Here is a 144,179-nt window from a genome sequence, read left to right on the forward strand (position 1 = left end):
TTGTTATTATTGCTATCATTATTATTCTTATTATTCTTACTATTATTATTGTTATTATCATTCTTCTTCTTCTTCTTCTTCTTCTTCTTCTTATTATTATTATTATTATTATTATTATTATTATCATTATCATTAAATTATCATTATTAAATTTTTGTATTTTTTTGCTGTTGATAAAGTGCGCTTGATGAGTTATCTACAACCGGGCTGGAAACCAAATATACATGATCGCCCTTGACTGAGATGATAGTGATTGTTCAGTATGTGTTTTTGTGCCTGTGAACAAATAACAAAACTTGGTTTATGTATCTGCCACATGTTATCTTCATCAGTTCAGATAGTTTCACTCAGCTTTACCACAGGGACGCTTCCCATATGTGTAGTCTTGTTAGATGCGTAGACAGAGGCCCTAAGTTGCAAACTTTTGTGTGTGTAGTCTCCAGCTGAGCCTGATAAAATATGCTGTGTCATGGTGATAAAATCTTTGTTAACATCATGAGACACACGTTGATATTGATATCATGAGTCTCACAGAACACCTACACTTTGTACCCTCAGATTGTTGAAATAGAATTGTGTGAGAAAAGACAATTCTCTATGTGCATCACTACTTTAACTCTTTATGTGCCATGGTGTAAAGCCCCTGTGGGCCACATTATTCTGAGACAGCAATGTAGGCGTGCTTTGGGAAAATATTCTGTTTTTCAAATCTATGTAACTTTAATAAATTTTTGTTACCCTGGACATTTAATGAGCAAAGTTGTAGAGAAAATGCCAAGCTTTGCTTTAATGTAAATTGTATAACAAAGCTATGATTGTTTTTCTTTCAAATGACCGGTAGCTACAAAAGACTTTTGTAAATTATTGTAGAGGCATGACTTTTGCACACAAAATGGTGACAGATACTGACAGAATTTGCTCTAAAATCCCGTAGGGAACACTGCTTGATAGCCAATCACTGCATAAAATGCAAGCTACATGTGACAGGAATGGGAATGCAAGAAATGCTTTCATTGTACTGTGGCATTTGGTGATTTATCATTCGGTTTGGGAGGGTTTGTGTGTTTGAGCAGAATATGCAAACTTGGCACGCCGACGACTGAGTCGGGCGTGCGAACGTGGTGCCCACATAAAGAGTTAAGTAGCATTTTGAACAGGTATATGGTGCATTCCATTTCCAGGTACATTCTGACCTCTTTGATTCTTCCTTCCCAAAGTTTGTATCAAACTTTGCAGAATGATTTGTGTAAGAGCTGATAGTTTGATAGTTTTGTCAAACATTCTTTATGATTGTTACTATTTTATTCATTATGAGGATGATTATTTTGATGATAATTTCTATTACTGCTATCGATCTTGCTGCTTCTACTGCTACTGCTACTACTACCACCATAATTACTATGATAATTATGATAATAATGCACATTTAGTGTGGTTCAGTCATCTTACCTATGCATGTGCTGAAAACTATATCGTCATTATCTTCATTAATATTTATAATTATTATTGTTTTGTTTTTTGTATTTCTACAATCATTGTTTTGTAATCACTGCCTTTTTCTCCTGCTAGTCAATATCTTTATATTGCCAATGTCATGGAGTATAGGATTATACACCCACCATGCAGAAATATACATCCCTTCAATGGCAGTTGTAGCATTTTGATGTTAATGAGCTGAAAGTATGTTTAACATTATGCCATCGACACTGTGTGTCTTTCTTGTTCCATTCTATCTTGTTCCAAGGGATGACATCCCAGAGACCGTTGTCCAGCAGCATCACGGTCACCTGCTGCGGTGGCTGGAGGAGCGATTCCAGCGGAACGAGGAGACGGTTTCCCTCACCCAGTTCTGCGATGTCCTCATGAACAGGGGCGTCAGCAGGGAGGAGTGCACAATAGTCAGTATCTAAAGCTCAAAGTTGGTTTCCTTTTACTACTTGCTTTAAATAGCATTGCTGGAATTATACGAATATTGCACAGGTTTAATTTTGTGAAGATAGTGGAGATGTCATGCACTCGAGGGTATTTACGATGGTACATATTACTGTATAAGCTGTTATTTTCACGAGGGTTTAATTTTCGCGATTTTCGCAAATCACAGTTGGATAGCAAATTTAACATTGCGAAATGTTTCCAGATGCTAGAGTAGTAGTACATTTAAATTAGCGGCGGTGTCAATGTGTGAATTCAACATCTTGCGAAAATGTTTGTGACCTCCTCATTTGCAAAAATATCTGTACGCAAAAATAACAGCATATACAGTACATGACAGTGTGAATACCGGACAGGATGTTGCATCTCCGTGAACATCACAAACTTAAACTGTGCATTATTTGTTTTATAAAATGGGTTTCTAAACTATGATATCAGCTGCTCAAACTTATTCTTGCTAGATACAATTAGGCAGCTCTTTGATCAGCCTTGCAGACGACCATGTGAATCAAGATAATAGTTTGGGTTCGTGCTGTGCACAGCTGCACAGAGTAATTGGTAATCTGCTACAGGATAACATGCAGTACAATGTTTTTTGCTGCGTGCTTTTTGCACTCCTATATATTAGTTTAAAAAAAAAAAGATGATAAAGAGAGCACATGTGGCTCATTTCATTGCTTCTGATTGGCTGCATTTTAAAACCCATTTTTAAAAGTTTTTTAGATATTTCAGGCATGTGTATCTTTGCGAATTGCGTAGATAACCCCATTTGATAATGTCTCCATCAGCCTTGTGTGCATGCTCTATGTTACATTTGATACATGGCCCAAGTCGTTGTGCACGTGTGCAAGGCTGTGACTCACTGTCTGAATTCTACTGACCACTCAGGCGTTTGACCAGTTTGATGTAGACGGAGAGGGTCAGGCGTATGTGGAGTCCATGCTGGATGCTCTGCGATCATCCAATGGTGCAAACCTGCGGGGAGAGCTCTCCCACGCCATACGGATCCTGACGGCGTGCACCCTAACACCGGGCCTCATCGATGTCTTCTCGGCAGAGAGGGAGAGCGTTGGGCAGCATGGACAGAGACTGCTCAAGGTATCCTCCAGATCTTTGATTGTGAAGTCAAGTGGATAGCTGTGAGCAAAATGTGGCACCATTTTAATCGTGGCTCATCAGATGCAGCTGTCACAATTTGACCAGGTTTTTAATGCTGTCAGCCTTAAGCGAAATAATGCTATTCCATGAATTGGCAGCTTTTCACTTATGTGTTTTCTTAAAGGGGGAATTTAGCTCAAATTGACATTTTCTGTATGTGAATTCAGTGAATGCATAATTATTAGTAGTACACTTTTGTGAAATCCGAGGAAAATCGGACAATCTGTTTTGGTTAAATTCATGTTCTGTCATCGCTAGATGAGAAGACTGCAACAATATGTGATGTCACAGTATTCAAAGGCAGTGATATAAAAAAAAAGTATGAAGCAAATTCAACAAAATTCCGTACAATCCGTAGATTTGCTATTGGCATATGTTAAGGGTAATGTTATTCCCCCTTGCTTCTGAGAGAGGTAAGTGGAGTGCTTTTACTTTATGCTAGAAATATGAAAATATCATAAATTTGTTGTAACTATCTGAATCTTGGTTAATCATCAATTAAGGCATTACATGGACATGTCATGCATGTGACCCAAGTAAATGTCAGTGGGGAATTATGGCTTGTAATTTCTGAGTGTTGGTTAATCATCAATTAAGGCATTATGTGGGCATGTAATGAATGTGACAAAACGTGAATATCAATGGGCAAATATGGCATCAAGATTGGCTCAATGCAAGAGATAAGGAGCTTGTTGTTAACGTCACTGTGATGATATATCTGACCTCTGACCTCTGAAACTCTTCTTTGCCAGTACCTGCTGCGGAACAGAGCCCCGAGCAGCGCCCTGCCATACCCATCCCTAGACGGCTTCACTCACACCACCACCATGAGGCTCTCTGTGCTGGACCAGCACCTCCAGGAAAGACAGAGGCAGTCAGGTGAGTGGTGGGATGCGGTCAGTATCACAGTTGCCATGGATACTAGAAACTCTCTCGCAGCATCCGATGGGGTTAAAGGAAATTGTACCAATATTTGACAGTATGTCGTTTGCAATGAAAGTCAGAATCTCTCCTAAACACAGAAGTGTTTAGCTTATGTGTATTTCAGACTGACATAAGATACATACTGTATATGGCATGTATTTAGCGAGTCTAAATTTTTGGGAATTGGGACTTCCTGACAATTTCGCGAGTGATTAAATTCACGATCTCGGAGTACTGCGCTGAAAGGAGAAATGTATATATGTGCGTCACATTGATATCGGGATCAGCATCATTATTTTCGTGTGTCTTTTATTTCGCAAATAGCACCTAACTTGCGAAAATAAAAACCTTGCGAAATATTCAGCATGTACAGTAAATGTTAAGCTTGTGTGTGTTTCAGATTAACATAAATACATGTACGTTTTTCTCTTTATCCACTTTGAAATGTCTGCTTTAGCCTTGAGAGAGAGCTTTGAAGTGGGAGGAGGGGAGGTAAAGCTGACCACCAAGTGTTTCAAGAGTCTGCAGGTGTCTACCAACCCCAAAGATGCATCCAGGTAAGCCCTAGATGGGTGGTGACCAGACAATTTGCTGCACATGTTGGCAAAGGCAGGCATTCATGGCATGTGATATGTAAAGCTAAGGATGAATATTCTGCTAATGATGTAATGGTGGGGATGATGATACTTGAAAATATTGTTCCAGATTTTTTCTAGAAACCTCCTCTAAATTAATGTTATTGTTGTTTTGGAAAAGGCTCACCATATAGCAGTGAAGGTTATAGTATGACAAACATGCACATATTTTAATACCAAACTCAAAGTAATGATCAGTGGAATATGCGTACTGGTACAAAGTCCACAACCATCAATATCCAGTTAAAGTCAACATTGAGACGAGAGGAGAGGGGTTTTCCCCTTTAAAGGCTATATCGAAGATGACGGTGTCTCGCTGCAGAGTTTTTATTAGTGTATATTTTTTTTAATGTTATGTCAACAGGTTAACGGATGGAGACCCCAGCACTCACTGGCAGTCAGATGGCCCCGCCCACACCCACTGGATCCGCTTCAAGCTGCGGCCGGGGGTGTGCCTGAAGCACCTCTCCATCCAGGTTGCCCGTAGCGACCAGAGCTACATGCCCCAGCATGTGGCCGTCCTCACGGGTCACTCACCCGTTTCCCTCCAGGAGGTGACCGAAGTCAGGATAGCAAGGTATTGTCTCCCCCCCCCCCCTTTTTTTTTTTCTCTCTGGGACAGTTGCATGTCTCTAGGGTGGTGCATATGAGCAAAGGATCATAAAAGTTCCTTCTCTGGCAAAGACTAGATGTGTGGAACTTGTCATGGTGTCTAAACTAGCTAAATATATAAAAACATTTATGCACAATATGTTTTATAGCAAGCTTTCACCACTGATGCACTAGAGTAGAGATGCAGCATAGCGGTAAAGCTTTGTCCTTCATTTCATTTCAAAAAATATTTATCTTGTCGTTATTTTTGCTGAGATTCATACTTATAATGTGTTATAATGGGAGTGCATATTTATGTAAGTACTGTAATTTTGAGTCACTTTACCAGCTTTTGGCCTTTTACTGACTGTAGTATGAGTTCATGTTGACAAAAGTCACAAATGTGTGCATGTTTTTATTTTTGGTATCACATTACTTTGCAGAATGGATGAAAATTTTCGCAATGCGAATTATGCCACACGTAGGGTAGACCATGAATATGTTGTGCAGATGAAATGGACAACATTTGCATAAATAGGAAAAAATATTTTTGCTGAACCTTGTAGATGTCCACAAGTATCTTAAGAACATTTATTAAAAGTGTACAGGAAAGAAAAACGAAATCCCACGAAATGAATATCCCATGCTATGCTTTGTCCCATTGGTTTACCGCCCTCTAGCCACATCACTGGAGATGTGACCCTTCTGGAGAACGCCAGGGTGATCCGGCCGTACGTCCAGATTAGCATCAAGAGATGCCAATTTGAGGGGTGTGATGTCAGGATACACGGCATCAGGGCTTTGGGCTACAGGTAGGAAGAGTAGACAAATAGGTTTGTCTTTCATCCAGTTGAAATCACATCCTGAATGTTTGGTTAATGGATGAAATGTTTATATTTACTGTGTGCAGAAAGAAGAATGCTGGAGTTGCTTTGCTTATGTTTGTAGCATTTATGGCAGAATTATACCCAGAATAGATCGTATACTTGACTGTTTTGAATGTCACAGTGTCACTTGAATGTCTGTGATTATGTCAGATGATGTATCTAAATAGATTATAAGCTCATGATGGCTGTTACATACATGTTTAACTCTTGAGGATGTGACTCATGAGCTGCAGAAAGATAAAAGTGATGAAGTGGTTTTGAAGTATGATGAGAATGGTTATGATCCTGTGATGAAGAAGGAGATGGGATCTCTATGGAGTGAAGTCTAGAAAGGAACACACCCAAGGCACTCGTACCATTTTGAGATTTGGTTGTTGAGATAATTGCTATCCAATAGTTAAAGGGACTGTACAGTACTGGTGAGGTGAGGATTCAGCTTGTAACGTTTTGCGAGATATGGAGAAACCACTCATGAAATGTGAAAGAGCATTCAATTCTGAGGGAAACCAAAAGTTTATTTGAAGAAAATAGATTTTTGAAATGATTTAGATATCTAAAAACAAGGTAAAACAAAAGAGATCCTGATAAAAGTCATGACCTGTCAATTTTATTAGGATCGCTTTTTTGGATATCTCAGCCATTTCAAGGCCAATTTTCATCAAATAAACATTGAATCCTTCTTGAAATTACATGCTCTTTCATATTTCATAAGAGGTTTCTGATTATTTCACCAAAAAATGTTATAAACCTGAATTCTCACCTCAACCAGTACTGCACAGTCCCTTTAACTTTGATGAAAGATGTGGCCCGTCAATTGTACAGACAATGTCAGTCCTTTGCTTGGAAAACAAGCCCTTTGAAGTGTTTGTATTACTCTTTGCAACATTTGTTTCTGTCAGAATGAGCAACAAATTATCCTTCAAAACACTTCTTGCTTTATGTATTTTTTAAAGAACTTTTGTTTTTTGTTGACTTGTACTACCCATAGAATGGTGCAGAAGTCGGAGGTCAGCGTCAAGGATGCGTCAGCCATGTGGTACTTCTCTGTCTTGGCGTCCACGGCAACGGCTGCCATACCAACGGCGCCCCATCTGCGCAGTGCCATTTTGAACCACACAAAGTATGTGCTATGTTTATTTATCTTTGAATGCGTAGATGATTGTTATGTACATGCATGCATGCTCTGAAGGCGATTGTTAATTCAAAGTTAAATTCATGAAATTGTTTAAACCAATGTGTAAACAACATTCGTCAAATATTTTATTTTGTTCACTTTATTTGGTTTTGTCAGTGTGTTATATTTTGTGAGGGCTGTCAAATATTGTGCCAGATGTAATACTTTGCCATTTGTTTGTGAAACAAAGAGACACAAACCCATAGCTGCATTCATATCACCCTTACAACTCTATGAAGAAATAAAGTTCCCAAGTGACACTCCTATGGCATGAACTTCTGAATAATTGAACAGATTTAGCTGAGCTTTGAACAAAAGAATGATAACATGGCAAGTCATCGATGAGAGCTTGGCCTTGACATGGCAAAAGTGAGAGGTCAGAATCAAAGCCTGTTTTTTAAGAGTGGCTATTTATATAGTACACAGTCAACCTTTCAGCGCTCATGGCACTTAAAAAAAAAACATAAAAATATAAAAATATATACACGATATATACATACACGTGACAACAGGGAAGAGATTAACAAGCAACAAGCAAACATATACCTGATAAAAAACACAATTTTTCTGAACATTGTGGATTGTAGTTATATAATCCTCAGTGTGAGAGGTACATGTACAGATACATTTCAAGTTTGTATTTCCCCGTGCCCTGTCCCTTTTCCCCTCCAGGATGGCACTGTCCCACATGCCTCCTCTATCCTTGATGCCGCAGCAGCTCTCCAAGGCCAGCTTCCTCAGCCCCCATGTCTTGGACCAGGTGGCAGAGTTCCTCCACAACATTGCCAGGTACTGTGAAACCATAAATTTTCACATGCTTTTTAATTTCGTGAGAGCAAAGATGGCTAGATATGCAAAATTAAAAATGCACATGAAAGTTCTTGTCTATACACTGTATGCATTGAATGTCAGTGGCAGTTTGTGAAAGGTTCACGCTGCGAAAAAAAGGCTGTCGGCTCCAATTCACAAAAGTTTCATTCTGTGAAGATATCTTGCTCTGCAGTAGGTATGCATTTGGAGTTTGCTCTTAACTTTAGAGTTGTACATTTTAGTGTGCTGTTATAAAAGGCCGCTTCATATTGTGTGATGCTTTGCATAACTTGTTTTGAGTTTCAAATCAGCCTGCAGATGACTTTAGGAAATCAAGTGAAACATTGCAGGGCCATGAAAGCCCATTTTTGTTTTTTCCCCCTATTTTGGCCAGATTTCTTTTTGGTATGTGCAAACATAGATATCCTCCCCTGTCTGTCATCCAGACTTTCCCCTTGTACAATTTACAACAAGGAGCAGAACAATGTAGGGATTTGTCATACCCTCCCAACAACAAGGGATGTCTTTCTTTATTTGGGTTCATCATCGTATGGCAATTAGATTGAATTGAATTGAATAACAAACTGTGAAGTTATGATGGCAAGATCTCAGCATTATGATGTGCAGGGGGAAGTAGCGGACAATTTGAAACAAGAATACATGCTCATGAAAACAAAAAATAGCAGTCTGATATGCTCTGTTAGTGGGTTGACATTTCTCAGCATATATTTGTTTTGTTTTGTTTTTTCTCAGAAATGATGATGGAGAGATGGAAATAGAGGGACTGAAAATCCTGCTGGAATTTGCCCTGGCACGAGGGAACATGGCAAGCATCTTGAAGGCTCTGAAAGACCTGTTAGGTAAGAGCAACACTGCCCTCACAATCCTGCTGTTTGGATCCAAGAGTGTGATTAAGTATCCAGAATGTATAGATGGTCTAAGTAGTAGACAGGTTCTGTGAATGTTAAATTTCTTGGAAGGGAATTAGATGTAGCAGTTCTGTTGGCTAGCAATCTTTGTACATTGATTGTCACTATAGAAGGTTTGATTGTAGGAGAGTTTTCCAAATTCAGAAAAATTGTCTGACAGAGTCTGCGTGTTATTCATCAAATGAAAAAGTTTCCTTTCACCATTTGTCCTAAGCAGGGAAGTTATCACTCTAAGTGAGCTCAAAATGTCAATGTAACAAAGTAATTGTAGGCCAAGCTGTTAAATACTTAACAACTTGAATATATGTATCGTGTGCTTCAACTATTTGTTTTATCCTCCTTGACATACAGGGGAAAAGAACAGAATAAAACACATGACCTGTCATCTCAGTTAAATCTGTTTTCAGGACTCGAGCACAAAGAATGATACATACAGTTCTGTGTGATCCTTCTTGTGGTCCTCAGGCAAGAATAAAATTAGATATGCAAGCTGTCATACTATGCTACCTGTGAGTTATTTGCTTTGTTGTGTTATCTATGTGATACTCATGGATGTGTGTGTATGGTGTCTTCAAACAGATCACAAAGACAGAGAGATAAGTGGAGCGGTGAAGATGCTGAGGAATCTGAACACAGTGCGAGATTCCATCCTCAAGAAGCATGGTAAGTGGTCATCCTGGGCAACGTTTAGGTCTGTGTTTTGTATATATCACCTAGAAGCGAGAGTGAATCAGAATGAAATGAGAAACAGACACACTTCGAAAAATAATGCAATCAGAAGTACACAGGGTGTCGTGTTGTTTTCCCTATTGACCTTTTGAAGACTAGTCCCGAGTATTGACCGATTCGGGTTCGTTGAGGGCAGCAGACATTTTATGGCACTGGGCGCAGCCATGAGCTCAAATTGCGGTGTCTCAGCCGACCCCCCCTGCTCTCCCCCACCCCCCGGGCAACATGTTTATCGCGCACTTGTAACAATGGTTCGCGCACTAAGCAAGCATTCGCGCACTCAGTACGAGACGCCCATTGGCTAAAGCAACCATGCATCAGTTTTTCATTCTGTGCGCGTGCTAATGTAGGGAGAGGGGTGGGGAGTGGGAAGGGGGGGTCGGCTGAGACACCGCGTAATGGCGCTGCCCATGCCAAAAATACACATAGCGCGTCACAGAATTGGTCAATACTTGGGTAGATGGCTATGGGAAATGCATGTAACAGCAAAATCAGCTCACCTCAGCGGGCTAAAATTTAGTGGTGAAGATGGTTGTAACATTCTTCTGTGTTCACCGGCAGTTTCATGTAAGTGAAACTTATGACCTTTGCTGCATGAAGAGACAAATTTTCCCTTCATTGGCTTTATTTGATTGTCAATGGCAGTGTGTCATAACATGCAATGTATGGAGAGTCTCTGTTAATTGAGGCATTTTGTTGTAGCAGACACCAACATATCAAAATATTACCATTACTCTTTATTATTGGTTGTACTATTGGTTTCTTTCTACATGATTAACACAATTGAATATGTGTACACTTTCAGTCTTGATGGAAAAAAGACTCTAAACTAACAAGATTGAATGATTGAAAAGAAGAGCACTTGAAAAATGAGATCTTCTCTTAAAAAATGTAGGAGGGTTTTCCAAAGATTTAGATTTCTGACAATCAGTGAGGAGTGTGGAAAATCTGGACTATTCATGTCTCATCTTTTCAAAGAAAAGCTTACTATTTTTACAAAGTCAGACTGGTCTGCATTTTGTGTTTCACACTTTGAAGGCCCTATGCTTAGCATACTGTACCATTGCATCTCTGACTGTCTCAGTACCCCCCCCCCCCCACACTCCATCCTTCCTTAATAACTTACCCCTTTTGTCATCATGATGTATAGGGACTCAAATCAGCATGACGCTGGAGGGTTGCGATGGGGGTCAGAAGGACTCCACCACGGGACCCAGCAATGTCCTCGGGGGAAACTGGTCATCAACGGGTAAGAATGACTGCTGAAAGAATGTCAAGTAGTGATCTGAAGTACTTACGATTTGTAAGAGGGGCATTTGAAGCAGTTCGAAACCCAAACACATATGTGAATTGAGGGAATGCAGCAATATTAGTAGAATGCATAGCTGAAAAGCAGACAATCCGTTAGGGTAAAAGTGTAATCATAAGCCCAACTCCATCTTTACAGGGTTCGTACTGGTCATGGAAAACCTGGAAAGTTATGGAAATGGGCTTAGGCTTTTTCCAGGTCTTGAAATTCATGGAAAAGTGATATTTTGATGAAAAGCTCATGGAAAGTAACGGAATTGCAAAAATTACAGATTCAAGTTTATCTGTTGTTTTTGTGAGATTTGTAAAGAATGCCCTTTGCTTTGCTTTGATTTGAGATCAAATTTTCAGAAAAAAAAATTGTATGAAAGTCATGGAAAGGTCATGGAATTCTGGCTAGAAAGTCATAGAATTTAATTTATGAGAAAAGAGTATGAACCCTGATTGATTCTAGCAAACACCACAGAAAGGTTCAGAAATCATGTTATTGATGATGTCATTAAAACCAATGTCCAAATGGGAGACACCTCCCCTAATTCTGTGTTGTTCTGTGTCCACAGGCTACGTGTCCTCAGTTACATCAAGGGTCAACATGTTCTTCACAAAGGACACGCCCTTCCAGATCACAAAGGTTCAAATAAAGGTAAATAAAAGGAAAAAAAAAAAGGATCAGAAACAAAGCCCAAGAGAGCACAATGACTGATCAGTGAAAATGTATCCTGTTCAAGTCCTAATATCGGTGAAATGTGACAGAATTTTAGTGCTTACAATGTATATCAAATCTACACCTACAGTACACTCACTTCCCTCCCTTGGGAGCGTTCTAGTTTGCAGTGTGCCACTTTACTGACCCTAGACTAACTCAAACATACAGAGCCTTTTACTGGGCCGACATAATTACATGTACCCCCCTGGAAAGGAGTGTGTAATACTGTGCAGAGGTCAGACTGTACAAATAGAGATTAAATCTAATCCATGAATAGTACAAATTCTATTGCGTAGATGTGCACGACACAGCGTGCGAATACATACATGTACAGATAGACCTCCATTATTGAATGCAAGGCCTTGAATTGATTTAAACTGCCTTTGCGATTTTGAGCCAAAGTGTCACGCTCATGTGCTGTGGCAAGGCTTTGAACCCTGGACCCGCTCATTGATGGTACACTGTGCCATCTATGAGGCCATGACACTTCCTGATGTAAGCTCCCAATGTGTTTGTCTCGCTTTCCACATCCAGGTTGCCAAGGGAGCCACTGGAGCCAAATGTGGTCTAATCTTCGTCTACAATGATCCGTAAGTTGGTGTATCTTTTTCTTTAATTCCAGCACATCTCCCATGCTTCAACCAGAGAAAAATTAGAAATATCTTGGAGGAGATAAAAGCAACAACACTCCACTTTACCAGTAGAGTCTACATGTATTTCTAAGAATTGGATTAGCACACGGAGCAGCAAATGATGCATGCAGAGTGGATTTTGACATCTGAAATATTAGGAAGAAGAGGAGTGGTTGAAGGTGTTTGGTCCTCAGGGAAAATTTGCATAAATTACAATACAGTGGTAAACTGGCCAATTTGCAGACTATGACACTACAGTGATTTTATTGCCCTGTTTAGTGTAATGATGCCACATGTCATAATGTTTTGGTTTTATTGCTGTATTGTCTCCATATTAAGTTATGGAAGAACAGAATATCTCTTATTAGTATCCTCCAGGTGTTTTATGAATTAAATCATTAATTAATTCATATTGTACATTTGTAGCTCGCTGTTGTTTTACATATTTATCATAAGGATTCTTTAAAGTATTTATCGAAGTTTTGCCCATCAATCATAATTTCTTATTAAGTGATTATTTTATATTATGCATATTTGTGTATTCATTGATTTTATAATTGCAGGAAAGGATTTGACCTAGACCGCCATATATCCATCTTTGAGAAGTACGACACTTGGTCCTCGTCAGACTACAGGTTGTTCCAGGGTCTCAGGTTAGTTTCCTTTTGTCGACTTCAGTAGATCCTTGTTTTGTGACAGGTCAAGACTTACAGTACAACAATATTCCCCCTTGTTTTAATTCCCTCTTGGTCAAAAGGAAAAGATTTTATCCCCACTCCCCTCCACCTTGACCATCTGCCCCAGACAGTTGAAGAAGTTTAGGCTTACGGTAATGAAAGAAAAATTCCAGTGTGATTTTTATACAGGTGTCAAATGATGGGTTTAGAATGTTTCTCTTCGGTCTCATTATAGGGAACTCCGGTTGTGATATTTTGATGACATGATGTATATTGCGCTGCACCATTTGTGATCATTATTATTTTTCTTTTAGTACATGTAATAGCCTTTTGCTTCTTTCCTCTTCCCAGGGCTGCATCAATAGGTGGGAAGCCAGATAATCCAGTCGCCTACTTCAGTCTAGACAATGACTGGTAAGAATTTGTGTTACTGTTTCATCATGATTATTATTACAAATTAAGATACACATTCACAATTACATGCATTTTGGGTACCTACATATGCATGTGGTAATCAGATGATTGTAAATTCTTTTGGTAAGTTGTGTGCACAAAGGGATAAAAGGTAGGCTGTTTTCTTTTATATCGTATGTTCACATGCAGTGATCGGTATTATGAAGGACGTTTTCTTGTGAGATAATGTGTCATGGAGTATGTGCCATTTGTACATCAGAGAAATGGTCATTGATTGTAACTCGTAACTATATGACCTCCTTGTCCCCCATCATCTTTACAGCACCTAGTACTTCGCACCCCTAGAACACACAAATCTGCTGGTGATCATGTTTTTTCCTTACGTGCCCCCAAATTATGGAATAATAAACCACACCATCTCCAGCATTGTTGATCATTTAATACATTCAAGAAATCATCAAAAACTCATTAGTTTTAGTCAAGTCACATTTGCTCTGGCCAGGAAAATATTTTTCCCATTGCTTTACTGTATAATTTTAATGTCAGTGTATTATACACTGTAAGTCAAAATACATGTACTTGTGATATGTTTTTTTATTGTTTGTAATGCACTTTGTAACAATTAGAAAATATGCTAATAAAATGAATTGTGTTACGTTATGTTTTGTTATATTTCAAATGTAAAGGTACTCTCTCTCTCTCTCTCTCTCCTGTAATCCCAGGGATGAGGTTGAGGTCTTGTTGGACCAGTGCTTTGTGGGCCAGTATGCCCTCATCAAGTTCCTGGGCCCGCGAGGGGAATCGGCCGAGAGGATAGGGATAGTAGGAGTCCAGTTCTATGGATTCACCCGCAGCTCATCAGTACTAGACAACGTTGACATCGTAAGTCACATCAAAATTCATTGCCTTAGAAACACCTATTCTCTTTTTTTTTTCTTTTAGTCCATTCTGCTAGTAAGATATTCAATTTCGCAAAAGAATTATTATTGTTTGCAGGATTAGTTATACATGTTATGAGGAATATCATTAAGAATTAGTCTCTGAAGATTTTGTCAAAAACAGAAGTAAGTTCTTCAGTTGCAAAGCCTGGTCAGTTGGTATTGGAAGATATACTCACTGATCATTTTCTGCAGGTAGTATTTTGGTGATGTCTCCTTTGCAGGGTGTGGGACAGTGGGAGAATGATTGTGTGAAAACAAATCCACGTCAACTTCTATACGATTCTCTTCAAGATTTGTGTAATTTCCTTTCATTCCTTGCATCAAGACAGCTTATGCTTCTCTAGTCATTATGAATGTTCATTTGGGGTTGTTATCTGTAAACCGCTGAGAAACATTTTGTAATAGGCACTTAATAAATTTGTTATATCATCATCATCATTAATATGTAAATTTGAAAAACTTGTCTGTACAGCTTTTTGAATAATTTGCGTGATGGAATAAAGGAAGAAAAACAAATATAGGGAATGAATTGTCTCACTGTGGATCCACATGATAATATAATTATGAAATATTATGAGGGCATTGTGAAGATAACATGTCTTCTCTGTTCAATAATGCCATCTTGAATCACAGTCCAGCGTGGCCCCTCTACCGTATGACATCAACGCCCCCATCCGGACAGTGGTTCTGTTCACTCAGGTCATCAGCTTCATTGTACGCATCTGTCAGGATCTGGTGAGTTCTGAAAATACTGTTAACTAAACTTCCTTGCTGTATCATCTTCTGACATTACCTACTACAGTGGACTCCTGTTATAACAAAGTCTTCGGGACCGGCAGTTTCCCTTCTTTATATCAAAATTTTGTCATAACCGAACAATTAAACAATAAAGATACAAAGAGCGGATGATGTTGTGGCCTGAATTTTTACTTCGTTGTATCCGGAATTTCATTATAACCGTGTTCGTTATAACAGGAGTGCACTGTATAATAATATGTGGACAAATCATCACAACGTGTGTGTGTGATTGTTTTTTTTTTGGTTTTTTTGTTGGCAATCTAAAAAGAAAGAGGGGTGATTGACGAGTGTTATAGTGTGTAAACTAGCTGTTAATGGCTGATATTATATATTTCCTCACCAGAGTTATTCTTATAGACTGATCCGAGGATCGATTTGTGTATGACATACATGTAACTGCAATTTCCAGTTATCTATTTATCCATCATGCATTTACCATACACGTACAGTGTAAGTGCGTGGGACACGGCTGTAGAGGCGGATCATTCTGCCAACTTGCATTGGTGTATGGGCACATTATATTTTTGATAAAAAAGAGTAATGCACATTGAAGTTAATATCATTCGGTTGATGTAAACAATGAAGAGATGGTTTAATTTCTCTCTCTCAAAAAATCATCTGAATGTAGGAAGTGATGAAGAAACGGAAGGAGGGCAGTGTCAGTCGCATCCCGGTGCCAGACATGCAACATCTGAGCCTCAACATCATCAGCCAGCTCTACAACACCATCCCACAGAAGTGAGTGCTTGTATTGGTGCTGCTCACCACTGGCTTACAATTTCCACTCTTGTAAGAGAGGGGTGTCTTTTCTTTCACAGAAGTTGATCAGAAACTTAGGGCTCAGTGGATTTGTGGATAAGATAGCCCCCTGACTTTGGGCAATGAATGTGGGGGTAGCAAAAAATGGTTTAGCGCGTTCTTTCGTCTAGCATTTGAATCAATGTACTTGATTTCAACAGTAATGGCACCCACAAACTGAGATGCTTTGAGATAAGTTGTTGCTTTCTGGGTGTTGCAAAGCCCACTTTGTTTAGCAGACATTCGGTATCCAACAGTGACCACTGCATCTTGAAAGAGAGAAGGGGGGGGGGGGGGTGGACAGAAAGATAGGAAAAGATGATTAGAGCAAGCAGCATTGGAGAACATTCTACTTAATTATAAATTATTTATGATTATAATAATGCTGAGAATTATCATGATAACAATGATAATGATGATGAAAACAGTATCAGCAGCAACAAAATCAACATCAGTATCACAGCATCATTTTATCAGCATTGACATCGACATCGACATCAACACCAACACCAACACCAACAGCAATATCAACATCAACATCAGCAGCTTTAGCATTAGCATCAAGATTTATTTGTCAATATTGCTGGGCACGGCCACTGGAAGAAGGAGTTAATCATCAACATCACCTTAAGTTTCTTTCTCTCTCTTTCTCGTCTCAGTGCTCCTGAATGGATCCATGCCAGGATCCTGTGTCTGGCCCTCCTTCACATCAGCCTCCCCAACCTGGCCAAACACAGGGAAAGAGAAGCCCCCCATTCTGGGGACCAATCCCAGGAGGTGAGTCGAGTCTTGATCCCAGAGGCTGCAGAGTCTCACTGGTGTAGTGTTAGGCTCCCTGAAACTGAATTATCTCCTAATTTCCTTAGAAGTGAATACATGAAAACCTTTCCGCTACATGAATTATCTTTGCCTGTTAAGACACTGATGACATGCAAGCATCTCCGTGATTACTGTTTGGAATGACCGTGATTATGATTTGTGAAATTGGCAGCCCCTTGAACAGACATGATTGTATCCTGGCGCAGAATTGTTGGGTTCATCATGGGATGACACCAGTCGCTGTTAAGACCAGAGGATATACATGTATCTTTGCCATTGAGGCCATTAATTGTATGGTTTATGGTGCAAGGGGACCTTTCAGCATCTTTTCGTGAAGCCTTCTACAATGATGTGACTGTTAAAATTGTCAGAAACAGTTAAACAGTTTACACGGTCTGGTTGAAATTGCATTGGATCCATGCTTTGTCTTAATGCAGTCCAGTGAATGTCAAAGCTGCCAAATCACCCACATTTTGCAGCAGGCTCCCTCAAAATGTTCAATATCTCTTTGTGTTTGTACAGGAGAGTATAAAACTCTCCCGGATTTTGGAATTATCAAATGCATGTAACACATGAAAATCTCTCTTGATTGTTTTTTGGAATTTCCATGATTTTGATGTGAGAATTTGGGCAGCCCTGGAATGTGTTTTCTAATGTCCCTTCCACTAAGCAGCAGCAGGATATCCTGATGTAGATTACTTGCATTCATTTCTCACTGAATACCTTTCATCTGGACAGATTTCAATTTGCTGGAGATAACTGATGAGAATTCTTTCTTGTCATTTCAGGATCATGCCAAGCTTGAAAAGGTAAAGAAGCAAACACAGCTTCAGGTGACAGTAACCCAAGCAGACGATCTCCCTAATCTCCAGGCTGAAGCAACGATTGGCCAGCAGCCATCCGAGAGCTTTAGTGAGCAGAGTAACAAAGTGATGGAGGCGGCGGGGTCTGCAACCCCAGCGAATGATGCTGCGTCAACATCATCGGCTTCGCAAGGAAGCGCTCCGCCGGCGGATGAGGCGGACTCTCCGGCAGTCAGGGAGCACCGACAAGCGAGGGAGCTGTTCAACCACCTGTGCAAACTGGCCAGTGACGACGTGGGGGAGAGTCAAGACGATCCCAAGGTGCTGCTCAAAATAGCCGCACAGACGTGCATCCTGGATGGTAGGTTTGATATTCAAATTATAGTCAAAATTTCTTAATTCACCATGTTTGAAGTCAGATATTTATTCCCTTGTTAGACCTTATATCCTACTGCCTTAAACAGATGTGATACACGAAAACGTGTATATTTATGTATTACTGTTAATAATTGATATTGTTGTTTATGTTTAACCCTAACTAGGCCGGGCTATTCAGGTAGATGATAGAGCCGGGGGGGGCCCCTCCGGATCTCGGCCGTCGACCGCGCGATCGTGACGAAAATTGGCACACGCATTGCCTATGATGTAATCTAAAGTACCATGAAGTTAATTTGTTCAAAAATTATCATTTACACTAAATTATGCTATTAAATTTATGCATAATGATGCATGAAATCAGACAATTTGGTATAAATCACTAAATAAAGCTCAAAACAGGCACATTTTTTGTGTAAATATTCTTTTTAGTGTCCTTAGCAAATGTAAGAGAAAAAAATTGCGCAATCAGAAAAGATTTCTTAAGTATTTTATTGTTTTTTGAATTTCTTATGTATTTCTTTGTTTTTTCGACTTTATGTTTTTCATTGTTTTTTCGATGAAATTTGTCCGCGACATTGTTCTGAACAAGAAAATGTGTTATTTATTGATTTTAATCCATAAAACCCCAAAATAATCAGGCTTTTATGAAATTTGCCTGTAAACACAGTTTGCATTGAAATTGTACACAAATTCACGTTTTTGAGCAATTTTTGGTCTGACATGCACATGCATATTTATGCGCAACTTCGGAACCGCACACCCGGGCACCGCAAATTTGGTGTCAAAAGATGCGGGAGACTCGAAAGAAAAAAGTCATGAAACGTCGCGGCGATAGCGATACATCGCGCGAAACGTCGAGGGGGGGGGGCCTCGGAGGCCCCCCCCCCCCCCCCCCCCCCCCCCGGCCTAGTTAGGGTTAATCCACATTATGGCAATGTTCTGCAAACAATTGCTATTTTTCGTTGAAGGGTTGTAAAATTGTGTTGGTCATGCAGGGGCAAAGCTACAGTACTGCCCAGTGTGGAAAAATTGTTTTTTTTTGAGAATCTCAACAAATTTTTTTCACTGTAGGTAGAAACACAACTTAGTTGTGTCGGAGGTGTTATGTCACAATTTGACTCTCAATGAAAAAAAAAAAAGGTAGGAATTTTTGTCAATATATTTCTATGTTTTTATTTTGGACAGTCATGTTTATAATTTAATCGGCAGCTGTAACAAAAGCTTGAAAGCTACAATAAAACACTAGTTTTCCATTGTCTGTAGAATTATGTGCCTGTGAATCAAATTATGCTAAAACTTTATATGCCATTATCATCTTTGCATCCTTTTGTAAATTTGATAGAGTGCTTTAATTCTCATTACACTGCTAGTTATGTTAACTAGAGTTTTCTTTTATTCGTGTCACTTCAAGGTGCTGCTGTGTTCTTCCCTGGAAAAGAAACAAGAAGAGAAGAACTCTTCAACATGATGAACTCAATGGTTGTAAGTGGAATAAGCTCAAATGTGATAAAATTATCAAATTTCAGTTTGTCATGAATAGTATATTTTGAGCTATTTTCTGTGCTATTTCATACTTGTTAAGACCGTGTTTACCTGGTCTTATTATCTGTTTACCATTCAGTGATTCAACAAGAAGCATTCTGCATATCATCAGGAATTCATGTTGAAGAATATTAAAAGTTGAAGTCGCCATGTGCCTTTGAGACCATAAAATCAAATGGATATCTTTCAAGGATGACAAACAGAATAACATTATTGGCATATCTCTTTTTTAACTTTACCCCTGGTACTTGCAAATGCTTCATTATTTCTGTGGAAGTACAGTTCAGATGAGAGTCTTAACCCGTTGAGGATGGACTAATTTTGCATTTCCCATAGACACCTGCCCAAGGATACTTGGGACTCATCTTCAACGGGTTAATGAGTGTAGGATGAAGGAAGTAGATTATACATGTTAATATTCATTAAAGTTTTTACCAGAACTTCTTTTGGAACTCATCAGAGATTTCAGATTGCATATGTAGTTTGTTCACTTTTGGACCTTTCTTTTCATTGTTCACCATGCAGACGGGTGAGGACACAGCGGTTGGTCTCGTGTTCCAGTCTCTTTGTCGTTTCTTCAGTACTGTCGACCCAAGCGGCCTGCTGGAACTGCCTTCAAACTCTCAGGAGGTGAGCCTAAGTGGTCTTATAAGGAGGAATTTGGTTAATATGATGTTCTCATTTATTTGAGATGATTGTCACAAGATTTTGCCCAGCAAAATTTGTTGTTTACCACTTATGGTAAGATCCATTTTCATTGTGTGGCATATACACTGTTTGATGCATAGAATTTGGCATTTTCTAAGGTACACTGAATGAAATAAAATTGTCAAATAATAATGAACAGCATTCTAGCCTACTGTAATTGATGATATAGCTTTTCATTATCATGTGTCATCATCATTTTCATAGACATATTTGTAATTTTCATGGACATCATTATCAACTTGTCATTACCTACAGTTTTATTATCATTGATCAACTCTAATGGCATTACCATGGTTATCACCATTATCCATAATTATTGTCTTCTTCCACATGATCACTCTCCCCACCATTTAAAGTGTTGTTTAGTTGTGGCTGTCAAGTACTATACTTGGTATCTCTGCGATGTCTCATTCTGATGTTCTTTTGCTGTATTTGTTAGGAGTTCAACGCCGGCTCCGTGCTGATGGTCTTCGATACCCTGCTGTCAGTCTCCTACAAGGAGTTTGCCGAGCTGGTGGATGAGGATGGTCCAGAGAGTGCCACGCCCTCTGGCCCCTCTCACGTCTGCAGCCTGCTGGGGGCCCTGCAGACCAGCCTCCTGGGCTGGGCCAAGCACTGTCTCACGGACTGCAAGGGAGACGCCAAGCTCAAGGCCATGGCCGGAGACGTCATAAGGGACTGTGAGTTTGGAGGACTCTTCCGGTAGTGGGGATGGGGCTGGGAGTCATATGACTGGTCTGTTTAGGTTATAGACTAAGAAGAAGGGAAGGGCAGAAATAGAAAAAGAAGATTGAAGAAAAAGAGAGATCATTGCTTTACCAGTACTGTGCTTTGTTTGTTATTTGGTGTATATGCTCAAATGATTTCATTACCATCTAGCACAATTGTCCCCAAGCCAAATATTGACAGAAGGGGATTTTCTAATCTTTGTCATACCCAGTGATTCATAATAGCTTTGTTTATCTAACATTAAAGCATTTTTTTTTTAGGGGGGGGGGGCAATCAAAGGGTGGTTAATTTTGAATGTCTGTACCTATCTGCTTCACTTGAAAAAAAACCCCAAAAAACAAGAATCTCTATCTGGTTATTGGGAGCAATGTTATTAAAACTTTCTGTGACTATGTGCTCTATGAAATTGTTGATGTACCTTGCAGTTATGTGCTTATGTCCACATTCTATTGATTTTTGTTCAGATTGCGGCATGCAGTGTTCCTGGGCTCGCAATGCCCTGTGCCTTCTTCAGAACCAGAGAGGGGCCAGCGGTAGTATCAAGGACCTCACACACACCTTCATCGCCACCTCCTTCAGGCAGCTGGTAAGTATGACTCACTCTGCCAAAACTCTTTTTAGCGGCAAACCTTCCAACAAGATGGAGAGTATTTCCTTTCCTTGCCTCTGCTTACTGAATAATTTGTGAGGTGAGAGAGAGTGAATGGAGAATTGTTAGAGGAAGATGTCATATCTTCAGTTATTTCATTGAGAAATATAAGCTTGAAAGTTTGGCATTGTTTAATGCTTTTTCTAATAAATGTATGACACTGAAGATTCTTAATCCAGAGTACCAGTGAGTGTACCAATATCTCATTTGTTCTTAAGTTACATTGATTTTCCTTCGTGTAAGATTGTGACTTTGGACTCTTGCTGTAGTGCTGTTTGTTTATTAAGTTGACTAAAGGTGCAGACATTTTAGAATTTATCTACTCCTTTGGAAGTAGCATGTCATGCACTCTGTATTTCTTGCAGTGCCCCTATGGTAGACTAGTAAGATTGAAATCATTCATCCTCTAGGATTTTAACCAGTCAGTCATTGGCTAGAGAAGTGGTGATTATTTAATTTCATAATAGGCAATTTGACTTATACCTGATTTCTGTATGGCTCTCTGTCCAAAGTTGTTCATGACAACCAGAAAAAATTTCCCCAGGTTTGCTCAGCAACTGAAGAAATGCTTACTGGATAACAATTGTCTTGTCAAAATGCATTAAATAACAATGTCTTTAGTAGGTTGCTACTAGGTCATTTGGGGGAAAAAAAAAAGAAAAGAAAAAAAAAAGCTAAGATATGAATGCTTCAAGTACAGTAAGTGGCCTGTTCAAGTGACACAAACATCTCCCTTCAAAGAAAATGTGACCCAAGGAAATGTTTTGATGGCTACTTTCACAGGTTCTATGCATCACCCTCCTGGCCGACATGGACCTTCCCTACTTGCATCTGGCCCAGAGACTGCTGAGCGTTGCCGTGGCGATTAGGGAACTCCAGATCAAGCTCAACATCCGCTTTTCAAAGGTTGGCTTTCGTACATTATTTTTAAAATATAGCTTTGTGAATTACTGTTAAAGTCTGTCTATCTGTCTGTCTGTCTGTATGTATGTATGTATGTCTGTCTCTCCCTGTATAAAGCATGAGGATTGTGTACGACGAGGAACTTTAGAACAATGTGCCAGTCTTATGATATTTCTTGTAATCACCTTTCAGGAGCATTGGGATTTACAATGGTGTATTGTCATATTTTTCCAACACCTATCCAGGAGGGAACCCCAGTCCAAGGGAGTGCTAAGGAGGAGGTGGTGGTCCTCCGTAGGTGGCACGTTGAGTCAGCTCACAACTATGACAACAACCAACATGTGACCCAGATATTCACCTGCCCTGGAGCTGACCTCTTTGAAGTGACCTTTGACCCAAAGTGTGAAACAGAAAGAAGGTATGGGTATTCAAGTTTTTTTCTTTCTTTATATTATCGATTTGAAGTATGGAGAAAAACTGATAGAAGTTTTCCTGGCTTTGACTCTCAGATGAAAAAATGTATTAAGAGCAATATTAAATGAATCAAAATACTTGACTGTTCTCCAACTACCTTTTTTTCTTTGCTTACTACAATGTATGTCTGCCCACATCATGACCATACACAACAAAAGAGTTTAACTATTTCAAATGTCACTGAAATTTGGGTGTAGGGTACCGTAACAGCGGCTAATGCATAATTGATTTTGACATGTACTGTTCTTTTATGAGACACAAAATACTGGGAAAACCCCTCAAAACATTGCTTAAGATACAGTATAGTTCATTGTAAGCTAACTATGAGTCCTACCATCAATGATAAGCACCGTGTAAACATAACTGGTAGTTAGGAACTACTATGCCTTTCATAGATAAAGCGTGGCCATGTGAACATGCCTGTTTTTAACCGTCTCATGCAGGTACGACTACCTAGAGTTCACTGACTCCAAGGGAGTCAAGACGCGGTACGATCAGAAAGTGGGCAGCGAGAAGTGGCCAACCAACGTCACCTTCAACAGCGGACATCGTCTTCAGTTCCTCTTCCACTCTGACAGCAGCAACAATTTCTGGGGCTACAGCTTCTCAGTGAGTTGTGATCATTTTGCTGTGCTATGTTTTTATTTTCTTGGAACGCATTTGGAATGTGTGTAATGTTTAATCAATATTGTCTCTTTTTCAATGAATACCAAACATAATGATAAGCACATTGAAAGCCATCAATCTATGCACCAAAGCCTATAATCATTAACATTTGTTTCATCTTTTTAATGATGAGTGAGTCCCCTGTGCCATTCCTGCTACTGGTCATTGATGGTTGCACCTGTTTCTTGCTCTTCAGGTGGTGGCCAAAGGAAAACCGGATGTATCCCTGCCCTGGCTCTTTGATCTCCAGCTGGGTCTAGCCAAGCTGATTGGGACTCTGGGTTCCCAGGTCCTGTCCCTGAAATCTGGTAAGGTCTTGCCTGCCTGTTGCATTGTAGTCCAGCTGAGGCTTTTAGTGACCTTGTAATCCATGGCCTTTAACCCCTTCAGCTGTTTAAACCTTTAAAATCAGAGTTCAAGTTGAATTTCAAGTGGGGAGAGTGTGTAAATACATACAGTCGAGTTTTGGGTGGACATATTTGTGGATTGCAGTGTCACATTATGGACTCAGCTTAGACCCTGACACAGTTTAGATTTGGAATAAGTTAGTTTGTACTGACTGTCCATGTTATAGAATGCCATTCCAGATAGATTGTTGACTAAGTCATAAATCTAAGTTTTGATGGGTTATAGGTTAGATATCATGTTGACTTTGTGTTTAACACATTATGCTGCCTTTCAATTTGACGATGAACTGAATTTCAAATCGATGATGTAATTGATTCTCAACTTGATCATAGACATGAGCTGAATTTTGAATTGATAATCAATCAAGCTCTAAAATGGCTTGCCTTTTATTTCAAATCAGTTGTGGATGTTGAGGTTATCATGATCCCAGTTTTTACAAGTTGTTATTCAATAATGAATTTAATGTAGGATAGGTCTTCAACGATAATTTGAAATGGATCTCATGATTTTTGTTGGTGTTATTATTATCATTATTATTGTCGTCGTTGGTCATATTGGTATTATTCTTTCTTTTCTGTTTTGATTTGACAGAGAGACAGATGTGTGAGGAATTTTGGGAGAGTGAAGAAGAGAAGCACCAGGCACTGGAGGCCCTCTCCTCCCAAAACTTCTTCCAGACCCTCTTCCGTGGTGGCCACTGTGTGGGGAAGCCCCTTCGGTCACTGTCGGGGACTAAGGTGAGTCTGTCTTTGTGACCCTGGGACCCTTTTACACTTCGCTTGAATGCGAAGTCTATTCTAAAATTGTGGTGCTTTTTATGCCTCCGCCACGAAGTGGTGCCGGAGGCATTATGTGTTTGTTTTGTTTTGACTTTGCTTTGACACTCACCTAGCACAATTAGTACCTTGTACAATTTAGGGACACGGGGGAGTCTTGTTGCTAAATTCGCACTCATCAAAAGCAAAGTCAAGGAAGATGGAATATAAACAAAAAGTGATTAATGCTAGTATATTTCAATTCATATGGAGTTTTATCAAAGTGAATGACTTGATTGTGTATTTATAAATTATTTGCTCAATGTGATACAATGTATCATTGTCCTGTTGGATGCTAAAATGTGCAGGTTATGCATACATTTTGAGAATGGAGTATCGTATGATACAGGGCAAAGGGCACCTATTGTGTGTATATGTTTGTGTGAGAGAACAGGAGAGATACAGTGTAGATAGATTAATGGAGAGATGAAAACCTGAAGACATGTATTTGCATGTGTGAGAAGAGAGCAAGAGATTGACTGATTGGTAGACAAAAAATGAGAAAAAGGAATGAAACGTGACAAAATTATCACTACCATGTACACTTGTATTTCTCCCTCATGATCTTTGACAGAGTCTGGTTCCTGTTGGAAGCAAGGTGCACGCATTCTTGCAGTGCGTCGCCGAGGGGTCACAGGTGGAGGAGAACGGTGGAGCAAAGGATACCACCGGGAACAACCAAGACCAGGAGAAGGAGGAGGAAGACGAGGAGGATGTGGCCGTGAGGGAGACAGCTCTCCGGTTCGTGGAGGAGTGCCGTAGCAAGGGTCAAACCCCCAGCATGGGTGGACCGGTCATCACCCGGGCAGTCCAGGCTGTCTTTGGTGCCCTGCTCTGGCATTCTCATTCCCTCAGGGAGTTCATTGACACTCATGGTGAGCATTATACCACCGTCAAAGCTTTACATTGTTTGCTATTTTCATTCCAATCATTTTCCATCCAAGGCAGGAAAGGGATACACACAAACGTATTTGCAAACAGATATATATTTGCAAACAAACATACAAATCACTTAACTATAAACAGTAGTGACATTTTGATAGCTCCAATCAGATGTGCCATATCTATTCTTTATTTTTTTTGTGTGTATTTGTGAGAGAGAGAGGGGTGCAAGTATGACTATGATTGGACAATAAACCCCTCTGTTGATGCTTCCTTGTCTTAAATTCATGTAGTAAACTTTAGAGAAGCAATAATCATCTAACAGATGTGTTGAATAAAGAGCAAAAAATTGACAAGAAAATGTTTGCCAAATGCAGCTACTTGTACCAGCACAGGCTTTTCTTATAGTCATACTGTTCATGGTATCATTTATTTATCATTATCATTTATTGTATACATTGAGATTGAAGGGGGCCAGTATTCTGTTTTATATGTATTCTATCTGTATTTTTATTTATTTATCTTTTTTACAGTTGGTGGTGAGGACAACATCAAAACCATCCCAGTAACCGATGAGATACTGTATGCGTTCCGCACGGCTGAGGGACTGCGACCTTTTCTGGTAAGACTCTCGTTCTCTAATCCCATGTGTCTGTCCATATGTTTGTCTTGAAGGTATTTCTACTTTATTTTTCACATGGTCCTCTTTGATTGGGTCATGTGGAGCAGCTGATGACAGTGACAATTTCAGCAATATTGAACTGAGAAAATGCATTTCTGCTCAGGAAGTTTTATAGGTTCCCTAGAACATATTAAGCATTTATATGCTTTATCTCAAAACCTTTCTCTTTTGCTCTGCCTTTCGAAGATCTGATTTTATTTTTCTTCTGACATTTCCCCTCTCTACCTGTGTGATAGAGACTACCAAGAGAAGTGAAGTTTTGTTCAGTATGTGAAAGTGGAAGTCCCAAAGTGTAACCATTATGCTTACTAATAGTACTGTATCGTATTTGTTCTCTAATTTGATTATTCAGTTATTTTACAATAATTATTTTACTAGATTGATGTACTTCATATATATGTCATTGTCACTTTTAATGTGCAATATGTCATCATTTGTGTACTGTAATAATATCTACAATGCAGAAAAAATTAACAAACAAACAAGCAAACAAATGTAGAGGTCATTGATTACAAAGTTCTAGCGATATAAATGTCACTTTTCTGTCTTTCTTTTTTCCTCCCCAAGGCCAATTTACGACAGTTGTATGTCTGTGAGGAAGAGAAGAAGAAAGCTTCCTCCCCCACCCCCAGCGGCAATTTTGATCCGGATCATCCAGGTAAGAGAGAGAGACTCAAATGATATAACCCTCCAGAACAGGGATTAGATATGCTTCAAGAAATATACCTCGATAACAGGGATAGCAAGAGATGCCCTGAGACAAATACCACCAAAATATTGATAGTGAGAGATGCCTTAAGATAAATACCTTCAGAACACAAATACGGAGAGATACCCCTAGTTAGAAATCTCGAAATTACGGATAGTGAGAGATGCCCCAAGATATATATTTGGAGAGCAGAAACAGAGAAAGGTGTGTCAAGAAATAAATCTTCAAGACAGGGATAGATAGAGATACCCAAAGTAATTTACAACTGTACCTTAAAGGGTGCGTACAGTTCTGGTCGAGGTGAAGATTTAGCTTTTAACGTTTTGTGAGATATTCAGAAACCACTCTATGAGATGTCAAAGGGCATGCAGTTCTAAGGGGTATCAAAAGTTTATTCGATGAAAATCGGTTTTGAAATGGCTGAGATATCCAAAAACAAAGTGAAACAAAGAGATACTAATAAAGTTGGGGCATGTCGCCTTTTATTAATAACACTTTTTTGGATATCTCAGCCATTTGAAAACCAATTCTCATCAAATAAACGTTGAATCCTTCTTAGAATTACATGCTCTTTCATATTTCATAAGAGGCTTTTCATTATCTCACTTAGGAATGTTCAAGACATGAATCCCTACCTCAACCAGTACTGTACAGTCCCTTTAAAAACCGGAATGGAGAGAACTGTCTCGAGGTATATACTTTCAGAGTAGGAATAGAGAAAGGTGCTTCGAGAAATATGCCTTCAATACAGGGATAGATCTTATATGTTCCTGCTGATATATTATGCTTGAATTATTATTTCTTCTGTTGCACTCTATTTCATTGTTATATCTTGATGAATAAAAAGCAGTAGAAATGGACTTTTTTGTAATTGCATGTGTAAAGATAGAATGTAATACAAACATGAAAACAGGTCTTCAATATCTGTGAAGAGCAAAACTGAGAATTTGAAGTAAGGCTCAAAAGTTCATTATGTTGGTTATACTTATTAAATTATAGTTAGGTATTTGTGTTTGCATAATAATGTCAGAGAAAACAAATTTCAGATGTATGACACATGTACATATTGTATGTGAGTGAGTGAATATAAAGATTGTAGATTATCAACAGTTGATCAGTGTAAAACACAATATTTTCGCGGCATGAAATTTTCGCAAATTGGAGCTGTCGGCCTTCTTCGCGGCATGAAATTTTTGTGAGTTGCCTCTAACATTCAATGCGTTTAGTGTAGACAAGAACTTTCACATGCATTTTAATCTATTTAATGATGAAGAAGATTTGCATATGGTAGACTGGCTGGAGAACTTGATACACACAAAATCACAGACATTCTAGGAGCATCTACCATTGTGTCATATGAGGTTTTGCAACCAAGTTGAGAGGCAGTGACCCTTGTGAATGTTTATTTGAATCTGCTGTTTTATTCCTTTTCTTTCTTTTCTTGTGACAGTCAATGTGTGCAGAGATAAGGCTCTCTTTCTCCTCCAGTTTCCACCTCTGGCCAGACGCGAGCAGAAATCCAAGGTACGAACCTCTCTCATTAATGAGCTGTTGTGGCCCAGTGGATAAGGGAATGAATTGTCAATCTGAGGTCTGTGATTCAAGCCCCCTCCCTGGCTGTGGCAATTTGAGCTCCTTGTCCCTTTTGCCCAGTCTTTAAGAGATATCTTAAAGCCACTGGTTCTGTTGTTACATGCTTACAAGCAATCACTGCTTCCCTAGCAGCCACAAAAATACATTGTCTATGTGTGCAGGCAGTGATCATATGCACTTATACAGTGTCCAGTCACATTCAGTAAGTTTCTAGCACTCAATACTCAAAGTTATTGCATAAAAACAGCAGTGAAAGTAGTTTCAATGGAAAGTGATGTGTCCTTTCTTTTGCGCAATTTGATCAGATTTTATGGTTGGTGACTTTGCAAAGATGAGCTTTTGAGGTGATTTCAGTATGTTTACTGTTTTGTGGATGTAAGCAGATACATTTTTCTCTATCAAGCGACTTTGCAATTCACCAGCTCCTTGTAGTAAGATGCTCATCAAGTGTAATGAGGAATTATCAAGGCTTCAATGTTAGAGTATGATATGAAGAAGGAAAACAATTTGATAGAGAAATGGTTTATGCTGATCTGAATATCCCTATTCAATATTTCCTTTGAATAGCCAAACAAAGGCCTCGTGCTGAGGAGCCTGTCCACAGCTAGCGTCACTACTGACCACGAGGGCTTTCCGGTGAGAATTTGTCTTTTGTCCTGTGTCCAGTCCGTTTGCCGTCATTCATTGATGTTTTTTCAGGCACGACCAGAATGGTCTGCCGTGTGGAGAAGTCACAACAGTGACTGTGCTAAATAGTGTCTCTACACATCAAATTAACTCAAAAGTCTGTACAGCTGGTTTAGATAACTATTGACCAGCTATTCAATAAGACAAGTTAATCAGGTTAGTAATAATCAGGCTAAAATTACATATTGGTCTTTTTTAGGGATGGTGTTGTGTACTGTCTTGCATAATTATGGCCGATATGGCCGACAGTGAAAGATTATATGTTTTCATCCCAACCTGCTACTTGATTTGGGATGCATCTCGTTTGATATGGAAAACACAAAAGTAGAAAAGCTGTGGAAATACTGTTTTATTTTACATTTTGGTTAGCAAGGAAGAGTGGAATGAAATGAAGGGAGGTAGCTGTTGGTTAGAGGTGACTTTGAGCACTTTTAGAGAGTATGATTCTTATACCAGATGTCCATATCTTGTTGAAAGCAGGGCCCTGTTGAAGAGGAGACCGTTCTTAGCAACTACCCAGAGTTCAAGCTGGTGCTAGATTTCATCAAGAACCCCCATCTTGACCACAAAAGGTAAGCTCATGCATTTCGTCAACTTACAATGTATTGTCAGTGGAATGAATAGGATGATAGGACCATGTGTCTCAACCAGCATATAGTCAAAAAACCTAACTCCATTTTGAATATCAAAAATGCTTATTTGAGATTTAAAACATTACACTTATTTAATGTATTTCAAAACAATATTTCTAACTCCATTTTGAATATCAAAAATGCGTATTTGAGATTTAAAACATTACACTTATTTAATGTATTTCAAAACAATATTTCTACTTTATTTGATGTTGACATTGATGTTATTTTGCAAAAGTGATGCTATAATTAAAAAGTTCTTTGCCTTTCCTGAAAATGTATGATTTTTTTTTTTTTTTTTTTTTTTTAGATACGAGGTCTTGTCACCCTAGAGACAGTAAGTGTATATGTTTGTTTGTTTTTTCTATCAAGAAGCAATATCTTTCAAGATATGTTTATGCACAACATTGAGGACACTTTCTAGGTGGTTGTCCTTAGATGATTAAAGCCTCTGCTGTGTCATTTCATAATCTTTCTTTCTTGGTTTATCTTTTTACCTCAAGGGTGCAAGCTATCCTCCAGACCAGGGTTCAGAGTGCCCGCAGGGTGTCCGAAGTCTACCAGCTCGCCAGTGATTTCCTGACGGCCCACAACCACCCAAACATCTTCCATGTCCTCTGCGTTCTCTTCCTCAAGGACATGCTGCTCCAGCGCCAAGTAGGCGGGGCGCCCCCAACGTGAGTTTGGTGTCCAAGCCGGGCATGCAGTTATGCCTAACACACAGATAGTCTTGAAGGGCATCTTGTCAAAAAGTGTGATATTTTGACAAGCACTTACATCCGTACGAGCCATATCGTGTGGTGCTAGTTTTGATCCTTATGTAGGTACACCGATGTCATGATCACACATACCATAATGAAGAGGGGGATATTGCTGTGTGTTCTGTCTTGATATTTTGAGCATCACTTGAAACCTGGCAATAATTTGATGATAAACTAATGGAAAGGTATTAGTACAATCGTATTTTAATCATTGATGAGTAACTAACAGGTTTAATGAATGGAAAATCAAAGGAATGACTAAATGAACCAGTAGATGACTGTCTGAATCGGCTTGAGGATAGATGTACAAAAGTAGTATGACTTGACCACAATATGTCATAACATTAAAGGGATAGTATAGTTTTGGTTGAGACCTAATTTCAGGTTTCTAACATTTTATGATGAGATAATGAGAAACCTCTTATGAAATATGAAAGAGCATGTAATTCTATGAGGAATTCGATGTTTATTTGATGAAAATTGGTTTTGAAATGGCTGAGATATCAAAAAAAGGGCAATTCTAATAAAGTGTGGGACCCACACTTTATTGCGATCGCTTTGTTTTACTTTGCTTTTGGATGTTTCAGTAATTCCAAACCCTAATTTCATCAAATAAGCTTTGAATTCCTCTTAAAATGGTATGCTCTGTACTATATTATAAGTGTTTTCTTGGTATCTCGCAAAAAGTTAGAAGCCCAATTCTCATCTCCACCAATACTGTACCATCCCTTTAACCTTGTATAGCCTGGGCTATTTTGAAACTGCATAGCTGCAAACAGATTTCTTATTTTCGTAAATGAGGTCTTTGAATATGCACAAGATGCGAAAGATAAAGTCATATAAAATTTCAGCATAATGTCTTGTAGCATTCCAAAACTCTCGCAAAAAAAGAAAAAAAAAGGGGGTTTAAGATAAGGTTTGGATGACTTGACGAGAAGATTGTTTTGACTTATATTGAAATAAGGTTGGTAATAATGTTTTTATCAAGTAAATGAGGGAAATACAAATTTTTAGATAGGTGAATGAGGATGGACTAGTCAAAAAAGAGGGTCAAAGATGGAGAGCATTTTTGTAAGAGTGTGTATGTGGTGTCTGTGCATGTGGTGTCCGTTCTATTTAGCATATAACTTTTGATGGGCTCGATGTTGAATAGGATACATTTTGTAAGTTCATCTTTTTTACTCTTCTAGGCACTATGCCTCCAGGCTTGAGGGTTGTGGCTTGGAGCTGGAGAACAAGGTCCGCTCAGCTTACTACCAATTTGTCAGGCAGCTCGTCACAGAAGTCAGGGCGGAAAATGCCGACCTTTCAACAGAGTGAGTAATTTTGTGATCCAAATGAGTGTTTATATCAGAGGAGCATCAATTCATTTTTCGCCCACTCATAGTCTTCATTTTTTTCCCCCCTCATTTTGTTGTTAGCAGTGACAGTCATGAGTAGAGAGCCAAAGCTGAGTGAATCAGGGCAGGAACCATTTGAAATCTGCATTTGTAATTATTCATGAATGGGAGAAAACCTAGCCTGTGCACGACTATTACTGAATACTTCAGTTCATGAGTAATCTAGTTAGTCACTTCAGCATATGAATCTGTTTGATTTACCCATAAGCTGTCAGTGCGATACATGTACACATGAGCTTCCTCGGAAGGCGCTTTGCTACTGTAGGTGGCTGTGATTTTTGCTACCAAATGCTGGTAGCTATATTTGATCATTCTTGTTCTGGGCAGAAAGTTTACGAGTACAAGAGAATGGAATTAAGAATTTGTTCATGTTCAATATATATTTTATTGTAGATAGTAGCAATGGCAATGGACATACATGTCACAGTGGCCTAAGGTTATATTTCAAAAGAGAGATCCAGTTACTGTGGCAGTATTTTATTTGTTACCCAGCTGCTACAATTTGTACCATTGAAACTGAAATATATCTTTTTTTTTTTGCTCTATGTAAACTGCTCCTTTGAAATAGAATCCAGAACAGAGCAGTCTTTGTAGAGGGTTAGACCTTAAAGGCATAATTTACCATTTGCAGATGAAACAAACACCCAGCTTTATTGATTTAAAATAGTTCTAAAATGTGAGTTATGGTTGGAAACAACCACTGTAAAAATTTGAATCTGTATAATCGATTGTAAGTATTGTTAAATACGCAAGATGTGAACAATAGTTATAATAAGAATGTTTCCAGACTAAACCATCTCCAGTTATGGCTTAGTAAAAAAAACTACTGATATCTCCTTATATTTTAGGCTTTATTGAAAATTGTATATGTTAATAAGGATGTGTTATGATACAACAGAACTTCACATATGCATCAAATGTGATATCTTTAAAATTTTTTTAATCACTGTTCCCGATGGTAAACAGGACCTTTAAGGAGAGTGTTCTTCCGTGCCCCCTTCTCCTTCCCTATTCCTACCTGGTGGTTATTCGTACTCTCCCTGTCCCTATCTCCTGTAAGTTTGGAGTCCCACACCTGTCAGTCACTTGAAGACTCTTCTTCTTGTTTTTTGCCATCATGGCAACTCACACAGGGAGAGCAAAGCCGCCTTCAGCTGCATCCTGAACCTCTTGCTGCAGCTCCTGGACGTGTTGTGGGACCCCAGCGACTGGCAGTTTGTGGCGAGCATCAGCGCTCCCAGTCTGCTCATGGACACGGCGAGGAGTAAGCAAGCCGACATTCAAAACTTACATTTTATCTCATCTGAGGTGTGAGCTAAGATTTAGATGCAATGACATCACATTGTGACATATTTGATTCCTCACTGCATAAACATCTTATTTCTTGTTACCCTGAACTTTTTGCTGCCTAAAAAAAACCCCAAACAAAACAAAACGATATGGCTGGTGACATTCACACCTATATGTAGATTTATAGATTGCAAATTAATGACATGATATTGTGATATTTTTTTAATTTCATGCCCCTCCCTGGATTCCCCTTCCCTACTTATCTCTCTGCCCCCCCCCCCCATACCTCCCCATAGCCTGTGGCAACGTGACCCTGCGAGACAGCACGGCCCATGACAGGCTGAACTACACCCAGCAGATGGTGGCCTACAGGCAGTGTGAGAAGTGGATGAAGGAGCTTGAGGGGGACAGCGTCTTCACCGCGTGGTTCGCCGACATCAGCCGCAATCCCGACAAAGAGGAGAGGAGGGTAGGGTGGCTTGTTTTCGGTCACGTTTTAGGTGTATCCAAAACCTTGGGGACATTTCGCATAGCATGATGCTAAAGAAGGCCAGTTGACATGATGCATTGTGGGGAAAAACGCCGTCAATGCATGTTCTATCGTATGACTGATTCATTGGTTAATCATGTGTCACATGATTAACAGCACCCATCAAGTTGCCAAAAAGTATTTTGTTGTACTGCATTCTCCTTCTTGCTTATGATAATTGTTATCTTTGTTTGTTTGTGTGTGTGTGTGTTTGTTGCAATGTCTGTGATCACACAAGTATGTCAAGTAAGAAAACAGTGAGCATACACAGGTAAATACAGGTGGGACTGTGATAGATAATGTTTGGAAGATACTGTCTTTTGTAGTCCAGTGCATCATTTCTTGACGATCCTTGCATTAAAATCAGAGGGACTGTCCGCTCTAAAGGGCCTATTGGAGGAGAGGGTAAATATAACTTACTGCTTCCCAGAGGCAAGACTATTGTGTGCACTAGCAATGTAAGTTTGACACATTGGTTTTTGGTAGGGTTAAGAATTACTTGCTAAAGATCTGAATCTTTTCTCTCATCTCTCATTCTCCCACTCTTCAGGCGATGCACATGTTTGTGGCGCGCTTCTGCGACCGGCTGGACATCGACGTGAAATGTGACGGGTGCGAGGTGCAGCTCCTCGGCCAGAGATACAGATGTTTGGTCTGTGAGGACATTGACTTCTGCTACAACTGTTGCCAAGGTAACCGTCTTCACGACATAACATCACTTCTGTGGGTGTAAGATTGGTATACCTGAGGTCTGCAGTGTTGTATCATTATTATGTTGTAAAAAAAAAGTAGAAATAAAAAGTCCCCCAGACCCAGTGAATGTGTGGTCATAATACGCTTTCTCCGTTTTAGTGCGTTAAATGTTTGATAATGGATATAAGGGAAACAAAGTCTTAGTGGAAGTGCTCTGTCACTTCTGTTCAGTAGGTTGCAGAAGTTTTTTGGATCCCCCCCCCCCATGTTTGCTGATACTGCAGTGTATTGTGCTGACTAGTGTGTTAGTGTTCTGCCAGGTGACCCACCTGATGTTAATTAAAGCCAAATGTCTTGAGCTGATACAATATGAATACTTGCTCTACAGCTGGTACACAGTATTAATGAACCTTTAGATTATATAATAATGTCTGGATTATCATTCCATTTGTTTGTTTGTTTGTTTGTTTTATGTAGGAGGAGCAAAGCCAGAGGGACACACGGATGACCATCCCCTTGTCCATCTCATGTAAGTTTCCAGACCATTGACTTGACCACCAAGTTACCAAGACCTCATGCCATCCAGTTAGGTCAAGACATTAGCTGCTGTTATGAATATCGCTTCTCATGAAATGTAAATTATTTTAATGCTATGGTGCGCCCAAAAGTCAATTCATCCAAGATAGAAGATTTCAGTGCGTTCACTAAAACCAAAAAATTCCAAGCATTCTAATTATTAAGCAAGCTTGGTCATGTCTATATGTATATCTACATTATTTATATTGGTATGTTTATCAATCAATCTATCAATCTCCATATATCCATCCATCACGGTTCTCTTGATGTTTCTGCTGTGTTATTTCCTCTCTCTTTTCATGGGCTTGCTTTAAAGGTACAAGTGTGATGGCTGCCATGGACTGATTGTCGGGACTCGCTACCACTGCAACGTCTGCGAGGACTTTGACCTCTGCTATGGTTGCCTGGAGACAGGCCAGTATCCATCGAGGTGAGGTCACATCTAGGAACTTACTGTATGTCTTAATTTGTGGGTGCATAACATAATACCTGTTAACCAGTTCAGATTTCACCATGGATTGCTCTGTATTCAGGCTTTTGCAATTTTCAGTCACACAAGATGTGAATACTCTGCAGTCTTAACGCAAGGGACAAACTAGTGCACAGATACACACATACAGACTTAATACATAAGTGTTTATTGCAATTTGTCTTGTTTCACTTGGACAGTCTTTGATGAACAATCATGCTGATAGCAGAGAACTCATTCAGATCAATTTTTTACTCTTTGTCAAAATTTTTACAGGCTGTAGATCCCCATTTCAATGACTGTGTACTTTTCTAAACTGTCAACTTCACTACTTTTTCATGCACAAGAATGACGTATGGCTGAATAGTCATGTGAAGAAATTTGTGAATAGTACAGTTAAACTCGCATAAGTCGATCTTCTCGGGACTGAGCAAAACACATCGACTTAGGCGAGTTTCGACTTGTACGTAAGTCGAAAAAAATCGACTTAAAGTTACACCACACGTACATATGTATAATGTACATTGTATGTTGTCTACTCTGGAGCCGAGAGCTGGAGCGGTGTGCCCGTTATTTGCCCTTCAGCAAGACACTTTATCCACATTGATGCAGGCCAGGGCTCCACACTATAACTTTTATTTTGGTGGCCCCAAAATGATTGATTTTTATTTTTTGGTGGCCCGAACAAAAAAAAAAAAAAAAAAAACCAAGCAAAACTAAATCGGTCCTACGTTCGGTCCGAAAGTTACCGTTATTTATTTCTGATTGTAAAAGCAATCATCCACCATTTACAAGTATTTTAACACCTTCCGGAGCCGAATGTTGCCGTTAATCATTTTCAAATGTAAAAACAAGCAACCGACATTCATTCTAGGATCTTACGGAGCTGAATATCATCCTTATTCATTTCCGAACGTGAAAGCAAACATCCGCTTTTTATTTCATCATCTAAATGAGCCGATTGATACCGTTAATCATTTCCAAATGTAAAAGAAACAATCTGTTACTTATTTTAGCATCGTACGGAGCAGAATATTACCGTTATTCGATCTCCAAATTCAAAAGCAAACACCCGACATTTATTTTATCATCGTAAGGAGCCGAATGTTACTGCTGTCCACTTCCGAAAGTGAAATGAATCATCTGACATTTATTTTGGCATCTTCAGGAGTCGAATGTTACATGCTATTTACTTTCGAACGTAAAAGCGAACTCATTGTACTGAGTTGAATACTATAGTTATTCATTTCCGAACGCCAGAGCAAACATTCAACATTTATTTTTGCATCTTCCGGAGCTGAATGTTATTGCTATTTACTTTCGAACATAAAAGCAAACATAAGACATTCATTTTATCATCGGACGGAGTTGAATACTATTGTTATTCATTTCCGAACGTTAAAGCAAATATAAAACATTAATTTTGCCATCAAACGCAGCTAAACGTTACTGTTATTCATTTCGAAATTTAAAAGCAAACATCCGACAGTTATTTAGCATCGTATGGAGAAGAATATTACTGCTATTCACTTCCGAACGTAAAAACAATCATCTGACATTTATTTTAGCATCTTCTGGAGCCGAATGTTATTGCTATTTACTTTCGAAAGTAAAAGCAAACACCCGACATTTATCTCATCGTCGTACGAAGTTGATTATTATTGTTTCATTTCCGAACGTCAAAGGGATAATTCGACATTTACTTTAGCATCTTCCGGAGCTGAATGTTAATGTTATTTACTTTCGAACGTAAAAGTAAACATCCGACATTTATTTCATCATCGTACGAAGTTGATTATTATTGTTATTCATTTCCGAACGTCAAAGGAATAATTCGACATTTACTTTAGCATCTTCAGGAGCTGAATGTAATTGTTATTTACTTTCGAACGTAAAAGTAAACATCCGGCATTTATTTTATCATCGTATGGAGTTGAATATCATTATTTTTCATATCCGAACGTCAAAGCAAACATTCGACTTTTATTTCAGCATCTTCCGGATACTTTTTTTTATCCTTATTCATTTCCGAACGCAAAATCAAATCTCTGACATTCCAAAAGTATAAGCAAACATCCGACATTTATTTTAGTATTATACGGAAATCGAATATTACCGTTATTCATTTCCAAAATTTAAAGAGCAAACATCTGACATTTATTCAGCATCTTATGGAACCGATTGTTACCGCTTCATTTCCAAAACTGAAGGCAAACATTCGGCTTTTTTGGTGGCCCGGCGTGCGTTTTTGGTGACCCCGGTCGCAAATCAACCATTCGCGAAATCGTGATTCGATTTCGCGAAAAGACTCCGCTAAATATAAGGCATAGATCGCTACACTCGGCAGGGGCTACGTCGTCCTGTCGCCAGGTCTCGTTACAAAACCAAAATCTCGCGTGAGTTCTTGCGTTACCTAACGAAACATCGTTAATTTGCGCTAGGGATCGTTACTCATCGTTGCTACAAACGTTAATTTTCCCGATCGTTAGTTTGCGTTACTAACGATTCAGGTGAAACCGCTTGCGTTAATGAAACGTTAATGTTTATTTACGCAGTTTTTTTTGGTATATACTGTATGTAAACAAAAACTGGCGTCTCGTGATTTTGACAGTGATTTATTACACAATAAAATCTTATTCGACTTAGGCACAGTGATTTCAATGGTTTTTTCCGTGAAAGTGTTCTTGGAATTTCATCGACTTAAACGAGTATTCGACTTAAAAAATTCGACTTATGAGTGAATTAATACACGTAAGTCAATGGGGAAAAATCGGGACTTTTTAAAATTATCGACTTGCGCGATTATTCGACATATGCGATGTCGACTTAGGCGAGTTTAACTGTATTACTTTTGTTTCATCTCCTTACAGCATGCCCTCTCTATATAGATGAGCATTTAGATACTGTTGACACAAACATTGGCAATTGATATGTTTTCCTGACTTATCTAAAGTGCTATTAATCTATTTCTTGATTCTTTTTTCTTTTCTTTTTGGCAGCCACAATGAATTTCACGACACAACTGAAATAATGATGAGAGTGTGTAAGTATTTTCTCTCTCAATTGTACCGTATTTGTGTGTATCTCACCGTATATCTCTCATTAATGAAATCCTGTTCTCCACCCCACAGAAAATAGTGCTATTCCTCCCACTCTGAAGTCCATAATTTCAACCAGAGCTCCCAGCACTTAGTATACAGTAGTTGTTTAACATTCCTGGAACGCCCTGAATACCTATAAATAGACCGAACTGACCTGGCAGAAAATCAGCCATTACTGTGGTGTCCCAAGCATCGGTGCATGTGCTCTGTGCACAATATACTTTGCCAGTCACAAGATATATCATACATTTCCATATGCATGTGCGCATGGGACACTGCAGTAATGGCAGATTTTGCTGTGAGGTCGGATCGGTCTATATGCTGATGTGTCCCTAAATGTGCAAGTCTCCTCTCCTTGCTTTTGTCATGATGAGTTTATGAAAGACGTCCTCACCAGGCTTACCAAGATAGCTTTCATGTGAGTCTTTCTCTCAGCATTCGTACATGCAATGATAATGAGAATATATTACCTATTGGTAACCATGTTGAAGAGATGTGTCATGAAATGGTAAAAGTATTTGTCAGTCTGTCATTCAAAGTTGTCATAGTAGGCTTTCATTGATTAGTATTTATATTGATCCTTCATGCTTACCAAGGTTTTTTTCCCCTGCTCGATTTTTTATAATTCTTTTTATGTTTTGGTGGTTTTTGCAACTTTGTTACATAGCAGAGCTTCAAAAACAATATTCCTGCAATGGGTGGAATCTTTGTGATGTGAATATTGTAGGTATCCATGTTGAAGTATTGGTTTGATGGCTGCGGTGATGGTGATGAAGATGGCGGCAGCGAAGATGGTGATGGTGTCCTTTGCTGCTGCTTCTGATGTTGATGATGATGATGAAAATGATGATGATTGTGATGATGATGATGATGATGACGACGATGATGATGATGATGATGGGGATGATGAGAGTTGTTATGATGTTGATGGTGGTGGTGATGATGATGATGATGATGATGATGTTTATGATAATGATGATGGGGGTAGTGACACTTTTAGCAGCAGCAATAATAAAGACTGCACTCACAATTTGCTGGTAGATATTTTCATCCACTGAAGAGATGTATTTTCTCCAGATGTTTATACTGTGCCTACATCTGTAACCAAGCATACAAGTATTCAACCTTAGATCTCCATCTATCTATATACATTTCCCCCCTCTCTATTCATGGTGTATTCCAGTGTACACAGGAAGTCAGTACTCAGCTCAACTCAACAACTACACTCACCTCCACTCCTGGCTGCAGTTTGCCTTTCTCACTCTCTCCTTGGCCCAAGCTATCTACGACCAGCAGGACAGAGGTAAATAATCCCAAATTCACCCAGCTCCAGATATAACCTTTTTTTTATACCCCCGCCAAACGAAGTTTGAAGGGGGTATATAGGAATCAGCGGACGGTTGGGCGGTTGGGTGGTCGGGCGGTCGGTTGGGCGGTCGGGCGGTCGGTCCGTTGCAAATCTTGCGTCGCGAACTACTTCCTCAGTTTTCAACCGATTCCCATAAAACTTGGCACAGATGTGTGCCTTGGGTTGTAGATGTGCAAGACGTATTTTTTGACAGTACCCAAAAGTACGTTGCCATGGTAACGGCATATTATGGGCAAAAATGGGTACAAATCTTGCGTCGCGAACTCCTCCCACAGTTTTTGATCAATTTTTATGAAATTAGGTACAGATGTTCATCTGAATATGTTAATGTGCAAGACACATATTTCCGCAGTGGCAAAAAGTGCGTTGCCATTGTAACGGCATGTTATTGGTAAAATATAGGGCAAAATGCTTCATGGCAAAACTGCTTCATCAGTGTTCTTCCAATTCTCATGGAATTCATATTGAATGTTTGTCTTAGGATATAGGTCAGCATGACACATTTCTTGACAGTGACAAAAAATATGTTGCCATGGTAACAGCTCACATATTATGAGCCAAAATGATGGAAAATTTTGTGTTGCAAACTACTTCCTCAGTTTTTGCCCAATTTCCATGAAACTTGGTACAGATGTGTACCTTTGGTTGTAGATGTGCAAGACGCATTTTTCGACAGTACCCGAAAGTACGTTGCCATGGTAATGGCATATTAATGGCAGAAGATCAAGGAAAGATCTTGCGGATTTAACTACTTCCTCAGTTTTTTGACCAAAGCTTATGAAATGTTGTTTTGACCAAAGCTTATGAAATGTTGTTTGGCGGGGGTATAACCAGTCGCTGTAGCGACATTTCTAGTTTTCAGATATGCCAGGAGATTTTGTGAAGCCCCACTAATCATCTGACATCATGGCAAGAAATTCATTTTGTACTGAAAATTATCATTTTTATCATTGTCTTTAATGTGATGATTGAAGATATGTATTTAGCGAGAGGTAAGCATCACTAAACTTAGTAAAGTTGATTGTGCTGATACTGATTTCACATTACAATGTAGATATGGACTGAACCAAGGGGGAAAAAAAAAATCACTCGTGATGTGCATACAAGCACCATGATCCTAATAGACGACCCTTTAAACATCTAAAGTTCAGGAATATGATGAGGCTTCACTAAGGATGCAAAGGTAGGCTCTATTAAAGTTCAAGACCACCTCTTTCCCTCATGCACTCTCACTCTGCATAAAGGATCTCCCTGACTGTATTGTGAAGGGGAATAGAATATAGTGGTTGACACATGAAATAAATAGGTCCTTTTCAGCACAAGCAAGAATGAAATTTGTGTGTTGCATTAAAAATTGATGGAAATGGAACCTCTCACCATGCACACCTTCAGAGAGTGTGCGTTACAAAACTGTTGAAAGGTCTGTTGCATGGCTTCCTTTATCACCCCACCAGGAGGCCTAACCCAATCCCAGTATGAAGTGGGCAAGACACTGCTGAGGAGCTGTGTAGAGATGGCCATGGAGAGTCTAGAACTGACATGCTGTGAGTAGTGTTGGTGCGAGGGCGCCATTCACATCAGAAATCTTGTTGCACAATGACATGCATTCTGCTACCAGTGTTTGTAGTCAATACTCTCTTGTGAACACTACAGGCTGTACCATATATGTGTGTAGAGTGCTGCATTGCTTGTGTTTGGAGATTTGAAGTGTATTCATGCTCTTTGTCTTTGTGTGATGTTGGTCGAAATTACTCTGTACCTACAACTTTACATTAGTGCCCACTTATGAAATACAGGAGTGGTATCAGTAGATGCCTATGAGGAGTTAGAATGATTTCTTATTCTGCTGCATTGAGTGGAGTATGATGGAAAAATGTCATTCTCACCATCTGCATGTTTGACCGATGAACACCACTGGTACTGTCATTATACAGCAGTGATATCATGGTTTATTGATGGCTTTTGAATAGGTGATGACCAAGATTTTTTTTTTTCAGTGTATTTCTTTGAAGTGACAAACTTGTTGAAGTGTGATTTTGGGTGTTGTTGATCCCCCCCCCCCCCCTCCCTAATGCCACAGCGGTACATGTCACTTTTAGCACTTGCATTGAAGTAGCAATATTGAAAATGTGAGCTACTGTGTAAATGCATTGTGTTACATATGTAATGTATGACAAGAAGAAGTAGGTTTTGTACATTGGTGTGTATATGTATGAGTCTGTTTGTTTGTTTTTGTCTTAGAAAAAGAAACAAACTATATGATTTGAAGTGATATGTATGAAGTAGTGGCAACAAGAATTTTTTTTTAGGCAGGGGTGCTTAGTAGGAATATGAGCATGCCTCTATGTTGGATGAGTTTGAGAGATTGGATGAGGTTTGTGCCAATAACATAGGAGATACCATTGATCATGCAGACCAAGGTGAAAGTGATAATGCATCCCTTGTCCTTGTGTTGTTTCCATGACAACAGCAGCTGAAGATGGGGAGGAGGGTTCCATGAGCATTCATGAGAGAGTCTTTGCCGAGCAGTCACAGGAGAGAATGCTGGGATTGCTGGCGGCCATGTTGCCGGCTGGAAAGGTAAACCCGACTTTACACTGCATGCACTCTCTCCTCATGGGATAGTGTGAAAGTAGATATTTTGTTGTATCTCTGGGGATGATGCCATACTTTAGTGTTGGAAGACATAATGATGCTTGCCTTTATCGCAAATTTCTCTTGATATAGATTTTCATGTGCAGGTACTGCCATGGAATGATAGATTTGTGTGTGAAGAATTTTTTCAACTAGCCATTATTGTTATTGTAATTTTCAATTCCTTTTTAAAAGTTTAATTTCATCTGTATATTTGCAAAGTTGTTTCTCAGTGTCCTGACAGATCAGTGTTTGTAGGGATAACTTTGTCTGCAAAAATGACAGAATTGGAACCCCTTACCATGCACACCCTCAGAGAATGTGCGGTACAAAACCTAATCCTAACCCACTTGCCCAAAGACACTCTGTATATTTAACATCGATGGTTGTTGTTGTTGTTCAATGAGTTGTGCAAATGAATCCCGCTGCTGTCTTAATCCAACATCTTGAAGTAAGTTCATGCTGTGCCCTTGGAAGAGTCGTGCCCTGTGCCACATTTGTATCTTGGACTAAGTTATTTTCATGTAAAACTGATGACTTACTGTGCTCCACCAAGGGGGAAAAAAAAAGTCTTGTATGTTTTGATTTAGAGTATTTGTACAAAATGGGTTTGGGCTGAGGATTGGAGTGTAAAACATGGGTATGATGCAACATACAAATGATACTTCAAGAGTACCTATCTAAAGATATCATAACATTGCTAAAGCGCTTATTAAACAGTGCTGACACGAAGGAATGACATTCAAGTGATGTACCCAAAATAGGATAGATGGGTATTAGTCTTGGTAATTGATTGCAAAGAGAGATGGAGCGAGAGTAAAAAGTAATTCACCGCCACAAATGTCTCATTGTTCGTTTTGTTCTGACAGAGTCGAGGTGACCCCTCCTTCCAGACTGCCATGGAGCTGCTCAACATTCACAAGTTCCTGCCGCTACTCTTCACCATCGCACAGTGAGTTATCTCTCCAGGGCCCCGTTGCAAGAAAGTTGCAATCAATTGCAAATAATTGCTAATTTTGAAACAACCATTCTGATTGGCTCAGGGTCTGCCCTATTAAGAAGACATGCATGCAACAATGATTTTGATTGGCCAGTGACAATCAGTTGCAAGTTGCGTTTAAACGCAAAGTTTCTAGCAACAGGGTCCAGGACCAGTTCTCATGCTTCCTTGTCCTCCCGCCAGATTTAAAGGACAAGTTCACCTTCATTAACATAAGGATTAAGAGAATGCAGCAATATCAGTAGAACACATCAGTGAAAGTTTGAGGAAAATTGGACAATCGATGCAAAAGTTATGAATTTTAAAAACTTTTGTGTTGGAACCACTGGATGAGGAGACTACTAAGGCTCGTGATGTCATATGAGTACAACAGTATAAAGAAAATGTAAAGACAATTCAACATATTTTCACATTTTTCGCATAATAAAAGAGCACTGGACTTGCCTCTTTCTAAAGGCAATGGGAATAATATTACCCATAACATATGTCAGTAACGAGTCAAGGGAATGTGTACTTTTTTCAAAAGATTACATTTTGTGAAATTCTCTATATATTTTCCTTATATTGTTGTACGCATGTGACATCATACACTGCAGTAGTCTTCTCATCCAATGGTGACTGCACAAAAACTTCAAAAATTCATAACTTTTGAACGGATTGTCCGATTTTCCTCAAACTTTCAATGATGTGTTCTACTAATATTGCTACATTCTCTCAATCCTTATGTTAATGAAGGTGAACTTGTCCTTTAATGTCACCCAACTCACCCCTGCCTGCCCCTTCTTTTCCCCAAGGTCTTCTTCCTCCTACCCCCTTCTTCTTCTTCTTCCCATTCTCTCCCTCATGTCCATTGCTTGGTTTAAATGATTTCTAGCTCTGTTTCCCTCATCCTCTTTCCTCTTTCCCCTCCTTCACACAAGTGAGGACTATGGGACCAGCTCTCACACTCGCTCATCCTTGCAAAAGATAGTCTTTGTCCCTCACTGTCCCGACCCCCTTCCCCCTCCTCCCCCTTTCCCCCTTCCCCCACCCATCTCTTCATCTCCCCCCAAAAGATCTTCTCTCCCTTAATCTCCTTCCCATCCCCCCCCCCCCCCTTGTCTTCCATGTCTGTGTGGGTTAGATCAGTTCCTTGTTCCCCATTGCCTTCCTTCGTACTTCTATTTCTACGATGAGTCCAGCCTCAAGTCTGGAAAGACATTCCCTGCCAATGATCACTGAGAGAACAAAATTTGAAAGAGCTTTTGCTTTCATAGCAATAGCTATAAAAATAACAATATTGAAATAGCAATTGAATTGAATTGAATTGAATTTTGTGCTGTATTCTGCTGCCCTTGTAAAGCTGTGTTTACCTCAACCAGTGAGAAGCACCCATGTTTGTTTTGTATGAAAGAATGACTTGTAAATGTGTGGAGACACAAGTAGGTACAACCTATATCGTAATTGTCATTTGACTATTAAAGCTAAATGAAAGATACCAAGTAGATAGATATGACAAACTCAAAAGAGTGTACTTTATTTATTTAGAGACTTGAATGTTTGTCTCCTTTAAGCCTTTGCTGTTGTCTTCTGATAAATTCCAGCGTTGCTTTGAGTCTGCTACATAGGGGATATTACTCATCATTTCATTGCTACATTGTCTCTATTTTGCTCTGTGTTTGAATTCAGGAAAGGGAGCGGTCACTACGTCCCCACCCAACATCTCTCCATGGGCCTGCTTGGCCAGCTACTACCCAGCATAGAACCAGAGGTACAATGTACACTGTAATCCAAATATATACATGGCAGCATTTCTTGGGTGTTTCATTGAGTACTGGGACAAATGAAAGGACATAACTGATAGAAGATTGTGGTGCTTTATGTCGTATGCAGATGGTATGGAAAGTGGTGATATGAAATGTTCAGGGTTAGATGAATTTATCTTTGATTCACAGCCTTTGATACAGCTGCATGATTTTAGCTACATTTTGTGGGGTTTCTTTGGGCAGGAAAGCAGTTTTGTTGTGTGACACACTGTTTTTTTTTGTGTGTGTTCAGGATTGAATCTACCTATGCTGATATGATTTCAATCTCTCATCCTGTGTTTGTTTGCCTTTGTGACAGTGTGTGTATGTGGTGTGTGTGTTCTTTCAAAGATGTTGTAATTTTAGTAGATGTGCCTGTAGAATTGTTGGTGGTTTTATGAGGAGATATTAGCATGGAACTAAATGTTGTTTCTTGACTGATGTTTGTGATATGATCACAATATCATGCAGTTGTCAGACATTCAATGTGTGGCTCATTTAACCCAGTTTACATTGGTGGTATGTGACAAATGTTCTGGACCAGAAGTGTGGGAAAGGCTCAGATGATTAGCATATAAACAAATAAACAATAATGTTCAGTGTATTATCATATCATTATACTTGTAATTGTTCCCGGTGTTTTGGGATATCTGATTTGAGCATTACTCATATTCTTGTAAATGATATTCTTGATATTCCAGGTATCTGACCTGGCTCTGAAGTCAGTAACTCCACGCTCCACGCCGGAGCCACCAGATTCGTGGGAAGATAGGGCAGAAGGCCCCACCAAGGAAACCTCGGCCGAAAGCAAAGAGGAACAGTCAGAAAGTAACAGTACTATGAACAAAGAGAATAATGGTAACCAGGGAGATGCCAATTCTGGAAACGTAGGAGAGACCGAGAGGACGGATGGAGAGGCAAAAGAGAAGGAAGGAGCTACAGGGAAGGGTGCCGAGGAAGGGAGCGGGGGAGCGTCGGATTCCCAGGATTGTGGGTCAGCAGAAGATGAGGAGGTGACAGGGGCGACTGCGTCGGTGGGAGGAACCACAGTGACGGAGGCACCACTGGATGGGACTGGGACGATCCAGTTCCTTTTCTCGTTCGGTGCTTCCTGTCTGGAGAAGTGAGTTTGGCACCCAACTTTGAGGAGATGTAGAAAACACAGATCTCTGCCTTTATTCACACACACATGTACACATACACACATACATACATACATACATACATACATACATACATACATACATACATACAGAATATCTGCCCGCATAACAAGATGAAATGAAAGGGAGGTGCATACCAGTAATACAGAATCCAAATCAATCATGTAGTCTTGTGTGTATTTGCACTGTATTCGTGACAGTCTCCTGGTTTCAGTCCTCATACCAGCTACTTTACTGTATCTTTTTGAGACATAACAAGCTCATGTCTAGCTTGCCAGATTTAGATTGAATCGAACTGAAATGATTTGAATTCATTTTTCATATTTCACAACAAAAACAATCTTATTTGTACTCAGCAAAAACACGAAAATCATTAAAATCTCATCCAAATGTAGAAAATAGTTTTCAAAAGAATAAAATAAATGCAGTAATACATGGATAGGTTAATACCAAAAGGCATATTTTTAAATGAGTAACAGAACCAAAGCATTCAGTCCATTTACAAGTGGAAGCGTGGAATATGACAGAACCATATAAAAGCAACTCCTGAAAATACAATTAGATTCTGTAAAGGAATTTTACCCAGACCCACGTGTGTACAAAAGGAAAATAGAACGATGTGGTAAGTTGAAAGGTCGGCAGTTATCAAAATGATTGGAATCTTAAATAGGCAGTTTTATGTAGTGTTGTTTTGCTGTTGTTCTTGCAGGAGTCGACTGGAGTGGGCAGCGCTGCTACCCACAATGCTTCAGAAGCTATGCCGCCATCCAGACTGGAAGTCCAGCATTGCTCAGCAGATCAGCCACAGCATCGAGAGGCTGCCTGAAGACTCCTCACTTCGGTCCGTTTTTGCCCTCTTTGTTGTGGCAGGATTCCCTGAAGTAAGTAACCAGTTTTTACTACCCATTAGTGAAGTGTGAACTTCATTCAAAGAGGATGTGAGTTCAGACATCAAAAACAACAAACAAACAAACAGAGTACATTTTGTTGTTGTAGATGTTGTTGTTGTTGTTGTTGTTGTTGTATCATCAGTGTTTAATAAAGCATTTCCAGTACATTAAAAAAATAAAAATAAAACAGAGTACATAATGAGATGAAGAACTTTCAGTGTCATGCAGATCTTCATCTGAATTTGCAAAACCAATCATTTGAAAGATGAATGTTGGTGTTAGGGTTTTCCTGAATTTAGGCATATTGCTTAGAATTTTCCTGGATGTTGTCAAAGGGTTTCTCGGAAGACGACCGCAATAATAAACTGAACACAGCAAATTATCGTTTCAAATCAATTGTGTCATCCGACTCTTTTATTTAAACAAAGTCGGTGCAATGTGGGATGTTGTCTCCCGAATGTCAATACAAAGTCACCGAAAGAAAAATGTTTTCGGGAAGAAAAATGCAAGACAAAACTATAGGTATATAAATAAATGGTTTTATGGTATCCTCATTTCGAATAAGCCCCTATATGAGCACGTGCATTTCTACGTATGAAAAAAAAACCCTATGAATAAAGTCCCTACATATCTAAGGCACTTTCACGTTGTCGATAACCGTGCGATGACTGTACAGTGTTGCTCAGGCGAAGCCGGATCCTGGCGTCGGATACGCGGTTCACGCGAGGTGGCTGACGCCTGTTCCTGCAGTCCGTCGCGGCGTGAAGTGCATACGGGCGTGGCAGCACGGCGTGGCCGGATACACACGGTCGATTGGCGTGGGTATTGTCCGGTTCGCGTGTGTCTGCCTGGTTGTGTCCACAGCTGGACGTGGGATTACTCGACGACTCAAAGACTGGGCGGTATCCGCCTCCGGATACGTCCTCGGACAAGTCCGGATACTCAGTGCCTGGATACGGATGGCTAGAAATATAACAAATCCCTTGTCAAAATAAATTTCTACCCAACTATTAATCCTCAGCTCCTATAATATAACATTTGTGCTCACCATTGCAGAGCTGTGTTAAGGTACAAGTGTATCCGAACATTCTCAGCTTATTAACACATCACTTTCTTCTTTCATGTTCATTTTGACCTTTCTTACAAAAGAATACAACAGCTTATGGCACATTTCGGTTCTGTTGCAATAAATTGCCATACTACAAAATGCATAAGCATAGCAATATTCATCTTATTGAACCTCTGCGAGTAGTTAAAATTCACACTATTAATGGGACAGTTATCACTATCCAGCGATAGAATTACTCTACCAAACAATACCAATCTCTCCCGTAAAAGCTCACTCTTTTCTAGCTGCTTCTACTAACTTTGCATATATGCTCTTTACACTGTATCTCTCGTCGTTCTAACATTCATATCCGAATTTCAGAGAAGACATACTTTCTCTTACCATTAATTTCTATGTCTGAATCGATTCACAGCTACGCTTTATCGATCCTCATACATATCGTCCTTGGCGTAGATATGTGTATCAACACAAATCAATAATATTCCTAATATCATAATTATTACAATTATCAAAAAAAATGTCGTAGCAATTACACCAACAACAAAACTCATCGTTCAGGATTAAAATCTAATTGCTATTTCTTTTACTCAAACAATCTCACTTTTGAGGTAATGCAAACAACCTAACCCTCTCACTACCAGACCAGTTCTCTCTCTGGCTTAAATATTTTGGCTCATTACGTACACAAAAACAAACATCATTTCAAGCTATATTTCGAGAACCTCACGTGGTGTATTTGTTTTATACTCTTTAACATTACCATTTCTTGGCTACTCTTCTAATCGATTAAAAAAAAAAAAAAAAACTTCTTTCCTACCGGGTGCTAAATGAAGTAACAGTATGAAATTCTGCAAAACTTACAGCTTCTCGGTCCCTTTTCCTTTTTTGAGTGACGGCCAGCGGTGTCTACGGGGAATGCACCAAGCGACGCAGCCGAATTAAATGCAATGATGCTCAGGCCCTGTTCTTGGCTTGTCAACCCGTCTGCGCACCTTCTCGCCAGCAAGCCTCAAATGCAACTGTTCACTCTCACTGCTCACTCACTTCACACTCACACCCTAACCATACATTCCTGTCACATACTATTCAAATCATATTTAAATTATTATTCCAAAATATTTGTCTACATCTCACCAGCTCCCTCTATTGACACCAAAACAAAATATACTATATCACAAATGTCAGATTCATTTTGACAGATGTAAACAGTCCATATGCAGCTCCATTGTGCTGGCACAATGATAGATGATTCTTATGCTGAGTCACTCTTGCATACCCACATCATAAACTTCAATCTGTTGTTGTTGTTGTTATTTTAAAGATCGAAAGAAGAGAGAGAGAGAGAAATGGGGCCCTATACAAATAATTTGCCCCAGACAGCACTTATAACATAAAACAAACATTATAGATCTTAAAGAGATATAAACAAGAATCTGCTGTTTGATTCTTCCATTGTGTATGATTGTTTGTGATGAATGCGCCTTATGATGGCACATGTTAGTTGACGATGCCAAGGTTTGGAAGTCCAAGAATGATGGAACGTCATGAGGTGGATGGTGACACACTGACCCAAGATTTCAGAGCACTCTTCATGTAACTTGTGTTCTCTCACACTTTGTGTCACTTATAGAGTGAATGCTGTTGCTTGTCATTTCTGGCACTAATGACTTTTGTTTGTTGCATTGGCAGGTCCTGGGCCACGGAAGCACAGCATGGTACCAGGATGCCAATCGGGAGCTGAACCCAGTCCTGGTCCTGAAGCACTTCTTTGAAAAGGGGCGAGTCTGCGTGGTGGACATCAAGACACGCAAGATGAAGCATGTGAGTGTCGTATTCCATCTTGGGGGAAAAACAAAAACTGAAGCAAAGTTTCCCTGCTGACATGTATGAGAGAGTAACCAAGCTGACCAGAAGCTTACATCATACCAAATTAGATGAGGAGTATGTTCAGTGTGAAGAGTTTCTCTGCTTGGATCTGGGGGAGGGGGTTGATGGTGATGAGTATAGTGGCGAATGGTGGGGTTGGGGAGTGGTTTGTTAGGAATCCCTGCAGCTGTGCTTGATAAGATCCATTTTCATATCCTGCGCAAGACTGAGTGTCATGCTGATGAAATTGTTAGCAATATTGACAATGATTAAACTCCTCTAAATGAGATTATTTGATTTTCACTCATATCGACCAGGTACACCCTACATTATGACAGAAAAAATATCTGGCACAGCACATAAGGATAAAGGAGTGATGCTTGTCTTTTGTATTTTGTGGACATGCAAACACTACAGCTTTCTGTCCTTAATGTGGATATAGTGCACTTTGGCTGCAAGAGAGCTGGCATTGTCGTTTTCATGTCAATGAATTCATTAGAAGATATTAACATGTTTGTATTACTTTCATCCATTTCACGTTTGCTTTACTGTGCTACAAGGGCTTGATATATCATGTACTGGTAGGTGAAATCTAGACGAGATATTTTTCCCTATACTGTGAAAGATAACTCATGCCAGAGTGTGATGATCTACAAGTGATGTTAATGGCAGCATGACTAACAAACGCCCAATTACGGGATCTAATCAGATCTTCTATGCTTTCAAATGTCACTCCAGGTGCCCGAGTATCAGTTGCAGCTGCGGGGTTCAGGAGGCCAGGTCCTGGACGGGGAGCGATTCACAGCCTTCACGTCCATCGCCAGACTCATCATGTTACAACTCAAGGACGGTAGGCTGTCTTCCAGACCCTTACATGTCTGCAAGAGACTTGCAGCTGTCTTCTCAAGTGCTGTCGCACATCACCTAGAAGTGTAGAAGATGCAGCATTTGCAACAAAATAGCAATTTGCAGACAAACCGCAGCCGAACTGCAGGAAAATTATTTGCTCTCTACTCATTGCTGCACTCTTGCATGCCTTTAGCATGTGTCTTACCTATTTCTGCAGAAAATGCATCCGTGGTTAGCGTAACTAAGTTAATGGTCCATTGCCACCTATATGACACTTGGCTGCTATGGTCGTAAAATGTGAAATGGTTTGCATATCAAATCACTGCCTTATTAAAGAAAATTTCTTGAGAGATGCATTCTTGCAGGAACCATCTTGAATCTTCTTTTGCAGGTTAAAAATTCATTGTTTTTGTACAGTACTTCAAAAAGTGACCCTTTGCTGTGCATGAAGTACCAGATAAACGCACTTCACTGTTTTCTACTGTCATTTAAGTATTGCAAGAAGGGAGAAATCTTGTGATAATGACTTTGAATTGAGAAAGTCAGCATCACCTCAAATGCTTTCCTCTTTCTCTCTCTGAAACAGGTGCCTCACTAACAGTGGAGAATCTCTGGGTCCTTTATCTTGTCCTCAAGGCGATGTTGGCCAGTCTCAAGGTATGCCCACCTATCATTAGATAAACCTTTCCAAACATTCACTTCCGTCAAGGCAGATGCATGCATTTAGATGCCATATGCTGAGCTCTCTCTCTGTGCTTATGTTCATGCATGCATTGCAGCAATTAATGCGGAGATGATACAGTATACAGATAATGCACCCTAGCGAGTGCATTCAGGGTCAAATAATACACAAAGAGCCAAGAAGAGCCCCTGGATATACCGCACAAGGTCTGCAGGACCCAGTGCAGTATATCGAGCACAGAGTGCATTATTTCGACCTGTGAATGCAAAAGCGAATGTGCACTGCTCTTTTTTCCTCTCTCTTTTTTTTTTTTTTTTACACAACTTCCCCCTCCAAACTGAGCTATACTCCTCAAAACACAAACAAAAACAAAACAAAACTAGACCCGGAATTTGTCAAGACTGACAAATTAGGTGATCCGATCTTTTGAAAATCAATGATTTGAGTTTTGATCCCAATATAGGCATGACTATACAGGTTTCATGTGTGTTTAGGGATATTGGCTGTGTGATGTTTGGATACTGATTTTGAAAAGGGAGTCAGGTCTGCCATCAATATTCATGACCATACAGGTTTCATCTGTGTTGACGGGACATTGGCCGTGTGATGTTTGGATTCTCATTTAGAAAAGGGAGTGAGACCTGCCATCTTTGGTACCGAATTCCGTATACACTAACGGAAATACAGAATGAAGTATATTTGACTTTTGACCTCACTTTGCACACCCAAGATGGCGTCTAAGCAAAAAGTAATTATTTTATGAAATGATTCTTGTAACATGGTCTTTGCGTGTGCAAAATATGGGAAAGATAGGACATGTATTCACCAAGATACAGGATGAAACATTTATGACCTTTGACCCTAATTTACATACCCAAGATGGTGTCTGATCAAGTAGTTGTTATATTATGAAATAATGTACGTGACATGTACTAAACATGTGCAAAATATGGGATTGATAGCCATTGTTGTTGTTCATCTATTGCACAGAAAGTAGTAGAAAGAAAGAAAAATAAAGCAAAAATTATGTTATTTTATAGAAATTTGAAGGAGAAGCAGCAAAAAATCAGAAAAAGATAAAGTAAGGAAAGGGAGATTAAGATTAACTAAAGAAAAAGAAGAAAAAAGTGTTAAAAAAGATTTAAAAAAAATATTGGCAGGGGTGAGCCTCGAACCAGGGACCTTAGGATTACGAGTCGAATGCGCTACGCAATGACCTATTTCATTCTCCATAGGCCCTGTGTATTAAGCAAAATGACGCTGCATCGAAGCCTCGTGCCATTTTCAACCAAGTTTTTCGACGTGATGCCGACATTGTATGAAGAAATGGAGGGCATACTTACGATAGCCCAAAGTCTCAGCTACAACATACTAAAATCTGGGAGAAATTCACCGAAGCATAAGTGAGCTAGTGCTCGAAAAAGAGAGTCATGTCAATTTTCACTGCCAGAAAAACTGCTCTCCCATAGAGATAACACGTAAACTGGTCAAATCTTACAAGAAACTTTCAATCCATTTTTACGAGGCGATAACGTCATCCAATCAAAATGTTGTTTTTACATTAATGAAAGAACATTTAATAAGCTACAACATATCGAAATCTGGGTGAAAATGGGCAAAGGATAAGTGAGATACGCTCTAGTGAACTTGTAATTTGATGACGTCATTTTGAAAATTTACTCTTTTTATTTTATTAAGAAATTTGATATCTTTTAATCATTTTTCCAGCATCGCCAACCCATGAAATAACATATACAACTCATCAGCTTTCAGAATATGTAAAGAAAATTGGGGGTCACCGTCCATCCTGACGAGTAAAATCGGATTTAAAATTAGCGGTTTTTTGGCATTGTTGCACTGTATATCGCCATTGACGCGCGCGCGGAATTTCAACTTTGACGGGCCCGTATGACGTCATATTGAGTCGGATTGACTTGAAACTTGGTAGACATATTCCTTGACATTTCAGGCAGCCGATAAGTGTGAAAAAACGGGAAATTTCTATTGCATATGAGCTGTGCGTTCGTATATGCGCGCGCGCGTACGCGTCCGCAATTTTTTTTCAATTTTTCAAAAAATGCTCTAAATGGTCTGAAACGTGTGCAAAAAAAATTTGAGCTCGATTTGAGCATACAAATATTTCAACGCGCGCGTACGCGCACGTTTTAAGTTATAGATGAATTTTGAGAATATGAGTAGAATGCCCTTGACTTGAAATATATGGGACGTAAATTTCATTGAAAAATTCCATTCCATTAAAGAGATATGATTGAGAATGTGTTTTCATATAATGACGTCATAGTGACGTCACGGTCGACTGATCACTTTGATTTTAGTTCGATTGCCGTCTTTGGGAGACGATACATATATGGTATAAGTTTGAAATTGATAGGAAGAGGACTTTCTGAGCTAATCGATGCACAATTTTGGGGGAGAAATAAGAAAAAGAAGAAGAAGAAAGAATCCGTACAGAAACAGAAGGTGATCCGAGAGGATACTCGGATCACCTAACAAAGAAATAACATGTTGAGAATTGAATTGTATTGTAAATGTACTATACTGCACTCGCAGCAGTACAGGGCCCTTGGTATAGTGCATTTCCTGCACTCTGTCCAATACAACTGCATGCTCTAGTGCAGTGCATTGAATGTCATGTGACCCGATCTGAACCAATCAGATTACAGATTACATTCGTGAAGTTTTATAAGATCGTATAACATCCTAGCAGCCATGATTATTCGCGTGGACTTCTCAGAGGGAATGTTGCCGTCGGGTGTGCAGATTTTTCTTGATGAGTGAAGACATTTGACATGGATCCTTGCCTCTCGTGCAGGTCAACTATGCTCAGCTGCTAAACAGCGACCTACCTCCCCTGTTGGTCCACCTCGCAGGCCAGCCGACCAGGCTCAGCAAGAGGTGGCTTCTCAAGGACTTGGAGGTGGGTGACCCCTGTAGAAATTACAACAATCACATCTATTTGAAAGGAATATTTTTCCCTTTTTTCAGGCATAAAGAAGATGTAGTCATCCTTGTGTGCCTGTTTTTAGTGAACACCTGCTAGTACGGATGTATGGGAAATTGGTGATAATCCTATAGTTGCAACATTTTCTCCTACTTTTTCAGTATTTCTGTGAATTAAGCTTAAAGGTTTGCAAGTTTGGAATGTGTGAATAAGATGAATGTATACTCCCTCAAAAATGAAAATATTTCCTCTATACCACTCCGAATAATCGCCATAATATTCTTCACATCCATTATCTTCCCACCTTCCACCTCCTCTCCCGCCTCCTGCCCAGATCCTGTCCATCAAGTTGTACACGAGGGGGAGAGCCAAATCGGGCAGCTCCACCCAGCTCCCCTCCGTACCCCTGGGGGTGAGCACGCTGGTGGGACCGGAGTATAAGGAGCCCATCCCTTCCAAGATGTCGCTGAGATACAGCTCGGACAACGGCGACTCCAGGTTTGTCAAGCTACAGGGTTGTACTAGCATCGAGATAATACTATTTTGACAGTTTCATGGTTCGACACATACACAAATTTGCCTCCTTCCTGCAAAGCTTCTGCTGATATTCTACAGAGATAGACATGGTAGTATGTGATGAAGATCAGAATACTTTGAGTGTGCATAACCAGGCATTTGCAATGATGTAAATGTAAATGATTTGGATTACCAGGGATGTGTGTTTTTTTTTTACAGATTATTGCCTTGTTTGTGATAGCTCTCATGTATAAAGTTTGCCTGTTAAACTTGAAGAGAGCTAGAGTCAGCATGCGTGAAGTCACAGACCCTTTGATATAGAGCAGCATTTGTTCAGTGTGAAGAGTCTTCCTCCATAAAAGGGGGGGGGGGGGGAGGGTAGGGGAGGGGAGGAAAATTGATGACACTTCATACTGCAGAATTCAATGTGAGGCTTGGCAAAATAATAATGCTGCTAATAATGATTAGACAAATTTATATAGCGCAGCTACTATGTAAATATACTCTACTGCGCTGTGATGTAACAGAGCTCCTAACATTGTTACTGATTAAACACACAAAAAATAAGTATCAAATTAATCAAAGTACTATGCTTTATTTGTGGCACGCCCCGACAGCGAGGAGAGTGAGGATATTTTCCTGAACGACGCCCTCATGGACAGCGAAGACTTCAGCAGCGATTCGGGCGACAGCGAGAGCGGCCACTCCTACCTGACGGCCGACTCCCTGCCCCAGTACATGTTCATGGACGATATGGGGAGCGGGGGCGGAGGAGTCGGGAGTAGCGCCGAGGCCATGGGGGCATCTGGCCCCATGGACCCCATGGGAGGACTAGATGACAAGGCCAAGGCGTGTCTCCAGGTTAGTTTGTACCCTTCCCCTTTCAATAACCCCCTTTTTGTTCCCTGCCAACCATGACACACCCACATTTTAGTCTATGCTTCTTCTTCTTCTTCTTCTTCTTCTTCTTCTTCTTCTTCTTCTTCTTCTTCTTCTTCTCCTTCTTCTTCTTCTTCTTCTTCTTCTCCTTCTTCTTCTCCTTCTTCTTCTTCTTCTTCTTCTTCTTCTCCTTCTTCTTCTCCTTCTTCTTCTTCTTCTTCTTCTTCTTCTTCTTCTTCTTCTTCTTCTTCTTCTCCTTCTTCTTCTTCTTCTTCTTCTTCTTCTTCTTCTTTGTGCATATCATTAAACTTTCTCGTGTTTCTCAAAAGCTGTTGTAGGAGTTGCAACTGATTGACAAATTGCCCTTCATCAACGTAAATACGTTGGCGTAGGGCAATTTGTCATTTAGTTGCAATGAAAACCGTCTCGATGGAAGAATTTCGTGAATTTGAATATTGTAGGCGTTGCTTTATTCTCAGAAGAGAAATTGTTTCACAAAGTTATGATTTCAGCAGAAGTTTTATGTGGTGGTACTTTCATGACATGCTATCAGCGAGATGGCTCATGGCTACAAATTTTGACATCTGCCAAACCCCTATGTGTATCTCCAATTATCGCCATCTATTAGTTATAGGACCTATCACTTTATTACTGCCTGTGGGCTGCAATGGATGTTATCCAATGAATACCTTTCAATAAATGAATAACTCTTGATATATAGTATATATATATGTGCCAAGGTTAGTATATATGTAGAGTATACACACACATGCACTAACGAATACACATATATATTATTGTTTTGATTATTATTTTTTTCTTGGTACGTGTATGCAGGTAACCCATGAGGCCATTTTGGCTCCAATGTCCATTCTAAGGGCCATGTATGAAAAATGTGGACAGAACATCAAGGACCTTGTAGAGGAGGTGCAGAAATGGTAAGGACTTGACCGATAGCAACCAACTTTATACATGTAGTGAGCTAGAGACTTTGTAGAAAAATGTTGAGAGTCATCGTCTTTGACTTAACGCTAATTGTAGACATTTTTTGCTGTTGTTTAGGAGATGCTGTTGTCCTGAATTATGATGACAACAAAAAATATTTGACATGATCACTTTGTGTAGGTTGCTTTTCCGTAACCTTATGTGATAATGCTACAACTTGATTACTTGTATCAAGACCGGTTACAGCTCGTTGTTCTGAAGGTTCGTTATTCCGAAGGCTCTTTAGTCCGAAGATTCGTTATTCCGAAGGTTCGTTATTCCGAAGGCTCTTTAGTCCGAAGATTCGTTATTCCGAAGGTTCATTATTCCGAATTTCATTTTTGGATTAACGAACCTTCGGAATAACGCCACAAATGTTCGAATTAACAAATCCTTTTTTCATTTTCGGATTACCGAACCTTTAGGTATAGGGAATTTGCGTGTTACGGATTAACGAACCTTCGGAATAACGAACCTCGGAATTGCGAACCTTCGGAATAACGAACAGCACCCTCAAGACCAATGTGATATTTGCATATCAATATCCTGTGTTTCTGCTTGTCAATTTGCGTGTTTACTCTTGCAATTAACTCCATACCAGGATGAAAAAAGCGTCATTGAAAAATAAATTATAAAGATGAGACGGATATGATGAACAATGCACATAGCATGAATAGTGGTCAGAATGAACGTCATGAGAGGGCGATTTTGGAAAAGCATGGAAAAGCTGCAATGAAAGTTTGTCTTCAATTTGGATATTGAGGCCAGTCATTGAAATGCAATTACAATGTAAATCTGCAATAAAGTGTGTGATGTACACCGGTGTACATTAGATTACATTAGATTACATTACACCGGTGTACATTACATTACCGGCTGTATATTAGACCTTTTTGCCAGACTAAGAGAGACATTGGTGCTTATGCAGGTATTGCAGGCAAAGAGCCCAAAACAGTCATGCACGAGTGAAATATTGATTGACGTTTCGAACAGTTGTATAACCAAGCAAGCATTTCTTTCCCACTTATAATTATCCCATAATTAGTAAACACTGTAAAATGAGGAATGTTCGTGTGATTTTCGCGAGCTCCAAGATTCGCAAAACTAAAGTGCACACGAAAATTCTTGTCTACACTATATGCATGAGAATGCTAGTGGCAATTTTGCAAAAATTTCATGCCGCGAATATATCATGTTTTACAGTATACCTGTCCATGTAAAGAGGCTGTTTTGTATGTGTATTGATTTAGCCTAATTTCTTAGATACAGGCTTATCCTTTTCAGTTGCCACTAATTCTGTATTAAATTCATCACACAAATGCAAGTAACGCGCTTTTCCCCATCTAAGCAACATAAACTCCTGGGTCCCGTTGCATAAAACTTTTTTAGCAACCTTAAAAAATTCAGGTTGGGATTTGCCCAACCTGAATTTTTTAAGGTTCTAATCTAAGAATGTAACATCCGTTGCATAAAAACTCTGGTTGGGAGCTTTCAACCGGAATTTTGTGATTTCAACCGGAAAAAAATCCGGTTGGAGTTTTATGCAACGGGCCCCTATGTGTATTTTTGTCTAAACAAATAATGACCAAAAAAAAATTCTTCCCCAAAACAGTTTCCAAGGGGAGGAGCTAATCGTCGGGGACGAGATCAAGCAGCTGGCCAAACGTTGGGAGCCCAAGCCGTCGGGGGAGGGGCGAGAGGCGGCGGAATACAAGTCCATGGATGCTGGTGCCGTCACCTACACACCTGTGGCTTCCCCGCCCAGGTAATGCGATGCACTGTGTGGTTGGGCTGGGTGCTTTGTTGTTCATCTGTATAGCTGTAGGTGTATGTGTAAACTGTTTGTGTATACACAAACTTATTTCTACTTGTACGGTGTTTCTCATCAAAGCCTGTTCAGCAACTGGATGAGGGTTTGTGGTGTGATGTTTCTGACAGTGGATGTCATTTGTGCTTTGTGCTCTTTCAAATGTACACTGTACAGGTGCTCACTGTGCAAGTAAAAACATATCTCTGCCGTGCTTAGTTGGCTTCTATGGCTCTCTTGAACTGCTCAATAGAGGGCAGTTCAATGATGTGTTGAGGAAGCCTATCCCAGTCTCTGATTGTCCTTGGGAAAAAACTGTATTTGTAGGCATCCAAGGTAGAGCCGGTTCTCATAAAACGTTGATGTTGGCTGCTTCGTGTTGTTCTTTGTCTCTGTTTTAGGTAATGTGGTATGGGTGCTGCAATTTGGTTGTTTATTGCCTTGTAGAAGGTGGTAAGTCAAGCTTGTTTTCTTCTGTCTTCTAGGGTAGGGAGACAGATACTTTCCCTCATAGCCGTGACACTGGCCTCTCTCTGGTAGTTCCCACATACAAAGCGAACGGCTCTTCTTTGAATTTTCTCCAGCAGGTCTCTTTGGTTTTGCTTGTAGGGATCCCATACTGTTGATGTGTACTCTAACTGTGATCATATTAGGGTTATGTAGGCTAATTTCTTGATGACGGTAGAACATTTCCCAAGGTTTCTTCGCAAGAATCCAAGGGTTTTCCCAGCTTTAGATGCTACAGCTTCAATGTGAGGTTTCCAGCTTAGCTTGTCATGGAGTTCAATCCCAAGATAAGTTAGGGTTGAAACAGAGGCAATATCCTCTTCCCCCATGATATAAGTGTCAGTGATGGGCCGTTTCCCTCTGTGGATTCTCATTGAGTAGCATTTCTTGGCATTGAGTTTCATCTGCCAGACATTGGACCACTCAAGGAGGGTATTTTCTTATGTTTCACTATTGTGCTTACATGCACAGGCAATCCACTTAAAGCAGCCACCTCTCTAATGTAACCACACTCACATTTTCCCTCAAAAAACAAACATACAGTACAGTAAAACAAAAGCTCAAAACAAAACTGTATTAAAGGACAAGTTCACCTTCATAAACATAAGGATTGAGAGAATGCAGCAATATTAGTAGAACACATCAGTGAAAGTTTGAGGAAAATTGGACAATCGATGCAAAAGTTATGAATTTTTAAAATTTTTGTGTTGGAACCCTGGATGAGGAAACTACTAAGGCTCGTGATGTCATATGAGCACAACAGTATAAAGAATATGTAAAGAAAATTCAACATATTTTCACTTTTTCTCGCATAATAAAAGAGCACTTGACTTGCCTCTTTCTAAAGGCAATGGGAATAATATTACCCATAACATATGTCAGTAACAAGTCAAGGGAATGTGTACTTTTTTCAAAAGATGAAATTTTGTGAAGTTCTCTTTATATTTTCCTTATATTGTTGTACGCGTGTGACATCATACACTGCAGTAGTCTTCTCATCCAGCGGTGACTGCACAAAAACTTCAAAAATTCATAACTTTTGAACGGATTGTATGATTTTCGTCAAACTTTCAATGATACATGTATGTTCTACTAATATTGCTACATTCTCTCAGTCCTTATGTTAATGAAGGTGAACTTGTCCTTTAATGTGTTGAAGACTCTTCGCATAGTGATCACATGTATAATGTAGCCAAAGGCCACCTTGGCCTTGTTGCATAAAAGCTGAGATGAAACATAAAGTCAGAAAATCAATCATAAGTCTGTGAATACTCGATTCTGATTGGCTGATGCCTGACTTACGTTTGATTCTCAGACTTATGTTTGATTTCATCTTTTTTATGAAACATAGCCCTGCAGGTTTGTTGTATGGAGTCAGTATTTCAGTGCAGATAGTGACCACAAATTGAGCCCTATCCTCTGTCGCACTCAGTCCAATTTTGTGTCTGCCAGGGCGGGAGTGACAACGTTCACTCCATTCACAGAGCTGCCAAGTTTTCCAGAGTCTGTGGGGACCTCCCAAACGAATCAAAAGATCTAGTTATGTCCTGAGAAGGGATTGTAAAAGCCTCTGATCTTGGAAAACATATTCATCAAATTATGTATATTTAAAACATGCCCCAAGTATCCCCCTGTGATAGCTCTCTTGTCTCCCAGTGATTTCTGATGTGTGGATGCTGGAAGCTGTTCATTCACAGATTGAAATATGTTGGGAAAGAGAAAATGTAACAAGATGTTTCATTTTCTGTTTTCTTTTTTTTTGTATGTGAATCCAGGGAGCAGGATGACAACTATGCTGTACCTGAATTGAGCCAACACGCCCCGATACTAGTAGCCAACAGTGAGGCTGAACTTAGGGAGGTAAGAACATTCAGTACCCCTTGCATACGGACATTAACATGGACACATTAATGCACTTGTATGTAACAAGAAGACAGGCACACACACAGACGAATGCACACACAAGCATGTGGAAACACATTTCTTTTTTTTTTTTTTTTTTTTTGGAGGGGAGGGCAGAGATATAATGTTTTCAGAAACTACTGAACACATGAGGCAGAAGTCTCCCTTTGATTTACCTTTTATTTTCTACAGCTTTGCGGTTTCAAAAGCCTTCGTTGTTGTTGTATACATATAGTAATAAAGAAACTTAGTTCAACTGAATATCAAATTATGTCAGAGCTCTAGAGAGTTTATCGTTTTGTTTTAGACAGTCTTTCCTTCTATTTGACTGTGTAATATTTACTGACAAGTAGCAACTTGCAAATATGCTAGCCCTTATATGTGCTTAGGCATTTACCTGTAGCTTAACCTGCCTAGCTTTTTCATCGGCATTCAGTAATCTTGCCAAAGTTGACCTCATTGTATTTAAAGTTAGCAAGCACGCTGGGGTGGAGCACTGTACCTCAGACCATCAGGAATGCCATGGTAACACGTTTGGGTGATGGGGGGATGTGGTAATATCTCTTCATTGACAATTCAGATGAGTTTTCAGACATCCATGCCAATCAGCGGGGAAAGCACCCCAGTGTGCGTACCAAACAGTGAACAAAAGCACAGTTAGGGTTAGTGGCTTCTGTTTGATTTTAAATGCTGTTTCTCCCGTCACAGAGCTACAGGAAGCATCAGAGAGCCAAGAGTGGAGAGCTGCTGAAGAAGGAGCTGGAGAAACACGGGAAGAGTGCCTCCAGGAACTACCTCCACACGGTGAGTTACCTCCGTCAGTAGCATGTCTGCCTCACGATCCAAAGAACCCCGGTTCGATTTCCTGATCCCACTGAGCAATAATGTTGTGTGTAATCATACCGTCCCCTCTAGTAAGAGGCGAAACACTCTGTCCCTCGGATAGGACTTAAATTGGATGTCCCCGTGTATGAGAGAGTCACAACTCATGCTTAATTTATTCATCGCCAAGAGCAGGGTGTTTAGCGAGGTGAAGTGGTCCCGCCTTACATCCAACTGGACCCCATGGAAGACCAGCTATTGCAGCTGAATATGGGCTATCTAGCCATCTTCTCAGATTTAAATGAAATAAACAAACAAACAAACAAACAAACAAACGTCTGTTCAGTCACCGTATTATTTCTTTGGATGCATGTGTACGTTTACTGGTCATGTCAGTTGTATAAGAAACAAAGCCTTTCACCTGGTATTGTTTGGCATTTTGAATCTCTCACAATGCCATCAGTTCATTTCACGTGACAAAAATATTGATTTAGTGGAGAGGAGGCAAGTGCAGGATGTATGAAAAATTACAAAGACTATTGCTGCATGCTGTTTTTATTCATGTATTAAAGGTATATATCACATTTATATTTTTCTCTCTCCCTTCTTTCCTGCCCCTTCTCTGACCAGATCAACAATGCCCTGACCGTGATGTGCGCAAGACAGGTTCTGGCCGCTCTCTTGGCCGACTGGCCAGCCGACGGGGAGCACGTGATCAGTACGGCCACCTGTGGGTGTAAAGAACACTCACAGCTGGTCAGTATCCTGGACCTCCTACAGAGGGTGGAGGAGAAGGAGGTCTTCCTCAAGGTACAGTAACAACCACAGCAAGCAGTCAATTCATTCATCCATCAATCCATCCATCCATCTATCTATCTATCTATCTATCTAGTCAGCCATCCGTCTATCCACCCATTGATTATCCATCTATCTATCCATCCATCTATCCAATCATCCATTCATTCATTCATCCATCTATCTATCCAATAGTCCATTCATCCGATCATTCCCAGTCATCCATCCATTCATCCATCCATCTATCCATCCATCTATCCACACATCTATCCATTCATTTTTCCATCTATCCATCCACCCATCTGTCCATCCATCCATTCATTCATGCATCCACCCATCTATCCAGTCATCCATCCATTCATCTATCCGTCTATCCACACATCTATCCATTCATCTATCCATCCCCTCATCCATCCATTCATTGATAATCCATCCATCTATCCATCTGTCCATCCACCCACCCATCCATCCATCCATCCATCATTCATCTATCCATCCATCCATTGATTATTCATCCATCTATTAATCTGTCCATCCATCTTTCCAAATAAAAAGCAAAGCGCCACACAGCAGGGACCCACATACCGCTTGATAACTCTCACATTCACCATGAATTGTAGAGTCACGTCCTGGCATTCATGACTAGTTTATCCCGTTATCTCCCATCCTTCTCCCGTCTGGCCAGGTTGTGGACAACGTTGTAAATCACTGTGAGGATGGGCTGTTGGCCCCCCTGTGTCTAGCGGCCTGTTCCTTCATGCAGGAGACCATCATCATGCCCAAGACGATAGAATCCAAGCACAACTATGACAACAACACCTCCATACAGGTCAGTTGAATGAGGCTTTTCATCTCTCTCTTGGTGTCGATTAAAAGAGGTTTGATGAGTTCAATGACGATACTTGCATAGCAGAGTGAAATGGTGTCATATGCTTTCTTCCACTCACTTTCAGTGCTAAGTACCATTGCATCATGCAACTGGAAAGATATTTCAAAGCAATACCCTCCTTTGGAAGTGATGATATGGAGTGTGGTTAATGATGTTGTCCGATACTTGAAGCTTTTCTTGCAGTATTTTTCGTACTCAGGCTGTCAAAGTGATTTGAATAAAATTAATGTTATGAAAAGGAAGACTTTGGAAAAGCATATCTTTATGTTCCTTGTTGTCAAGATTTTGTAAAGTTGTTTTTCTTTTCACTGTCTTTCCTGTACTGCCATTGACTGCAAACAGGGGAATGTGACGCTGCCCGGAGCGACGCACCTCAGCATCAAGTTTGACGACCGCTGCTGCACGGAGAGTGGCTGCGATGTCTTGACGCTAGCGTCTGATGCAGCCTTCAAGCACGATGTCCACTCCTTCAGTGGACTCCACCCCAACTGGGCCGACTTTGATATACCCGGTATTCAGTGCAAGCCCATATCTCTTTATGCCATACTTCTACTAGCACGATTAAGTTTGTCTTTATTCATTTTTCCCCTCCATATTATCTCTTTACATGTCCTACAATACCTGAAGTTTCTATGCTTGTTGCAAACATGCAAAATCAATGGATAAGTCGTCGGCTGAGAATGATAAGGGCGTTAAGTTGCCACTAAACCCATAGTGTTCACGACCACTTAACGCCCTTCTCATTCTCAACAGACGAAGTGTAAATCTGAAAGCAGTGCATTAGTGGCTGTGTAATGGTATGAATAAGATGATGTGATGTTAAGTTATTATTTTTTTTTTTTTGCTTGTTTGTGTCTTTGTTTCATGTCAGGTGACACACTGCACTACAAGTTCCAGTCGGACAGCAACAATACTGACTGGGGCTACAAGCTGACCATCACGGGCAACAAGCTGGGCAGGTAAGTCGCTTGCCGAATCAGTTTGCCCTCCTAAATATCAATCTAAGACATTGGAGTAGGCAAGACAACTCACAGTGCCATTGACAACTCACAGCCGTAAATTTTGTCGTGGGGGAATCGGTGAGTGTACAAATATCATTATGAAATCATGTGGATGAGCATGAGAGCATGTAGGGTTAGGAATGTTATTCAGTGTCCAACAGTTGAACAGAGACATGGTTACAGTGCCTCACATGAAAGTACAACCAGAGATTTCATTGTCTTTATAAAATTAGTACACATGTGCAGTGGGTGCTCACAATAAACCTACACTGATTATATGTTCCAATGTAAATTGAATTTTTTATTATTATTATTTTTTTTTAAATCATGTATCATTATAAAACATTGACTTACCATCACCCTCACTTGCTATCATCATCATCAACCACCAACAGGTTTGAAACTGGGTACGTGATCCTAAACACGGTGCTGTCCAGCCCCCAGCTGGCCCGCCAGGTACCCCTCCAGCAGCTCTGGGAGTGGGTGGTCCAGGTGGCCAGGAAGCAGATCGGCCAGAGTCGGCTGAAGGCCGTACAGCTCCTCCTGCGCATCCTCACCAGCATGCCCAGGTGAGGCGGTGATGAGAAATAGCCAGAGATCTCCCAGGCATAGCTTTAGAGACCATCCTGATGTCAAGTCGTACAAAAGCTGCTGTTTATGATCATTGAGCGTCAGTATGACATAAAATGATATGTCCTGATGCATCACTTTATTAAATTTCGTATTGACCAATGATTAGACCCTTCCCAATCCTCCATTGACTAATCAGAGTTTGACACAAGATTTGACCAGCTGAACCCTACTAGCAACTGACAACAATGTTTTTTTTTTAAAGATGAAATCAGGCTCTGTAGTAGAAAAGATTGACTGGAATGGTATTTACCAAAGGAAGGTGATACAACATTTGCTCCTGTGACACAATTGCTCCGGTCTTATTTTCTCCAAGGACTTATGGTTAGGGTTAGGGTTGTGGTAAAGTTTTAGGTTTAGTTTGATGTGAGGATTACGATTAGGGTTTGGGTTATGTTTGTGGATGGATATAATTTATGTTTGGCTCAGTGTGCAGATATTTCATGGGAGAAAAAGTCCATCTTGGGCTCAGTGCCACGAGGGATGTGCATTCATAAGATTACATCTGTGCTCAGTTTCATGAAGGTTGTGCATTTATAAGAGTACAATGTACTTCTGGTTAATAGTACGCCTTGCGGTCCACTACATATAACTTGCCGAAAACAGCCAAGTACATTGGAGCCTCCTACCCAGAAGACTGCTGGAAGAAAGAGGAAGAATCTGAGATCCAAGAAAGGGAGGTGTGATTAATCTATGTGTGTGTTCTTCCACCTCTCCTGCACAGACCACCTGGGAGAGAGACCACTGCCCAACCAGCAGGCGATATGAGTGACGATGTGGCTGCCACCAAAACATCCCCACAGGATGACAACAGCAGCAGTGGACCAGAGACGAAGAGTGGCTCCTCAGAGACCCCTGTTGCCCAGTCGCAGACCAAGCCCCGCCCACCGGTGGACCTCACCCGCCTCAAACCCCTCTGGCTGCTCCTGGACTCCATGAACAACCGGCTGAGCGCCGATTCCGCCCCCCAGAGCCTGGCCGCCGCCCACCGCGCCCTCATGGAGCTCTTCCTGATGGTGGAGAACCTGGTTCGGGAGTGGGGCATTGAGGAGGAGTACGTCATCGCCATGAGCAACGACCACGCCATCAAGAAGATCTTTATGCAGGTGGGTTGGTCACTGTGAGAGTAGCAGTTGAGTAGCTTCCCTGCACAGCTGTGGGCAGTAATTATAATGATGATGATGGTGATGGTGCTGGTGATGGTGATGGTGATGGTGATGGCGATGGCGATGGTGGAGATGATGTTAATGATAGTGATGGTGGTGGTGGTGGTGGTGGTGGTGGTGGTGGTGATGGTGATGGTGATTGTGATGGTGATGGTGGTGTGGTGGTGGTGATGGTGATGGTGATGGTGATGGTGATGGTTGAGGTGACGGCAGTGATGGTGGCGATGGTGATGGCGATGGCGCCTGGTGGTGACGGTGACTGCGATGGCGTTGGTGATGATGTGATGGTGATGATGGTGATGATGATGATGGTGATGATGATGATGATGATGATAAATATGGTCTTCTTTATCCAGGGTAGCCTCTTCAGTGTTGTACCTGCTCTACCAGCAGACCCTGCCATTATTATTACCCTACTGCTTACAGGTACCCATTTACACACCTTGGTTGAGAGCGACATGGTGGATAAGAAACTTTAGACCTTTGATTGAAAGTTGAGAGTATTATCCACCATGCCACAGCATCCCAACAGCATCTTACACACAGCTGCTGATAAAACTAGTGACTACATGCATGCATCTCTCTCTCTCTCTCTCTCCCTCTCTTTCTCATCAGGGAGTCGCCAACGTCAAGTGCATCCAGCTTGCCCTGGACAAGACGAAAGAGGACGAAGCGCCGATGGAAGAGGCTGCCCCCGCGCAGCCCGCAGAGGGCGCCATAGGCGGAGATCCTCACGAGAACAGCAACAACAGCAACAACAACGCCGAGAGGGTAGAGAGAATTAGCCAAGTACTTTACTCGCAGTCGCTCAGATAACAGTGGTTCTTGCTTTCCCCCAACAGAGAGGTAGATAATTAGGTTAATATATACGTATATATATAATTATATATGAAATACTTCTTACGCAGCTTGTGACAAGCTTAACTGTACCTGTCTCATCACCTAGCACCTCACAGAATCTAAACGTACTATCCGTCATATGCTAAGTATAGCAAGAAAGTGTGAAACACTTTCAGAACCACTTTATTATTTTAAAATCGTAAGTTACTAACTGATGAATACGCAACTTTTGAACCATGAGCACAATACAATATAGCCACATGTATTGTAATGAACACAGGGGCCACATGTAGATGACGTGGATGCTTAAGATACAGAAATTAAAGACAGTTAAATATCCTCCAGAAATGTTTTTTTTTTTTTTTTTTTTTTTTGCTCTCAGCATGGAGAGACAGTACTCTGTTGATGTCATCGATGTCTGCTGTGTATCGGTTGCCAGTATCAAGTAAAATTCTTTATGTGAATATTGGACAGTCTTGCCAAACATGGCCACTAGCCTTAGGGGAGATCCAGGAGTGGGATCCATGATGCATTCGACCAGTTAACCGTGTTACCCTGATAAATCTCAGACAATGAACCAGAGAAAACAGTGAAATGAGGTGATTATGAATAGCAAAAACATCAACAACTCATGGAATCTGATCTTCTTTAAAAAAAAAAAAAAGTAAATATGTTCAGTATCGTTCCCAATTTCTGTCTAAATACTGATTTATATCAGGATGTTCGAAAGTCTAGGCTCTTAATTTCATTAAGTAGGCATTTTGAAATGGACCCATTCTGCATAAAAGGCCTAATTTCCTTCACTCTTGACTGTATCTGAGCTTCAATGCTGATTTTTTTCTTCCACTCTGTTTCATGTGGTTGTCAGCTTTCTCACCATTTCTAGGGTAGGTTTTTATTAAATTGTATGTCACTGGAAAGCTTAGAGTCTTCGGAAATAAAGACGAAGAATGTAAACGAAATTACCAAATCAACATCACATAACCAATATTTAGTAACTTTTGATTTTATCGGGCTGTAACAGTGACTGTGTCCATTATATGCCTACACAATGAGGTGTCATCAGTTTTGTATACTCCTGTTAACTCTTTCACAACTAAATTTCAGGTAAAGAATATCATGATTGAAGTATTTTGTTTCTCCATTTAGTCTCTCCACAGTAGAAGTAGACCAGGAATGCCAGTGTCTCTCCTGCAGGCAGATTTGTAGAGCCAAATAGTTGTTCCCTCTCTACACATTAAGATGTGGAACTTGTGCCCTTTTGTCTCTCATCTGAAAATAGAGATATTGTTATTGGTCCATAGAATGATATAGAATATATTAAGAGATGACCTATTGCCACTTCATGTTGCCTCCACTTCTCTTAGTGCTTTGTATACTCCAAGCAAGGTGCTCTGTGTGGGTGTGACATTATTTTGTGTCTTCTATTTTGCTATATGATGTCACAATATATATTCATATCACAGAATATAATGATTGATCGTTTTTGTAAGTTGTTATGCCCATAATGCGGTAATGTGTTGATCTTAAATGGTTTGCTATATGTATATCCAATTATCCGTATTCTTTATCATTATTATTATTATTATTATTTTTAACAATTGCCTTCTGCTGGAAGAGTTAGCTGATGAAATGAGAAGGAATAATCTGGTGCAATTGTGTGACAAGCATACTGGAAGTAAACAGGCCTTCAAATGTTGGTTCACCTAGGTTTTGCCCCCTTTTCTGTGAAATGTGGTTCCTGTCAGACAAATTTCTAATACCCATGTGGTATGTAGGCCAAAACTACACAAAACGGTGGAATGATAATGTTGTATATAATTATATTCTCCATTATCAGCACACATGCCTTCATCAGACAAATGAGATATGCTGCTTTAAGATGCATTGGTATTTTTTTTTTTCAATCCCAATTAAATGTTATCACATCCCCAACTCCGTGAAAGAAAGATAATGGAACAAAATGTATTTAACTGTGAGCCATTTTGCAAGCTAAGCTTTACTGTTACTATAGATTGATACATTATTATTTCTCTTACAATAAGATATCATTAGATCTAAATGCATATAAATAATACAGTATAATGTACAATGTCTGAAAAAAATCTTCCAAGTCTGAAGGAGGCAGAAATAATCTGAAGAAAAATGAGACACAAAAACGCTCTGTTTTAGGAAGAGGAAAGAAAAAAAGACCAAGAATTGATCCATAGAATAGACACGGGAGGCGTATGAGAAAAATTTTCCCCATTTTAGTGTATGCCAACATGCCATTGTTGAAAATATAGTCATATGTTCCCACTTTTATGTTTTATGCTGTTGCCACATCGTGAACACAAGTAATGTTTTGTTTTTTTTTCAAATCTTAGGATAAAGAAATAGATATTTACAGGTACTGTGTAAAAGCATTGTGAAGGTGAGATAGTTATCATGAATGTGAGATTTATATTTTTAGTCCTTTATGTCATTTGTCCTTTATGGGAATTAAATATCCTGTACATGTTTTTTTGAACATCCAGAGATATCTCGTATTTGTAATGTGAGCTTAGATGAGCCTGTATATGGGCCAAATGAAGTTTGTTCCTTTGTCCCCTGTTAATTGCAGCATGGCAAAGATATCCCTTGCCAAAAGTATAGATGTTGAATTTGTAAAACCTCCCCCGATTACTTTTTGTGGATTATTCCAGTCTGATGCTTCCTTTAAGTGGCCTTTAAGAGATTACTTGTAAGTACTTGTATGGGCAAAGATGAGGATTATACAATTGTGTTAATTACATCACGACAGGATTATATTTTTGATGTGATAAGGAGAATGCATAGTACTTAGTATAAATCATAACATTAAGGTGAAGAAGAAAAACAGAATACTCCAGTGTATACCAACAGATGAAAGAAGTACACATCTTCGTGACATTGTTTTAATATTTTATATAAAGATAATTGCGAGTTAGATCAAGAAGACAATGACGTTATGGGCTAGTATGACGTGTTATTTTTTTTTTTCCTTCTTTCATATCAATGCTTGAAGCCTAATCCAGTGCAAACTTACGTTTACGTTATCTTTATTATGAATTTACAACATCCATTGTATTATTTTACAGTATTCCATAGTCTCCAGTACCGATAGTTCTTTTATGTTGCATTGATTGTTAAAAAAACAGTGCCATCATGAGATACTGTATAGGTCTACACAGAATATTTCATGAGGTTTTTTACTTCCAGAGTCGGGTTCAAATCGCGAGTTTAAAAACACACTAAAATATTAACTAGGATCCCGACATGAATGTGACGTGCACACACATTCTCCATTCAGCGTACCCTGCTCCACAATTGTGAATTTAACCACTTGTGAAATTGTCGCGAAGTCCCGATTCGCGAAGAATTGGACTCGCTAAATATGTAGCATATGCAGCATACAGTGTACAGAAATAACCGATGATAATAGTGAGCGTCTTAGCATACATGATGCCTTTCGTATTGACTTCCCTTGCACCGACATACGTGAAGGTGGTTACACTCGGTTACAAAGTGTCAAACAAGAGTTTCTGGAAGAAGTGGAATCTCAGTAGCTTCAAATGACAACCCCTGTGAATGATAATATCACTATTAAACTTTTTTTATTCAGTCATGGTTACCATGTACTTTATGGGCGTAATCACACACTTTGATTTCATACGGTATAAGCATTTACAGAATCAAGAGGGGATGGCTATAATAATACTATGTTGTTATTTCTCACTACTTGACTTGCAGTTCTTTGGATTCTGACTCTAAGCTATAATTGCATACACCAAACACCATCTAAAAATGGAAATTACAATGGGTCATAGAAAAAGGAGTGTGAAGTACCTTGTGAGGTTTGATGCTGGGTTGATCGTTTATACACGTGTATACACCAAAGCGAGCACTAGCTTATATACAGCAGCACTCTGTTAATGCTCCATGTTGTCTATGTAGCTCTCTTCAAATTAAATATCTCTGTGTACACTGTATGTTACCCCTCACTTATCTACTTTCATCACAAGGTTGATTTTTTTAATAGTATTTTTTAAAAAGATTCAAATTGTTGATCATTGTAACATGCCAATCTTTTGATAGATAGAGCACTTTATCTTAACTTGGGTATGAACGATATTGGCAGAGGTGCCATATTGCACTGTGTGTGTATTTTGTTTTGTTTTTTGTTTTTTCCCAAATTGGACCTCTTTTAGTGTATTATGCATAAGCTGCATAATTTTAAGTCCCAACTATTTTAGATTTTTTTTTTTTTTTCCCAGTGTAACATGTGAGTAAACACACTTTCATTTTACTTCAAAGGCTTTTAGTTCCTACTGGTCTTCTCTCGGATTACAAATCATACTGTTATATTTTATTTAGGAAGTTATTTTATTTACCTTGTTTAAACTTTTACAGGTGGAAGTACACTTGTAATCACAACCAAATGAAAATGTGCCATTTCAGGTGGGTTTTTTTTTAATAGATATAAATAAATATTGGTGGAAAATGTCTTTGAAAGGTGCTGCCAAATTGCACAAAAAAAAAAAAAAAATAAAAATGATGTGTAGATTTTTCTACTTGTTGCAGCTACATGTAGGGATAAAAAATTTAATACTATAGAAAGAGACAAATATCCTCAGAGGGTGTTTCATTTACCAAACAAACATGTGGAGCTCAACGTCATGTATCAGCTATTTGCAACTGATGTGTTACTGTTGGTCTTTGTGCCATCAGGCAGCTGTAGCAGAAGACGGCTATTTTTGCAAGTGGTCTAAAAGGCATCACAGATTGCTTAGTCCCATTGGCATGATATTGTGATGGGTTTTGAAATGAAGATTTAGAGACATAAAGACAGGATATACAAATCATGAATGATATCACGATCAGTGATAGGAGTCACAGATTTGAGTGTTTAGGGGGAGGCTGCTGGATACATGCAATGCAGCCTGCTGTAGTTCCCCAGATTCTACAGGGGGCTTCATGAAAACTGCAAATAAAATGTATCTCCCCATGTCCTGAGAAGAACGGAAAGATCTCCGTGATTAGGAAATTATTTTTGCCCACTGAATGATCAGAAAGTTTTGCCAGGGGCAAAAACTGTAATATCGTGGTCACTTTTGATCATCTAACCAATAATCCACCAACATTCTACGGAATGGGAATGGAAGACACCCTGAACAGTGAGACAAACTGTCATTATAGATGGAGATTTTTGTGTTTTGCTTTTTTTTTTTTTTTTTTTAATATACACAAAGTATGTCAGACAGGCCATACCAACTAAATTCTAAATGAAGTCCAGCTTGTGCATGATTGAGAGTGTCAACTCAAATCAGGAATCCTAAGATGTCAGAAAGTCTTTGAAGAATGTTTGTTTTAGAGATTGTTTGTTTCAAAGATTGTTCGGTACGATACATTTGGAGTCTGCTTTTTTATTCTTTCACGCTGGTACACTCCATAAAAGAGTGGGTTTTTAAAATTCTTTCAACCCACTTGTGACTGTGAGAGAGAGCATTACAAGGGCTCAACATACCCTCGAAGTACTTAAAGAAATCAGGTCAAGGCATGTGTAGATAGGTCAAAAGTGAAAATCATGGTGCATTTCCTTTGCCATAACAAGAGTTTGCCAACATAAGGAGTGATTTTCTCACAAATCTCATGTCACAAGTCAACAGTTTCTGAAGTACATAATATACAAAGATAGGCATATATGAATAATTCATGTGAAACATTGCCTTTGACAGTGTAATAGTGAGTATAAACAGTCGACCAGTGAGATTTTGGTGAGTGATTATGATATGATTATATGATTTTGCTGTTGGTTTTGGATGGCTCCTGTACATGTGAACTACATGTGTATATTGTGTGACAGCAAGCTAATATTACTGTAATGAACACCGATTGGAAATAGATAATCTGGGAAATAAATGATCTTACATTTATTATATTTGATATTTTGTACATTGGCCGGTTTTATTTGAAATAATATGTATGTTGGTATGTGTATACATACATGGACTGTATAAGCTGTCATTTTTGCGAGGGTTTAATTTCGCATATTTCGCAAATCACAGTTGGACTGTGAATTTAACAACATGCGAAAATGTCACCATTGGCTAGGGTAATAGCACATTTACAATAGCCTCAGTGTCACTTCGTAAAAACATCTTGCGAAAATATCTGTGACCTCATCAGCGAAAATACATGAAGCTGTATGCTAAAATAACAGCTTATACAGTATGTGTCTGTGTATATGTGTGTGTGTGCATATGTACGTGTATATCAGTGTCTGCATGGAACATCAACATTTTGACATACCAAAACAAGAAAGAAATGCACAAAGTGAATTCCAGATGTGCACTTTGTTAGAAATGATGCTTAATCGATATAATACTTGTTCAACAAATAAACATTATCTTGCCAAGAATACACTCACCCAATAGCGATCACCTTCTCAAAATGTACATTGTGTACAATGTTATTCCGAGTTACTTGGCCCAAATCTCTAAGCATAGTCATACATGCCTATCTCAAATTTGCAAATGAGTAAATGCAGGTACATGCCTGCATGTCAACACTAAGGCCTTACGACAATGAACGCCCAGCTACTGCCTATAGTCATAAATGTCCAGACTCGTAGGCCCGAATTCAAGAAGGTGGTACAATTTTTGTCCATGGTTTAAACCATGGATAAAGACAGTAGTTTTGCGTGGGGCGCCAAGTGTCGCATAGCCTATTTCGTTACGAAATCAGTCATTTCGTCGACAAAATGACCATGCGACACTTGGCGCCCCGTACAAAACTACGGTCTTTGTCCAAGGTTTAAACCATGGAAAAAGAGTGTACCACCTTCAATTTGTGAATTTGGACCATAGTGGATGCAATTGCCATGATATGTAACATTGATTATCTGAATCATGTCACATATCACTCTTTGATTTGTCCCTCAGATATGACATAAAATGGCTGTCCCATGTGTGCAAGACAGTCACTACCCATGCATGTCAAAGATCTTGCCTCACCCCCTGCAAAGAGTAGGATGCAAACCCCATAACATGGTGCACCCAAAGTACACAAAGGAAAATGGATGGGACTAAATAACCCCTTGTTGGCTGCCCCAGGTGACTATACCTATAGTCCGCAAACAGTATCAACCAGGGCACGTGGTGTAATATGAAGGAGAAGATATCTGTCTGATTGTAGGCTGATGATATTCCCATCCTTTAATCTGTACTTATTTTTATTTTAGAACATCATATCTCCCACACAACTGCGTGTATCACCCACAATTATTGTTGCTTGTTCGGACCAGACTACAGGCAGAGAAAGAAAAAAACAATACTTATCCAGCACCCTGTGATGACTGTGTTTTCTTGAATGGCATGGCATTTCTTTCTTTCTCCCCACCCTACTGCATTTTTCAACAGTGCAGCTCAGAGCAGCTCATTCAAGTCAAGTCCACGGCTAAGGATTTTCCATCCAGTTTGTTCCTACAGTTGTCACTGAAATAACAATACACCTTCATTATCTTGATATTGTCGGGTGAGAAAGAGACAGGCGTTAAGTTGCCACTAAAGCCATAGTGTTCAAGACTATTTAATGCCCTTCTCATTCTCAACCGACGATATGTGCCCTGTGTCTTGCCACGTTGCTGCTTATTCAAGCAAGATTCCAATTGTGAATCAGCCATACAACTGTGACTTCCTTTTTTCTGAATCGGTTCTTTCAGAACATCACATCTTCTTCATCCTCGGCTTGCTGCACCTTGCTGTGGCCCTGTTTGTAGAGGCTGGATTCCATGCCGGTCTTACTCTTGGCCATGAGGGGCTTCATGGCTGCCTGCAGGCTTGGGTAGAGGCGTGGGAAGAGAAGCTCCTGTCCAGCCAACAGCTGCTTCACTCGGTGACGCTCCTGTTGGGAGAGGACAGAATTAGTTGTGGTTGTTTTCAAAGGGAAAATCCAACTTGAAAATTAGTTTGTGGGAACAGAAACAGAAAGATTTGTAGAACAGGACAGAGACAGTTTGAACAAATTCTGATGAAAAGTAAGAAAAGTATGTTGCGATCAATCCAATGCAAATTGGCAAGCTTGTCACATACAAGCCCCCCCCCCCCCTTGCTTTGTACCATAGAATTATAAATTCTAATTTTCCCATCAAGCAAAATTCTAATTGAACACACACCCTTGGTACAACCCTGTAAATATTTTTCTCTACAACCCCTGCATGCTAAAAATATATTTATTCCATCAATGACAAAAAAAAAAGAACTTTTACTAAATTTTCATGCAAAAGGCAAATGGAAGGCGAGCTCACATGGTACATTACAGCGTTATTAATTTTTTCTTGATGGATCACAATTAGAAAAAAAAACAACCACACATAAATATCTGTACAATAGTTTTCATCATAATTTGCTCAAACTTTCACTGTCTTGTTCCTCTCATGTTTTTGCTTCCATTCACACAAAGTGCTTCAGGGTGGACTTTGCATACACGGTCTGTAGTCAACAACTTTCCCCTTTTTCAAACAAAGGCATACCAATAAAAAGCTACATGTACTTACCTTTGGCGCCTCGAAACAGGCAGGACAATTTTCTGGGATGACTGGAAGTTTGGCCTGAAAAGAAAGTTATGATTCAAGAGGGGCTGAAACTACATTGTAGCAATCTTTAAAATCAGCATTCATTATCTCTGCTTCCAGAAATAAAGACCATCAGCAACTGCAATGAGCATGCAGTGATAAAATCACTGACATAAAAACAAATGACTTTGTATACTAAATACCCAACATATTTTGCGAGGTCTTCAATTTTGTGATTTTTTTGTGAGTCGGGGTGATATTTAAGAATTTTAATCATGCGAAAATATAAAGTCCGACCCAACACAAATGCAAAATGCACAGGTATATTAATTCTGCCCATTGCTGTACTCCACGAGTCTTGTGAATCAAACCACTCAGAAAATGTCAGGAAGACCAGATTACACTCACTAAATATATATCATAGCATATAAAGAGTACACAGCATTTTAAACTGACTGTCTTGAGCCCTAGAGAAACAGGTGAATGTTAATGTTACTTTAACTCTTTAATATCTACTAGCACTATTCACTTCTACAAGATGCCAATGTGATCCTTATATCCTGGTCTTCAGGGGGTTAACAGTAATCTAATGCTGAAATCTGTCCCTAGGACGGGACATTCTGTGCAGTTACTGTGTGCAGAAGAAGCACAAAGCCAATGGCGATAGGTACACACATGCCCAGCAATGATTGCAATATCCTAATTCTTCTGCAGGATGCTTTATACATTCCAAGTGAGCTATACATCCAACACTCGGCAAATTATTTTACCATGGAAAAGAAAATTGATGCACTAGAAAGTGCTTGGAAGAATAGAACAAGCACTCGGCGCACAGGAAAATTGATCTCACCTGTTCTGCAAAGTCTCGCAAGTCTTTCTCCCTGACGTAGACAAAGGGTCGTATCACTCTCAGGTCGCCTTCTCTGTTGAAAAACAGAGGGCAGCAAACAGAAGCAACATAAAAACAACTCCACAGGATTCCAACCATCACCATAAGTACATGTATACACAGTACACCATATACCAAAATTATGATGCACCGTTTCAAAGCAAGATAAGGAGGGCCAACATAACAGTGGTGAATGAACCTAAGTTTACATGTCGCAGACAATGCCAATGGTGCCACGTACGGCACTGTTGCATAAGCGAGTAGTAGTGCTACTTTCAAAGGTAGCAGCTGATTCGATGTTTTCTGTATTTTTCTGTAACGACATGCAGGAAGGGTATTCTTGCACTTACTGTACATCGCTGTATCATTAAGTGGAAAGTATCTAACAGACTTATCTGTACACAATGGAGAAAGGTAAGAAATTTATCAGTCACATGATTACACCTTGTGTTATCTCCATGCTAATTTTTGCCATTCTTACACATGCCTTGTAACTTTGTATTGCAAGGTATGAAAGAAGCAATATTTTGCTTCAACACTTCACATTAATTCAAGAGCAAAGTAAAAAAAATTGGAACATGCTCTAATAATTTGCTGACTCATGCTATCCTGACAGCGAAAGACTCTTAAAGTTTCATTCGATAGAAACGAGAACGTACTTTACAGAGTAGTTGGCTTTCATAGTCCTCAGAAGTCCGTTGTGAAATACTGACATCAGGAAGCTGTGTAGAAGAAAAAACCGCCACAATTTGATTTAGCATTGTAATATCATGTCAATGGGATACTGAAAGGACTTGTTATGGTGATGGTAAAAACACACACAAAAAAAGAAAAACTAGAAATGTCGCTACGGCAACTGGTGTATGCCTCCGCCATAATACATGGTTCTCCTAATAGGTCTATAGTACAATGTCTTGACAATGTGTGATGACAGTTTCACACAATTGGCAAAATATTAAAATGACAGGTTTGCCACAAACGTGCTGAATGTTCACTTTCCTAGAACTAGGTTCAATTGGATGAATGATTAAAACGTCAGAGTGCAGGTATTTGGGGGAACTGATGATTTTCACTTGACTTTTGACCCTTTTACAAGTTTATGCATTGAGTAATTTTCAAGGTATTGAGAAAAAGTATAATTTCAGTATCAAATGGTAAAATAGTATCATCGAAACCTGGCCTTTGACCTTTGACCCCACAGTTCCAAAGAGAATTACTGTCAGGTAGAACATGCATAAATATGTAAGTTTCATGACAATACCTTGAGTTATTTTTGAGATATGGAAGAAAAAGTGCAATTTAGCACTTTCACTTGACCTTTGACCTTTTGACCTTTGACCTTTTGGCAAGAAACTTCCCACAGAATATATATTGGGTTATACATGCATACATCAAGTTTTAAAAAAATCCTTCAGGCACTGCATAAATATAAGGAAAGTAGTTATATTTTGAGGAGTTGAACTTGACCTTTGACCCCTGACCTTTGACCCATGACCCCCAACTTCCCTAGATAATCACTGCCCATCGGTACAAGCATATATACTAAGTTCCATGAAGATACCTTGAACCATTTGCGAGATATGGAGAAAAACATGAAATTTCAATTTTTTTTTCACAAAATAACCTGTGACCTTTGACCTTTGACCCTGTGACCCTAAAATCCACATAAAGTATCATCCTCCAAGGATATACCCTCATACCAAGTTTGATGCAAAACCACAACACGGTTCTTGAGATATCGACAAAAACAAAACGGGACGGACGGACGTACGGACGTACGGACGTACGGACGTACGGACGGACGGACGACCCGAAAACATAATGCCTCCGGCCACTTCGTTGGCGGAGGCATAAAAAGAAGAAAAGAAGCATGCACAAGATTTACGACTACAGATCTGAACAGAAACGCTCAAACAACATATTCCAAAGACATTTAAAGCACTTTATAAAATGCAAAATAAAAAGAGCAAGAAATCAACTGCTATCAATGACCTTACAAACAAAGGCTAAGGTCTTGGGGATACCAAGTATACTGATGATTTTTTGCTGCAGCCTTAAAAGCAGACAAATGGTGTATCACCTCTCCGCCAAGTCATCCAAATGTTGGCCCATGGCCAGGACATTGTAACCCTCCCTGCGTGCGCAGGCGTAGAGGCGGCCGCGCTTCATGCGGGAGCAGAAGCTACAGATGGAGTCGCAGCCGTCTGGTAGATTAGCAGCTTGCTCTATGATGCCTGGTGGTGGGGGGAAAAAAATGGAGGCCCAAATTTACAAAGGTGGCTCAAATTCATTCCATGGATTTATGCAAATTTCGACTGCGCAAATGCACATAACATATTGGTGGGATCATGGAATCTTTGGTAACATGCGCATGTTGTATATATGCCTAATTCGTGCTTGTTTTAATCAATAGAATAAATTTAAACCATGCATTTTCTTTAAACTTCTTTTTTGAAATCTTTTTTTTTTTTTTTTTTAATAGTCAAAGCCATCCTTTTCCTCATTACTTTGCATATTTCATTTTTTTATGTTTTCTTTTTGGGGGAAATATTTCCTAGTATAAGTCAAAATAATTGAGAGCCAGTTAGATATATAAGGTATGTTTTACAGGAGGGAAGAGGGTGCAATGTCATATATTTGCATGATAATGATAACCACGGTTAAACGCTTTTGTCTACATGCTCGTTGCCCGTAATCTTAATTCACTACTTTTCCCATATTTGTCCGAGGAATCATCTGAAAAACAGAGGAAATTCACATAACACAGTCTCAAATATCATAAATGAAAGAGACCATAATAGCATGCTAATTCTAACCCAGACCATAGGTACAGGTGATGACTGCTTTTATGTCACTCAATTTTTTATTCGTTTTTTTTTTTTTTTCATTGAGAGTAAGTATCTAACATAAGTTAAAGAACAAAGTTCTGCAACATCAATTCTTAAGCCATCCCATGCAACACAATGTTAGGACATTGAAAATCTGGCAACAAAACCTAGTAACACATTAATTTAGAGATATGCCGTTGATATTGTCTTTGAGTCCCTCTGAGTACTGCAAAGTCTATTAAGGGAATGATATGAGCTTTTATGAATCTTACACTGCTCTTCATAGAAGTAAGGCAGACCCAGCTTGGCCAAATAACCCTTTAGAGGACTGGGGTCAAATGAGGGCGTCTGGGGGTCAATGGTCACAGCTCCAAGGTCAAAGTTGATTCCCTGTCATGACACAAAACAACAAACGGAACTTACACAAAATTTGTACTAACTATCAAAGAAATTCACCGTCAATTTAAGAAAAAAAAAAAAGATTTCACATACTTTTAGAATGCTTTTACACATAATTCATTCTGTGATTTTTTTTCTTTTTATCACTGAGATTGCAGCACACTCGCAAATTAATTTGAGTATTTTATGATCAGAGCTAAGACAGACAAACAAAAAGTAGGCCCCTGTCTAAACAAGTGCAACTTTGACATCAAACTGATTCTAAAAATATGTCACTTCAATTACTACTTACGGAATATATATCAATATAGAGTGTGTAGTAAATGTCTGGTGAAGAAGTTTGCATGATGAAGTGAACTTAAAAAACAACAACAATTCTAAATGATGATTTTGAGTGATACCATACCATAAAACTTGCTATCTTTGTAATGACATAATATATACTGGTAATTCAACACATGGGAAGTACACTGACTTCACACTTGACAAATGCTGCCACGATGCAAACATATCCCTAAAAAGTAATGATTCTGTATAGCATGATAGCATTCGGGCAAGACAGTAAAAGTAAATTCGGAGAGAGCTAAAAAGGAAGCTGAAGAAGATTCTGACCTTCTTTCTGGCGACAAACTGGTACTGCCTGAGGGTGTGGAGAAGGGAGAGACTGTCCTTACCCCCAGACAGACAGACCAAGACTCTGTCTCCATTACGTAACATGTTGTACTCTTCCAGAGCCTGTTGGCATGGAGACACAAATAATGTGATGATACTGTCAATAAAACCAACAACTGGAGGGACGTCAATGAGAATAAGAACTTCTCAAAATGTGTAGATGTCATTAAAACAATTACTGTAAAACCAGAAATTTTTGCATGCGTGAAACTTTCGCAAAATATTGTGAGGAGCCAAGATTCACAAATTGAAAGTGTTTGTCTCCATGATGCTTTGATTGACATTGATGATTCACAAAAATTTTATGCCTCAAAATGGCAGTCGTCACCAATTTTACTGTATTGGGGCACTTTTGTTTTTTCAGCCTGGCAAAAGTGAAATGGAATCTAGAGAATGAAAAACAATTGAACAGCATTTTTCCCTTCAACAAATGACCCTGTATACTTTCTGTTCACAAAAATGCCAAAATGCAAGGTTGAAGTTTATCATACCATGAGATATCTGATTCTAGAGACCCAAGTAATTTGGTATTGATAAACTTCAAAGAAATTTGGAAAACTAAAATGCTAGAAAAAGAAAGGTGTGAAAGTATAGCATTCACCACACTGTCAATGATGAAAAAAAAAAAGTTAAGCTCTGGGGACTGCTTCATGAAAGTTGTCAGCCCTGACAAGTTGTCAGTCTCCGACAGTTTCAGTAAAATCCTTGGTTTTGATTGGCTGTGAAGCTCTGCTCACTGACTGTTACTATGGTAACTGTCAGAGACTGACATCTTGTCGGGCCTGACAACTTTCATGCAACGGTCCCCTGTACTCTGTCAATTAACATTTAATTGAAAACTTGACTGCTATAGAAACCTACAATGTACATACCTGCAGTGTGGGCTTAAAGATCTTTTTGGGAGGCACCTTAAATTTCACAGTCTGCACATCTTTTCCATTCTGCCCAAGCTCTGTGGAAGCCTGAATGTCATCTTGCTTCTGACATAGTGTATCTCTTTTGGATGCATCGTGACTACTTTGGTCATTACTTCTCAAATTCTGTTCACAGCTCTCTGACTCCAGACCAGTTTGTTTCTGGCATGGCAGGCAAGCATTGGTACTGCTGGAGTCTGCAACAAATTTTGAAAACTCCTCTTGCTTGGTTCCACTTGTCACACACTCATGCCTCTCTGGGACTGCGCTGCCCTCTTTGTCAAGTGATAGGACACTCATAGCTTGTGTTCTGATATCTTGAGAGCAGGTACCGTCAGAGAATGTTTTGGGACAGCTTTCTGGGGAAGTTGTTTCAAGAGGATCTTCGTCGCACCTATCCTCTGCAACACTGTTCAACGCTTGTTCTTTCTTTGTTGCATGGCAACTTGAGACATTTGAATCATCTCTTTGCTGCACACTTCTCAGCTCTGTGCTGCTAGATGGCAATGGGACTGTAGAGTTCTCCACCGATTCTCCTCCATTTTCAGACAGATTACATGACTGAGGTGACAAGTCCTCTGAGGCACCAAATCCTTCATTGACGCTGTCGATGAACAGCTGTGTGTTGTTACTTTTCCTGCTCCCATCAACTCTAGTCCTGTCATCTAATTCGCCACTCAACCGAGGACCAATGCCTCTTCCTGCTGCCATGGCAACGGAGGACAAGTTCTGCTCCTGCTGCAACCCACCGTCCGCAGTGTCAAATGCATTGCAGCCATTGCACAAAGGTTCTCCGTCCTGAATCATATCAGACCTGGCTGAGCTGGATTGCACAGGAGGCTGGACATTGCTCAAGGCATTCCTCCTTTTCTGCAGTTCTGATTGGTCCAATGGGTAGGTGGGGGGTTCAAAGGGCAAAGGTGCTGTTGGAACTCTCTGCTCGTTCTTTGACTTGAGAATGTCACTGGCCTCACTCGGTAGCATGAACCATCTCAGGCGTGATGCTTCTTCATCAAAAAGGAGGGTCTGGTCGGGCAGGGGAATTTGACTCTGAAAGAAGAGAATGAAAAACGTGTGTCTTTTCTAATGCTAAAAATCACTGACTTGAATGAATTGATGATAATAAAAATGATGGCCTTTCACGCCCAGTTTCCTTAAAGCTTATTTCTACTTGTCCAAACAAATTCCTCTTGACCAATATTTTGCAAGGCTGTGGAAATACAAACATGGAAAGGATCTACAACATTACTCAAATCACACACCACACAAACAAACAAGCAAAAACTCAGAATGAATTCATTTTCAAGTCCTTGAAAACTGGACAAACACACAAAAACAAGATATTCTTGGAAAATACCTCACCTTCTCTGCTTTTCTGAATACGTCTGCTGCTAATTCCAAACAGTGCTAGGAAGGGAATACACAAAAGACAGATCACAACAGACTTTAGAAGCAGGCACGCTGTTGAAAAACTTGAAAAAAAGAAGAAGAAGTCAACAGTTACGCAAATATCACCCAAATGGTAGAATTCATATGATAACAGGATAATCCAAAAGTATGTAACAACAATTCTCGAAGGTACATAGGGCTGATTGTTTAATAGTTCATATTACATAAGCTGCTCTAACCTTCTTACTGTACAATAACTCAGGGATAGGCAGATGAAGGGATAGCATTTCACTGGCCACATAGATAATTTTGTTGCTTTTCTGTGGAATCTTACAGAAGCAGAAGGATCCCATCATAAACAAATCTCCTTGTAACTGCATTTGTCACCACATAGATCTGTGCCCTAATCTATGACATATTGAAAACAAATGGAAAAACAGTATAGTATAGTTGCAACCTGGATGGCAACAGCTTATCAGCTATCTATAATTTTCAGCTTATGTCATCATAAGCATAATTGAAGTGAGTTGAAGAGATGTTTGATGTCGCGTTAAGGAAACAGAAAGCACCCCCCCCCCCAAAAAAAAAAACACAAAAAAACAAAAAAACAAAAAAACACACACACACACACAAACAGAAGTCATTATCTCAATGACGCTTACTGTGTAATTCTCTGGCAGGGGACCTTTTGTTTTGACCTTTGTCACCGCTGGGTAGGTCATGTGACCCGAGGAGTAGGAAATGGAGCCCAGCCAGCGTCGGTCTTGAAACACCTGGTGGTTTCGCTGCTTCCACTCTCCTGTCTCTGGGTTGAATATGTACTGTGAGCAGCAAAAACCAGCAAGAAATGGCTATCTTAAAAAGGTATGGCAATGCACAGAGTAAAGAAATCTACATTTACTGTCATCTGTCACGCAAGAAGAAAAGCTGACAATGTCCACAAAAATCGAAGAAAGTTGATACAATTAAAAGCTACAATGCCAGTTTCCCTCAGAGGAATATTTATTTTTCTCTTTGTGTGCCCCCTGTGTGCCACATTATTCTGAGAAGGCAATGCATGAGCAATTTTGGTAAATATGTTTTCTTTTCAGAGCCATGTAACTTTTTAAAGAAGCACTTATGCTAGAAATTCACTACAGCAAAATTGTTGAAAAATTTGCAAGCTTTGCTGTGACGTAAATATCATAATAAAACTATGGCTTCGACATTTCCAATGTACAGTGGCACATTGCAATGCATGGATTGGCCTACACATGGTCATGTAAATGAGCAATATGTGCAAAGTCGGTGAGCAGTAGACTGCATTGGGCAAGCAAACATGGCACACACAGTGTTAATAAGATGTTTGATGTTTCAAATGTATGAATCAAAAGTATGTCTGATGGTCTTCTGCAATGACGGTGTATTCCAGAAGAGACAGAAATAATACATCATTTTGCAAGTCATGAATGCAGTCATTCACTTATTTCTTTAGAAAAACAGAGAACTATTTCAGAACGGCATTAAAAATAAAAAAGAACAACTCCCTGAATCAGTGTCCGCCAATTACACCTGTTTTAGTCTTAACAAAAGGCAAATTCACTTCATTAAACCTCACAAAACATCTGCATGCAAATCCTGATACATGTTTTGCACTCTGATATTAAAGATATGAACAACTACAAAAAGTTGTACACTTTGTTTGAAATAATATCACCTGAAGATGAAAATCCAACATTACCTGAGGTAGAAGTTTCCATCCATGCTCTGCTACCATGGCAACTGCATCCACAACAAAGTTGCTCTCTTCTTTACTCATGAAGAATGGGATGTTGAGGCGGGCAAACCCAGGCCTGCACACAACACAAACTAAACTGCTGAAACACCAATCTCATTCCACTGACAGATTAGAAGAGGAAGATAACTCCACTAGACATTCAAACTGCATCAAAAGTTCTTGCATAAAGCATACGGCATAATTGCATAAGCATGCATCACCATTCATGATACAGTTGCTATATGTAAGTCTCTCGCATCACTACCAATAGCATATAGTAAATCAAGACTTCTTTTAAGTTTTCCTATTCTAAGCTTAGCCTACTGAAGCACTGATTTACAGCACTCTGCAATTTGCTTGTCAGACAAATGTTTGGAGGGCTGACCGTTCGTGTTGTCATGTGATTGGCAGAAACAATCCATGAACATGACAAATTCTGCAAGCAGATCTAAGGTGGTATTGCCACAGACTGAGTGTCAGCCATTGGACTGCCATCTGTTCTTGCACAATGACATCTAGATAGAGCATCTCCATGTAGAGATAGTTTTGTCAAATGGTACACTGTAAATATGATCTGAAGCTTAACAATAGTTATTTGCTTTACAACAGAAAACATGTCACACATGTACCCAATCCAGAAATGTAATACTAATACCATGAAAATGGAAGCAAAACAGGAAAATATTCACCTCAAAATTTCTCTCTCTGAGTACTCGCTATATCTCCTCAGATGAACCCTGTCCAGTCGACTGCAGATAAGATTGAAAAAAATAAACAATCAATCAACATGTGCAGTCTTTGTAACATGTGCGTCCACACCCATTTGAATAATCCATACTCAGTTGTTGGTTCCTTCAATGTCTTTGCTTGTTAGTTATGTTGTACTGTTATACTGTTCACCATGTGGCTTCTCTTTGTCTTTAATAAATTGAGGAAAAGAACACCAAAAAGATATATTTTGTACCTGAAGTGTACCAATACATCAGTACCACATGCATGATATTATCAAATCCGACTGTAGCAGACAAAGCATATTTTCACAAATAAAATTGAAATATAGAAAGCGATGAAGTTCACATAATATCAGTGATGGAAAAAATTAATCAGTGCATTAAAAAAAATATCTTATGAGAATATCTCATCCTTTCGACAAACATTTTGATGACAGCCTAAAAATGATATTGCGACGATTGAGGATTACAACTCAGTATCTTACTCCAAAGATGAGTATGGAGTGAAGCAAAGAGTATCAAGGAAGTGATATACGATTGCAAAGCTGAATCTTGCCATATTAGCCGCATATTTTGTGGTGTTTTTATTCTCACGAAATCAATAGGTCGCTTGACATTAGCAAAATCAATGACATGCTACAAATATTTCCTCCTGTAACACAAGTGCATTGTGAAATGTCGCAAAGATTGGAAATTACTAACTTCTCTCTTGAAAAGGGGTAATACTTCTTGGTCATTCCATCAATGTGGTTTTCAATCACCAATTCAGCAACTCAATGTCTTAGAAGTCCCAATTCGTGAAATAACATACTCAAGATAATAATACACTTGGTATGTCGCATATGGTATTACCAAGCTATTTGCAACTTGTCAGATTATCCCCTGTCTTACCTATCTTCCAGCAACATGGATTCAATCTGCTCAGCTGTATGTTCATCTATACATAGGAGATCCTACAAAATAAACAGAAACAATACAAAATAAAAATTTACAATGAGTGAGGTGTGTGATACAGTTGATGTACTACACAGCTTTCAACATTTTTCTTCTTCTTCTTTCCTTTCAGATTCTATCTCCATTTCAGGATTCTGTGAGCACAGCACATGAACTCAATAACACAAGCATTTACTGACATATCTCTGCTTTGCTGTTGTTACTGGTGAACTTCACCGGTGTACGGGGCTAATGTAGGTTACCAGTGACATGTGACTGTTCAAGTGATACAATCTTTTCTTGAGTACTGGTGAAAGTGGCATCTGCTGATGTCAAACCCCTATAGTGATGTTAAAATATGACATGGTTATGGAGGTTTGAAAGGTAGATGGTGTTTTGTATAGTGTGGTGTAAAGTGTCAGTGTAGGATGCCATGGTGTAAATGGTGTTGCCCATTTACTGTAAGATGCTTGGATAGTGTGGCTTAATGTATGGTGTAAAGTGTTTTGACAGTATTGTCCATTGTCTGGTTAGAGAATGACATAATCAGTATTGTTTAGTTACAGGTGCAGCAACGCTTTGGTATGAGATCACAATGAATGCCTATACAATGTACTCTTTAATAAACAGTCACAAGTGTCAGAACAGAGTGTTAGAGTACAGAATGTCCACACATACTATGTAAAGTGTAAATGTTAGTATCTTGAGGTGCACAGTGTTATCTCTCTCTCTCTCTCACCTGGGCGTAGGGACCAGCGCAGGCACACCCGCCCCTCGCCTGGATCCCAAACAGGTCATTGAGGAGGGCGCAGGTGAAGTTGTGGTGGAGGAAGTGTCCAGTGCGGGGATGCCTGACGAGGAAGGAGATGATTGGTAGGCGTGGCTGGGAGGTGGGGCCCAGGATGACCAGGTTGGGGGAGGACCGGAGCCGCCCAAGCATTGACCTGTGCATGAAACGATTAGGAATCATTAAATCCATGCATTCATCATATTGTAAGTTTGAAAAGTCCCTGAAGTGCTTTGGATAAATCTGAAGGTTCTGCTCACCATGAAAAGATTTGACAAATGCCCAAAATGCAACATTTAGCTGTGTTTCTTATAAAAACAAACTCTTCTATAAACTCTTCTATAACTCTTCTACAAACTCTTCCAATAAAAATGTGAATTGTGATGATTGAAAACAGCAACAACAACAACTTATGATTCTAAACTACTGTTTTGGATATCTTGTATGAATAAAGAGAAAGAATATTATTCTATACATTGTGCTTGTTTTTCTTGCATGGTACAAAGGTCACCAAGGAAGACTGCAAGAAGCACAAGACTTTCACTACTGAGAGACTCAATTTTGCTGACTCCCCTGCAATCTATAAGGTATTACGTTTAGAACTCACTGACAAACTTGAACAGGTGCCATGCACAGACATAGCATAAGAAACTCATATTTGGAATGCACTTAAAGCAGACAAATCTTATGCTGTGAATGACATGCCAGTGGCGGATCCAGGCGGGAGCACACTGGGCACACACCCCCCCCCCCTTTATTTTTTTTGTTAAAACAAAAGAAATGTAAAAAAATGGAGGGGGGGGGGTGCATGCGCCCCCTCTTTACGGAATTCCTGGATCCGCCCCTGCATGCAGACAAAATGTTTACCTAACATTATTCTTTATTGAGTGGATTGAAGTTGCTTCTACTTACTTGCAGATTTCATGCTCCCTCTTCATGATCATGTCTGGTCCAATAGCCTTTGTGACAGAAAAAAAAAATTGAAATAAAAAAACTAAATCACAAGGACATTGTAAGGAGGAGGATAAAGACAATTTTACTCTTTCCTATGAAGAGAAACACACAGAAGCTGATTGTAAGGCTTTACATCAGACAAAACAAAAACATCAAATGATGAGAAATTTACATGAATTCAGAAAATGTCATTATAGCACACTAAAGTCTAAATTAACTCTAAAGAAAGGGAAAGCCACTTTATAAAGTGATGCAAGAAAAACCAAGTTCACATTAAATTGTATACAACATATATTTCACTACTAAAATTTTGCCCACTGGGACTTGTAAGATAATTTCATAAATGATTGAATTAACAATTGACAACTACAGTGTATATCATTCTTTCTCGGGAGTAAATTTCGTGATTTCCCTTCTCGGATTACGATATCCAGTGCATTTGCATTATTGGAGGGAATATTTTCGCAAGCTGTTTATTTTCACAAATACAAGACCATTCACAAAATCAATGTTATCACAAACAGTGCGAAATGAGCCCTGTATACAGCACATTGTAATGTACATATTTGACGATGAGCTGATGTATTTTGTATATTCAAATTTACCACTTCTAGATTTCTTCATCTCACAAACTGAGTAAACCACAATCTCATTTGTAAACCACTCTAAATGCCCTAAATTCAGCCTCTGCATTCACCCACACTGAAGACTGACCTCCTTGAGCTGGAAGACCAGCCCCGCCCTGATTGCTCCAACCATCGATGGAGTCCCTCCTTCTTCTCTCATCTCAACCTGCTTGAGGTATCGGTGACTCTCTCTTCTCACCTGTAGAGGAATGACACATTACTTCCATCACGATATCTCAGCAATGTTTCATGAAAGTTGTCAGCCCTGACAAGTTGTCAGTCTCTGACGGTCACCATAGTAACAGTCAGTGATCAGACCTTCTCAAAAAATCGACGCCAAGGATTTTACTGAAATTGGCAGAGACTGACAACTTGTCAGGTCTGACAACTTTCATGAAATGGTGCCCCGCATGAATACCGGACATTCTAGAACACCTAATCAAACAAACAACAGAAGTCACGATGATGAATGGAAATATGCACTCGTAAATTGTGTTTACAAACCCCACAAAATCCTACTGATACAGCCATCATAACATTTATACTGCATATGACTTAACACCAAGTGCATGGACAACAACAAGAGATTAAACCAAATTTTAGATGTGATATATTTAAGGGGGAATTTACCCTAAATACATATGTGGATTCAGTGACTGTAGTAATATTAGTAGAGTACATCAGTTAAGGGTACAACTTGTAAATCATCTATGAGAAAAATCCATTAACTAACTAGAAATGTCGCTTTGGCGACTGGTATGCCTCCGCCATAATGCATGATTTTCCCAATAGGTCTAGATAGTACATGTGGACACTGTGTGATTACATTTTCACAAAATTGGCAAAATATTGGAATGACAAGTTTGTCACAAATGTGTTGAATGCTCACCTTCCTTGACGTAGGTTTAATTGGATGAATAGGAGAGCATGTATCTAAGGATTTAAGGACTTTAACTTGACTTTGAACCATTCATACATTTAGGCATTGAGTAATTTTCAAGGTACAGGTGTGGAGAAAAAGTGCAATTTCTGAATTGAATAGTAAATTGTTACCATTTTCATCTGGCCCTTGACCCTAAAATTCATGAGATAATTACTTTCAGGTAGAACATGCATAATATGTACTAAGTTTCAAGGTAACTTGAGCCACTTCCGAGATATGGAGGAAAAAGTTAGTTCAGCACTTTCACTTGATCTTTGACCTTTTGACCTTTGAGGCAAAAAGAGAAGAAAAAAACTTTCCAGAGAATTTCTATTAGGTTACACACGCATACACCAAGTGTAAAAAAATAACCCTGCTGGCATTGCATAAATATGAGGGTAATAGTAAAATTTTGAAGTCTTGCACTTGACCTTTGACCCCTGACCTTTGACCCCATGAACCCTACATTCTCTATATAATCACTTCCAGTCCGTACATGTATATACTATGTTCCATGAAGATACCTTGAACAATTTTCCAAGGTACAGAGAAAAAAAAAGAAGTTTTAATATTTCTACTTGACCTTTTGACCTTTGACCTTTGACCTCATGACCCAAACTTTCACCAGAGAATCTTAATTGGGTAATACATGTATACACTAAGTTCCAAGAAAATATCTTCAGGCATTCAATAGATATGGTGGAAATAGTGAAATTTTATGTATTTGACCCTGACCTTTTGACCTTTGACCTTTGACCTCATGACCCAAACTTTCACCAGAGAATCTTAATTGGGTAATACATGTATACACTAAGTTTCAAGAAAATATCTTCAGGCATTCAATAGATATGGTAGAAATAGTGAAATTTTATGTATTTGACCCTGACCTTTCGACCTTTGACCTCATGACCCAAACTTTCACCAGAGAATCTTAATTGGGTAATACATGTATACACTAAGTTTCAAGAAAATATCTTCAGGCATTCAATAGATATGGTGGAAATAGTAAAATTTTACGTATTTGACCTTGACCTTTTGACCTTTGACCTTGAGCATGTGCACCCAAAAGTTGATAGGCACAACTTCACCCCCTAATACACATACATGCCAAGTTTCATTAGAATACCTCAACAGGTTTCGATAGTTACCTTGTCCACAAAATTCATTACGGACGGACGGAAGGACGGACGGACGGACAGACGGACGGACGGAAGGACGGACGGACGGACGGACGGACGGACGGACGGACGGACGGACGGACGGACGGACAACCCGAAAACATAATGCCTCCGGCACCACTTCGTGGCGGAGGCATAAAAACTCATATGTTTTTATATACTACTTTCCACAAACATGGAATATTCATCACTCATCCTGGATTGGGTAGGAACTTTACACCATACGTTAAAAAGAGCCACACAAACTTACAAAGAAGACGCTACCACCGCCTCCCCCTGTTGGTCTAGGATTGACAAAGAGAGCCTTCTTGGCCACAAGGATACCCGGTGTCTCCACCCCGCCCACAAACTTGTGAGGAGACAGGAAGATGGCATCCTTGTGGGCCACTGACTGGGAGGAGCTGGAAGCAATCAGAGGGAAAATAATGACTATCAAAAACAGTTACAAAACATGGGAATTAATATATATCTCCTCAGTGATATACTAATGATTTTCATACTGAATGAATTACTGATTAAACAAGTGAGCATATGATTTCATGAAAAGATTACATTTGAATGGGCCTGGGAATGAAAAATTAATTCATACACCAAAAATTACTGAATATGAATTACTGTGTAGACTAAAGAGATGGAATATAATGAACACATAAGAATTAATCAAATATGAATGTTCAGACAAACACCATCACACAAAATAAAGAATTAGATACTAGATGAACAAGTACATAGTTCACATTGGACATGCAGCCAGTTAAAATCAGAAATAGTGTTATCAATTGTATTGAACTTACTTATTACTTTTCAAAACATCTACTTTCTCTATGAAATGGGTCCTGCATAGACATAATAAATACCTGGTTCTTTGAGTTCTCTGTTTTTCAAAATTATCTGTCAAAATCATATCTCTCTTCTATACATTAGCATTTGGACTACATGTTTTAAAAAACATTGGAGAAACATGAACAGTACATACCCTGAGACCACTGGGTTCATGTCAACCTTTACATAGGGACCTGGTGGAATACATATTTCAAAAGACTAATTAACATTTACATATCTACATCTGGATGATATGAATGCTTTAAATTATTATCATACATGTAATGGGGAAAATTCTGACTTATCTCTCAAAAGTTGAAATGTAATATAGATGTGTCCCCTATTCTGAACATCAGAGTGAAAAAATACAAGTAATCTTAACCAAGGAGACCACACATACATGTATAACAATACATAGAGCTCTTTTACTGAGCATTTCTAGCTTTGAGTAAATGATTCAGAGTAAACACTTAGCAATATATGTATTCACAGTTATGCAGAAACATTGGGTGACAACCTTTCCATCTCACAGTAATAAAAGATGCCATAAGTGTGCACCAAAAGAAATTCTCTTGAAACATTTTAAATCACTGAAATAAACAGTAAGGAAATACATTGTAATGTGTAATGGTCAATGTTATTTGACTTTTGCCAATATAGCAATTCATCAGTGAAATATTTTGCAAAACTGAATGAGCCCAGGATAGGGGTCATTCCCACATAGCACTGACTCATTGTGCTTAGCTGACCAAAACCATGCAAATAGAATGACAGCGCTCACCAGCTGTGGCATAATCCCAGAAGGCGAGGGCCTTGTGGCGATGGAGGATGGTCGTCACGGCAACTGTATCCACCAGGATGCCCGTTACATTTGAAGCTGCTGAGAAACAGCCAATCATTTGCCGCCCACAGACTGCCCATTTCTGAGTGCAGCGTAAAAGTCAAAACATCTCAATGAAATTGAGCAAGCACTGTCAGATCACCATGATTGTTCAGTGGTAGTTTCGCTGGTAAGATGTCAGTTCTAGAATAATATGACATATTATTTAAAAATAAAATGAAAAAATAAAAAAATCCTACCACAATGGTGGTATCTTCCTTGCAAGCATTAGGTCTGGGAGTTAAGAAGCCTTCCTACAGCTGAAATGATGAGCTTCTCCTGGTCAGGTCCCTTCCAGATATTATGGACTCACAGCCAGAGGATAATGTTAACATTCACGGAGAGTTGAAATCATGGATGCATGCAATTACTAAGTATGCCCTGTTATTTCATATAAACATTTCTACCACACATTATACAGGACTGAAATATAGTTTACATGAATGCACATTATTATTTTTTTTTGCCCCACCTGCTGCTTCGTTTAAGAATGTGCATATCTTTTTTTTTTTCCATGGAAAATCACACACACACAAAAAGAGTTCACAAATGCTAACTTCTGCCTGTCTTGGCTCAGCTTGTCTTATGAAATTTTCACAACTTCAGTTTCTAACACTGAGTGATTGCACACAAAAACAGAATGAGCAGAAAAAACTGGCATAATACTCACTTGAAGCTGTGCTTCCAAGGTCTTGAAGTCAACTGAGCCTTCTGAATCTTCAGGTATCCTCACTATCTGTTTGGGGTATTCAACATAAAAAGAAGAAAATATTTAATACCTTGGCTCATTGTTCATGATCACATGCCACAGGACGATATAGATCAAGTACCACTTAAGGAAGCAAGTCATTGTAGACACGAATATTACATGATTAGATTTTAAGTGACAGATTCAAACTTTGCACATGTCAATGGAAAAACTCACCTGGGCACCTGTTTCTCTCCATGGTAACAAGTTTGAATGATGCTCATATGGACCCACGAAGACAACCTGTCAAAGGTGAGAAAAAAAAATGAAGCTGACAAAATGAGTTTTAATCCATCTAAATTAAAGAGTGACACTTTTTAGTTAATGTGAAAATATACACAGCAATATCTTTTATCTAGAAAATCTACATACCTAGATATTGCAACCATATATAGAAGTGCTGACTTTGTTGTTTTGTTCTTTAAAAACAGTTACTGCCACTGAGAGAAACTGTGGCTTTGCATTGCAATTAAAAACCACATAACACTATCTTTTGTTACTCTGCATCTGATATTTCTTTTTAATCTGGGAGTTTCACTAAATGCAGTGTAAAGACTTGCAGTGTCAATACTACAGGAAATCATTCGTATTTCACAATCTAGATTAGAAACAAGAACAAAACAGTTTCCTCGGAGAGACCTACAACAGGAGGATGTCAAAATAACAGTTACCTTACATGCATAGATTGTATCATTTAGTAAATATATTTTTCAAATGAAAAACTTTGATTGGAGTTCTAATTACAGGTGGTTCTTGCAGCTGGAGAGCATTGACCAGTTTGTGGACTGCGGCCGTGCAGCCAGTGCCGGTGAAGATAACAGCATCATGCTCACTGGCATTCACAGCATTGCGGACTATGTCCCTGCAATAACAGAAAGATGGGGCAGAATTTTTGAAGCCTAAGTTCAACTTCCTGTTACAAGATTTGACAGAGTCCATATTGAATATTCCCTTCGCAGCCTGGTAAAAAAAAAAAAAAGAATAACAAAATTAAAAAAGCAACAGAGTTTCATCATTTTATCACTCATCATCAATGGCAAAATTATTACATAATTACCTTGAGGACCAATATCTTTGAGGGCAATGAGATTGCAGTCAACTATACAAAAACAAAAAAGAATACGCAATTGTTTCTGTTTCTGTTAATAATTGGATTTCTAGCTTGAAAGCTTTTAATATACTTAATTTTTAAAAACTTTCAGTTCAAATAATGGTCTTGTTCAATGGCATTTATGCTACTATGCTGATATGCATAGTACAAATCACTACATCAACTTTCCACACAGTTTGGAATATCACTCTTAAGTTTGATCTTGTTCTTAAACCATGATATTAAAGTGAAGGCATTTAAAGACCAACTCTTTTTGTAAACCCCCTATCGAAAATATGATCATTAGTCCTTCCACACTCAAGCAATAATCTGCATTATATGAGAAAGAATGAAACATTCATATAATAGAGAGCAAGTGCATCTAAATGCTTACCTAGCTTCATGTCTGAAAAGAGTTGTCTGTAATGAGGTGACAGAGGTAGTGGTGTGCGTGTTGCCATAGGTTGGTAGGACCTCATTCCTGATGAAGTCCTCTATAAACTGAAGGGACCTAAAAACAAAAGGAAAAAGAAAAGAAAAGAAAAGAAAAAGAAACCAACATATCAGTTGTGATGACTGATGTGATCAGATGTCTTGGTGGAATCTCAAAGGATAAGAATCAATATAGTGCAGAACTAGGAATTGTACATCTGTGAGAACAAAAGGTGAATAAGAATGGGAGTAAAACACTTGCTGGTATCATTCAGTTTACAACATATTTTACATTTGCATTAAGCAGTGTATGGATTAATCATCTGATAACTGTATGTTTTGATTGGAGACAGAATGTAGATACAAATTACACTTCGGGAACTCCCAGTCTTCTTTTATGCTTATAGCAGCAAGAGTCTATCTACTCTACCTTTCTAATCGAGTTCCTTTCTATACAAGGCAAACATTCAAATTTCATTGGCATAATTTTTGTCACGTTTTACTACATAACTTCAAAATTAGAGAAAAATCACTGCTCATTTCTAGCTCCATCTTCACAAAATAAACTAAGGGAAGTCAAGTGAGAAGATATATGCTACGAGGCATTCGTATCATCATTTAGCTTGAGATTTATTACAGTATATTTCAGAAGCCTCATAGCACAATCAAGAAAGTCATCCTAATGTGGGGGAGGAAAGGGTAACCAGCCTGCCTCTTTCAAGAGCCAGGATTTTTTTTCCATTCTGGAGGGAGAGTAAATTTTGACACAATTTAACTAAGGCATTTCTTAGGGCTAGGTAAAGACTGATAGACCGCTTGTCTCGCTCTCTTGATGTAAGAGATATTTTTGTACATTGCAATATTTTCACTTCATTACGAAGACAGACTATTTTGTCAACTTGGCTGGTGCATAAAGTCTTTAAAAAGTGGTTACCTACCACAAAAAGAGAATGAATTAAAGTATGATGTTATGCCAACAATTACCAACTTTTCCACTTACTTGCCAGAGGCCGTATAGTCACAGTATGTAACTGTAGGATAACAAGAAATAAATACAGTCATATTAGATTGGAAAGTACCCATCATTTGTGTCTTAGATTGCAAATGGAAATAAAAAAAAAAACCAAAACAAAACATAAGGCTGCCTGGAGAGCATTAAAAGGAAGGCTCATTATCATATCATTTCAAACATGGATTGGAAATGCAGCTGAAATCATGTGACTTTACAACAAGTCCTTCAGCACTAAACAGTGAACAATTAATCACAAATACAGCATAGAATTAGAGCAAATACAGCAGCATACAAGTACAACTGCAATCATTTAAAGTCAGCATACACAGCAGCTGAATGCAAAACAATTAAAGACATAAAGATTATAAACAAGACACTTATGACAATGCTGCATACTGGCATTAGTCTGACAGTCCCTGACCAGTAAAAATCACTGTTGGACTAGTTACTTTTTTCAGGAATAGACCAGTAAAAACTGAAAAACTGAGTACCTACTGGTCTGACAAACAGGTCGGACCAGTAGAAAAAATGAGTGAGTTTGCAGTCCTGCTTATGATGATATTAAGATGGCCATAAAAATCCAGCCTTTGCCTTTTAATTCTCATAAGTGAATATGATGGTTTGATCACACCACACATTTGCGACAGTAAACTTCACTTTGTGGAAAACCAGATGTGAACACCAAAACAGGCTGGAGTTATGCAACTAGGAATAGGATGTACATAGCAGAGTCATGAATAAGCTAGACATTGGGCACCTCACCAGCTCCAACTTATCAATTGTGCATGTAGCTCACTAATAATGAAGGTAGCTTTGCTCAGCTGCTCACAGTATGTAGTACTGGTACTGTAGCTTTCTTTCTACAAGTACAAATATAGGTTGCAACCAAAATTCCACAGCTGTTAGCTGCTGCTGCAGCACACAGGTCCTTTGATGTATAAAACTTTTATCACCATGGCCATAGTAGTTCAGCTTCCTTGCGATTAGTAGAGTAGATCTTTTAGGTCTGGGTGCAACAGATGTCAGACAGTGTTAAAATAATCAATCATCACTTCTTTTTTTAATTAATTCTGGTAAGTGAAACTGACATGGTACAATCTTCAAGTAGATCTAGACGATAGTTCTTTAGACTCTAATCAAAATGTCAGATGAGTGCCCCTACTGACCTACCCAGTTGAGTAATTTTGATTTTAATTTCATCAGTCATTTATACACAATTTCTTTACGCGGATCTTTATATACAGGTATGGTATGAGGGGACAGCATGATAATTCTGGACGTGCAAATCTCGGCATAGTACTGACATACAATATGCACAGGACTTGCTTCGTATAGATTAGCCTTACAGAGCATTGGGGGCTGAAATTGGCAAAAATGTGACACAAAAATGTAGAAACATAACAAAATTCACATTTCATCTCAGATTTAGAAGAAGAATTTTCCTGAATTCGTACTATTCTTCAATCCTCCTCGACATTCTCTGTTCATACTTTGTATTTCTGTCATTATCGATTATGTAACATGTGCCTCGCTCGTGATTTCTTATTATCTCCTGGACCTTCTTGGTGCATATTTTGTATTTCTGCTATTGTACACTGTATCTGACTTGTACCTTGCTCGGGTGATCATGCAACTCTCCAGAAGTTTTATGCCGCGGACATTGATTTTTTTTTTTTTTTTTTTTATTCTTCGATGTTTATATTTCCCCAATTTATAAATTGTCATTCCTTTCAATTGTAAATATCAAACAAAGTAAGAATTAATCTCACACCAGCATCTGGGAATCTACACCCTAGTATAAGCAATGATGTAGATTCCTCATATTTCACATGTTTAATTGTCTTAAATGCTGTACTTGACAATTCATCAATGCATTGGTATTGTTATGTTTATGGTTTACTTAGATCTATTCATTTGTTTAAATGTGGAATATGGAACAATAAAAACAAACAAACAAACAAACAAGACATTGATTCATAACAAGATTTCATCGCATAATTTGTTCGAAATGTTCAATTTAAATCTTTTACAGTACAATATAAAATTTGACCAACACATGTCAATTTTCTCATTGTCATCCACTTGCTACAAATAATGTGTATGGTAAATTGTGGGTAATTTACCAGTATGAATTGTGATTCTGGTGCATGGACACGATGTGAAAGACGTCGATTATTCCATTTTTACACCTCACTAAAGTATTTAAGGATAACTTTTTAGAGATGCTAACTTGGAAGTCTATTTTCAAAAAATCTGAGTGAATAATTAATTTATTTGATATAATTTTACAAAATTCGTGATTTTCAGGAATTTGTAAATGACTGGACCCCCCCCCCCCCCCCAGGCCCCTCCCCCTAGTACGCTAGACCTTACATTATTTATGGCCGAAATCTAATCTTCTGAGCTGAACATAGACAACCCCTAGAATTCTAGATTTCAGAGCCTCAAAAAATTAGTGCCTGGTTAGTCGCCGCTGATATGATCCAGTATCCACTCTCCTACCTACATGAGGCAGATCCAGTTTGGCACATAAATTTACATGTAAATTAACGTTAGTTCCCCATGGCCTGGTCATGATCAGGCGCGAGCGCCAGGCCCGGGCCCGCGCCCGGCGGCCTCGGCCCGGCGCGGCGCCGGGCGCCGGCGCGCCCACACCACCATCATACCAAGCAGTTGTTTACCTTCGTGCGCGTGCTTCATCTGCACGAAACTTCACACATACCTTTGCGACGGCCGTATGGACCGGAAAACGTCGAATCACTTCCAATGACGTTGCTGTCTAGATAAGCCATAAAGTTGTTAAATTCATCTTCGCTGAATTCTGTGCTACGACCGCCTCGACGTTGGTTGTCGCCGGGGATTGTGTAAAATTCTCTTTTGCCTAACGATTGGGAGTTCGCACAGGGCGCAGCCATATTGCTATCTGTGTAGCTCGTTCGTTAAGGAGTTTACTTTAACAATAATTATTAATCTCATGTGATATCTGAATGAGATTTAAAACATTTAAAAATACTTATAAAATAGTTTCATAATTTATTAAAAATTATTAATATAAAACAAATACATAAACAGTGTAAATTATTTTACTTTTATTTTAGCCTTATCGGCATTTTAGTCGAGCTTGCAATGGTTTACTGACATTGCGCAAGAAACTTGAAGCTGAGGAGATCGAGAGCGAGCAGATACAGAGAGCAGAGGAAGGAGCTTGAGCAGCCACCGCTCGCCAGTCTCCCCGGCCCGCCCCGCACGCCCGGCCCGGTCAACGGCACACTACCAGCGGGCGCAGCTAACTCAGCAGCTCAGATGTACCTTGTATCTTGTGTGAGTGTTAAAAACAGTAAGTCCACATCGAACTAACGAACTCAGCTCAGCCCGGCACTGACACTGACAGCAGGACATTTAGAACCTAGATGAGTTGTAGATTACTGTGCTCATGTGAAATATGCAAGAATGGCATCAGTCAGAGTGACTGATTTAACACAGTGAATGTTGTGATTTCGCTGCAAAATGCGACTACTTCAAAGCAGGGGAAAGTCGAGTGCATGTAATTTGATCTGTAAATGATTAAACTCCGACAAAAGGAACTCCCGACAAATGTGATGATGGGGGTAGTGTACATTTATTTTTGTTTTTTTCAATGTGCAGATCATTCAACTCGGTTGTAATCTTCATTTCAACTGCTGTGTACAAATGCCACGTCTCACTGCACTGGTATGTCATTACATTAACCGCTTTTGTAGATTTCTTTTTTTTTTTCATATCTTTGTTTTGTCATTTTTTTTTGGGGGGGGGGAGGGGAGTAATTTTGTGAGAAAATATGAACATGAATCCCTTCACAAGTGCAATGTCTGCATTGTTGCATGGGATTGAAGCAATCGATCATGACACATTATAAACTTAATGATTTGTTTTGACAGATGTACCAATTCCCCTGAGACTGTCCAGTTCAACAGGAAGTTGGGAGCATGAAATTCCTGCAAGTCTCAACAGTTCAAAAACTGGTTTCCTCCATGAGGGGCTTGCCTCCTCACATTGCAAGGACATGCCACTCTCGTGCTGGAGATGGGCAAACAGGGAGAGTAACGGGAGGGAACAGCAGTAATGGGGAAAATGATGATCCAAATGATGGAGCCAGCAGCGCAAACTCTGGTGCACCCAGTCAACCACCTGGCAGTGTCTCCAGTGTAGAGCAAGCAGTGATGAAAAATGCACCTCCACTAAACAATGCAGAACAAACCACAATCAATCCAGCGGATGGTGCAGCAGTGGTTACTGAAGCACATGCAAGGTCAGATTCGGACGTTGGGCTATTGGGCAGTAAAGACCAGGGTCATTTAATTACGGCATCAGATGCCCGTGGACCTCCGGTACCCCCAGATCCGGAGACCTGCTGTGGGAGTGGGTGTGCCAATTGTGTCTGGATTAAGTACGCGGAGGAGGTGAAAGCGTACTACCCCAATGAAGAGCAGAAACTCAAAGAGATTCTTGACATGATTGAAGACTACAATGTGAAGATGTTTGTGAAGATGGATCTGGGAATCAAATGATAATGATGGATGCAAACATAACTTTTTCTTCTTCTCTCTTTTTTTTTTCTATAGTAGCAAACTGGTGCTTATGGAATGCAGTGTACTCATATCAGGGTATTGGATTTTATGACCTCAGCTTTCATGACATCTTGCCAAGAAACTATAGATGTTCTTCATCATAATTCATGCATAATTTCTGTTTTGGAACTCAAGACTTACAAAATCCAATACAATTTATCTAGATTTCTGCTTTAACATGCATATTTATTTGCCATAAATTGAATCTACCGTGCAAATTCAACCATCTTAAACTAGTCCCTTGATCCTTAATGATGACTATGTGAGCATTGATCGCATTTCATTTAATTCAGAGTACCAATACAGCACATGCACTGAAAATGGCAATGCCCCCTATGAAGAACAGTGTTAATGCTGTTCAGAGGTTACCCAGGGTAAATGAGGCAATTTTATCATTGCTGTAAGATTGATGTATGAAGATCTCTTTCTTGCCACAAAACTTGGCCACGAGTTCTAATAGCATGCAATCATCCCTCTTCTTGATGCAAGCCGCCCCTTCTTTTCACAAAAGTTTTTATGATGTGATACGAAGTTTAATTCTACATGTTCAAGTTGGCCTGGAGAAATAGAGAAATAGGTCACATATCATGGTAGATCACATTCCCTCACAGCAATCAGACCCATAAAAAGAGAGCTTCAGAATAAAAGTTTTATCTGTTTTCACAAAACAAAAATATTAGTGTCAACCACGGATGCAAATTAAGTAAAATGTGATGTCACAGCCTCACAAATCTCCCACTGACATACACTAAAATTTGCACTACACTGTTTTCCTTTCCATTGACTTTTTCTTGCAGTTTAACAACCTAGCAATGATGACTTCATGGAGAAAAGACCTGTTGCTACAGAAGTATTGCTCCAAAACATGATTTTTATGACATTCATCCATGGGTGCAAACCAGTGGGAGAGTTGTGATTTGATGGCCTCATGTCTTTGGAACAGCTAATTTGCGTAGATGTGGTTGCAACCAACATCACATGTCAGACTTAGACATGAAATGATTTTGTTTTTATATGAAGTCCAAATTTGATTAAATTTCTGTCATTCTATGATCTGAATTTACTTTCTGTAGTAAAGGCACCTTCAAAAATATCGGTGCAGGAGAATGTGTGTGAATGGTCCCTTGTAATTAAGGTATACATTCACCATATTACAATGTGTATTACACAGTGTCCTGGCGAGAAAGTATCTGTGTCCACGGTATTCTTTGAATTTCCCTGTTTTCTCAAAATGCAGTGTCTTAATTTCCTTGCCTTTTGATAAAGTTGTCTAAAGCATCAGTTAAGTATTCATGGTTTTCATGTGACAATAATTAACTGTGTCATATATATTGTATGAAATTTATATTCTGAGTCAAGTGGAGATAAAGTTCACATTTGCTTGGAACCCCCCATGACACATTGCAAACAAATTATGAAACCGAATATGTGCAATTACTTCCTAGCTTAAGTGAACAGGCAACTCCCAATATGATGAAGTCCTCGGGACCGGCAGTTTTCTTTTGTTATATTAAAAAGTTATTATAAAACTATCCATCAAACAAATAAAGTGTATGAATAAATGTAGATGATAATTTTTGGCCTTGAATTTTACTCAAATAAAAAATTTCATTATAACCATGTTCATTTTAATGGGAATGCACTGTATTGGTTTTGGTCTCTGCTCAGTGAACTTATGTATCGGTATATGAACTTTAAAAAAAAAAAAAATTAACAGCATACATTTACTGTTCTGTTGAACTACGTGTACACTGTAGTGGGATATCAAAGTGAATTTATTCAGTACTTCCATATTCAAATTAGTTTCCTAGGAGATCTAATCCCTTCAGTTTGATGTCCCATTTTGGTTTACAATTGCCTTCATGTTTTAAAGGCAGTTGATGTGACAAAGAGCATAGCCATACCGCATGCAATAATATTATAGTACACTGTATGTACATGTCACACACTGTTTTAAACATTGTACAATTATTGCATGTTCTCTCATCTATGGATAAGTATGCCAGTTGTATCAGCTTTGTAAATCACCTCAAAATGAGAATTTACAGATCATTGGTGACATGCACTGTAAATGTGGTATGATTCTGTCAGCAGTCTCTGAGTGTGTGGCTTAAAGATGGCAAGTGTTGTTGATTTCGAGAAAGTGATTGGACTTGCGCCATACGTGATCAATGAAATCACCCTTAATGAGATTCTCCTCACACACATGTAAACTACTCATTTTACTGTGGAGACAGTGATTGATTTGTCATGAATTTCCCTAATTATGTTGGAAGTAGAACATGAATTAGTGTAATCTTTATTCAGTGCAGGTACAGTACATGTACAATACAGCTGTACCATTTGTACAACCCCCAAGTGATTCTTTTCTCATAAACACAGTGAATGTTTTGTTTCTGGGTCCCTTCCCCACCCCTTTGTATGTGCTTGGAACTGTAATGTGAGATTCATTTTCATATCCAGTGGTCTTTTCATATGGTTTGTGTTCTAACTGTACTGTCATAAGTCAAAGAGAAGACCATGCAATATTTACAATATATGTGTATTTATTTATTGAAATGAGATTTGGCTGCATGCAATCACATATTAAACATATATATATATATGAAAGAATGTTTGTCTCAAACCATACATTTTTGTGCATCAATGTTTATTGGTGAAACTGTTTGCTACACTTTCAGCAAGTCTTGCTTCATTAGTGTAATTTGCTTTAAACTGAATTCTTGAACCTTGCAAGAAGTTGACTGTAATATAGAAACAGGCTGTAATGGTTATCGTAAATTGTTATCTATTGTGTACTACATGTATTGGATGTTGGGTGTGAAGTATATAATAGAAAGAAATTGTATATGGAGCCTCGTAGAAATTTGGGCGCTTCGATTTGAAAACATACAGGGGGGTCCTTGATACAACAAGAACATAAAGACCATGATCATTGTTGTGTACACTGTATAATATTTTTCACTCCAGCAGGGTACAAAGACACGCACACACAAAAAAGAAAAAAAAAATAGAGTTGGGACATGCAAAAACACCTTGTTGTTTTATACATGTACACTTTTAACTGACCTCATTACAATGAGGTTGTGCTAGAGTTTTTGAACTGAGTTTTCTTTATAGTGATTGTCAACACAAACACCATGAAAGCTATAGAAAGGACAGCACACTAGTAAAGACATTTTTGGTTTCTGTAATTTTTTTTTTTTTATTCAATTAAGTTATGATTTCACTTCACATGAAACATATCTCATCTTATTTACAAATATAAGAGGTGTAGTATTCAGTCGGGCTGAAATGTGTAACAAAAGTTCACAAATCAGCAACATTTTCATGTCAAGGACTAATGTGTGCATGTTCCATTTTCCCTCAGAGTAAAAACACTGTGGACAACAACACACCATAGAAAAAAGTTTACAGGGACTGTGTAACCACAGATATGTATAAATAATTCATACACAGCAAAAGGTTACCAGGAAATTCCTGGAATTTCTCTCACTTTCTTTCATTCATTTTGATGGCCCACCTAGATTTCATCTGCTCATTAGAGAACCAGGTGATTGTCAACTCTTGTGTACAAAGTCTACAAATGGCTAGGCTCTCTACAGCCTGTTCATGCACATTCAGTCACAGTGCATGGACATTTACTAAATGCATATTTGCCATGGGCAAATTTTTTTGAAAGTCTAACTGAAGAACAGTGTCACTGAGCTTCTCACTGTTGCAATCAAAATTTGATGGTCAGTGTACCCACAGTCTGCAGTACATTTGTTCATTTTCATACAGGCAAAAAGCTTCTCTCTTCTACTCTTCCAAACATATGTCACCATGTTATAAGTCACATCACTTCGTGCCAAATCAACTAGAAAAAAGGATAAACAAAAGTTTTAAAACTCAGAATTAAAAAAAAAAAATGCCAATACATTTGGACAAGTGTATAGAACAACTGCCTCTCATAATTCAATGCCATAATATTGCACTTCTCTGCATAAAATTGTATCTCATCCAAACCTACACAGCTTTCAGAATTATCAAAATGTTCAGTTCATGCAACTGCATTGAAAGAAATTATATTGTAGCTAATTTTCTTCTAATTTTCAAATTGTGCAGCCAGAGAAGTGGAGGTTGAACATGAAAAGGTCCATTTAGGCTGTACGACTTGTTTTGATAATTAGGACCCTTGAAAAGCACGATGAGGGGTGGGGAAACAAGCAAACATTGTAACATTGTGTACCGTTTATACATGTACATACTCTTGAATACAGACATCTAGGTGTTACTGTTTTCCTGAACAGGTCAGAGTACTGTATGTATTTCTACTTCTTGATTAATCTTTGCTAATGATGAAACAAAGGAATTTCTTCTGCTGGGAATGAGGAATTAAAGTTATATTACGTATTTCATCAACTCAGTATGTTTTTTTTTTTTTTAACCGAGTTTGCATTCTATAATTGAAAGAGCACACTTACCTGAATATCATATTATATAATCATATAAAATATAATCAAATATAATTATAATAAGAGTGCACCAACTTAAATGTAAACTATTGACAGTTCAAAGACAAAATCTGAGCCCGTCTTGGAAAGCCTGATTAAAAAAAAATCTTCCCTGCACACAATCTTCACATGACTGCATATCGATAAAACAACATTTACAAATTACTGGTGGATTGAAGAGGTAGACAATCAAAAATCACATGGCACACACATGTAGTTACGCAAGGTGAGGACACGTGTACCTAATCATAAAGAATGGGAAGCAAAATGGATGGTACATGTGAATCGCACAATATTCTTGCATAGCTTCTAATGTCAAATTCTGATTCTACTGTGAAAGCTTACATAAATGCTGATTAAACCAACATGTGCACTACAATTCTTTTGGAGTGATCTTCGGTGAATGTGACCTGGAAATATGAAATTTACGCTATATTCTTTATTTGAGGCTTCAACGAGAACATTCATTGGTCAAATGTGGATGAAATGATAACACTGTGACTTACAACACAATATAGCAACTTATAAGACAAAATATGCTCAGTCACACACAAGGTGTGAAAACTATCCTTGTTTCAACGGCGGAATATCAGTGGCTACAAATCTGAATACTTGAGAATATGAGGAAAACAAATCAATGTGAAATGATTGTCATAACTGACAGAGATACTGGTGACATAATCTTTGGTAGGTATTCATCACTTCTGGTAAGTCTCACTCGCTGCAACCACAGAACAAAACTTCACATGATGAAGTGTGTAAAGAGCTGAACAGAAAGCCTGTAAAAAATCATCAATCACAAAACCAGTGTAATTGACAGAACACTGCAGATGATAAGTGGTGAACATGTAAATGGCAGGCACCATCTATCTCCAAACTGTCCATCCATCAAATATTAACCGTTTGTGTGCTTCAAGTGCAAACTGGCACAGAAAACCCCATAGCGTTCTACCCACTCTCCAAAGTCTCTGGCACACATTAAAAAAAAAAAAAAAGGTTTAAAATAGAGTGCTGCATCTCCACTTACATTGATTCAATAGTTTATAAGTTAAATTAACACATCTCTTATTTTGGTGGTTCTTTTGCCTAGAGCTGATGCCATTATTGCACCACTTGGGAAATGCATGACCTTCCACTGACTGCATGCAATTAGAAAAGACATGGGTACATGCCATGGCAACATGACACAAGTGACACCCATAAAATACCAATTCTGTGTAAGTTAGAGGCAGAGGCTACTGCCACTGTTATGGTATCTGGTTATGACTTTTAGCAGAGGAGATGATGCCCCAATATACTGGTCTCGATTCTACTACTGCAGGCTCCATGTGAAATAATTCAACATGCCTGTGGACAAAAGCAGAACCCACATGAGCCATGATTTTCTTGTCCTAAGTGTGGTAGCATTTTGGTTAAATCACTGAGGTAAACATGCTTAAGCCGCAAGGACACAAAAAGCCTCGGGTCACACCGTACCACACTGGGGCACATTAGCACAATATTGGCACTGTGCACGCTTAATATTCTCTCCATGATACCTTTCTCGGCAATTCCTATTACAAGTGCTACCGGCATTAGCTTGCCACCAGCGCTCCCTCCGGGAGGGCCGGCCTCTTGTCCTTGTCGTACAAGTCCTTCTTGCTGATCAGGAGCAACAGCATGAGCAGAGGTAGGTGGAGGAGGGTGCACTTGAAGAGCTGCCTGGCAGACTTGCTGTCGGCGTTCTTGTAGAACTTCCACCCAAGGTACGTCAGCCACAGGTTCAGGGGCAGGGAGTCCAGGGCAAACGTCCACGTGGTGAGGTCGAAGACAGGCGCCAGGGTGCTGAGCGCAATCATGCCCACGCAGTGGCGCAGCGCCACCCGCCGGCACAGGCCCGGATCCGTGGTGGCCATCATGCAGTAACCGCCACGGGAGTAGTCACTTCGGAGGTTCCAGCTGAGGGCGTTGAAGTGAGGGAACTGCCAGCAGTAGAGGTAACCAGCCATGAGTAAGGCACCTAGAAGATTCAAAATGGGGTGGACAAGATTCACTTTCACAACAGAGCAGAGAAACAGATGAACTTCAATATCGTTGCACATTTTCTAAACTGGTGAAAGATGGCTAATGCTGTAATGCTACTAGACAGTCCTCATTTCCCCCCATTGTATATGACAAATGAATATTGCCTTAGGAATCAGTTTTTGAGCATTGCATATTTGCCTGGCCTCTTCATGAATCTGATTATTACAAGGTCATCACAACAGCTTACCAGGTCCGAGAGTTCCGCAGGAGGCTGCCCAGCCGATGGCAGGAGGAAGAGCACCGACCACCGCCCCAACCCATGTGTTAACGATGCTCAACCTCTTCAAGGGGGTGTATGCCAGCACGTAGAGGGCCCATGATGACCCAGCAATGGCCGCAGACAGGGGATTCACCAGACCACCGAGGATGGCCACACCAGACACGCCCACAAATGATGCAAAGGACATGGCATGTAGAGGGCTGCCAAAAAAATGGAGAGACGAGACAATTAAAACAACTTTGCCTCTTCCAAGCTCTGATTCAATTCATTCATTTTTATATGCATGAGGATTTTATTGTATTTTGATCAACCATTCAAATAAACTATGCATTTAACAAATTCACATTCAATCTGAAACGCAATCCATATGTGTATGATGCAAATTGCTACGATTTGGATAAACATTCACTAATTTTCTTTGGACGGAAAATGCTCCCATGTCATGAAATTTTCCCTTTTCATAAGGCACAGGAAATGTGAAAATACTACTGAAATAACTACTTTGGACAGAAAAGGTTTCTCCATGAGAACAAATTAACAGAAATATATCGGAGTTTAAAGTGGGCATACATACGGTCATTGTAATACAAAGAACTAATAACCTGTTCACAAGAGAGGCCACAGATAATTAAAGGTCCTGTTTACCATTGGGAGCAGTAATTTAAAAAATGTTCAAGATATCACATTTGATGCATATGTGTAGGTCTGTTGTATCACAAAACATCCTGGCATATAAAATTTTTGCAATAAAGCCAAAAATATAAGGAGATTTCAGTATTTTTCTCATTAAACCATAACTGTAGATGGTTTAGTCTGGCAACATTTTTATTGTAACTATTGTTCACATTTTGTGCATCTTACAATACTTACAACATTGATTATACGGATTCAAATTTTTACAGTGGTTGTTTCTATCCCAAACTCGAATTTTGGAACTATTCTAAAGCACTAATGCTGGGTTTTTGTTTCCTCTGCAAATGGTAAATTATGCCTTTAAAGTAGAAGGTGAAACGGGGATAAAATATCAGAATTCTACTAATGTAAAAGTATCAAAAAGGTTCCTGTATTCTTTACTGTATGAGCTGAAATGAGCAGGAAAGAATACATACCTTATCAAGCCCCTGACTAGCACACGATTCCTAGTGCGAGCCATCTGTGAATCATATGGCACCTCACAAAACTGTGGGAACAAACAAAACAAAGATTGTTATTGATAGTTTCCATTTGATTTAAAAAAACACACACACACACACACACACACATCATGCAAATAAGTTTGGAAGAACTTGTTCAAAAAAGATGCAATCCTCAAGTAAAACAAAAACTATACCAATCTTATTTCTCTCAGCATATTCACTGCAAACAAGTGAGCACATTACAGACTGTCTGGAATATATTGCAGACAACCTACCTGTAAGTAGATTAAAGACAGACCACCTTTCTTAATCAGAAGAAGAAATAGGAAAATAAAGAAGATACATGATAGAAGATGGGAATCATAATACAGCTGTATTATGAAGTTAACACAAACACAAGTTTTTCTAATTATCAGAGCTATCTACTCAGTAATTACAAGCAACTATATGATGTTCATGCTGATCAATCAATCTACATTCCATGTATACATGTATGAAGGTATGAACACATACATCTAGTCCGTGTGACATTATCAAAGTACCCATAAAATAGGGTTTGGAATGGAGACAAAGTTCTTGCTCACTTTCATGATGGTACACACACACCCACCTGATTTACTGTGTTGGCTGAGCAGGAGGCAAGGAACGTCCCAAGACCCATGAGAGCACAGGTGGTTGGATCAAACACACCCGGAGCCATGCCATAGCCTGCCAGGGCAGATATCACCACAAGACCTACAAAAAGAACACCAAGCAAATATAAGCCACGGGGAATTTGAGGCACACTGACCAATTTTCCCCCAGCTAAAGGCACTTTATAGATTTTTTTTTTTAATTTTGTTCCACTGATACCAAAACATCAGTTGATGTTGAAACTTCATTTTCATTCAGGATATCGTAGTGCTAGTGCAAACAATGCCTTCACGCATCTAGCACAGCAAGGTGTGATAACGCTCTCCAGTTCATTTGATCACTGGTACACTGAAACAACAGCAACCTACAGTTTGTAATTCAAGAAATATCTGCTGGATAGCACATAATACTGGAGATTGTGTTGTGACAGCAGCATCATGAATTTCCTTCTGATCAATTTATCAAATGATTTTGACAATATAAATCAAAGCAGGCACAAGAACCTTGGAACTGAGAAACTTCACACTGATATTTATGAGAACATGAAATGAATAAGAAACCTGTTAATCTGCTCTTTGAAAGCTCCATATAGATTGAGGGCAGTTCAGACAGCCCGACGCTTTGCTCCCGCCACCTGATCTCCTGGACGATCACTTCCTCGTCAACCTTGTTCCCATCCTTGGGCTCAATTGGACAGGGTGCAACCTGGTCGACTGCACTCTGAATGGCCTTCTCCACCCGCTCATTGAGCCCGGAAGAGAGACTGTCGGTTGGTTCTAAAGGCGCTGACAGCTCCTCTACGTGATGGTCAGTTCTTGTGGTGGTTTCATGGTGGTGTGGTTGGTGTCTCTGACTGTGAGCAGTGGTTGTGGACAACTTTTTCTGAACCTGACATCAAAAGTACATAGATCCATTAAAATAGTGCACATAAGCATGCAGTATAGTAATAACAGAATATATCACAACATACATGTATGTTGTGACTGAGCGGTACTCTTTCCAAAGAATACATCTTGCCTCTGAGAAATGTTATGACACCTTGGAATATCTTTGGCAATGTTAGGATTTATGCTGGCAAGCCCATTCTTCTCTTTAACATGCATCCGTATAATTTACAATTATTTGAATGTTTGGAGAATGCTACCGGTGTAGTATCATTCACTGTAGCCAATGCAATGTTTCTAGGCAAGCCTATAATGGTTTTGTACACAATTGCCATAGCCAGCTAACAGCGGTTGGGTTGATGATAAAATTATTGTACAAGGGCCTTTGGTTTTACAGTATAATGCCCTGAAAAGTCAAAAGGATTTGTTGAAAGTTAGAAAATGCCTGTTTGTTGTTGGTCCTGACCTTGGCAGTCAAGGTATCATGGTATGTGACTAGGCCTTGCCCCTTCTGGCCTTTTCTTGTAGACTGTGGTAGCATAGATAGGTACTTTACCCACATAGTGCTCCAAATGTTTAATATTTTATACTGGAAGTGTTTGTGGGCAAAGAGCAGGACTGAACAGGGAACAGAGGTACATGTGTAATACACATCATAAAGTGGATTTACAAAGAGACACGCTGAAATCCTTAATACATCCTCTCTATCACAGTGATATATGCATGTATATGCACAGCTACATTTCTCCAAAGAAATCAGTTAAGATAGCATATCATTTTCAGATTAGTACGTTTGTACTACTGTACTTGAAAAAAATAAGTTGCAAAAGATTTCCTAAATCATAAAAAAAAGCATGCAATTTTAGTCAGGCTACAACTGACAAGGTTACACCATATGTGTGCGATTTACCTGAATGAAACATGGAGATACACAAGGAAGCAGCCACTTCTGTTGATGCTTCAAACTGCATAAATGCTTCATCAATGACAAGCACAGCTTGCTCTTGAGCTGGCCTGCTGCCATGGCCTACATAGAAAAACATGAATGAATATATGGCAGGTTGCAAGATATAAGAGAACAAGTTCAACATAATACATGTGTGGATTCATGAGTGAATGCAGCAATAATAGTAGAACACATCTTTGAAAGCCTGAAGAAATTTGGACAATCTGTTCAACAGTTATGAATTTTTGAAATTTCTAGTGCTGCCACTGCTGGATGAGAAGCCTACTAGTTTGTGATGTCACATGTGTAACAGTTAGAACAATAAATACAAAGACAATTCAACATATTTTTACTTTTCTTGCATTTAACAAAAGAGAACTTGACTTGTCTCTTTCAGAAGGCAGGGGAAATATTTTATTTACCCTTTTAAACATATGCCAGTACCAAGTTAAGGGAATTCATTTTTTTTTTTTAAATGAATAATTATCGAATTTTCTATACATTTTCTTTCCTTTACGCATGTGACATCACAAATGTTTAGTAGTCTTTTCAAACAGTGATGCGTCACTGAAATGTAAAAATGCATAACTTTTTAACAATTTGTCCGGTTTTCCTAAAACTTTCACCGTTTTCTACCAATCAATATTGCTGAACTCATTCAATCCATACATATATATGAAGGTAGACTTGTCCTTTAAATACTGTTTCTTCTTTATACACAGTTACATGATACAGCTGATGGATATATAAACGTGAATCAACATGCACAGCAGTTTCTGATTCTGTCACTAGATACATCATCTTCTTGTAGATATCTATTCCAATCCCGTTATTTTCAATTCTGAGAATCTGAGTCTAGAATCTAGTCTCCACGGAACGTATGGTATCCCCGACCGGTGACCACGACTTTCGGTCAATACTTAACTTCTTAAGATTAAGAATAATGTTTACTAGTTAGCAGTTAGTCTAGACCAGTACTAACAGTTAGGCTATGAAGTATTACAATACTTCATGTACCACACACAGTGATGAAGGCAATAAACATTCCCTCATCTTTTAGTCATACATTGCATGTCCTGTTCAGGGCAATTGTGCACTTTAGCTTTACGGCCCTATATTATCGGTACCTCATTCGCTGTATGCCAAAGTGATATCCCATGAACCACCACGCACTGAGCAGGTGGTGAGCTTCTCTTGCTGTATGGAACACCGTTAGACGAGTGATAAGGTCACTAAAAGCCCGCCTCACTCACTGCGCTTCTGCGGAGCTGACACTTCCTCGAACACTGTGATCGTGATTTTGCGTGCCTTTGCTCTCCGCTGCAGGATTATCGAGCTGTACATTTTATGATTTATACAATGTTGCATTGCAGAATATTGCCACGATCATGGCGCAAAGTGTGAGAAAGTTGGCAGTAGTCTGCGAGACAATAAATACCATTTTTCAACATCCTAGCTTGCGCCAGCTCACCACAACAGTTACGTGAATATTTTTATGCCTGCCGCTCTCAACCCCATCACAAATTGCACATACCAACCACGCGGGCGACGCTTGTGCGTGTGTGTGTGTGTCCATGTAGTGACTGCCCGTACATTGGTAGCAGTACACACACTTCACACAGCGTCTGGTCGGGCTCGATAAACGGTAACTGTGTAGAGCTAGAGGTCTAGATGAAATAAACACTAACAGACTGACGAATCGGGATAAGATTTTGGGGTTTTTTATCATTATTTCACAGAATAATTTCGCCATGGCAGAATTTGTTCATTTAAAATCATGATTGAAGGACGGAAGTTTAGGGCCTACAGAAGTACAGTGTGTACTACTCTTGAGTCATTGCGTTCCCGTTTAGGGTCTGCTTGAACTCGATCACACCACGCCGCTCAGGGAAGGGCGTTGGAGCAATCATGTGGCGTACCGTAAGTGCTTTCATCACGGACTGACACATACACACACTGCAATGCGAAATCACATTCACATACCAGTAGAATTCTAGTGGAAGTACGTACAGTGCCGGAAGACATGCTGTTGAACCCGCGCTGCCTGATTAGGTACTCAAATTCGCACGCACTGCTCGATTTGGGTAAAATCTCGCACCGATAATATATGGCCGTAAAGTGCACAATTGCCCTGTTCAGAAGTCGTATCCCACGACAAAACAAGCAAGAGCAAGCAAGTCTCGTTTGATACACTCACACAGCAAATTTTTGCTTGTATGGGACTACTGTAGTACTGTACAGTTGTATGTAGTGTATGATCCAACGTGAACAATGCAAAAGCTATCTTCCTCCGGATAACACAATCTTTCAGTCACATGCAAAGACATGTTTCCCTCTTAAATTACACATATCCACATCACATAAATATCTACCGCATAATTCTTTTCGTTGCTCGGCTAGTTGGACGGTTGCATGGTGACGTTATCACATTTTCTTCCCACTTTCTTTGCTTTCTTTGCTCCGGTTCGGAAATCTTACATAACCGGGGTTTTGCACGTAATCACACGGCGTTGCACGTTGACCGACCGGCGCGGCGGCGGCATCGCATGCTATATGCCGGACAATCTCGTCTCGCGAATTTCGAGATGAGATTTGATTCCAGCAACAGCGACGACTGGTGTGGAAACTGTCGGCTAGCGCCAGCCGTGTTGCCATCCGTTCATTGGTCCGTTAAGGACGTGCGCAGCACGTGCGCGCGGTAGACTGAACGGAGATCATCAGCGTCGAGCCGTAGCAATCACTTCGTCTATCTAACGCAACGTCATTGGGGTCAACTTGATATGAAAACGATTATAAAATTCTAAATATCACTGTATCATACCCAAGGAATCGATTTTCATCAATCTCTTCTTTCAACCACGGTCGCAATCACACACTGGCGTAGCCAGGGGGGGGGGCGATGGGGGCGGTCGCCCCCCCTAAGATTTGGACCGAGGAGTTGGGAGGCGGAAAAAAAAATGCGTGTATACTGTATGCATGCACATGAAGCGGGTCTCCTTTGCAACCTTTCATCAAATAAGATATATTTTTTTGAATATTTCACTCAAAGTGTGCACCAGATCGTTGAATTTCAATTCAAAATATGCAAAATCTCTCGTGCTTGGGAGGGGGATACCCCCTCCCAAACCCTCCCCCTCTTTGCCGCTTTCCCTAGCTAAGTACACTTTTTAGATTACAAAAAATTCTGAATAATTCTGAGTGCACAAGACTTTTCACTAATATTCCGAAAACTGAAGGTTCCCTCATGTATAAGGGGAATTTCCCCTTTTAATCGACCCTTTCCTCCCTCAGCCCCCCCCCCCCCCATCATTTTTTTTTTTGATTACCCAAATGTTGATTCCATCAAATATGCTTATTATGCGTATACGAGATATCTCAATTTCAGCCTTAAAAAGATACAAGCTCCATCGGAAGGGAAGAGTGGAGATAACACTCGCCAACGCCTTCTTCCTGTCCCCCCCCCCCCCCCCCCCGCCATGCAAAGAAGTAGACTGTGGCTATACCAAGATCGCTTTATTTCAATTCTAAAAACGCAAAAGCTCCGCGAGCGGGAGGGGAATCCCCCTTCCCCTAAGTTCTACCTCACTAGACTTTATACATACGCACAGATGGTGCACATTCGGAATAAGAGCTAAATTCCGTGATTTTAACACTTCGATGAAAAAGTGTTGCACCAAAAATTTGCACCAGATCGCTGAATTTCAGGTCTGAAAACGCAAAATCACCTTCGTGTGGGAGGGGATATGCCCCTATATCTACACCCTCGTGTGCATGCTTTTTCTGTTTGATTGCTGAACAGACAGCGTTCATGATATTCAGTGTAAGAATTAATACAAGAAGACTAGTGTGTTTTAATTATACTGTTTTATAGGCAAATTGTTCAATAATAATCTACAATAAAATATACGGCAACCTTAAACAAGTGGGACTGTTTCAACTCGTTAAAACACGCAAAAACATGCATCAAATTGCACCATTTGCAACATCAAAATGTAAAAAGTTCTCACCGTAGGAGGGGGGACACCCCCTCCCACACCCTCCCCTACCCCCTCGCTCGCTCCGCTCGCTCGGGTTCAGTCGAGTTCGTGATATACAGTGAAAAGAATTAATACAAGAAGTGTATCTAAATTATACCATTTTATAGGCAAATTGTTCAATAATAATCTACACTAAAATATACTGCTACCTTAAACAAGTGGGACTGTTTCACGTCGATAAAACGCGCAAAAACATGCATCAAATTGCACCATTTGCAAAATCAAAATGCAAAAAGTTCTTACCGTGGGAGGGGGGACACCCCCCTCCCACACCCTCCCCTCCCCCCTCGTTGGCTCCGCTCGCTCGGGTTCCGTCGCGTTCATGATATTCAGTGAAAAGAATTAATACAAGAAGTGTATTGGAATTATACCATTTTATAGGCAAATTGTTTAATAATAATCTACACTAAAATATACTGCAATCTAAAACAAGTGGGACTGTTTCACGTCGTTAAAACACGCAAAAACATGGATCAAATTGCACCATTTGCAAAACCAAAATGTAAAAACTTCTCACCGTGGGAGGGGGGTCCCCCTCCCACACCCTCCCCTACCCCCTCGCTCGCTCCGCTCGCTCGGGTTCAGTCGCGTTCATGATATTCAGTGAAAAGAATTAATACAAGAAGTGTACTGGAATTATACCATTTTATAGGCAAATTGTTCAATAATAATCTACACTAAAATATACTGCAATCTTAAACAAGTGGGACTATTTCACGTCGTTAAAACACGCAAATACATGCATCAAATTGCACCATTTGCAAAATCAAAATGTAAAAAGTTCTCACCGTGGGAGGGGGGTTCCCCTCTCACCCTCCCCTACCCCTTCGCTCGCTCCGCTCGCTCCGCTCGCTCGGGTTCAGTCGCGTTCATGATATTCAGTGAAAAGAATTAATACAAGAAGTGTATTTGAATTATACCATTTTATAGGCAAATTGTTCAATAATAATCTACACTAAAATATACTGCTACCTTAAACAAGAGGGACTGTTTCACGTCAATAAAACGCGCAAAAACATGCATCAAATTGCACCATTTGCAACATCAAAATGCAAAAAGTTCTTATCGTGGGAGGGGGGACACCCCCCTCCCACACCCTCCCCTCCCCCCTCGCTCGCTCCGCTCGCTCGGGTTCAGTCGCGTTCATGATATTCAGTGAAAAGAATTAATACAAGAAGTGTATCTAAATTATACCCTTTTATAGGCAAATTGTTCAATAATAATCTACATCAAAATAAACTGCTACCATAAACAAGTGGGACTGTTTCACGTCGATAAAACGCGCAAAAAAATGCATCAAATTGCACCATTTACAACATCCAAATGCAAAAAAAAGTTCTTACCGTGGGAGGGGGGACACCCCCCTCCCAAACCCTCCCCCCCCCCCCCTCGCTCGCTCCGCTCGCTCGGGCTCGGTCGCTTCGTTCCCTCGCAGACTAACCGCCCCCCCTAAGATGAAATCCTGGCTACGCCGTTGCAATCACATGCTAACAGAATGTTAAAAGATAATTCGCAGCATGAAACCATCAGTCAGTCTCCGTACTTCGCCACACACACACCGCACACGCACGCACACACGTACATAACACACACGAAGCTTAGATCTGTGAACCAGTCGTTTTCTTTAAATACTCACAGTGCATTTTTCTTTTTTCATGTCAGGCATACTGGGGTGGCAACGCGGCGGTCTCGTTATGTTCTATCTGTCAACGAGATGGCAACTCGGCTGTCTCTTAATCTTACGATCAGTAGAGTGCATTTCTGTCTGTCATTGTATAGTACGTTTTGATATGTCATTTTAGTACATTTTCATGGCTGTCTCTTATGAAGTACATTTCTATCTGACATTGTAGATGGCAACACGGCTGTCTCTTGAAGTAAAGTGTATTTCTATCTGACACTGTAGATGGCAACACGGCTGTCTCTTATGAAGTAAAGTGCATTTCTATCTGACATGTAGATGGCAACACGGCTGTCTCTTATGAAGTAAAGTGCATTTCTATCTGACATGTAGATGGCAACACGGCTGTCTCTTATGAAGTAAAGTAAATTTCTATCTGTCATATTGTAGATGGCAACACGGCTGTCTCTTATTGAGAACATTTCTATCTGACATTGTAGATGGCAACACGGCTGTCTCTTATGAAGTAAAGTGCATTTCTATCTGACATTGTAGATGGCAACACGGCTGTCTCTTATTGAGAACATTTCTATCTGACATTGTAGATGGCAACACGGCTGTCTCTTATGGAATAAAGTGCATTTCTATAATTGTCATTGAGATGGCAACACGGCTGTCTCTTATGAAGTAAAGTAAATTTCTATCTGTCATTGTAGATGGCAACACGGCTGCCTCTTATTGAGAACATTTCTATCTGACATTGTAGATGGCAACACGGCTGTCTCTTATGAAGTAAAGTAAATTTCTATCTGTCATTGTAGATGGCAACACGGCTGCCTCTTATTGAGAACATTTCTATCTGACATTGTAGATGGCAACACGGCTGTCTCTTATGAAGTAAAGTGCATTTCTATCTGACATGTAGATGGCAACACGGCTGTCTCTTATGAAGTAAAGTGCATTTCTATCTGACATGTAGATGGCAACACGGCTGTCTCTTATGAAGTAAAGTAAATTTCTATCTGTCATATTGTAGATGGCAACACGGCTGTCTCTTATGAAGTAAAGTAAATTTCTATCTGTCATTGTAGATGGCAACACGGCTGCCTCTTATTGAGAACATTTCTATCTGACATTGTAGATGGCAACACGGCTGTCTCTTATGAAGTAAAGTGCATTTCTATCTGACATTGTAGATGGCAACACGGCTGTCTCTTATGAAGTAAAGTGCATTTCTATCTGACATTGTAGATGGCAACACGGCTGTCTCTTATGAAGTAAAGTAAATTTCTATCTGTCATTGTAGATGGCAACACGGCTGCCTCTTATTGAGAACATTTCTATCTGACATTGTAGATGGCAACACGGCTGTCTCTTATGAAGTAAAGTAAATTTCTATCTGTCAGTGTAGATGGCAACACGGCTGTCTCTTATGAAGTAAAGTGCATTTCTATCTGACATTGTAGATGGCAACACGGCTGTCTCTTATTATGAAGTAAAGTGCATTTCTCTCTGACATGTAGATGGCAACACGGCTGTCTCTTATGAAAAAAAGTGCATTTCTATCTGACATTGTAGATGGCAACACGGCTGTCTCTTATTGAGAACATTTCTATCTGACATTGTAGATGGCAACACGGCTGTCTCTTATGAAGTAAAGTGCATTTCTATCTGGCATTGTAGATGGCAACACGGCTGTCTCTTATTGAGAACATTTCTATCTGACATTGTAGATGGCAACACGGCTGTCTCTTATGAAGTAAAGTAAATTTCTATCTGTCAGTGTAGATGGCAACACGGCTGTCTCTTATGAAGTAAAGTGCATTTCTATCTGACATTGTAGATGGCAACACGGCTGTCTCTTATTATGAAGTAAAGTGCATTTCTCTCTGACATGTAGATGGCAACACGGCTGTCTCTTATGAAAAAAAGTGCATTTCTATCTGACATTGTAGATGGCAACACGGCTGTCTCTTATTGAGAACATTTCTATCTGACATTGTAGATGGCAACACGGCTGTCTCTTATGAAGTAAAGTGCATTTCTATCTGGCATTGTAGATGGCAACACGGCTGTCTCTTATTGAGAACATTTCTATCTGACATTGTAGATGGCAACACGGCTGTCTCTTATGAAGTAAAGTAAATTTCTATCTGTCAGTGTAGATGGCAACACGGCTGTCTCTTATGAAGTAAAGTGCATTTCTATCTGACATTGTAGATGGCAACACGGCTGTCTCTTATTATGAAGTAAAGTGCATTTCTCTCTGACATGTAGATGGCAACACGGCTGTCTCTTATGAAAAAAAGTAAATTTCTATCTGTCATTGAGATGGCAACACGGCTGTCTCTTATGAAGTAAAGTGCATATGTGTCATTGAGATGGCAACACAGCCGCATAGTTATGAAACAAAGGATGCCCCCGTTCTTTTGAGTTTGTGGGAGGAGGTAATCCCAGTGAGGCAGAAGAGGGATCCTTTAATGACTTGGACAATAGACATAGTATTTGTGGTAAGAAGAATAGGATCCTTATCATGAAGCCTCTCTAAATACTTTATAGAACCAAATCTAATAGTCTGTGAACAGATTGAACTGGGTTCCCCTAAAAATGTTGCACTTGGACACTCTAGAAAAGTGCACACCGTGAAAGGAGAAAAGAGGCTCTGAAGTTATAGGGTCTATTAAAGAACTTAATCTTTACCAAGCAGAGCTAGCTGTGCCATGAAAGGGACAACACACAGGATGTAAAACCACCAGACCAACTTAATAAAGGGATTATCAGATTAAAGGTGCAATTGAGCATGTTTCTTTAAGCCCATGATTAATGCTAATTTTCAAAGCAGTAGCCTCATCCTTTCAATACTTATTAGACCCGAGTCCTCACATAAAATCAAGAGGTGCCGCTATTGTTTGTTTTACAATGCACGGTGAGATTTTGGTCGATTACATTCAAAAACTCATTGCGTTCAATATGCATTGCCTATAGTATAATATACTCGCATTTGCCAGTATAGACCTGTTGGTCTCTGGTGGTGATTTGCTCATGCTGTCAATGCTCCCAGGGCAATGGGAGATCCATCGAACACACTTCCTGATGCAATCTCCTTGTTCAATAGCTGTAAGCTATGTTGAACCAGGAAAAGGCTGGTCAAAAATACGTTCCCCAATCTCAAAAGAGCTAACAAAATGCAAAATCTATCAGATCCAGTATCTTTTTGTCATGGTGCTATCCCAATGCATTCAATGTATTTTCCATATGCATTCAAATACAAGATTATTCAACCCATTTGTAGTTTAGCAGGATTCGCAGTTTCATTTAAAAACTGACAGGGACCGCGACGAGAACGCTCCTGCTGTGGCCCCAGAAAAAAAAAAACTTGTTTCATTACAACAATTCTACATTAACTGTTGTATCTCCTTGCCTATTATGAGGTTGTCTGCTATCAATACACCTGACCTCAATATAGGGAAGAAAGACAGAGAAACTTCATACCATTCTTGCCATGCATGCCTTGCACAGTAGAGTTGTTTCATTTCAACAATAATTGCTATACACCAACTGTCACAGCTCCTTGCTATTCGAGGCTGTCTGCAATCACCTGGCCTCAAAAATAAGGAACACAGAGAAACCTTAACTATTCTTGGCTTGCTTAGCAGAGCAAGGCAAGAGAGCCTTCGGTCTAAGAGAGACAATATTGAAACGAATCAGCGTGTAACAATAAATAATAAAAAAAGAATTAATAAAAAGCTGCATAACACAGCTGAAGGTTGGGGGTTAACATAATTAAGAAAGTAAGAAAACAAACAAAAGTTAGTGATGACAAAAGAATAATATCAAGAAACAATAGAAGTAAGAGCGGTAAAAACCTGCCTCTTACCCGGTTGGGGAACAACCAGCTCTAATCAGTCCCAAAATCGGGATGAGGCTACCAGCAATCGCAACTCCTTGCCTCTGGGAATTGGGAGGGAGGACTTTTCAAGACTTACGGTGTTCCGCACCAACCTAGTGTCAACATCGGTGTGAATAATAACAACTGTTGAGACTAAGTACCATAGCAAAACTGATTTAAGATAAACATTGGCCATGAGACAAAGTATATAACGCTGTATGGTTTCAAGTTCACATGCAGGATATTGAAATTACAATGAAAACATAATCGCAAGTCTTTCCCTTATCAAATAAACAGTGGAAAATATATGACACTTGCATTCAAGTTTAAGATCTGATTCGATTTGATTCACAAGCCAAGCACATTTAATGCAAATCAGAGTGATTTCATATAGCTGGATGTAACCACAAGCCATTTGTACGGAACATAGCCACTAACTTTAATAAAAGAAACATTCAAGTTAAAGATCTTTTGAATTTCATGGAGATATCTGCCACATGCCACAAGCATAATCATTCAAATCAGAGTTATTTGACATTGCTGAATGTAGCCACAAGCATACAAGCTCTTAGTATGAAACATAGCCATTAATGAAATATATAAACATATCCATTTGGAATAAACAACATTTAAAATAAAAACTTGGAATAACATTAGTTGTTTTACAGGCTGCAAGCACATCAAGAAATTCAGTGCTTTCATATAGCTGAATGTAGCCACAAGCCTACAAGCTCCTTATCAAGCATAGCCATTAACGAAGAATAGCAAAAAGCAACACATCTTAAAGCAAAATTATGTTTATAAATGTTTATAAATAAACGGATAAAATGATGCTCTCAAATATAAAATAAACGGAGGTACATGTATTATGTAAAGTCATCAATGTGCATATCATTTTTCAATTCATTGTCTAAATTGGCTTTGCTACAGCATAAGGTGGGGTCGTCCTGGGGTACTCCTTGCTCCATCAAGTCACCTGGCCGGCCTCGAAGTATGGGAGGGTTAAGGACTGATGAAGGCTTACAGTTTCCACTCTACCACCAAGCTGCTAACTACTCTATTCTACTCTACATCAAGCTACACATCTAAAAAAAAAAAAAATGGGAAAATGCACTTTACCTTATAAGAGACATCCGTGTTGCCATCTCAATGACACACATGGAAATGCACTTTATTCCACAAGAGACAGCTGCTGGTTGCCATCTGAATGACACATACTAGTATAGAAAAAATGCACTTTATTCCATAAGAGACAGCCGTGTTGCCATCTGAATGACACATACTAGTATAGAAATGCACTTAATTCCATAAGAGACAGCCGTGTTGCCATCTGAATGACACATACTAGTATAGAAATGCACTTAATTCCATAAGAGACAGCCGTGTTGCCATCTACAATGTCAGATAGAAATGTTCTCAATAAGAGGCAGCCGTGTTGCCATCTACAATGACAGATAGAAATTTACTTTACTTCATAAGAGACAGCCGTGTTGCCATCTCAATGACAATTATAGAAATGCACTTTATTCCATAAGAGACAGCCGTGTTGCCATCTACAATGTCAGATAGAAATGTTCTCAATAAGAGACAGCCGCCGTGTTGCCATCTACAATGTCAGATAGAAATGCACTTTACTTCATAAGAGACAGCCGTGTTGCCATCTACAATGTCACATAGAAATGTTCTCAATAAGAGACAGCCGTGTTGCCATCTACAATATGACAGATAGAAATTTACTTTACTTCATAAGAGACAGCCGTGTTGCCATCTACATGTCAGATAGAAATGCACTTTACTTCATAAGAGACAGCCGTGTTGCCATCTACATGTCAGATAGAAATGCACTTTACTTCATAAGAGACAGCCGTGTTGCCATCTACAGTGTCAGATAGAAATACACTTTACTTCAAGAGACAGCCGTGTTGCCATCTACAATGTCAGATAGAAATGTACTTCATAAGAGACAGCCATGAAAATGTACTAAAATGACATATCAAAACGTACTATACAATGACAGACAGAAATGCACTCTACTGATCGTAAGATTAAGAGACAGCCGAGTTGCCATCTCGTTGACAGATAGAACATAACGAGACCGCCGCGTTGCCACCCCAGTATGCCTGACATGAAAAAAGAAAAATGCACTGTGAGTATTTAAAGAAAACGACTGGTTCACAGATCTAAGCTTCGTGTGTGTTATGTACGTGTGTGCGTGCGTGTGCGGTGTGTGTGTGGCGAAGTACGGAGACTGACTGATGGTTTCATGCTGCGAATTATCTTTTAACATTCTGTTAGCATGTGATTGCGACCGTGGTTAAAAGAAGAGATTGATGAAAATCGATTCCTTGGGTATGATACAGTGATATTTAGAATTTTATAATCGTTTTCATATCAAGTTGACCCCAATGACGTTGCGTTAGATAGACGAAGTGATTGCTACGGCTCTACGCTGATGATCTCCGTTCAGTCTACCGCGCGCACGTGCTGCGCACGTCCTTAACGGACCAATGAACGGATGGCAACACGGCTGGCGCTAGCCGACAGTTGTTGGATGCGTGTGCCGAATTGTCTTGTTTCATCAGGTTTCGGCCCGCTGGCCACGCTTCATCTAATAAAAATGCAGAATATCGTAGCAAATGTCGAAAATATCAAGTTCGATATTGAAGCTGCTGTGGAAATGCAGCATGGAACACTACCGCTACCATTCCATGGCATGGACAGTAAGTTTCCTTACACTGTTGCCACTTCATGTCGTACCAGTAGTAGTCCCATGCGTTGCTGCCAATGTTGTCAATGCTGCATGCTTATCTTCCATTCCATGTCTGGACTAGGCTAAAGTGTTTTAACTTTTTTTTTTTTCAAATTATCTTTAGAAAATTGATAACAGTACAGATAAATGCATACTATGATTCCGAGAAATCGACACAGTAAATGTTAAGTTTATAAATTAATATAACCATTATATAATTGATAAACAAAAGCATTTACTACACTGGTCGCACCACAGACCATGCAGACAGCACAACGCCACAAGATGTCAATTCTGATTTAGAAACCTCTAGAGTCTATTACATTACCATTAACGCCGTTAGACACTGATGATCATGACAATTTTCAAACAATCATACAACTGTATATTTAAGGCAATGCATTACATGTATTATTTCAGTCTGGATGACATGACAGATGCACATAATTGACATCTGAAGTAGATTGAAATAAATTAGATCAATGTCCTGAATCTTTGACTTTATTGAAGTGAGATTGTCATGATATTCTAATATTTTCATTATTAAGTGTGTATATTATTGTAAATAGTATCCAACTCATCTTGTTTCTGTTGGGATTAATTTTGGGGAATTAAGACAACTTGTCCCAAGGCTTCTCATTTAAGTTGCATGTGATTTTCCTCTTTGTTCATGCAGAATCTAACTCTGCAGTGTGCCAGTTCTTCAAAAATCACTCCTGTGTGAAGGCTGCCCTCTGCCCGTTCCGACATGTCAAAGGTGACAAGGCAGTCGTGTGCAAGCATTGGCTCAGAGGTCTGTGCAAGAAGGGAGACGAGTGTGAATTCTTGCATCAGTTTGACATGCAGAAGATGCCAGAATGTTTTTTCTTTGCAAAATTTGGTAAGTCTCTTCTATTCCCTTCCTAATTCTGACCAAGATTTTGATTTCAGGTGCCCCCTTTGACCCCACATTGCTTACCCACTCAAATAAGTTGTTAGTTTCGGTCAACGCTGTAGCTTGCTCCATGCTGTGATATCATATTGTACAATCTAGTGTGAGGATGATAAATTCTTAAACTTAGATAGCGATGATACATGACATTATTTTCAAACAGATGTCCATTCCATTGAAGTACGCTGAAATTGTTATATGGATGGTAAAATTGCACAGAACAAGCCATCTTTCAGTTGTTGGGAACTTTGTGACCATCACTTGCTTTTTCATATGCCCATGCAAATGAACCTCTAGATATTTTCATGATGCATGATAGTTGTATGTGTAAATGTATTCATGATTTAGACTGTGATTATGAGAAATAAGAATACAATGTAGCTGCAGATCTACCCTTTTGCCTGTAACATTTTCAAGTGAACCTTATATTTATGTTGAATTATTCTGGATAGACATAAAAAAAAAATGAAATATTCTGGTAGAGTTGCAGTCTTGCAGAGGAAACTTTTATGCATCTTTGATGCAAGCAGTATTTATCTATACAGGGTCAAAGGGATGAGATTTGTGTAATTCTTTTCCAATTTGCTCTTTTCCTTGCTTGACTGTTTTTATCAATGACTGCTAAGAAGAGTTAAATCTTCTATCCTTTTTCAGGTATGTGCAGCAACAAAGATTGTCCCTTTCTCCACATTGATCCTGACAGTAAGATGAAAGACTGTCCTTGGTATGACAGAGGCTTCTGTAAACATGGTAAGGATAGCTAAATCAAGTGTAGTGCAGTGAGGGAGAAGTATATGTAAGTGACCGAAACCCGTTCTACTTTGGTAAAAGGAAGCAAGTAACAATCATCCAAATCTTAGTTGTTGGCATTTTTTGAGTGGGCTTTTACATGTTCTACATGGATGGAAAATTTTGATTTGAAACACCTACCCTATTAACCCATTGAGGACGAGTCCAAGTATACTCGGTCAAGTGTGTATGGGAAATGCATGTTGTAGCAAAACCATCCTCAACTGGTTAAGAGTTGTTCAAGTCTATACCTCAAATTGTACTGATGTCAATTTAACAATATTAGCGGCAGGTAGATGCTTTTCTCATTCGTAGGAACTCACATTTTTGTCACTTACGTCCATTTGCCAAAGAAAGGCATAATGGACTTGTTTGAGTTTGGGTGAAATAACCCTTCTTCTTGTAGAGCATGAATACTCTTTAAGTGAAGTTCTTTATCACTGTCTAATGTCACTTCATTTGTGTTCAATGACCTTTTGCAGGACCGAGCTGTAAGAATCGCCATGTAAGGAGAATCTATTGCCCCAACTTTTTGCTGGGTTTCTGCTTGGAAGGGAAGAGCTGTAAATTTGTCCAGTGAGTATGAAATTTGTGAGAAGCAGGGCTGCTGCTGCAGTTTTGTTTTCCTCTTTTGACTTGCTAATTATGCTTGAATTATTAGGCCAGTCTTGTGAAATGCAACCTCTGGAGATATGGCTGAGAAAAAAAAAAAAAAAATGAAAAAAAAATTGTGCCACATCTTATTTACCAAAGCAGAAAGACAGTCCACCATAGTGTTAACACCATGCCGTCCATTATTGGGTGTCAGCATGAAACCATATTTCAATTTTTTTTTTGTCATGATATTCAAACCACAATCAAATTGCAACTTATTGACAAATTGCCTTCATTTTACATAAAATAGGCAATTACAGACAACTCCTGTGATAAAATCCTGAGGACCGGCAATTTTCTTTTGCTATACTGGAATGTAATTACAGCCGAACAGTAAACTGTATAAGGATATGAATATAATTTCGGACTTTAATTTTTATTTTGTTGTAATGAGAATTACGTTGTTACTATAACAGGAGTGCACAGTATTCGGTGTTCAGAGTAATACATCTAGTCATGATTTTTTTTAAAAGTGGGCATACCATACACGTACCTCCTAATTGCTAGACAGGCGTGATATCCACCAGTCCACATGTACTACTGTGAAAGTGGATATTTTCGCGCAACTAATTTTTCGCACTCTGCCGGACAAGAAGAGTTTTGCATGTTTTTAATTCTGCGGAATCAAGACATCAAGTACTTGAACATACAGGCAGCAGAAATATTCGCGTGCGTTTATTTTCGCGCTAGTTTCTGGTTGGGCGAAATGCGCAAAACTTTCAACACCGCGAAAATTTCCACTTTTACAGTACTTTTCCGCCTGATAGCCAGTGATGGTTTTAGCCCTTATAGTAGCAGGTACCGTGTCTGTATTGAAATTAATGATTCTTGTGTTCACTTTTTTTTTATTGCAACTGATTGACAAATTGCCCTCCTTTGATGTGAATAGTCAATGCTTTAAAAAAAGATAATGATACTTAGTGAATAATCGGTGCTTACTAATACGTTGAGGAAGAGCAATTTGTCATTGAACAATTGTATTGAAAATAACTCCATGCAAGAACCATTAATTAGAGTGCACAATGATTTTTTTAAACACAAAATTAATCTCTCACATGACACATATTTGACACAATTACATGCTCATCTAATACTATACACAAGCACACACCAAAAGCTGACACATCCTAGCACACACAATTTTCAGTTTACTTACTTTCACCATACTTTACACACCAGTATGCTAAAATTTTACTGAAGGAATTTACATGTACAAAGGTTTTCAATGCATCATATTAGAAATGTTCGTTCCTGAAGCAGTACAATGACATGAAAAAGGCAATGATATTTCTCTTTCAACTGCTTTTATACCTGGGATAGAAAAGTAGAGATATCATGTGTGATACTGCACTCTGTTCTTTTAAGTATGAGCAAGTTCTTGCCTTCTTTCTCTCCTTTTATAGCCCGACCTTTGACCTCCCCATGCCTGGTGACATGAAGGATGTGGGGTCAAAGAAACTGACCTGTCACAGCTGTGGTGAGCCAGGCCATAAAGCCATCCACTGTCCCAAGTACACTGGGCAGTTTGGACAGACCTACCAGACCGCTGGCCCGCCGACAGCCTTCAGCCAAAAGCAAGCTGCCGAAAGGGTGAGTTTACCTGAGAAGATACACCAGTTGAGGTGTTTCATGTTTGTAATGTTTATGATATGTATCCTATATTCTTTACCTGGTTGAATAAATAATAATAGTAATGATAATGATAGTAATGATTATGTAAGCTAATAATTGCATCACTTATGAAGGAACAGACTGTATTTGTGTATTTGAAACTAGATGATGCAAAGAGAGAAATTCAGAAGCCTGTCCTTGCTTGAGAACAAAGAATGATGGTTTCACAGAGAGTCTTTTATTTTTGCCATACCAAAAGTCCGCCACCTAGGACATGATTGTCAGTCATTCACATGAACCCTGATTGATATACCTATGTTATGTTAAATGTGACTAAAACGGAAAGTTTTATTATGTGAACAGAGATGATGTAGATGATGTAGCAATCTTGCAAAGTTCTGCAGTGTGACAACATGTTCCAAATTAAGGTATACTTTTGCATAAATATAAACCCAATGTTTCACAGTGATAAACTTGTCCGTGGAGTGTCTTGTGTCTGGTAGTTTTTAGTGCGATGCGTCTCTTTTGATCTGTGACTGTGCCAAAGTTTAGAGTGCCACATTGAAAGCTCTGTTATTATTGGGTGTTATGCACCCACATTGATGTATGATATTGGAGCAACCTATACTACATGGCAATATCTGTTTCACCATTACCTTCTTCAGCAAAATCAGGGCATCCGTGTGTTAGGCAATGCCGACACAAACTCTCAGAGCAATCCCGAGCATCATCAACGAAGGCCCATGGGAAGGGGTCAGAGGTCATTAGAAAATGTCACATGTTTCAAGGTAAGTCAGGTGACCATCTGAATAGCAGTGCCTCCCTTGACTGTCACATAGACCAATAAAAACCTGTCAGGTTCTTTTATGTGATTCTTAGCTCTGAGTGAAAGGAGTGAAAGGAACTGTTTGTGAAGGAATGCATCATCTTAATTGTGGTTTTCATGTTTGTCATCCTATCCAAGTTACTAGTATGTGAGACTGTTTTGTAGTGAGTGTGCAATTCTGATGATTTGCATATTGGAAATGTAAGCATTTTGATGGTTTCACCTTGTGTACATGCAATACTGAGAAGACAGTTCAATGATGAAGAAAAAAATATGTCAGATTATTTGAAAAGAGCAGCAAGAAAAGAGTCTACCATTAAACATCATCTAAATGTGATTCTGAAGACGTATTTCTCTGTGCTTCTTTTGCCCCCATCAGTGCGGAGAGAAAGGACACTTTGCTAACCACTGTCCAAAGGGTCATCTGGCATTCCTCAGCAATGCCCTTGGTGGAACCCACAGCCAACACCACAACTCTTGATCTCTGCGGTCAACAAACTGCGCTTTCCAAGAAGTGACTAGAGACACTGGAGATGCGGGAATCATGAAAGTCCCGCCGCTTCTCTCATTAAAGCTATGCGTCCCTGGAATGGGATGACAGCATGGGATGTTCAAGTGGAGAAGTCGAGATAGGATCGTGACGTTTTAATCTTTTTGTGGTGCCCAATGACGATTGTGCTCAGGATTGTTGTGAATTCTTGCTGGAAGCACCAGGATGGTCAGCCCAAATTTTGTGGTACTTTCAAAAGAGATTCTGATTTATGTTGGCCTCTAAAAAACCTCTCCTTCCCCCTTACCCCTTTCCCTCTTCCCTCCCCTTCCTCTCTACCTCTTCATCCCCTCCGTGGTGCCATTCCCCCTCTCACCTTTCCCCCTCTCACCTTTCCATTCCTCTTCCTTTCCCCTCCCCTCCCCTCCCCTCCATTTCCCTTTTCCTTCCCTTTCCGCTCCCCTCCCCCTTCCACACCACCTCTACATCTCCTCCTCCTACCCCTCGCTTCCCCACACTTCCCCACCCCTCCCTCTCCCTCCCCTCCATTTCCCCTTTCCTTCCCTTTTTACTCCCCTCCCCCTTCCCCTCCCCTTCTACTTCCCCTCCTCCTACCCCTCGCCTCCCCACCCATTCCCCTTCCCAACCCCACCCTTTCGTTAGGAGTAGATACGCTACAATGCTGTGCATTGATGATTAATAATAGAGGGCTGTCATGTACCTGTAACGTCACTGATCATTCTGGAAGCACACAACTTCCGTCTGTCGGGAGATGTCTACAATACTCAATTGACAAAGTGGGATCAAGGAGATGACAAGGAGTCTGAATATCAGCCTTCCCGTTTAAGGATCATCACAGTTCACCTACCTGTGTATGGGCAGCAGTGACCTGACATAAGACTAGTTGCAGTATCAGCAGAGACTTCCAGGACTAGACCCAGTGGTTCTGTGATTTAAACAATGCTCAAATCTGGTACCTGATGACTTCAGGTACTTGTTTCTGTTTCCCTTGTTGTTGATACTTGGAGAGCAATCAGGAAATACACAATTGTATGGCCTGGAGAACTGAAGTGCTTACATGTAGATCCCGTTGGTTACTGGCAGAATCCTTGCTGCCTGGGCAGAGGTTTTCAGTTCTTCTGCATTGCAAAAGCAAAACAGATACCAGGGCTCTGTGAATGTAACTTTACAATTATTTGCAAAAGGGTGTCAGTTTGCTCCATTATACATGGCCAACATGGAATGCCATATTGGATACTGTATAAGTTGTTATTTTCGCGAATCACTGTAGGACCACGAATTCAACAGCAAACGAAAATGTCATCCATGTGCTGGTGTAATAGTGCATTAACAACAGCTTCGTGTCGGGAAAACAACATCTCATGAAAATGTCCATGACCTCCTCATTTGTGAAAATATCAGTACGCAAAAATAAAAGCTTATACAGTAACAGCCAACAGCCATGTCATTTGCAAGGGGACTCCTGAAATCACTGACAGCATGGTGTGGAGGATCTCGTTCAGGATATTTGCCACTCGTAGAAGTGGCATCTTCTGTACACCTTGAATGTGGATGGAGAAAACATTGCTCCCTGCACTGCCTTGCTGACACATTCCTATCATTTTGAGCATCGGACGCAGGCAGGTGCTGTAAAGGGTAGTCATGTTACTGCAATTATTGTTTGTTTGTTTGTTTGTTGGGGTTTGTTTGTTTTTGTTTTTTGCTTTTCTCCATCATTTTACTGCTTAAAAAAACCCCCAAACAAACATATAGGATAGGAAATCGTTTTTTTTTTTTTTTTTTTTTTTTCAAATCATTTGTTTTTGTGCAACCAACACTGACACAAACAACTTGATTTTGTTTTTGTTCTAGGGGCAATAGAAATAATGCCCTGCAAAAAGAAAATATGCAAATAGACAATTGGATGAAAATAAATGAATAAAAGAATTTAAAACATAAACAATACAACAAATTGCAATTGAGTAGAGTCCCTATGACATCATGCACTCGAGTAACTGTTTTGCCTGTGTAGGTGTGTGCATTTAAATCTTGTGACTATCCAAAGCAAACCTAGATGCATATGTCCAAATTATCCAAATTTTGGCATCAGGTAATAATGCCACTTACTCACTCAGGATTACAGCACAGTTTCAAGATAGTTGAAGTACAGATGTATTACATGAAATGTTTTAATGTCACATCCAAAACTTCAATTTGTCTGTGGCAGTTCAAATATCTATATTTCTGTCAGATGTGAATTTATTGACCAAAGCAAGGTGCCAAAATTCAAACCACTGCAGCTTTTCATCTGAGGTTTGTTGAAGCATTTCAGGGGTCAGTTGGTGCAGATGTGTGCACATGTTCACACTACTTTTCACGTCTGTTGTGGTAGGACTATAATTTCTAGTATGCACATACACTTTATAGATAAAAATTGAATGACAGTAGAATTCACAATTTAAAGCTCTAATAGCTGCCGCCCATCTATGGCAGCCACCTGGTGGTGAATTTGTCCCCAACACTAGTAACAGCTACATACAAATGTTACAGTCTAGCACCCTTTGTCTAAAAGCAAGGCCATGTAACGGCACTTTCACTTCCCCTCTAAAAATGTGCGAGATTGTAACACACAACTTTAATAAAATACGTTGGGTATGCCAGCCTTGAAAAGGCAGAAAATGTGATGAAATATTTTTTGGCTCATCACGGAAATACGAGTGTCGTCTTACAATGCAGTGTCAGGAATATTAAATCACCAATGTGCTTCATTTTCTACTTGACGGTACACTGGGTGCTGCTGAAAGACACCATCAGCCTAGAAAAATTTTGTTGAACTGGTTTGGGGTTTGCTTAGGGGTGTGGCTGTAGTAATTTGAATGTTGCAATGGAGAAATTTCAGAATTGTTGAATGCTTAAATGTGAAGGATTGTCATAAAACTTTGTTGCATATAGCTTTTCAGAAAAGCTGTGTGTTATTCATCATGTACACTGTTCCAGTTCCTGTGTATATGTGGTAAGATCGAGAGTTTTCAGCGACAGTCAGTGGGGCGCGGCTCATATTTCCAAGTCAAGCGCACCATGAAAATCCCACGACTAGCCAGTTGGCTTGAGTTCTGGGGGGCATTTCATGAAGGAACTTGTCGGATAAAATGTCTGACAAGTCAATTATGTCCGACAAGTTCAGAGGAAATCAGCCAATCAGACTAAAGAATTTCTCAAAACTTGTCGGATATAATTGACTTGTCACTAACCCTTAGATATTTTATTCGACAAGTTCCTTCATGAAATACCCCCCAGAGCACTCTTTTACCAGCTGGTTACAAGACCCAAGAGGCTCAGTGGGTAATAGAATAACATGTATTCCTTGGCATCCTGCCACAACTCGGAGGCAAGTGGATTATGTAATGCACCAAATTTCCTTGTACAATGTGAGCTGGCATCAAACAAAATATCATCCACTGCTCCTTCTGTGCTATGGAATACCAATAGTTTTGCAACCTGGATTGAGGATCCAAAACAATTGCCTTCCACATATCTTACCAGTTAAAGGGAACCGTGATATAAGAAGATTAAAAAAAAAAAAGGAAATGTAGTAAGATTGAAGAATGTCGTCAACTGTTGATGCACAGAATATGATCGAGTGGGAAGTCGTTCTACAGTGTACATGGGCATTTCCATGTAAAAGGATACATTTCAGTGATATCAGGTTATATTCTGTTTCTAATGTGCAATACCCCCAATACAGACTGACAAAACTCATATTTTCGTCAGTCCCTAGAACGTACGTTCACTACTAAGTCTAGAAATGGTATAAAACAGTGTTCAATAGATTTTGAGGGCTGTTATCATCTTTTCTATCAAATACAAAGCCATCCAGTTGCAAAACAACAAATTTCCAAAGATCATTTATTATTTTACATTATGTTAGTACATACAAGATGTCGGTGCATTGTAACATACGTTCACATAAATTCTAACATATTGCTTGTTTGAAGCAATTTTTGGGCAAAGTAATCTCTCATTAAAGTGTTCTCAAAGATCATATTGTATTTAGGGGTAATGCACATTGGAAACAGAAAATAAAGCAACATCCCTGAAATGTACCCCTTTACCTTGGAAATACCCACATGTAATTCTAAACACACATTCACTCTTCAGGCAAGGCACAGATCACAGTGCAAGTGGTCAAGAGGTGGGGTAACTTATACAGAACTACAAGTAAGGACCCATTCTAATTTCACCTATGTAGGTACAAGTATTACCTTCACTGTACTTGCTTTGCTACATGTACCATGGTCACCAAATTGTTGACACACACAATCTCTTGGTATGTCTTGCCAGTTCTGGTCATAAAGTAGTGGATCAATCTGATGAAGTTTCTCCAGAATCATGACCACAAATGGTAGCATCGAGAAGATGGTGCCCGTTTTACCACTCTAGATACAGTACCCGATTGTATGTGATTTCATGTGTAATGGAATAAATATGCATGTGTATAGGCAACATTCGTTGTATAATGTGGTTACAAACATTCTTTCCTTGTCCTCGTGGTATGTAGTTTGTGTGTGTTTGTGTGTGTTTGTGTGCAGTTATGGGTGCATGCATGTGAATGTAATATAAATTGGATTACAGAATGCAAGTACATTGTTCCAAAATTGTTAATCTGTTCATATGGCTACATACAGATGGAACATACCGGTAACAAGTGGCTTTTCCTTATGCAATAACAATGCCCTCATGGTATGTAGTTTGTGTGTTTGTGTGTGTGTGTGTGTATATATGTGTGTGTGAGTATGTGTTTGCAGTTATGTATGGGTTACAGAATTGCTATCGGGTAAATGAACATAACCAACATGGCTTTTCCTCATGCAGTAACAATGCCCCCATTATTATAATTATGTAAAACTAAATGGCAGTGAAATCCCACATTCTGCACACCCTACACTCTCTCTCCACACTGCTCCTCGACTGCCAGCCACAGCACAACAGACACAACATAATTTTATTGACATGGATGGTGGACTTTTGCTGTCCGTGTTGATTAATGTACAGTTCTGGTTGAGGTGAGGATTTAGCTTTTAACATTTTGCAAAATATTCAGAAACAACTCTATGAGATGTCAAAAAGCATACAATTCTAAGGGGAATCAAAAGTTTATCTGATGAAAATCAGTTTTGAAATGACTAAGATATCCAAAACAAGGTGAAACAAAGAGATCCTAATAAAAGACGTGGCCTCTCACCTTTTATTGTTATCACTTTTTTTTTTTGTTGATATCTCAGCCATTTGACACCGATTTTCATCAAATAAACGTTAAATCCTTCTTAAAATTACACACTCTTTCATATTTCATGAGGTTCCTCATTATCTCACTTGGGAATGTTATACACGTAACACCTGAATCCACACCTCAACCAGTACTGTACAGTCCCTTTAAGCCATCTCTGCTCGTTGGTTTGCTGCTTTACTCATGGTCCATGTTAAAAACTACACACAAACAAAAACGTTAACACGTACTACATACACTCCATGAACATCCACACACACACACACACTTTTACATATTTATGCATACAGTAGTACAGACCCATACACAGGCCATTTTATAATCTTATCTTTATCATCCAAGTACAACTTTACTGTAAAACCAGAAATTTTCGCAAGCATGAGACCTTTGCAAATTTCTTGAGGAAAGAAGCTTCCCAAAAGTCAAATGCATGTAAAAATTCACCAGATCCGTATGTTACAAGTACATGTAGCATACTCATAAATTTTTCGGTGGTCGGCAATTCAGGAAAGTTTCATGCCGCGGATATTTGTGGCTTTACAGTATTCTATTGAATACAAAAAAACAACTAAATGCAGTACACTATTGAAGAGACAGGAAATCTGAACTTCTCCATGGAACAAATCACATTATTTATTGTCCATTTGCCTGTAACATAACCACTGTAGCAAACACAGTGACATTGGCAATTATACCAGTAGCAATAATGCAATAAATCACATGCAATGTGCACATATGCCTTTTTTCTTCAAAGAGAAAACATGACATTTTACTATTGAAGATGTCAGCAATACCTCAGTATTGAAACTTTAGATTAATTTCTCATATTGAATATTTACCATCAAATTCAAGTTCGTATGTTTTTTACACATCTTGGGACTGCAAAATCATCAGACACACAGGAAGACAATTTAAAGGATACAAATCAAAAGAGGGAAGATGGGGTAAACAAATATATTGCCAAAGATTATCCTCTAGAAACTGTAACACACCTCACTACAGCATTTGATTGACTTTTCTTTTTAAAAGCAAATCTCTACTTTGGAGTGTATGATACGCAAATCACATGAAGTGATATGTTTCAATGTCATGCATGTAATGAGCACTCAAAAATGAAAAACAAACATGATTTATGGTTAGAACTCAGCTACACAGGGAGACGTCTGTTGATGTAACAATGACATACCTTTTAATAGAGATCAAAGAATCTGGAAAGGAAAAGATCAAACAATCCCAAACCGAAGAGTGCTTGGTAGGATACTTTCGATAATGGCCACAAAAAAAGAAAAACACATAGACTTCCCAGTTCTTACTAATCTGCCATCAGAATTCCAAAGAAAATGTCATGATGTCAATTTAACAAATACACTGTACCTGAAAGGAAAGCTTGCATCCTTAGGAACAAAGTCGGATCTTAATCACAGGAGCAACATGCCAACAAAGAGGATTAAGTCTCTATGTGCGTGTGTGTGCTTGAGGAAGTTTTGGTGCCTGACAAAATGAACTGTTGGTGCAATATGCAGTCTTGCATTCTGTAAAACATTCACACTTAAATGCAGTTTTGATATTTTTCCCCAATAAAGCTTTGTCCCTTCAACGTCAGTTTACATACCCCTAGAAAGCTGGGCTCAAGAAAAGAAAAAAAAAAATGAATGAGTACATGGGTAAGAGTATAAAAACAACAGAGCAAAAATTTATGCTCAATAACTTGGATGTGAATATCCAATTCTCTCTCAGTCATAAGTTTTACATCATCACGGAGGAACCAACAAAGCAATCATGCTTTGCATCATCTGAAACGATAAAATAGGTGGCTATGTCGATATCACCATTAAACTTGCTTTTTTGATGCCACATTTCCCCTTTTCCCATCTTCTTGTACATGTACCTCTGCATTACAAGTAGCCCAGCTTGTAACCTTTTTGGTGTGCTACATCACATAGCAAAGAATATGTATGAACACACATTATATACATTCCTTTCAAATTTTGCTACTTACAAGAATATGCAACATGGCACAAAGGAGGTAGATCTGATGCCCTTATCATCTGTAGAACTGCATTATTTTGTTGCCAAACTTTCTTACTCACTTGATCCCATTAATGAAACTGAGGCCACTTACACATGTGATCTAGTTCAAAACGTCATCTGAAAATGACAATATGTACAAAGCTCTCCTCATCTAGAAGTGTCAGAAACCCATTCAAACAAGACGAAAATGAAAATTCTTCACCTTTGCGCTTACAATGCCAACATGCTAGGGGAGGAGACTGAATATTCTAATCTAGCGAAAATATGATGAGCAAAATGTGAAATGGAACAGAAGACGAGTACATGTCTGAAAGCCAAGGGACAGGCTTTGACAAAGGATTCAAAAGGGAGGGAGGCATGAAAGTTCTCCAGAGTGACTTATCATGCACAAAATAAGATAGTCTACAGGGCAAAATGAAAAATGTGCAATTCAATAATTTGGGCCGTGTGGAGGTATGAAACGTTAAGATGAAATGAGGATGATTGTTGACAGATGCTGTTCTCATCATGCTAATAATGCACACTAGTAACGTAATACAACTTGACGGAAAGTTTCTTGTGGCTTTCTGGTCTGAGATAATTCCATGCACAACTACATGTAACTTTTATCCACTTTATGCACACTTACATAACATGAAAAAGGCAAGACTTGTAGTCATTTAAATGTAAAGTACAGAGCTCTGCATCATTAAACCTCACAGTGGTGGCTAGTACTATACATGCCATATATTTTGCAACTCTGGACTTGTTAGACATTTTCACTTGTGGATGAATTCACGATCAAGAACCGCAATGATGGAATGAGAAAGAAGTATTATCACTTTCAAGAGAAAAATTGACAACTTCCCACCTTAGATACAATATAAGACACATTTGTGTTATGGGAAGCAATATTTTTGCCGGGTGCTAATTTCATGAAAATTGGTCAACTTATTAGTCAACAAAATAAAAATAAAAGCAGCAAAACATACCACATATACAGGACACCTCCACATGTACTTGTAACCAATCACCATGAAACCATTATAAAGTCACAGAACATCAATTTCTCATTTTGGTAGACTTTCAGCAAAGGGGCTATCCACCAGAAAAACACAATCTTAAAACTGAAACATTTTTTGACAACTAAATAAAAACAGAAGGTATTTGAAACATCAACTTCCACATTAAGAACAGATCTTTATATTCTTATTTTCAGCCAAATCACCTAATTTTGCTAATTTTTCAGCTCTCATATCTGTGACTTGATTAGGGAAGCATAGTGATGGGTCATATACATTACCCATACATTTCTTGGTGCACATTAAACTAGCAACCCCAGCTAATATTTCACCTTAACTTAACTACAATCAGCTGATAATGTAAGTCTAGTACTCCTTTATCAATTCATTAACAAAAGTTACAATTGAACATTCCCTTTTTCGTAAATTCAATGTCTGCATCAGATCTCCCCCCTTTTACATTTTCCCGGTAACTGTTCATGACTATACCACACTTGACAGAATTCTGCTATTTGTTTGAATAGTTATAAAACTTTTTAAAAAATGTCAAACTTTGTTAAACAATATCAAACTTGATTTCTACAATAACAACCTTGTTTTCTACCTGATGTACCCTTGTATTAAAGGAATTATTTGGACTATCATGCCTTAATCTCATCATTTGATTGAGAGCTGTTGTATTCTAAACACATTGCAGAAAACTATCCTTTAGCCTGGAACCAATTACCTTAATCTACGGATCACAAGTCTACTAATTTCATCTTTGCATGGTCGTAGATACATTAAAAACGTGTTGTTGCTTTACATTGCATATTGTTCTCCAAGAATGAAACTACAAAATAATCATGCAGGGATAGACAGATGACTATCTATCAGCTGGGATGACCCACCACTACGTGGCAGATGGATTCAAGTGACATAAACAGGGCAAAGATATAGGCAAACTACTCAACATACATATCTTCATGAAGCAATATTCCCCCCAAGAAAAAGAAAGAATTACACCTCTTCATATTTCTCAAAGAAGTCCTTCAGATGTACAGATTCACAACAAATTCTATACAAATTACATGTGTCATATGATTGTCTCGCACTGTTCTGCCGATACCAAATCTAATCATGACAGAAACAAAGTATGACATAAGTTCAAAGATGCATACAACTCGCTACAATGTTCCTATCAAAGATGGACATTATGACCTTCCTCATAAACATACCTGTTTGTAGAAGTGGTACGCTGATCTCTGCATTAAAACATCTTTCACAACTGCTGCTCAAAAAGGAGATAAAAGACTTGATATCACATATTTCACGCAAAAAAAAAAAAAAAGGGTAAATGCTCTTTTCGATGTGTATTTCCTGAAGGTTATTGGATGTCACATTTAAATTTGGACTATACGCAGCAGAAATGTACTTCCCAACTACTACAACAAAATACAGCAGAGGCTAACATCATCAAAAGTAGCAACATACAACAGCTACATAGGGCCTAAAAACAACTCATAATTGCACTGTCAAACTTATATTCACAGGTCAAGTAGAGAGAGATTTCAAAATGTTTTTCTTCGACCCTGATCAAAGTGATTTTCTCTGGGTGCATTATGAACAGAAAAACAAGAATGATAAGTTCTTCATAAAAGACTTATCGAAATAGGAATGGTTTCAATCCACACAAAAGTACCCACCCTGGTGTGTGCCCTACTTTGACTAGAAGCAAAGAAAGTTGATTATTTTTACAAAGGGGGGAACTTTTTTACTTATCTTTAGAGATTAGAGTTTTTAACTTTTGGCCGACTTTGTTTTGCATTGTCTCAGGTTGGATGACAACGTTCTAGAGATGCACAATCGCTCACACATATTAATATATAACCTATCAATAGTTCGAAGCCTTGATTTCCATTCACGCAGATATGATCTACACACATCACAGTCGATCAACTCAATGTCAAATGACATTACACAACTGCTGAGGTTGATAGCTGGGACAAGCCATTATTCTTAGTTTCTGAGATTCAAGTTTCTAACCTATGTGAGGTAACGATGCTCCAGAGTCCCACCAAGAAACTGACGCTGCTACTCCCTTCAGGGCTGCCAAACGGAAGTGTACAACATCATCTACAGCTGGAGAAATGAAAAGAGACAGGCAATCATGGTAAAATAAAGTCAACTTGAGTATGTAAAGAACAGTAATGTTCACATCAATATCCACTTTTAAAACAATGGGCTTACTCTCTTAGAGTCAGTGCTTGATGGCTAGCTTTCCATTTGTAGTTCTTGATTATTTTGTTATACTTTCCGCATGTTTTCAACAAAAATGAAATGTGATTTTATGCTTTTTTCTTAGTTTCACTGACCATTTTTTTGTGTTTTTTTTTTTTTTTTGGTGGATTTCAATTCACAATAAGAACTTGATAACCTTCCCACCTATTTGGAGATGTACATGTACAAGGAAATCAAAATAGACAAGCATAACTATCTGTTCACTTCTGTTGAAGGCAAATCCTTATGATCCTTTGAGGAAAAGTCCATAAAATTGGCTATGGTGAAATTGAAGATTTGTTTAGCCAAGCCATACAGAAGTGCTCACAAAGGGTCTATAAAATCATGCTGATAAAACTAATCAAGTTCTGATCATGTATAGCTGTAACATTCACATGTTGGAAATTACTTTACAAACAGGGAAAAGGAAAGAGATTGATATGCAGAGATAAATATTGTAAATACTTTCTAAAGTTTTCTGAAAAGAAAAAACCCAAAGAAATAAAAAGCATTCCAACAAACCCACTGATACATGAAGAATGAAAAAAAAACAAAAAAAAACACCAACGCACATTTAGAGGGCATTACAGATTCAACAAACAATGTGTCAATCTAGACTGGCATAACATGTAGAGAGGTACCTGTGGAGGTATGTAAAAAGAACCATGTTCCATTGTCGGTAATCACTTCACGCAGGAAAAACCCAAGCCATGACACAGTGCGGCTTTGAGATGTCTCTGACTCTTTACTCTCCATGGCAAATCCTTCGCCGCTACAGCCAGGCGCTTGGCTCGCATTATATAAGCGCTTACACAGTACTTGGGCATTACCGTTCGTGCCATACCTCAGCACTAGGGTAAGCAATGGAATATTTGATATCTTTTATCTACATACAAACAGTACTCCCTTGCTGTCTGTTTCAAAACGTGAGGTTGGGGGAACTTTATGGGCAGGAGTCACATTAGGCCTGATATTGTCAGGATAATTTGCATTTAAATCAAGCAAAAATTGCAAAAAGAGGGGTGTTTTTCTCATTTCTCTCTGAGGTCAAACTCTTATGAAGGGAGTACTGTGTATCCAATTCTAGAAAATCACATGCATTACTACAGGACAAATGAAAAGGAATGGAAATGTTGTGGGGATTTTCTCATTTACCCCATTTTTTTTTTTTTTTTTTTTAAAGAAGCATGTTAGTTGTTTAAGGATGGTGGAGCATAGTTTGTTTTTCTGTGACATAACTGATTTTTATTTCATCTGAACATTTTTCCTCTTTAGAACTAAACAGGATAAGAACAATATAAGCTCTAACAATTCAAAGATGCTACTATTATGTCCTCGCATTTTTAAATGCTGAGAGTATCCCCCGGCAAATTAGACAAATGCAGTGATCAAAACTGATGGGATTTTTTTTTTCTTTGTTGTTAAATTAAACTCCCATCAAGGGGCAAAGAAGATTCAATTAGTTTTGATTTACAACCACCAAAATATGCTGCACCATCCCTCTGCACTTAAGATCAAACTGTCTTCATGCACTATCCCTTCAATCTCCCTCTTATCAACACATTCTTGCAAAATTGTATCCAGTCACAAAAATATGCAGTTTCATAAAAATGTACACTTCAATACAATGTGGCAAATTCAGATATTGCCAAATTACTTCAACAATCGATTCCACATGTTATTGTCGGCACTTTGAAATACATGGATGTTTACATAATCCAGAGGATAAGTGCATCATTTTATGATTACAATATATGTGCACAAAAATGAAAAAATCCATACCAAATATTGTATTTTGCTGGGGTAACGATGTAACTCATTGAACCCATTTTCTGCTCCATATCTAATTTTCCTATATTTGCACTTGAATTTCCACTGGCTGTCTTCATGTCCTTAGAGACAATAAATACATGAATGCTAAGTGAAGACATGCTTTTCTACATCAGCAATACATCAGTACAATTGGACATATCCTCTCACATGATTTGAGTATCTTAATGGCTGTAATGAATTACTACTACAAGCACTATGAGGGTATAGGCATGTGATGGGGAGCTTCCGTTGGATTAGAGTACATTATCATCTAAAAACGCTTATCACACGAGATCTTGCTTCCTGAAATGGCATGGTTATGACTGATGAAAAACTCTGTGTTTGACATTGTGAATATTCATTTATTGACATTCAACAGTCTTCAAGTTCCAAGCACAAAGAGACTTCTTTACTTATTTTATAACAAATGATTCTGTATTCATATTTTTGTCACTGTTTTTGCTTTTGCGTTTGGTCGTAATGTCTATAACATTAAAGCTACTCTCAGCTTGTACCAAATCATAGATCAAAACATAATGCCTCCGGCCACTTCGTTGGCGGAGGCATAAAAATGTCTTTTAGTTGGATTTTAGAAATTTTCATTAATCCTGATCTCCTCTCCCTGGTAGGATACACCAGAAGATGCTGTGTTGCTCAAATAAAACAAAGCATTGTCGTCATACTAGTACCCAATGCTTCAAATCAGAAAGCAAGCTGGATGACATGGCAGTTTCTTCAAATCTCGCATGAAAGTGTCCATCACATGATGGGCATCGATCAACACGCTCCTCACTTCCACATACCTCTGATCTACGCTGGAGGGAAGTGTGTGAGGATCCAAGAACGATTGTTGTTGTATTCTGAGCAAGTCAGAGGCGGCGCTACAGTTATGGGGCATACTGTACCTGGAGAAACATTACTCATATCAAGACACAACATTCTCATCAAACGACAAGTGTCAAGTTTGGGTTGATTAGTACATAACAGGACATGAGATAATGCACTGGTTGATAGTATGCTATCTTGTTTGTTTTTCTTTTATTTCCATCAGGGAGTGGGGGTATTTCTTCCTTTTTTTTTTCAGGGCTTCTCTTTGACAAACTAAAAATTATCAGGGGTAAGCTGCCCAGATAAAAATTGGATGTTTGGAATGACAGCAATGTATGGCTTTTTCATGGTCTGAAGAAATGTTGATGGCATGATGTTCTGGGACCAGAGGAAAGGGGGAGGGGTCACTCACCTGTTGCGGTAACAAGAGTCACCTTGAGGGGTTTAAAACGCCGGCACTTCTTCCTTGGCATCTGCCTCCTCTTCCTCCTCCTCCTTCATACCGTCGGCTGGATCTTCATTCTCTGGGCTATCTCCGGCATCGTGATCCACACCTTTGTCTTCATTGGGCTGGCTTGGAGCGTCAGTATCCATCTTGGTCTCTGCAAACATAAGTCAACGGATGAATGAATGAAGAAATGACTGTAAACAACTAATTTTTCTTTCAACTGGAATACAAATCAGCACATGGTACATTCAATACAGATGCCTTGGAGGATAATCTGCACTTCAAGGAACTTCCCTATTTGCATCAATAGCACAGTCATGCCTTGGACAGGAGTAACTTCTCTACACACAAAGTAAACAGTAAGACTGCCTTTTCAAAATAAATTATCAGCAAAAACACTCAAGCAAAGGCCACCTTTCAAGGAAAGTCCTACTGGTACTTCCAAACGCTCTTACTCAAACTGAGTTGGAAATTTCCCTCATTCTCAATATCCCATTTCACAGAAGGCAACTTAACTTTCCAGTCTGTCATGAACGCAGAAATTACAGTCATGGGATGATATCAGAACAAGTTAAATATCTGCTGATTTAATGAAATAAAGACTTATTTTATGATTGGTGTATTTCAACTCCTTGCCTAGGACATCAAGGTAACATCATATATTTTTCCTAGAAATCTGAAAGGGCATTTTGCAAATACTACTATCTTCTGTTACACGCACAACAGATGTTTCTGCAGCCAAACTTTCCTGTCACTGAAATGTAAAGTGCTCTTTGCTTTCAAAATCTTGCTAGCAACGGCAAAATCAAAACAAAACAAAGCGAAACAAAACAAAATCAATCCCCCCCCCAAAAAAAAACCCAACAACAACTGGACTGCAATGATTCAACCAATCACACTTATTGTAGTGAAACTATGCATTCAACATACAAATCTTGAGCAATAATCACTCCATCAGTCCACAGTTCTACACAGAGGTTCCAACATTAAAACCTTACCCTCTTCATCCTGGTGAGCAGGCTTTTCATCGCCGGTGACTGCGTCATCATCTCTATGATTATGTTCCGACTTTTCCCGGGACTGAGACTTTGACCTCGATCTCGACCTTGACCTTGACCTGGCCTTCTCACTGTTACTTCTTTTTCCCCGATCAGACTTCTCCTTGCTATGACTGCGTCTTCTATTTGAAATAGGGGGGGGGGGGGGGAGTGTAAAAGGCATGGAACAAAGACTTGCCGTAAAAGAATGTACAAAAATCTTATTAATGCTGCACATGTATAATCAGGTTTTCCCTTTTGAATTGTGCATGTACAGGAGTGTTTTCTCCTTGCATGTTCGGAAACATCCCATTTACAAACTGGCACACATTTGTTGTTGTTGTTGAGATGTACGATAATAGGCAGGGTTACATGCTCAAATTGATTGGGTTCTTAATCAATTTGCTTCAGA

The 144,179-nt window shown here is 39.2% G+C and overlaps 5 protein-coding genes across 6 annotated transcripts in view; 2 read left to right on the plus strand and 3 right to left on the minus strand.

Moving 5' to 3' along the window:
* Nucleotides 1-1,694: 1,694 nt before the first annotated feature.
* Nucleotides 1,695-67,923, plus strand: LOC140231826 (zinc finger ZZ-type and EF-hand domain-containing protein 1-like). Its single transcript, XM_072311978.1, has 68 exons — nucleotides 1,695-1,898; nucleotides 2,821-3,030; nucleotides 3,843-3,969; nucleotides 4,472-4,571; nucleotides 5,014-5,226; nucleotides 5,921-6,052; nucleotides 7,116-7,247; nucleotides 7,974-8,090; nucleotides 8,865-8,971; nucleotides 9,620-9,703; nucleotides 10,920-11,018; nucleotides 11,638-11,720; nucleotides 12,318-12,373; nucleotides 12,979-13,068; nucleotides 13,444-13,506; nucleotides 14,229-14,388; nucleotides 15,081-15,182; nucleotides 15,874-15,983; nucleotides 16,703-16,820; nucleotides 17,651-18,026; nucleotides 19,455-19,525; nucleotides 20,111-20,215; nucleotides 20,733-20,973; nucleotides 21,487-21,608; nucleotides 22,455-22,577; nucleotides 22,820-22,992; nucleotides 23,492-23,657; nucleotides 23,911-24,022; nucleotides 24,714-24,859; nucleotides 25,512-25,812; nucleotides 26,353-26,441; nucleotides 27,069-27,159; nucleotides 28,661-28,734; nucleotides 29,371-29,439; nucleotides 29,971-30,062; nucleotides 30,626-30,799; nucleotides 32,074-32,199; nucleotides 33,417-33,547; nucleotides 33,870-34,042; nucleotides 34,653-34,794; nucleotides 35,273-35,324; nucleotides 35,688-35,801; nucleotides 38,840-38,883; nucleotides 40,125-40,244; nucleotides 41,765-41,854; nucleotides 42,781-42,890; nucleotides 43,814-43,896; nucleotides 45,613-45,694; nucleotides 46,430-46,851; nucleotides 47,601-47,772; nucleotides 48,646-48,726; nucleotides 50,540-50,671; nucleotides 51,455-51,566; nucleotides 52,152-52,222; nucleotides 55,081-55,185; nucleotides 55,544-55,707; nucleotides 56,343-56,586; nucleotides 57,442-57,542; nucleotides 59,201-59,353; nucleotides 61,678-61,762; nucleotides 62,513-62,608; nucleotides 63,257-63,436; nucleotides 64,107-64,250; nucleotides 64,653-64,821; nucleotides 65,182-65,269; nucleotides 65,707-65,880; nucleotides 66,666-67,047; nucleotides 67,723-67,923. The coding sequence occupies exons 1-68, from the start codon at nucleotides 1,695-1,697 to the stop codon at nucleotides 67,921-67,923; spliced, it is 9,375 nt and encodes a 3,124-aa protein (XP_072168079.1).
* Nucleotides 67,924-74,119: 6,196 nt separating this feature from the next.
* LOC140231827 (uncharacterized) lies at nucleotides 74,120-99,396 on the minus strand. Its single transcript, XM_072311979.1, has 25 exons — nucleotides 99,204-99,396; nucleotides 96,470-96,500; nucleotides 95,432-95,548; nucleotides 94,692-94,809; nucleotides 94,125-94,190; nucleotides 93,870-93,935; nucleotides 93,101-93,242; nucleotides 92,474-92,513; nucleotides 91,748-91,898; nucleotides 89,486-89,596; nucleotides 88,730-88,776; nucleotides 87,770-87,974; nucleotides 86,989-87,050; nucleotides 86,056-86,115; nucleotides 85,331-85,442; nucleotides 84,273-84,431; nucleotides 83,584-83,628; nucleotides 82,180-83,271; nucleotides 81,248-81,370; nucleotides 80,509-80,626; nucleotides 79,489-79,642; nucleotides 78,068-78,130; nucleotides 77,370-77,442; nucleotides 76,502-76,555; nucleotides 74,120-75,849 (listed from the first exon to the last, which is right to left on the minus strand). The coding sequence occupies exons 1-25, from the start codon at nucleotides 99,394-99,396 to the stop codon at nucleotides 75,664-75,666; spliced, it is 3,588 nt and encodes a 1,195-aa protein (XP_072168080.1). The 3' UTR covers nucleotides 74,120-75,663.
* Nucleotides 99,397-104,266: 4,870 nt separating this feature from the next.
* Nucleotides 104,267-113,946, minus strand: LOC140231453 (protoheme IX farnesyltransferase, mitochondrial-like). Its single transcript, XM_072311582.1, has 7 exons — nucleotides 113,840-113,946; nucleotides 111,432-111,548; nucleotides 110,198-110,525; nucleotides 109,615-109,739; nucleotides 108,978-109,048; nucleotides 107,836-108,068; nucleotides 104,267-107,583 (listed from the first exon to the last, which is right to left on the minus strand). Exons 2-7 carry the CDS (start codon nucleotides 111,543-111,545, stop codon nucleotides 107,159-107,161), a joined length of 1,296 nt encoding a protein of 431 aa, XP_072167683.1. The 5' UTR covers nucleotides 111,546-111,548; nucleotides 113,840-113,946; the 3' UTR covers nucleotides 104,267-107,158.
* Nucleotides 113,947-123,565: 9,619 nt separating this feature from the next.
* On the plus strand, nucleotides 123,566-129,377 carry LOC140231920 (cleavage and polyadenylation specificity factor subunit 4-like). The gene is made up of 7 exons (XM_072312067.1): nucleotides 123,566-123,734; nucleotides 124,440-124,643; nucleotides 125,349-125,444; nucleotides 125,966-126,059; nucleotides 127,541-127,727; nucleotides 128,414-128,536; nucleotides 128,954-129,377. Exons 1-7 carry the CDS (start codon nucleotides 123,566-123,568, stop codon nucleotides 129,053-129,055), a joined length of 975 nt encoding a protein of 324 aa, XP_072168168.1. The 3' UTR covers nucleotides 129,056-129,377.
* Nucleotides 129,378-134,965: 5,588 nt separating this feature from the next.
* LOC140231876 (uncharacterized) overlaps nucleotides 134,966-144,179 on the minus strand; it is a 17,848-nt gene continuing 8,634 nt past the window's right edge. Inside the window, exons 8-10 of one of the 2 annotated variants that reach the window (XM_072312027.1) lie at nucleotides 143,729-143,907; nucleotides 142,695-142,884; nucleotides 134,966-139,504 (exon numbers count right to left, since the gene is read on the minus strand). In XM_072312027.1, coding sequence (XP_072168128.1) covers nucleotides 142,727-142,884; nucleotides 143,729-143,907 — 337 coding nt within the window. In that variant the 3' untranslated portion in view covers nucleotides 134,966-139,504; nucleotides 142,695-142,726. Of the gene's footprint in view, nucleotides 139,505-142,694; nucleotides 142,885-143,728; nucleotides 143,911-144,179 lie in introns of both variants that reach the window. The other variant, XM_072312026.1, reaches the window with a different exon arrangement.

Source organism: Diadema setosum, chromosome 8 (assembly GCF_964275005.1).
Source record: "Diadema setosum chromosome 8, eeDiaSeto1, whole genome shotgun sequence".
Lineage (NCBI taxonomy): Eukaryota > Metazoa > Echinodermata > Echinoidea > Diadematoida > Diadematidae > Diadema > Diadema setosum.

What these genes read in the sequence shown, in the direction of transcription:
- LOC140231826 (XM_072311978.1), top strand. Translation starts at nt 1,695, where the DNA reads ATGCCATCGACACTGTGTGTCTTTCTTGTTCCATTCTATCTTGTTCCA. An exon ending in TACTAGACAACGTTGACATC is followed by an intron (nt 14,389 to 15,080) that starts GTAAGTCACATC and finishes CTTGAATCACAG; the next exon opens with TCCAGCGTGGCCCCTCTACC. An exon ending in ACAGACGTGCATCCTGGATG is followed by an intron (nt 18,027 to 19,454) that starts GTAGGTTTGATA and finishes TGTCACTTCAAG; the next exon opens with GTGCTGCTGTGTTCTTCCCT.
- LOC140231827 (XM_072311979.1), bottom strand. Translation starts at nt 99,396, where the DNA reads ATGGCTGCGCCCTGTGCGAACTCCCAATCGTTAGGCAAAAGAGAATTT. An exon ending in TCCAGCTGCAAGAACCACCT is followed by an intron (nt 94,191 to 94,691) that starts GTAATTAGAACT and finishes CACCTTTGACAG; the next exon opens with GTTGTCTTCGTGGGTCCATA. An exon ending in CTGGGATTATGCCACAGCTG is followed by an intron (nt 92,514 to 93,100) that starts GTGAGCGCTGTC and finishes GTATTCCACCAG; the next exon opens with GTCCCTATGTAAAGGTTGAC.
- LOC140231453 (XM_072311582.1), bottom strand. Translation starts at nt 111,545, where the DNA reads ATGGCAGCAGGCCAGCTCAAGAGCAAGCTGTGCTTGTCATTGATGAAG. An exon ending in TTCAAAGAGCAGATTAACAG is followed by an intron (nt 109,740 to 110,197) that starts GTTTCTTATTCA and finishes TTCTTTTTGTAG; the next exon opens with GTCTTGTGGTGATATCTGCC. An exon ending in CTGCGGAACTCTCGGACCTG is followed by an intron (nt 107,584 to 107,835) that starts GTAAGCTGTTGT and finishes TGAATCTTCTAG; the next exon opens with GTGCCTTACTCATGGCTGGT.
- LOC140231920 (XM_072312067.1), top strand. Translation starts at nt 123,566, where the DNA reads ATGCGTGTGCCGAATTGTCTTGTTTCATCAGGTTTCGGCCCGCTGGCC. An exon ending in TTTTTTCTTTGCAAAATTTG is followed by an intron (nt 124,644 to 125,348) that starts GTAAGTCTCTTC and finishes ATCCTTTTTCAG; the next exon opens with GTATGTGCAGCAACAAAGAT. An exon ending in AAAATGTCACATGTTTCAAG is followed by an intron (nt 128,537 to 128,953) that starts GTAAGTCAGGTG and finishes TGCCCCCATCAG; the next exon opens with TGCGGAGAGAAAGGACACTT.